This window comes from Pseudophryne corroboree, chromosome 5 (assembly GCF_028390025.1).
Source record: "Pseudophryne corroboree isolate aPseCor3 chromosome 5, aPseCor3.hap2, whole genome shotgun sequence".
NCBI lineage: Eukaryota > Metazoa > Chordata > Amphibia > Anura > Myobatrachidae > Pseudophryne > Pseudophryne corroboree.
The window spans coordinates 324,136,648-324,280,826 of record NC_086448.1 but is presented as its reverse complement, the minus strand read 5'-3'; the positions used below and the strand labels follow the sequence as shown (position 1 = coordinate 324,280,826).

The window sequence follows — 144,179 nt, the reverse complement described above, 5'->3', positions numbered from 1 at the left end:
GTGGTTAGAAGAGGGGAGTGGAGAATAGAAAGTGTAATGTGCACAGAGGGGTGAGTTTTAGGGTGAGTGTAGAATGTGTTAAATTTGGTGAGAATTCCATGAATTGAAATAAGAAACAGTAGTTTGATGAACATGCTGTGGTCGTTTGTGAGATATTTTTGGGTTAAGTGGTGTAGGAATAAGTTGTTAAAGTAAGTTACCTTTCCTTGATGTTGCTCAATGTTTGTTCAACTGTTTTTTTTTAACTGTTCGGATAACACACTTCTTAATTCCACACTTATTAAATTCCACGCAAGCTACCCCCAGCAAGCTGACCCCTTGACTGAATCTAAAGAAATACTGTCTCTGATTAAGAACAGGCCTACCTCTGAACATTTGGTAACCTGATTGAAATGCTAATTGATCAAAGAACATAAATTGCACTGGGTGTAAACACAGACAAAACTACTCTAACTATCCACAATAAAATCACATACTGTACATAGGAAATGACAAGCTGTGTGTTGCCTCTGTCAATTTGTAATAAGTAGAGGTAAGGATGTTATCCACCTAGGAACATCTTCTCTTATACGTCACCTGCAGCGCATTCATCAGAAGTCAGTGTCAAGTTGTGAAAATTTGGGTAAGAGCGTAATCAGTCCACTGACACCTAAATCCCTTCTTCCTCCTGTACCCAAGCTCCTGCAAGCCACACCACCAACTCCCTCAATGTCAACTTCCTCCTCAGTCAGGAACGTCAGTAGTCCTGCAGGCCATGTCACTGGCAAGACTGAGGAGTCCACTCCTAATCGGGATTCCTCCGGAGGATCCTTGAGTGGTACACCTGCTGTTGCTGCCACTGCTGTTAGGCTGCGCTATGTATCACCGCTTTCCATAAGAGGCACACCACTGACAACCTCTTATGGAAACTGAGGGTCATCATTGCACAATAGCTTACCCCAAATAGACTCTCCTGGGGATTTGTGATATCGGACAATGCCATCAATATTGTGCATGCATTACATCTGGGCAAATTCCTGCACGTCCCATGTTTTGCACATACAATGAATTTGGTGGTGCAGAATTTTTTGAAAAATTACAAGGGCGTGCAGGAGATGCTGTCGGTGGCCCGAAAATTTGAGGGCCACTTTCGGCATTCAGCCACCGCATGCCGAAGAGTAGAGCGCCATCAAACACTCCTTAACCTGCCCTGCCATCATCTGAAGCAAGAGGTGGTAACGAGGTTGAATTCAACACACTATGTGCTTCAGATGATGGAGGAGCAGCAAAAGGCCATTCAAGACTATACATCCACCTACGATATAGGCAAAGGAGGGGGAATGCACCTGACTCAAGCACAGTGAAGAATGATTTCCGTGTTGTGCAAGGTTCTCCAACCCTTCGAACTTGCCACACGTGAAGTCAGTTCAGACACTGTCAGCTTGAGTCAGGCCATTCCCCTCATCAGGCTTTTGCAGAAGCAGCTGGAGACATTGAAGGAGGAGCTAAGATGGAGCGATTCCGCAAAGTATGTGGGACTTGTGGATGGAGCCCTTCATTCGCTTTGCCAGGATTCAAGGGTGGTCAATCTGTTGAAATCAGAGCACTACATTTTGGCCACCGTGCTCGATCCTAGGTTTAAAGCCTATGTTGTATCTCTCTTTCTGGCAGACACAAGTCTGCAGATGTTCAAAGACCTGCTGGTGAGACAATTGTCAAGTCAAGTGGAACATGACCCGTCAACAGCTCCTCCTTCATATTCTCCTGCAACTATGGCTTCGAGGAAAAGGATAAGATTTCCTAGCCCATGGTGATGGCGGTGATGCAGGGCAGTCAGGAGCGAGTGCTGACATCTGGTCCGGACTGAAGGACCTGCCAACAATTACTGACATGTCTACTGTCACTGCATATGATTCTGTCACCATTGAAAGAATGGTGGAGGATTATATCAGTGACAGCATCCAAGTAGGCATGTCAGACAGTCCGTACGTATACTAGAAGGAAAAAGAGGCAATTTGGATGCCCTTGCACAAACTGGCTTTATTTTACCTAAGTTACTTTCACAAGATATGGAGAAGATGATGTTCATCAAAATGAATTATAAATTCCTCCGGGAAGACCTTTACCAGCAATTGCCTCCAGAAAGTACACAGGGACCTGTGATGGTGGATTCCAGTGGGGACAAATTAATATTCAGTGAGGAGGAGGATATACACAGTGAAAGGCGTGAGGAATCAGAGGATAAGGATGAGGTCGACATCTTGCCTCTGTAGAGCCAGTTTGTGCAAGGAGAGATTGATTGCTTCTTTTTTGGTGGGGGCCCAAACCAACCAGTCATTTCAGTCACAGTCGTGTGGCAGACCCTGTCACTGAAATGATTGGTTTGTTAAAGTGTGCATGTCCTGTTTATACAACATAAGGGTGGGTGAGAGGGCCCAAGGACAATTCCATCTTCCATGTCTTTTTCTTCTTTGCATGATTTGCTGTTTGGGGCCTAGTTTTTTAAAGTGCCATCCTGTCTGCCACTGCAGTGCCACTCCTAGATGAGCCAGGTGTTTGTGCCGCACACTTTTGTCGCTTAGCTTAGTCATACAGCTACCTCATTGCACCTCTTTTTCTTCTGTGCATGATGTGCTGTTTGGGGCCTATTTTTAAATCTGCCATCCTGTCTGACACTGCAGTGCCACTCCTAGATGGGCCAGGTGTTTGTGCCGCACACTTGTGTCGTTTAGCCACCTCGGTGCAACCTTTTGGCCTAAAAACAATATTGTGAGGTGTGAGGTGTTCAGAATGGACTGGAAATGAGTGGAAATGAATGCTATTGAGGTTAATAATACAGTCGGAGCAAAATGACCCCCAAATTCAGTGATTTTAGCTGTTTTTATGTTTTTACAAAAATCATCCAGATCCAAAACCAAAACACGAAAGGGTGGTTTTGGCAAAACCAATCCAAAACCAAATCACGAGCAGGGAATTAGAACCAAAACCAAAACACAAAACACGAAAAGTGCCCATCGCACATCTCTATTTTTTTGCAAATGTGGCTATAAAATTCAGAACTGCCTGTCTACTATCAAACATTCTCTGAAGGCACGGGGGAGGTATAACTTGCTTATTAAACCATTAAACAATTGTTTGCCAAATAAGGTCAGCGAGAACATAAACTAATAAACTTTACAATTTGATATTTCTGGAAGGTGCTTAAGTACCCAACGTACTGAAGTCTAATGGTGTGTATATGACAACATCTAATATCTTCCAAAATGAACTTGCCATTATCCTGTTTTAAATTTTAGAAAATTGTGTTGGACATAAGAAAATAAAAAAAATAAAAATAGCCTTTGAGGCTTTCCAAATGACAGCATTATATAAAAAATGCTTTATGCACAAGGAAAAGCTAGCTGTAGCTATGCTGGCCACACAAAAGCTAAATACTGTGCAAAGTTTATATTGGTTAAAAGTTGACAAGGGAACAAATCCATGCATTGCAGATCTTGTTCGCTTGGCGGCCTTTTTTTTTTAAATGTATTTTTATCGTAGAGCAGTGAAAGAAAATACTATTATTTTTCAATATTTTAAAGTATTTTTATATATAGTTTGAAGCTGGGTACACACTAGACGATGTGTACCCAACGCAATATCAGCAACGGCGGGGGGCGGGGTCCTTGCCGCATTTGGCAGCATGGACCTCGCCAGCAATGTCACCCATCGGACCTGCATTCAGTCCGACGGAGGATGTCGCTGTGCACATCGGCATTGCATAGTGCGTACCCACTGGACGATTTTACACAATATATTGTTCCAATGCGCCGGAATCATTGATATCGCTTAAAATATCATCTAGTGTGTACACACCTTAAGGCAGGAGTTCTCAACAGGTCATGTTTTGTGGATTTCTTTAATCATGCTTAGGTGATTTAATTTATTTTGCTGGGTCAGTAATTATTCCACCTGCTCCACAGATGGAAATCTTCAAAACAAGACCTGTTGTACGAATTTGAGTGTTAAACAAAAAACTAAAAGGAAAATTTAACATCTGATTCCCCATTTTTTTTGGCTTTTAATCGTACTTTTTAGGTATGTTCATACTGTAAGTTATTTGACAGTAAAACACTGGTTGCTCATCACAAGATAACAACACAATTGTCTAGCCTTTTAACAATGAACAGGTAATAGCAAAACATAATAATAATAATAATAATAACTATAATCAATAATTCATCAGCAGTCTTAGCAGAGAAGGATCTGGGGATATATTTACTAAAGTGCGGGTTTATAGAAATGGAAATGTTGATCAGATTCTACTTATGTATCGAGCTAGAATTTAATTGGTTGCTAGGGGCAACATCTCCATTTTTATAAACTCACACTTTAATCAAGACCAAAACTAGGATTTTTAGCACCCGGGGCGAGGCAGTAATCTGTTGACACCCGCCTCCTTCGCCCCACACACACACACACACACACACACACACACACACACAAAAAAAAGAAAAAAATTAATCACACATTATATCACACAATAAATAGAGCCCCTTATTCACAATATCAAAATGCCACAGTAGTAATAGCATATTATTCCACCCATTAGTATATTATTTCACACATTATAGCATATTATGCCACACATTGGCCCTCATTCCGAGTTGATCGCTAGCTGCCGTTGTTCGCAGCATAGCGATCAGGCTACAAATCTGCATTTCTGCGCTTGCGTACGGGCCGCAGTGTGCATGCGCAAAGTACTTTCACACAAAACTATGCAGTTTTACACAAGGTCGAGCAACGCTTTTCTGTTGCTCTGCTGATCGGTGAGTGATTGACAGGAAGTGGGTGTTTCTGAGTGGTAACTGAGCATTTTCCGGGAGTGTGCTAAAAAACGCAGGCGTGTCAGGTAAAAACGCAGGCGTGCCTGAGGAAATGGGGGAGTGGCTGGCCGAACGCAGGGCGTGTTTGTGACGTCAAAGCAGGAACTAAACAGACTGCAGTGATCGCAAGGAAGGAGTAGGTCTGGAGCTGCTCAGAAACTGCTTGAAAAAATGTCAGCACTATTCTGCTAACCTTTCGTTCGCACTTCTGCTAAGCTAAGATACACTCCCAGAGGGAGGCGGCTTAGCATTAGCTGCTAATTTGCTGCTAAAAGCAGCTAGCGAGCGATCAACTCGGAATGAGGGCCATTAGTATCCCATATACAGCTTATGCTACACAGTAGTAATGCACCTTATATACATAATGCCACTCAATAGTAATACTCTGACTCAAATCCAGAATATGGGACTATAGGAGAAAGGAGAGGGGGAGAGTGAGAGGAGAGGGAGAGAGATGGGAGAAAGAAAAGAGAGGGGTGAGGGAGAGACAGAGAGAGGGGGGAGAGAGAGAGCCAGCCCAGGCCTGAAATGGAAATTAAGGTAAACATATACTTACCAGTTTTATGCACCCTCTGGTGGCCCCATCCCTGTTGCTGGATAAGGCTGGTGTCAGTGTGTGCAAACTGCACACCCAGCTGAGTGCAGCCTGGGACTGCCGGTGGCGGTGGGACTTCTGGGATCCAGTGCTCTTGCAAGAACACGCGACTCCCCAGTCTCCATCAGCACTGCCCGGCCACTCAACTCTTCCCACTGGAGAGGAGACTTAGGAGTAGGGGGAGCGCAGTTCACCTTTTATATATCCTTGGGAGGACAAAGTGCTTGCTGCAGGATGTGATTGCCTCCCTATGAATCCACCACTGACCCAGAGTCCAGTGCTGGGCAGGTGGAAGAGGCTCAGATGGCGGGAGGAGCCGGACGGAGGTCTCGACGCCCCCTCAAATCCAGCACCCGGGGTATGTGCCCCCTCTTCCCCCCCTATTTGCGGCCCTGCCTTGATAAATATACATTCTAGGAAATATCCCTCTTCCGCACAATTACTCAATGCTTTAGTACACATTCAGTGTCCTTTACGTGATATAGAGATGGCATACAATAACACCAGCAACCTCAGGAAAAGAACGTTGGCATATTCGCTACGTATCCATACTACAGTATGTGGACGAGGTCTGGATCTAAGGTCAAATGTAATCTGGAGATATCAGATGAGGATTGGATACATTAACCATGTAATGGACTGAGGGCCTGATTTGGATTTGTACACAAACCTGATGGATATTGCATGGTCTCTGGTGGATAAGTGGAATACATCATTGTCCCACTGTGGCACTCTAATCCAAATGGCGGCCATCTTGGCAAAGCATTGATGCACTCTTCTTTTTAACAGCTGGACAGTTTCTGGCAGCTCACCACAAATGTCATGTCAGCTCAGCTGTACCTGTGATCTGTGAGGTGAAGCAGGCAGGAGAATGGGGGAGGCATGTCCAAATATCCCTCTCTTTCAGCTGAAGAATAGAGTGAAGCCTCTAACAAAAACTAAAGATGGCGTTAGCAGGGCCGGTGCTAGGGTGTTCGGCGCCCCCCTGCAAACTATAAATTTGCGCCCTCCCATATTCCTTTGGCGTGCGCCGGGAAAAGGGGTGTGGTCTCACAAGTAAGGGGCATGCCACACAGTAGTACCCCCATTTAAAATTACGCCACAATGTAGCACAATCTTATTAATCTTATACGTAATGCCCCACCCGTAGTAGTAGCGTCCTTATACGTAATGCCCCACCCGTAGTAGTAGCGTCCTTATATGTAATGCACCCCAGTAGTAGTAGCATCCTTATACATAATGCCCCTCCAGTAGTAGTAGCATCCTTATACATAATGCCCCCCGAGTAGTAGTAGCATTCTTATACATAATGCACCCACAGTAGTAGTAGCGTCCTTATACGTAGTGCACCCCCAGTAGTAAACGCGTCCTTATACGTAATACCCCCCAATAGTAGTAGCGTCCTTATACGTAGTGCACCCCCAGTAGTATTAGCGTCCTTACACGTAATGGCCCCCCCAGTAGTAGCGTTGTTACACGTAATGCCCCCCTGTAGTAATAGCGTCCTAATACGTAATGCCCCCCCAGTAGTGGCGTCCATAGAGCGCGCGCACAGACATACCTCACACACACACACACACACACACACACACACACACACACAATTCACACATATATACACACACATACACACCCACCACACACACACACTTCTCTCTCACCCTCCACTTACCTAATCCAGTCTCCCTCTGTACAGCAGCCAGGTCCGTGTAGCTCCGCCCCCTTATGGACCGTTTAGCCACGCCCCCTACCGTCCCGTGTAGCTCCGCCCCCTTCTGTCCCGTACTCGGCGCTCTCACAGTCACACACAGATGACTGAGATGAGGTGAGGGGAGGGAGGAGGCGCATCATGCTGCAGGTGCCCGCTGCCAGTGCCTGTCATACAGTGACAGACACAGCAGTGGCAGCAGCAGCAGGGGGGACAGGACGGCGCAGCAGGGAAGGGATGCAGAGCAATGGAAGCGCCTATCCGTCCCAGCGCCTCCCTGCACTGCATCCCTTCGCTGAGCGGGTAGCGCCGGGCCTGGGCGTTAGTTTAGTAAGGCTGTCTCTGTTTTTTTTCTTCATTGCAATTCCCAGGTTTGGGAAATGTAATCAGCATTTTAAATGGATGCAAATTTTTAGAGCATGGAGGAGATTTTTGTGAAATCTCCTCCAAAAGCTCTGTGACGTGTACATTTAAGTGAAACTAAAATAAGAAGAAAATATAGTTAAAAGATTAGTTTTCACATATTTATTTAGTAAAATTTTTTTTTGGATGATGTCGACCTTTTGACTGTCGGACTTTCGACCCCGTCAGACTTTTGGCTGTCGACCAGATGGTGTCGACCTAATGACTGTCTATCTTTCAACTGTCTATCAACCGCTTCCCTATATCTACATGGTAAAACCTTTATTTAGATACCTCAACCATATTTTTACATTCAGCCGTTCTCTCAAAATATGTCTCACAGTAAAAAAAATCTTATAGAATTAATATATAGATAGATACTACATCCAGTGCATACATGATGGCTCAACCAGACCATTCTAGGCTCCTGAAGCAGAACTACATCAGAATATACTGGTGCCATACAAACAAATGTTAATACATACTGTATTAAAAGAACGAAAAAGAGAAGGTTAGCAGAGGAGTAACTGCGCAGTGGCCGAGAATGATGGCACAGTGGATGGGGTTCGGTTCTGACTATAATTTTATCTGCGTGAAGTTTGTACAGTATATCTCCCTATGTGTGCACTTGAAGAGAAAAACATACTGGTAGGTTAACTGACTTCTAACTAAACTGTCCTTGTGCATGCCTGTGATTAGGAACACATTGATCCTAATTCAGATCTGATCGCAGCAACAAATTTGTTAGCTAATGGGCAAAACCATATACAGTGCAGGGGGGCAGACATAGGTGCAGGAAGTGCTGCTATGGGGCCCAGAGCTGAGGGGGGCCCACCTTCCCTGTTAAAGTTACATGTGTTATATCCATTTTTCGCCATTGGGTGGTACGTATGGGTCCTTTCAAATGTTTTCCTTGGGGCCTGCAATATATCTAGGTATGCCCCTGGACCTGCTCATTGTAGTGTGGTATAAAATGAACTGGAGGGCATTTTTAATGTTATATAATATGATAATCGGGGCACTGTAATGAGGCACAATATGATTGGGGAGTACTATATATCATAATGTGAATTGGGGATACTGTGCGGCATAATGTGTACTGGCAGCTCTGAAATGTGACATAGGGTGAACTTAAGCACTACTGCAATTCCTAAAAGAAACTAGGGCACTACTATGGGGCATAACATTAAATAAGACTGTACTATGGTTCAGAAAATGATCTAGGGCACTATTATAGGGCATAAAATTAACAACTACTGCAGAGAAATGTCTGTCTAGAAGCATTGGGACAGGGGGCCATTCAAAATGTTGCTACGGGGCCCACAAAGTTCTGGCTATGCCCCTGGGGGCAGATATAACATGTGCAGAGAGAGTTAGATTTGGGTGGGGTGTGTTCAAACTGAAATCAAAATTGCAGTATAAAAATAAAGCTGCCAGTATTTACCCTGCACAGAAACAAAATAACCCACCCAAATCTAACTCTCTCTGCAAATGTTACATCTGCCACCCCTGCAGTGCACATGGGGGGTAATTCCGAGTTGATCGCAACAGGAATTTTGTTAGCAGTTGGGCAAAATAATGGGGGTAATTCTGAGTTGATCGCAGCAGTTGATCGCAGCAGGAACATTTTTAGCAATTGGGCAAAACCATGTGCACTGCAGGGGAGGCAGATTTAACATGTGCAGAGAGAGTTAGATTTGGGTGGGGTGCGTTCAATCTGCAATCTAATTTGCAGTGTAAAAATAAAGCAGCCAGGATTTACCCTGCACAGAAACAAAATAACCCACCCAAATCTAACTTTCTCTGCACATGTTATATCTGCCCCCCTGCAGTGCACATGGTTTTGCCCAACTGCTAAAAAAAATTCCTGCTGCGATCAACTTGGAATTACCCCCATGGTTTTGGACATTAGCTAACAAATTTGGTGCTGCAATCAGGTCTGAATTAGGCCCATTGCGAGCTGTGGCCGGGACTGATGCAAATGGCTAAACACTATTCACTGTGGTAATATGCTGGTGTTACATAAATAAAGAATACAATTAATAGCAAAGTTTAATAAGAGAAGTTACAAAGATGAAATGTTTCACATTTGCTATTTTTTTACATCAACTTTAATAATAAACTCATCATTTTTAAAGGTTTGTGTTGTTTCCACATATCCAAAAATCAAAGCTCTCTGTCGCTCTCTGCTGGTTAAATTGAGTAAGTAATTTGCAATACAATACAGTGTTTATAGATCATTGGCCCTCATTCCGAGTTGTTCGCTCGCTAGCTGCTTTTAGCAGCATTGCACACGCTAAGCCGCCGCCCTCTGGGAGTGTATCTTAGCATAGCAGAATTGCGAACGAAAGATTAGCAGAATTGAGAATAGAAATTTCTTAGCAGTTTCTGAGTAGCTCCAGACTTACTCAGCCATTGCGATCAGTTCAGTCAGTTTCGTTCCTGGTTTGATGTCACAAACATACCCAGCGTTCGCCCAGACACTCCCCGTTACTTCAGACACTCCCGCGTTTTTCCCAGAAACGCCAGCGTTTTTTGCTCACGCCCAGAAAACTGCAAGTTTCCACCCAGAAACACCCACTTCCTGTCAATCACAGTACGATCACCAGAACGATGAAAAATCCACGTTATGCCGTGAGTAAAATACCTAACTTTTGTGTAAAATAACTAAGCGCATGCGCTCTGCGAACCTTGCGCATGAGCAGTAAGCGACTAATCGCAATATAGCGCAAATCGGCAACGAGCGAACAACTCGGAATGACCCCCATTGTACTTTCTGGAATCCATGTGCACTCATGTAAAAATAACATACAATTAGTTTAACAAAGTATTATCAAAATGTACTATGATTTTTTAAACTTTTCTGAACAAACACAAAAGGTCTCATTCAGAGTTAAAAGCAAACCAAAAATGGAGCAATTTGTGTCTGGAACATATTGTACTATGCTGCAATGCAAATGCATTTACTTTATAAATGCCCAGGAAACATTTATTGCTTTTGTAGGTAGCAAATACATATTGGGAAGTTTTGCTTTTAAAATGGATATGTGCACCGGTTGTTTTTGCTGGTTTTGTTTTTTGTATTTTTCCCAAAAATTGCCAAAAAAAGCTATAATTACATAATTTGGGCCTGTTTTGTTCCTAAAGTATTATTAACCTCAATAACATTCATTTCCAGTCATCTCAAGTCAATTTTGACCACCTCACGGTTCACAATATTGTTCACCAACATACGCCAAAGGCTGGCTGGCAAAACTAAGCAACAGAGCAGCGGCACTAATACACAACAGATATTTCTGTTTAAAAATGTTTTGCAAATTAGAAATGTTTAGCAATAACCAACTCGCAAGTACTTTCAATAGAAAACAATGGCCCTCATTCCGAGTTGTTCGCTCGCTAGCTGCTTTTAGCAGCATTGCACACGCTAAGCCGCCACCCTCTGGGTGTGTATCTTAGCTTAGCAGAATTGCGAACGAAAGATTAGCAGAATTGAGAATAGAAATTTCTTAGCAGTTTCTGAGTAGCTCCAGACTTACTCCTACACTGCGATCAGTTCAGTCAGTTTCGTTCCAGGTTTGACGTCACAAACACACCCAGCGTTCGCCCAGACACTCCCCCATTTCTTCAGACATTCCCGCGTTTTTCCCAGAAACGCCAGCGTTTTTTCGCACATGCCCAGAAAACGGCCAGTTTCCGCCCAGAAACACCCACTTCCTGTCAATCACACTACGATCACCAGAACAATGAAAAATCCTCGTTATGCCGTGAGTAAAATACCTAACTTTTGTGTAAAATAACTAAGCGCATGCGCTCTTCTAAACTTGCGCATGCGCAGTAACCGTCTAATCGCAATATAGCGAAAATCGGCAACGAGCGAACAACTCGGAATGACCCCCAATACACAGAAATTTACTAAGAATCGTGTGTGGAATATCATTGCTCTAAAGTAGTAGTAGTTAACAAGCAGCAAAGAAAAAAAATCCTAAACCATGTGTAAAATAGCAACAGCAAATGTGGATAAGTGCATAAGTGCACCTGCCCCCAGCACATGTCTTTTCTCAGTGCCCTGTCTGTACCGTCTTCCTGAGGGCCTTGGGCCACTGATGACTAGCACTCTATGTCCATGTAAAGTACTGATCAATCAACCTTTTTGTTGAGCAGTTTACCATAAAAACATTGTTCTGTACCTGCCGGTCGGACAGATACAGTGCAGGTCGCCAACAGTGTGGGTTAGATATAGTGTGGGTTGAATACAGTGCAGGTTACAATGTGGGTCAGATATAGTGTGGGTTGGATACAGTGCAGGTCAGATACAGTGCGGGTACAGTGCAGGTCAGATATACCAATAGTGCACTTACTGTGACAGGGGATGCCGGTGGTGTCCTCAGTGCAGGGGTGCTGGCAGAGTCCCCAGTGCAGGAGTGTCGACGGTGTCCTCATTGCGGGGATGTGAATAGCAGGCTCTCGAGGATTTGCCTTGGATAGTGAGCCATGGCAGACATGGAGATCAGAGCTGCGACTTTAATCGCCTCAGTGTGTACATGCGGTGTGGGCCTCCCTGGACTCACTTACTCTGGCAGGGGGTGCCGGCGGCGCTTTCAGTGCTGTGATGCCGGCGGTGTCAGTACTGCTGTGGTGTCGGCGGCGGGATCTCAAGGTTTTGCCTTGGATAGGAATCCATGCAGACAAGGTGATCCAAGCTGGAGTTTGTATCACCTCAGATCCTGGAAGTTCAGGCATGTTTGGATTTCCAAAACTCCAAACCGCTCATTTCTATTTTAAACTGAAATTTTGTACTATGCTATGACATACCATTCTTGCCAACTTTCTCAGAAGGTTCGAGAAAGTGCTCTCCTGGCCTCTCAACAAAGTTGGGCAGTCTCCTAGAGGCTCGATTTGCATTGAATCACATCATCCTTTACCCACCCATACTGTATAATGTCTCAAATCACTGCTTTGAACAGCGAGTGGTGGGGTAATGATGATGTTAGGCCCTGCTCCCTGTCGTAAAATGTCATTATGTAAACTGTTTTCTTCCCACTGTGCAAGCTCACAAGGCTGAACAAGGCGTACGTACGCATGCCTGTGGATCATGTGCAGCTTTTCAGAGTAACAAGGTCAATAAACAAGGTAACAAAGTCAGATGGATCTCCACTTGTGGTTAATAGAGGTGTAACTGGGCAGCAAGGAGCATTTGCACTTAGCCTAAGGTTCGCTGGGCGTGTAGACAGAATTGCTGCCTACTCAGAGGTAAGCATATGCAAAGATCTGTCAATTTCAGACAGATTTCTTGCACACAGGTTAGAGCTGGTGCAAATGCGTGCTTATAGGGGATGGCTGCTTTCATAAATGGATGTACAGTGGCAGTGCAGCCATATAAATCTGACTGACTCTGAATACAAGGGGAATCAGCAGCAATTTCAAACGCACAATTCGGGTGCATATGTGGTCACTCCCCCTGCCTCCCCTTCCCCGACATGAATCAAGCTGTGTACTGGAGAGCAGGGCCAGATTAAGGATTGTGGGGGCCCCTACCAAGTCAAAATTACATTATGCCACATTGGGGCCCCATATGCCATGCAGTGTTCCCCTATTATGCCATACTGTGACCTCCCAGTATGCCACACAGTGTCCTAATATACCACAGTGTTCCTGAATTATACCGCACAGTATTCTCATATTATGCCACAGTGTCCTCTTGTTATGCCAGTATCCCCATATTATGCCACACAGTGCCACATTATGCCACTCAGTTTCCACCTATTACACAACAGTGTCCTAATATTATGCCAAACAGTATCCCCCAATGATGCTAGTGTTCCAATATTATGCCATGCAGTGTTCCCATATTATGCCACACAGTGTCCCCATATTATGCCAGTGTCCCCATATTATACCACACATTGCCATATTCTGCCACTCAGTGTCTTCATATTATGCCATAGTGTCCCCATATTATGCCAAGCAGTGTCCTCATATTATGCCACACAGTGTCTCCATATTATGCCATGCAGTGTCCCCATTTAATGCCACATAGTGTCTCCATATTATACTTCGCAGTGTCCCCATATTATGCCAGGCGCTGGTGGATGGGAGAAATGTAATGTTTGGTAGTTCCAGGTGATGGTGATGACATACAGTGCCTGTAGTCTCTAGTCCAGCTGTAGGGTGTGGGCTGACTGTGCCTGATGTCTAACGGAAGTGCAATGACCCGGCCGGTGGATGTGTGGAGACTTACAGTCAGTGAATTCCGGCTGTAGCTTGTGTGTGGCTCCCCTCCTCTGTAGTTACCCTACCCCAGGTGGGCAGAATCAATCTAGTATAGCGGGAGGTGGAGCAGTTTTAGGTATCATATGGTGCCCTTGTAGGTGGATACCCACAGCAAGCAGGGAGTAGCTCTTAATGCATCTTAAGGGACACAGGAGCTGCTCAAGTCAGCATCTCTGCATGATGCCGTGTCTGGGAACAGGTGCCGCTGGGCACCTGTTCTCATTTGCCGTTTGTCTGTGTGTGGGGGCCCTTAGAATCTGAGAGGAGTTCATCCTCCATAGGATTTTAAGAAATGTAAGCCTCTAAGGAAAAGGTTGAGGAAAAGACTGTAATATGTTTTTTGCAGGACTTTCTGAGGACCACTTGCGAGAAAACTACAGAATGTTTGTGGCAGAGGCTGACACTGCATCTGTGACACACCCGGCCTGAGTGTGAGTGCGATTACCTTATCGGTGCGGGGAAACCCCAGTTCTTGTTATCCGGCAGTTCAGAGACACCTGCTGGGGACTCAAGGAGCAAGTAACAATAGGGCCATTCTTCAGTGCTTGACCTTACTCTTGTTGTCTTCCCTGATGCTCGGTCTCCATCCTCGGGGCATTGGAGTTTAAAGCCTCCGAGCGGTAACAACCTCTCTCAACATGACCGGCCCATTGGCGCCACCGACAAATAGGACGTCCCTGGCCATCAAACTGGTCAGTGGGTCGCCTGATGAAGTCTCTTGGGGGGTCCCATCGGTTCCCAGTTAGTCTACGCTGTTCTGCCCTCCATCCGTACTCCCCGGTGTTGTACGTTGGTTGCCTTGCCATCTGACGCATCTCTCTTTGCATGTCCGCCATACCGACTGTTAGTTCCTTTATTTGTTTCCGCAACATTTGTAACTGGTCCCCGGAGGGGTTCTGCCCACCTTGCATCGCGGTCTCCTTGCTCCTCTTCGTCCTATCAGGACTGGTAGCCGCAGCTTCATGTGGATTTTGATGTCCGCGGAAACCCAGTAATTCTGGGTATTCATCTCCGCGTTCTATTTGCGTGCCGACTACTGCGATAGCGGCTTCTTTGAAGTCTGGGAATGATTTTCCCATCATCTGCCTGTGAAATAATCTCAGTTGTGCTCGCACGCTCTCTCTCGATGCCCCTTCTATCAATTGGACCGTCAACGCTTCGTCAGAGTTTTTTGCTTCCTCTGGGTCAAAGGCCTGGATTGCCCTCAGGGTCTCTTGTAAACTGAGAAAAGAAATTAATAGAGGCGCTCATTGCATTTAAACACCTTAACTTCCTAAATCCTGATAGAACCAAAGAGTCAAATAAATTAGTATGATAAATATTTAATGATCCCAATAATCCAATAAAATACCACTTGATAAAAACAACTACATAGGTTATTACTATATAATTCCTATCTCACTGATAGCCACATGTGTACATAAAAGAATCACATAGATTGTGTCAACTGTTGCAATGGATACTGTAACAGTGAAGCTCACTGAAGTAGCTGATGAAAAGTTCCAATGTAACAATCTGTTGAAATGGGGAACACTGTTGCCAAAACTGCTGTAAATAAAGTTCATGAATAAAGTACAGTTACTGAGTGTGTGTCCAAATATGCTCTGTGGTATTTAGACCATTGGAGGAATAGCTTCAGAATAGGTGGCCGACATGTAAACTTGTAAACTGAGAGCATAATCTCGCAGCGTCTCTCCTGACTGTTGCTTTCTTGCATAAAGCTTCATTTTTAATTCTGGGAGTGACTTTGTTTCAAAGGTGGTAGATAGTCTTTTCAATATTTGTTCCACATCCTTCTTATTGTCTGGGGGCCATGATATCACTTTGCGGAGGGCAGACCCCATTAGCTGACCTATCAGGATCTCCACTTTCTGCTGTTCCTGTAATGAGTATAACCGGAACATCGACTTCAGTTTATTTTTGAATTCGACGAATGTGGTTCCTTGTGGCATGTTAGTATCTCCGCTGTAGGTAGGAAGCCACGGCGCCACAAAGTAGTATGGAAGCGTGATCGGCATGGCTGCTGCCATAGCAGGTGGCTCTTGTTGTTCTCCCCTCTGTTCTATTGGTGCTACACCTATTGGTGCTCCATCCCCAGCCTGTAGTTGTTGTTCCATTACTGTTTTCCCGGGTTACTTCTTTGAACTGGGCTCCGGATCCTGTTCGTAGACGCCAAAAGAGATGTGACACACCCGGCCCGAGTGTGAATGCGATTACCTTGTCGGTGCGGGGAAACCCCAGTTCTTGTTATCCGGCAGTTCAGAGACACCTGCTGGGGACTCAAGGAGCAAGTAACAATAGGGCTATGCAATCAGGGTCTTTTATTATTCCACAATTGTTACAATCTGCATGTGTACTACGTCGCTGGGGCGAGAACCCCTGAATTTCTCTATGCTGACAGACACCTGGTTAATAAACAGGTCACCTCAATAATGATTCTGCACTTATAACAAACACAACACTTTCAGTACAGTGGTCTCATCAACAGTAAGTGAGTTACTTTATATATTGCTTATTGATAATGTCAATTATTACCTTTAAACATAAAGCTATATACTATTACCGTTGAGCCGCTATGGCCGCTATACCACGTGCACGTACTACGCACTTTGTACGCTATTTGCGTACAGAGTCCCGCACGTGGTACGCACTTGGCGTACACACGCTGCGCTGAGTGTACGGAATACACACAGCGGGCGCACACACAGTTGATAACGTTTAAACCTTGTTAATAAAATACAGTAAGAATATACTTATACTCTAAACCTTAGTAGTCAAACACTGTAATGATGTAACGCTTAAAAACCTTAATTAGCGCTGGTGATACAAAGTATCCGCAGTGCATACACCTTAACAATGCTTATACACTTTAAACAGGTTAAACTACTTTAAAAGCCCAGGCAGGAAAGAAGAAACACAACACCATTTGTTTTGGTTACAACCACAGCAGCTCTAACACCGCCGTGGATGGTTTAGAGAAAAAGGGAAACACAATACAAGTTATACACTACAAACTAACATAGAAATCTAAACAGAATAACAGAAAATAATGTGAACAATGGCGAACAAAATGGCTACAGAGAATAATACATACGTGGGGATGATTCGCATGCACGACCTGGATCCAGTCCTCAGCATTCAGGGAGAAAGCCTTCAGAGAGAGAGAGAGACTGGCCAGGCAATGGTGGTCTTTATATAGCACAACATACATTCACAATACAATGGTACCTTGTATCTCATTGTTCATTGGACACAGGAATGTGTCTCCACATTATAGCAAAGGTCATAGGTGGATTTGAACAGGTGGGCTGTGTCTTTCCCCAACTGCTCTGGTGGGAGGTATCCTCAGGATTCCCGCCGCATGTGTAATTTACAGCAAATACAGTTAATGTTCATAAACTACATCTGTACATAACTGTACGCAGGAGCGAGCGATCCTTTCCTAACTAGCATCGGAATGTTGCCCTTAAAATACCCTACAGCTGGATACTAGACACCACCTTTCAACCTTTGTCTGACCCTTCCTATCATGTAAAGAGGAATCTCTCTGTCCAGGAACAGTTTAAACTAAACATACTCGCTGACATTGTCTAGGGGAATATTCACTACAAAACACACTATATGGGTTAAATATGCTACGATCGAGTCGCATGCTAGACGCTTACAAACTCTACCGTAAATGCACATACCACGCGCGTGATCGCCGGAGCGATCTTTACGGATATGTGCACGCATGGCAGATATGTGCACGCGCAGCAGGCATGTGCATGAGGGGTTAGTACAAGGCATATGCATCATGATATTTTTCGACTTTGACAGTCCACCCTTTGGCAGTCAACAATAACTGCCACTATCTAAACAATTTAAGCAGAAAAATATATAATACTGTGAAATACCTATATATGATTGGGTGTAGGGAGGAGAGGAGAAGGTGGGAAATGTATGACCTAGTGGGATAGTAAAATTCATGTCTGAGGGGTCATGTATCATCGTGCCGTACAAGCTTCGAGGTATTGCGAAGTATACATTGAATCCTTCTTATCCCGTATTAAGGGTCTGTAAGTGGGCTAACAAACTCTACCGAGCTCTTTTCGGTTTTTAGTTCCAACAAATGGGGTGCACATTAGTTGATGATACATGAATGGGGAAAATATATGAGTGCTAATATATGTACCTATATTACCTGTCGACTATGTGTGTCACTACCTGAAGATCGTAGAGATGAAGATAAGAAACATGCGTTATAAATGCATTCATATGGTAATGTGTGTAATTGTCCATGGATGTCTTGTTGATGTCTTGTCCGGGTTGCTGTATCTTTGCTGTAAGTGGCAAGCAAAGTTTTTCAAGTGTCCATAGAAAGTTAAAGTCTCTAAAAGTTCATCAAATGTCTGTGAAAAAGTTCATCAATGGTCTGTATAAAGGGTCATCAAAATCTTCTTCCGAGTGGATGTCTTTTTACCTTGGAGAAAAACAAAGGAGAAACGGGTGAAAGAAACGGACCGTGGAATCACATCTTATCACAACATTGTCTCGATTGATGGGTCATAAATTAAACCAGTTGTTGTAACAATGCCCTTGCTCCTTAAACTCATCAATTTGGTACTGCGCTTGCAATTCATTAAAATCCGAACACATCTAAATATCAAACCAATCATTATGACAACTCCTAGGATACATAAGAGAAATTTCCCTACATTAACGATAACATTTTGAGCCCATTCTCCTAAACCTGAGAACCAATTGCGTGGGTTCAACCATGAAACCCAGCCGGTCAGTTCATTACTCACAGCAGTAAGGGTAAGGTTGTGTCTCCTTCGGTACTCCCACTTCAATTGCAAGATATCGTCCATCTTTTGATCTATGACCTCGGTTGGGTCATCGGTGCTGTTTGTGATATATGTACAGCACTTCATGCCATACTGAGTTGCTAGGGTGACACAATACCCGCCTGTCACCGCTGTGATGTAATTGAGAACCATCCTGTGCTGGATCAGTTCCGTTTTGTAAGCTTGCAATTCTCTCCCAGTATACCTGAAGGTGTCATCATACATCTCGGTGATATTGTCTATCAGGTTCGCTAGCGCAGTTATATACCTAAAATTTATAACTCCTCTGGCGGTACGGGTGATATCTAGCGCGAGTAGGAATTGTAATCCCGGTGGATTCGTGGATCAAATCAGAGGCTGCATGCTCTGTCCTATCTATAAGGTGTCTCTTAACAATGTGTTCGTAGTGAGTGTGAGTGTAAGGAGCTTGAGCATTGCGGTGAACGTCTTTCATTTTATCATGGGTAATGGTCATTACTTCTGGCAACACTCTTCCAATGTAACACAATCCCTCTGAGTTTGGGGCAAGCCATTTATACGCCTTCCTCCCACATATGAAATATGCATCATTGGGGAGGACATATGGGACAGAATATGACATCACCATATTACAAACCTTCCAGGTGAAAAATCCTATCCCTAACTCTCTCATTTGTCTAGTACACGTATCAGGCTGTATGATATGCGCACAGTATCCTGGTGATACTTCTCCAACTCGCATGGTCCTACTTCCTAGAGTGTACCTATACTGGAAATATCTCCCACCGTTGGCTATTTGGCGTATAAGCTCTGAGTCTATGGGCATTCTATCGGCTCTGTGTGAGAATGTCATGGTTTGGTTGTTCCATGTCACTTCCCAATTTCCCGGCTTTCGGGGATTGGAAATGTTAAAACATATTAAGGACCTATCCACATGATATTGGTGGAGCTTCAAACTAGGAGGCTTAGAAATATTAAATTTCTTGTCCACCGGTCTCCCACCCCTTAATTCAAGTACCTCATCTATCGTTAAAGTGTATGGCACTAGTCCTGCCTTTTTATGACCTTGAGGTACTTGTGAGCACACCCAGCATTCCGTTTGGTTTAAACCTTACCCACTAATGAGTGATAGTCACTCAATGGATGACGGTCCATGTTGATATTAAGGCTGGACTGACATCTCTGGATACACCCGTCCTCAACTATGTTTTCACAATTCTTACAGATACAATTCTCTTCAGCTAACAATCCTTCGCAATGTCTCTTAGTGTCATGACTACCAGATCGTTTTCTGATACTCGCCTTTGCTCGGTGATTGTGTTGCCCTTGGAATTCTACGAATCCATTCTTGTCATCGGAACCCATTCCAGATCCTCTCTCGACCTCCCTGGTACTCTCACCAAAACAGACTGTTCTGGTCAACAACAGGGTCAACAGGAAAACACGGAATGCAGTCTCTTGGGGCAAGTCCATCTTGCAGGAGGAGAAAGAAAAAGTTGTAATGGGGGAAAAAAAATAATTAGAAGGGAAAGAAAATTGGTACGATAACCGTCTCTAGTCTTTTTGTTCTTCTTGCTCAGATGCCGTCTCAACAGTGCTGTTTCTCAGTTTTCCCAAAACGAACACTCCAGTGATACTATATTCTTTCCGTTTCAGCGACCTTTCTGTAAGGAGCATAAATCTTGCATTACCATTTGTTTAACTGTTGTGTGACATACCATCCTTAGAACATGAAAAACAAAAAGAGAGTGTCACAACTGAGGGTTTTGGCTGACAGGAGGAAGCCTCAGTTGTAGGGGCTGGAATGAAATTAAACCTGGAGGGTTTAATCAGACCCCTGGACATGTAAGTGTAAAAGATTACCCGAAGGTGTGACCATGACAACCAGGTTAAAAGTCAATAAAAGGTTTTATTAACAGACTCCGTGTATAACAACAGTATTCACAGTTGATAAAAGCAAGTGGCATATAATACAGTTCCTGGATCACTTGTAACCATGGAAGGTATCACAGAGCACTGGTAGGTTAAGGAATAGATGTTAAAGTCCCTTGATGGATTAACCTTACCAAGCCTGGCTGTAGTAGTGAAGATAGCCAAGGAACACGCTATGTAGTTGGTAACTTGAACAGACTGTTGTAGATACTGGATGGAACCAGCCAGGTGGTAGAGACACGGAGTGGATGCTGAATGGAATCAGACAGGTGATGAAGACACGGAGTGGATGCTGGATGGAACCAGACAGGTGATGAAGACACGGAGTGGATGCTGGATGGAACCAGACAGGTGATGAAGACACGGAGTGGATGCTGGATGGAACCAGACAGGTGGTGAAGACACGGAGTAGATACTGTAAGATGCGAGGGAGCGTGGAAACAGGAGAGTAGTGTAGAGGTTACCGGTGGTAGTGGATACTGCTGGTAAGTAGGGATCCGCTGGAGTAACACCAGCACTTTGAAGAAAGTGAATACTGCTGAAAGCTGACCGCTGGAAGCAGATGATAGTAGCTGGAAGCTGGAATAGCCACGGAGGGCTGCAGAGTCAGGCTGCACCGCAAGATGGAAGGCAGGTGCGGGTCTCGTAGTAGCTGCTGGAGACAGGAGCTGGAACCTGGAAAAACAACCACAGGGAAGAGACACTGGAACAAGGTTTGACATTCAAGTCACTGACCATTTCCTGGTTCAGGCACAGGATACTTATACCTGCTGCAGGGAAGGCAGGGATTGGCTGGCCAATCATGCAGGTTCACTGTGTAGCAGATTGGTGGAGACTGAACATGTGACTAAGGCAAACATGGCTGCGCCCATGTTAGTACTTGGAGGGAAAGCTGGTTTGGAAAACCATGTGGAATCATAACAGTAATGGCGGCGCCGGCCGCGGAGGACAGGAGACGCCAACTAACAACTGCACCCTGAGACACATGGATGACATCGGAGGCCGCGGCAGGCATGGGGCACCACTCTGACAACCTGCATACTGTAACACAGGAGCGGCGGCTGCGGAGGACGGGAGACGCCATGCTAGATTCAAACATGGCGCCGCTGTGACAGCGTCTCAGAGTGACAGGAGGGACATGCATAGTGTGGACATCAGGAACACAGATGAGATCCGGCCCTGGAACGCTGAGCCAGCCTCAGAAGGCATCTGAAAGGCAAGTAATGGCGTCCAGAACCCCGGATCATGACAGCGAGAGAATAATAGAAAAAGGGAAAATTGTCAGATTTCCGTTCACCATCAGGCTGTCACACCAACATGTCTATCGGTATCTCTGCACAGTCTCCCCCACCAGTATTTCCACTCTCCACCCTCTGTGCATAGCCAAGCACAATGATGCTGGTAAGATATACTGGAGCTGAGCAGACCTCTGAAAAGACCAAATAGACATGTGACGTTTGAGCTGTAGTTCTGCTGGTGAACGTCAGAGATGAAGAGGAAACATTTAAAGATAAATCACAGAGTTTACCTGGCCGCCCTTGTGTCTACAAGGAATTACCTACCAATTACACCGACTGTAACCTCAGGCTTACTATCAAGGCTAACAATCAACTTCACTGGCTGCAGACTATAGGTGCGGCCCAAAATTTTTCCTATATGATCCCTGATTACAATTACGTGTGTCATACAGTATGTCATAACTTTGCTCGTGTTCTTGTCTAGGAGGTCTGACTTTATGTGTGCTGTTACAATTGCTGGCATAATGCCCTTCCCTTTTACACAGATAACAAACCCTTGGCTTCCTCCATGTGCCAGGGGCCGGGGGTTTTGGTCGATTTGATGCCTCTTCTAGTGCTTGGATGCTCATCACCATCAACCGCTCTCCCTGTGCTTCCCTGGTTCTTTGGATATTATGGTCATGTTCGATAGCGGACTCCCTTAATGCAGCCACCGAGATACCTCTCCAGTTAGGTTGAATGGTTTGTACTCTGGTTCTCAACACTTCTTTTAAACCGTCCATTAATACGGACACCGCTACCTCTCTATGATGTACACTTTCCTCAATGTCCACGATCCCAGTGTATCTAGCCATTTCCTGCAGTGCTCGGTGGAAATAGTCAGAAGCAGTTTCACCTTCTTTTTGTCTAATGGAGAAATTTTTTTTCCACTTGACAACAGTTGGGAAATATATTCCTAATTGCAGATTGATTTGTCGTACATTCTCCTGAGTGTATTCCTCAGTGAGAGGTACTTCTGCGCCTAACTTACAATCAGTGATGAATTTCGCAGGGTCAATATTGGAGGGTAGACATACCCTCAGCAATGTCCGCCAATCTTTATTATGGGGTTCGACGGCGTTTCCTAGTTCTTTAATAAACCTTTCACATGCGGCTAGAGCTTTCCTGGAATCGGAAAATTCTGACATAATTGTTCTCAATTCTGCCCGGGACCAGGGACAATGCATGGCAATGTCTCTGATGGGAGTGACTCCCAGAGCGTTAGTCTTTCCATTTGGGACTGCAATCACCCTGACAGGATTAAGTTCAACTACATCATCTTGTGTTGACTCTACAATGTGAGGTGCAATTGTCTGTGCATAATATACAATACCGTACTTACCTGTGGACACAACCTCACCTGACCCTCCGTTAGGGGCTTTACTACTGCCTTTACCGATTGGGCCGTGCCCACCTGGTGTCTTGTATGGTGGCTGCTGGAGAAAGTGCCGACATCGTGCTGGGCTCACTCTCTTGCTTGTAATCCTGAGGGAAGTTTAACATGGGGTGCAACTTGCACGGGTTAGAATTTGTACATTTATCAGTTTTACTCCTATCGTCATTAACACATTTATTACGTTTACTCTTATTGTCATTAATACATTTATTAAGTGCACTATTATCATCATATCCCAGTATGCCATTCTCTGTAGCCATTGTCTCCCCAGTTGCCATCAGTTTCCTGCTAGGGTTGGAACCAGCTGTGTAAGCTAATTCCCTCTGTATATCACTCTCTCGTTGCCCTAAATGTAAACAGTTTGTGTGTCTGATCCTTTGTTTTTGGGACTTTAACAGACAGATCCTAAGCCTTAGATTATGTAATACCTCTGAGTCAAAACTACCTATCCCAGGAAATGGTGCTTTATCCCCCACAGTCATTCGTGTCCATTCATCACAAAAGGTCTCAGTGTGGGGACCATACTTCCCCCACATTACTTACCGGGCAGACCCCCGGGTCTGAACTCTGCAGTCTGAACCCTGACTGCTAAACGTCCCTGTGTTGTGCACTTGGCTTCCATTGTGGACCTTTTTAACACAGAAAAACTTCCTAAAATGCACCAAACACAGTAGTCTACTGTGGAAATCCTTAAAGCTCTTCCACTGAACTTCTTCTGCTCCGAGTATCCCCGGTCCGCCTTCTAGCAGACTCGTGTAGCCGTTGCAGGCCCTACCTCTATTTTACACAAATCACGCTTGCATGTGCTCACTACAACGCGTATGAGGATAAGATTTACGCACGAATATGCAACCTCATATCATGTTGCGTCAATTGTTTACACATACAACCGTGCGGTCCAATCGTACCACTTATAGACACTTGTTATCTATAAATGGTAAGATCATTGGAGTCTCCCTACTGTGCTCCACAACAGCCGGAGCGTAATACCACGAAAACTTTTATCACACTCCGTCGCACGTGTACACCTGGACCGTGCTCGCACGTTTTCACCTAGACCGTGCTTCACCAAGCTTCACCAAGTTTCACCAAGCTTCACCAAGACCACCAAGATCACCAAGACCACCAAGCGGGGTTCAATACACTCATACCTTTTTCAGCCCACACTATCATTCTATAGTTTTCTGATCAGAAAAATCATTTCCTGTTAACTGATAGCTTTCCCCAAAGGTAATACAGAAAAAAAGTGTTTTTAAACTAAATATTGGATACTGATCAATTTGTGCTATTATCGCGTGGCTACCGTATCGCCTAAACTAAAACAATGCTATCGTGTGATTTGTATTTAGTGGGCGCATCCGTACGCACGTTGCGTAATATACGCCATGTGTGTAGGCCTTTGCGTTGCGTACGCAATCTCGCACGTGGTCCGAGACACGTATACAAAGGCCGGATACGTCCGCAGCAATACAAATAACACGCTTCTATAAATGTAAACGATATTCAACTATAAGCGCTTACCCACACCACACAGTATCTCCTGTATAAGCCTTTATAACTGGGCCAGGCTGCGTGTGTGTTTTACATGTACTCCCTTAAATATTACTTTATATTTTTAACTAAATAGCAACAAATTTCTCAGCACGGGTCAAAATGTATCTAATAATCAATGCTAATGGCAACAAGCGAGTAGATATGCAGAATACACAAAATACAGGTCTAAATGAATCTAGTAATCAATGCTTCCAATAGTATGATTCATATTGGATAGCTATCTTGCAGAACATACATTGATATAAACACACACACATATTTATAATATTATATCTATGTACCATTCACTGGTCTCCTGAGACTCATTTACTCATTAAGTGCTTCTAATTTGCATATGAATGTGCTTTTGACTGTCTGTGAAGGTGGTTTTTCACTGCCAGGAAAAAGCAGCAACACAGGTTAATTTGCATTTCAATGGCTATCTTACAACAAGCAGAGTTTAACTGAATCCTAGAGGTAACGAAAAAAAAAATTGTTTATATATGTATGTGGTTCTTACATGACGTATTCATCTTACTGTTAACTTTTATTAAGCCCCATCTGAATCTATTTGTAATTGACTATGGCATGGGTTAAATAAATGCATTGGTAACTCATAAATGGTGATTTATTTTTGACCAAGGACGGCTGATTATTCCTGAGCAGACTGAAAATCAGCCATTTAGAAAAAAATGACCTTCCCAAAATGGCCGCTGCTCCTCCCCCTTCCACATCCATGAGGGTTACAAAAAATGGAGCACAGACCATGCGGCTTCCTTTGTCACAAAAAAAAAATCACCATGTAAGCCCCTGAAGTTATTTTAGGCCTGAGTTAAAAAAAACAACAACACTATATCAAGGCTTTTGCAGCAACTTTTAAATATACTTTTAAACCTACTTAAACAGATAAGCAATCCAATCTGAATCAAACACAATATGACTCATTTGAACCTTGTTTTTGCAACAATATAATCAGATATGCAGAGTACAGGTGTATGCTTGTATTCAGAAATTCACATACTTTAAAAATAGCTTTACGTTCTTACCTTCCGGATCCCACCAGCATCCCTTCAAACCAAGCGGAGCAGACGCTTATCTAATCAGCACCAGTGTATCCCCGACCACAAAACGGCTAACAGGGGATACTACCTTCCCGACCTTTGCTGATAGATAAAAGTCTGCCTTGTCCTGCTAGGCTGCGGATATGAAGAGAACCGGACGATTGCCCCCAATTGATAATGTCAATTATTACCTTTAAACATAAAGCTATATACTATTACCGTTGAGCCGCTATGGCCGCTATACCACGTGCACGTGCTACGCACTTTGTACGCTATTTGCGTACAGAGTCCCGCACGTGGTACGCACTTGGCATACACACGCTGCGCTGAGTGTACGGAATACACACAGCGGGCGCACACACAGTTGATAACGTTTAAACCTTGTTAATAAAATACAGTAAGAATATACTTATACTCTAAACCTTAGTATTCAAACACTGTAATGATGTAACGCTTAAAAACCTTAATTAGCGCTGGTGATACAAAGTATCCGCAGTGCATACACCTTAACAATGCTTATACACTTTAAACAGGTTAAACTACTTTAAAAGCCCAGGCAGGAAAGAAGAAACACAACACCGTTTGTTTTGGTTACAACCACAGCAGCTCTAACACCGCCGTGGATGGTTTAGAGAAAAAGGGAAACACAATACAAGTTATACACTACAAACTAACATAGAAATCTAAACAGATTAACAGAAAATAATGTGAACAATGGCGAACAAAATGGCTACAGAGAATAATACATACGTGGGGATGATTCGCATGTGGGACCTGGATCCAGTCCTCAGCATTCAGGGAGAAAGCCTTCAGAGAGAGAGAGACTGGCCAGGCAATGGTGGTCTTTATATAGCACAACATACATTCACAATACCTTGTATCTCATTGTTCATTGGACACAGGGATGTGTCTCCACATTATAGCAAAGGTCATAGGTGGATTTGAACAGGTGGGCTGTGTCTTTCCCCAACTGCTCTGGTGGGAGGTATCCTCAGGATTCCCGCCGCATGTGTAATTTAATGTACAGCAAATACAGTTAATGTTCATAAACTACATTTGTACATAACTGTACGCAGGAGCAAGCGATCCTTTCCTAACTAGCATCGGAATGTTGCCCTTAAAATACCCTACAGCTGGATACTAGACACCACCTTTCAACCTTTGTCTGACCCTTCCTATCATGTAAAGAGGAATCTCTCTGTCCAGGAACAGTTTAAACTAAACATACTCGCTGACATTGTCTAGGGGAATATTCACTACAAAACACACTATATAGGTTAAATATGCTACGATCGAGTCGCACGCTAGACGCTTACAAACTCTACCGTAAATGCGCATACCACGCGCGTGATCGCCGGAGCGATCTTTACGCAAATTGCGGATATGTGCACGCACGGCAGAGCTTGTGCACGCGCAGCGGGCATGTGCATGAGGGGTTAGTACAAGGCATATGCATCATGATATTTTTTGACACTATAACATATCACAACAGTGCTATTAATACTAGTATGTCCCAATCACTATTTTAGGCTAGCAATGGTATACCTTTTATTACTAACACTTGCAAGTGTGTGGTAAACCAAACCTGACCTGTGCACAGGGATTTAAGTCTATTTCTATAAATAGGGTTTAAACCCACAGTCACTGTCCCATTCACCGTTGCTGGGTAGCAGAATCTGCCTTTGGGCAGGTAACCCAGTATTAATATGAGATAAGGAAGGCGAGAAGGGGAGACATGTGTCTTTGTAATAGCCCTGGCTCAGTTCTGTTGTGACAATGCTTATGCCCAGTGTCCCTGGCTCAGTTCTGTGGTGACAGTGCTAATGCCCAGTACCTTCCGCAGTTGCCAGCTCCAGCTGGATGTCGCGATCCCTGACACACAGTATCCCTTGGTCACTGTAGTCTTGCCCGCTCGTCAGCTGCCTGTGCGTAGTAGGCCTCTGTGGAAGCGATCGCTGCCTGGCTGTCTCTAAACCTGGGTCACACTAGTGTGGGCGCTATGCGTTGCCGCACTCAGCTCTGACCCCTTGTCTTGCTCTGGGAACACCGCCTCTGCGTCACTCACTCCTGCTCCTCGCCATGTGTGTCCACACACTGGCCCTCCTGCACGCTCTCCACACTGCAGCTCCTATTTCCTCCTCTGCACATATGTAATGTTGCAACTCCCCAGCTCACTCCTCTCACAGGTCACAGGGTTATCAAAATAGCTGGCTTTTCCTTTCCTGCTTCAGAGCTGAGTCTGCCTTCCCTGGGTCCTAGTGCCCCTCTTGTTCCATTAACCCTGTGTTGTCAGAATCTTGAATAGTCTGAGGGAATCTCTGATATCTCTAGGGCAATCTTGCAGGGATCCCTGCTGGGACATGGATACCACACATCCTCCATCCTCATGTGGACAGAAAATCTGCTTCAGTTAGCAGTAACGTCTCCCAGCTGTATGTGCGTGTGACCTGTGCCCGACCTAGCCTGCATAGCAGGTGCAGCGTCGCTGTTGGCAGGTTACTTATGGGAACGGAGAATCAGGATGCTTGCTGTTGCTAGGTGGCATGCCTCCCGAATAACAAAATACAGTGAATAGTTGGCCTCAACTGTATGATACTTATTATACACTGCAGGGCCACACACTTAATATTTATTCATTTTGTTTTGTTATGTTATCATGGTTACCAATACATTCACATTGTGCTAGTCAGTACAAATAAAATAGTAAATATTATTTTGTGATATATTAGTTTCCAATAATCCCAATGGTCAGGACTTTAGGATCTTCCCTGCCCCAGTTCTCTAACTTTAAATGTGAAGCATTAATTCATGATATCAATTGTTTCATAGTTGACAACGTTGTTTAACAATGTGTGTGAGGCCGCCATCTGCAGGCAGTGTACAGTAAAAACAGGACATTTTATTTACAGTATGGTAACACTTCCTGTATATTTGTAAAAAGCAAATTGAAAGAGGATATGCCAGGATGTGTACAACATGATATTTAATAAAACAAAGTGCAAACTCATGGCAACATAATATTTTATTCTGGCTAATCGTAATTTCCCAATTTTTTATGAATACTACTAAACAATAAAAAAATAAAAAGCAAACAAAATACAACATACTATATTTGTGTTATTGTACCATTTTCATTCCAAAATTTTAAACATGTAAATTAAATTAAACAAAATTAAACACAATTTTGCAAACATTGAAGGCATTTCAATTGCATATCCAATGTGCCTGTTAAAATATGTAAATAACAACATAATGGGTATCATATAACAATAATGATGTAAAGTAGTCTTAACACAATATAAATTTTGTTTTATACATTTAACTACTCATGCGTATAACCAATCCAATCAATGTTGTGCATAGTTGCCGACTTCTGGGCTGCTCTCTCCGGGAGAGAGCAGTCCGTCGGCTCAGCAGGGGGGGCGGGCAGTGAGGTGATGTGACAGGGGGCGTGGTTTATGGACCGCGTCATTTAAGCCACGCCCCCCGCTGTGTAATGCCGCGATTACCGGCATTATACAGCAGGGGGCGTAGTTACGATGAATCGCGTCATCGCCTGCCCGGACCGCCCACTTTACTCGTTAAGTGGGCGGCGGGCAGGGGGTGACCCGCGGATATCGGGAGACTTGCCTGCTCTTCCGGGGGGCCGGGAGGGTCACCCGTTTTTCGGGAGCCTCCCGGCCATTCCGGGAGGGTAGGCAAGTATGATGTAGTGAATGTAAATACGTATCACATACTGTATGTTCAAAATGTATATGAAGGGTACTTATGACATGTTTTAAGAATAAATATAAATAATGATTAACAAATTCATGCAAAACATAAACACTCAGGGGCCAACTGAATGATGTGTGATATGGGGGATGTACCATCGGAACATCATAGGAGCACTTGTAACAGCAGCACATTGTGGCCGCAACCTCACTCATGTTACCTTGCACCCCCATAAATGCAGCTCTTCTCTAATTATCCATGCTGTGCACAGACATATATTGCAGCCGACGTTGTGGATAATTGAATATTCCCATCAACATGAATTTTGAAACTTGAGCAGGATTTATCAGTACTGCAAGCTCCAGAAACATACTGTAGGTGACACTTCCACAAGTGGGATAGAGAAGCAATATTCAAGGAGCTCACACTATAAGAACTACTTTAATAAATAAAAAAAGGGTAAATCACGGGCATTCTTCTTAGCTAACATTAAAGGAAATGGATGTTAAGTGCACCTATCGAACACATAGAAAGGCGGACATTATGTAGGCTGAAGAGGTAGTAATATATTTACTAAGGTGTGGGTTTATAAAAGTGGAGATGTTGCCCATAGCAACCAATCATTTTCTACTTATCATTTATCTAGTAACATCTCCACTTCTATAATACCCCTTTCAGACTGCCTGAGGCGACCCGCACATGGGAGCCGTAAATGGGTGCTTCCCGGGTGCGACCCGCCTGAGTCCCATGTGAGTTGCTGTCCCCAACCCGGCATATTGCCGTGTTGGTGACGTCAGTGGTAACGCATGTGGGGGTGGTGGTTGGAGATCAGATGTTCTCCAATAGCCGCCCATCCACAGAGTGTGAACGGGAAACGGGTCCCATCGTCCTGGCTTTTCCGTTTATACAGCACAGCAAAACGGGTTGAGCTCGACCCGGATTATTTCAACTGAGCCCTTTCAAACTGCACAGCAACACGGGTTATGTGCGCTCATGTGCAATAACCCGTGTTAAAAGCTGGTGGTCTGAAAGGGGTACATGCCTTCACCTTAGTAGTTGTTACTCCGGAGGTGGGGCTGCAGCACAGTCCAAATTTCAAATACGGTAACCACATCAACTGCCAGTGAGTCCTGGCTGGCAATGTGTAGCAACGATTGGGGTGGCAGTTGGTGTGGCTCCCCTATTGTAATTTTGGACTCTGCTGCAGCCCCACCTCTGCAACTGTCACTGGCTAGGGAAACCCAAGAACAGAGCATTTTGGGGCAGATGTATTAATCCTGGAGACGTCATAAGGAAGTGATAAACCAGTGATAAGTGCAAGGTGATAAACGCACCAGTCAATCAGCTCCTGACTGTTAATTTACACATTGGAGCTGATTGGCTGGTGCATTTATTACCTTGCACTTATCACTGGTTTATTACTTCACTATGCCTTCTCCAGGTTAATACATCTGAGTACCTAATGGAATGGGTCACATTGGAGGGTATGTTAAATGCTAATTTTCATATAGTAACAACAACAACAACAACAACAACATTAATTTACTCCAAATTGTCCCTCAGGTAATCAGTTACCAGCCCTCATCTGAGCAGGTGAAGACTGATAACATTGACCTGAGGAACAAGTGGCTAGGGCCCTTCTCCCAGTGGGTCTGGCCATAACCTGGTGGGTGTGTTTTGTGTAATATAGGTGTAGTTTATATAGCCAATGAAATATATGAAAAGTATTATTTTAAACAGCTATAATCAAAACAGCTAACTAGTATTAAATGCAAATACTTTTGTAGTGATCTATAAACAATACAGAGAGCATATTAATGATCAGTATACAAAACAGAGAACTTTCTAGTAATCTCTATAGAATAGAATAGAATTGGGAGATTTATAATGTACAATTTACAATACAGTAAACATTGCAACAACTATACAACATAGAGTATAGAGCATTCTTCCTACTAATACACCTAGAAACAGCTCAACATATTATACTAATTGAGTTCCCTTCAATAGGACTTGCTTCACCAACTTAGATTACATTAATCACATCCTGCTTATTGGACGTTTATGGTCAATTACACAATGCTTCTCTGGAGTTTCACTTGACACTCTATGAAGTTATATATTTTTCACAGTATTTTACCTTTTATTACTGCATATTTAACTGTAATACAGTTTTGTTACAATACTGAGGTAGGAACGTCTTCCCTTTCAGCAACTGATGAGAAGAGGAGATAATGGTGGAAAGGAGAACGAGCATCTGTTGCTGTTTAGCATTTGGGGTAAGGTATAAAGGTATCCCCATCATTGATAAACATGGTTGGTGGAGATATTCTGTTTTAATTAATGTACAGCAAGATTTTATATAAAAGCAAATAAATGTACAACCCCCTTCTGGCAACAGTTCTACTTTAAAAGGTCAATCCCACGTAAGGTGAAAAAAACACCCTACAGTACATATGGTCTTCTTGCTGCATTTTGTTATTTGAGATGCACTCCCATTCAATACAGTGATTAGGCCAATTTCACCCTACTCAGGTCAGCATCAGTAAGGGCCATAACAGGGCTCTGTGCTGACCTGGTCTGGCTCGACCCCCTTAGCTTATTAGGTCATGACATCACTAGGAAGTAGAGAACTGCTCGGAGCACCCTAAAGATGCTCCGGTCAGCTCCATAGGGTGCAGGGTGCTACCTAGGGCAACCCTTGGATGTTACAGTTGGTTCTGCAGCAATTCTACTGGCTGCAGGGTCCTGTTTCAGGCACCCTGAAAGCCACATGGAGGTGCCGTGCCCAGTGTGATGGCACCACTTGCACACCCCTATAGTTACGGCCCTGGTGTCACCACCCTACCAGGTTGGCTTTTCATGTGTTATTGGAATTGGAGTTAGATACAGTACTTGCCATTCACTGTTGTTGTTGATAGCACAGTTGGTCCATACAAATTTTGTTGGGCGATAACTTGAATTATATATATTGGTCAAGATCTGTCGTCAGCCACTAGGATAGGGCATTTAAAAAACACAACTCATACCCCCAATCAGCCATTTTGAATTGGAGAACAATAACTACAACTGTTTTCTGGAAGTGCATCTTTATCTGCAATGAGGGAAAGAGACTAATAAAACTATTTTCATCTTTGGATTTTTTTTGCATCGATACTTCATAAATGCATTTAGTTATTTATTCAAATTATGATCGCCATAGACATTTTAATGAACAGGTCCTATTTTGTAACACTTTCTGTAAATAGGTATGTGTGGCAAATGACAGGAGATCCAGGCAGCTGAGGGCAGTTATACCTAAGAAGATCTCATTGAAATAGAAACAGTCTTGAGAATGTTTGATATAGTAAATCCTGAACATGTGATAAGGAAAGAAACAACTGATCATGACAAAAATGAAAAATAAACTCTTCAGTTGAACCCAGAACTCTTGATGGTCTAAAGCTGACTTCTTCAGTTTCTTCACAACCTTTACGATGATGAATATCTGAACAACCAGAAGAAGACATACCACTATGAAAAGTCCCCCAATGACAACATAGTTCAAGGTGATCACAAAAGGTTTAGCGAATTCCATTTGGAAATGAAAACATTGGTTCAAGTTATAATTTTTTCCATAGGAGCCATACTGGAAAAAAAACAAAGGCAACATAACAAGTAATATGATAATCCACACTGCTGCACTGGCAACCACAGAATGGAGTGTCCTGTAAAACTCAATCTTGTCCTTTTGTTTGAAGTAGCTTATGTATTTGATGCTGAGCAATGCTACATAAAATATAAAGGATAGATACATGTGGATGTGACTCATTGCACTTATCACCTTGCAAAATGCAAATGAAAAATCCCATCGTCTTTGGATGTAGTAATAAATGCGAAATGGAAGTAAGAGAAGAAAGATGCTGTGGACCACTAATAGATTTATGATTGAAGTGGTGGTCATGGATCGCGTGTTAGTTCTGCATAGCAGGAAGATCATTATAATATTGCCAATTGTTCCCCCAATAAACACGACAAAGTACAGCGTAACCAGGATGGCATTTGCAACAGTGTCATCTATAAAACATGTTGTTTGGTTGATGTGTCCCATATTGTGCAAATAGTTCCAAGCTACCTGCAACAGAAACAGAAACAGTACATTTTACTAGATCAATATGAACTGAGTACTGCGATAACTGTATACCAGGGATGTGCGGTGAGGTAAATGGCGCAGGAGACAGTGGTTAGTACTAAGGCCAGATTTACACTCAATATATGAGTGTAGGGTTCACGTGGGCATTATACACAGCTGCAGCAGTATATACTGCTGGAAATTTTGGTAAGTGTTGATCAGAGATGTGCAGAAAAGACAGACACTGCCTCACCTGTCATAGACTTTTTACTCTCTGCCTCACCTGCCTCACCCCACCACACGTCACTGCAGTATACCTCTTAACAAGCAAGAAATTTCTCTACATCAATGGTTCCCAAACTCTGTCCTCAAGGCCAACAATAACAGTTCACGTTTTCCAGGTTACCTGGCAGGTGCGCTGTGTATCACCAACTGTCACATATTAAAAACCCACAAGTAACCTCGAAAACATGAACTGTTAGTGGTCCTTGTGGACAGAGTACCTGATTCAATTTGGATTGCAGATTCTGCTAAAAAGCACACAGCCGCCATCTTTTCTATCTAAGCGTCTGCGTGTGACGTCATGCAGACGTGCCCACCCCGCCCCCATTTCTAGCGCCCCACCCTTACAACGCTGCGTCGCCACCCTGTGAACGCCTCTGTCTGTCAATCAGGCAGAGGCGTTCGTAGCCAATGTGATCCTATCACATTGGCCGGACCACGCACGTGCAGGACAGGACCTGCGCGTGTGCATTGGTGCTGGGCAGGGTAAATTACGGTCGCATTGCGATTGCAATGCAACCTGAATAACCCCCAGAGTTTGGAACTACTGCTCTAAATGTATGCAGATGCCATTGACAGCTAATACATTATAACAATATTAGCAAGTATGCTGACTTTTCTAGTAGGATCCAACATCTCATACTCCATCACTTTGAAATGCACATCATTTCTTGAGTTTCATGAAAACAGCGTAATAAATTGATTAACCATTATATGCATTGTTATTTTGAAAGTTATTATTGATGTCAACACAGAAATTATTTCATTTATAAAGTGCAAAGTGTATTTGATGCTAGTTTTGTGCACACTTAGGGGTATATTCAATTAGGGTCAAAAGCTGCCGTCTGTCGAAAAGACAGCAGTTTTCGACTCTTTAAGGTCGAATAGTGATTCAACCTATTCAGTCCCCGCTATTTTTATTCGACAAGTCGGGAAATTCGACTTGCCGAATAGTACGTGAATCGGCGGTATAGTTGCCGTTTCACGTACTTCTGAGGGAAATGGGGCCAAATTCGACAGGATTTGGACCCGTTTCCGACCATCTCAGTCTGACATAAAAAAAATGTCAGACTGAGATGAGGGACCTCAGAGGAGCAGAGGGGGGAGTGCCGCGGGGAGACGGGAGAGAGCCGCGGGCAGACAGGGGAGAGCAGCGCTACAGCACAGCGCTGCAGGAGGATGTCTCACAGCCGCGCCGCTCACGGCAGCGTCCACCCGGCTCCAGCAAGTGAGGTCACACTTACTGGAGCTGGGTGGACACTGCCGTGAGGTCTGGCGGCTGTGAGACATCCTTCTGCAGCGTTGCTGTAGCGCTGCTCTCCCCTGTCTGCCCATGGCTGTCCCTGCTGGTCTCCCCCCTCTCCTCCGCTCACAGGTGTCATCTCAATTCGACTTTTTTTAAAGTCGAATTGAGATGGGATTGAATAGGGGTTGTCGGATACATTCCGACAAATGCATGTCGGAATGTATCCGACCCTAATTGAATATACACTTAAAGCTGCAGAAAACGAACAAAATCATAAATGTAACAATTATCATTGCTTCTAGGGTACATTCACATTACCTCCTTACATGGAATATTAGCACATAATTAATAGAAATATTAATATTTTTATGCAATTTAGGGGCAGATTCAATTAGCTGCAGGGTTTACTGCTAATTGCTGTGCCTTGAGCAATTTAATTAGAAGCCGCATCCGCGCGTATTAAGCCCCAGAGGGGCTTCAGGAGCTGGGTAATTTAATCTGCCCCTTAGCGTTAAACTTGGATACATGACCCTCACAAGCTTTCTGCGCATTTTAATTTTGTCTTCCCTGCAACGTGACATGGTTTTGCCAGTGTACATATATGTTCCTTTTTATTTGCTTTGCCACTAAATAAGGCCAATTGTCCTTTTTATATGTTCAGTGTGCCTCTGCTTGCTCTCCTCTCCCTTTTTTTCTCCTTTCTTAACAAATTTCTTTAGCACATTCCCAATATGAACTGAGGGGCTAATTCAGGTTGGATCGCAAATCGCGATCCAACCGGAATTTTTGAGGTGAGCATGAGGGCGCATGTGCAGTGCCTGTACTGCACATGCACCCGCACTTTCTGTGGGGGGGGGGGGGGGGCGCAGAAAATGCATTCGCCTCTGCGGTTGCGGGGCGGGAAGGTAGGCGGCAATGCTCCGTCTCCAGGGAGGAGACAGAGCGTTGCGGGGGTGGGGCTACCCGATTGGTAGGCGGTGCGGCACAAACAGGGGCATATCGGGGGCATGGTTGTGCAACTGCGTGATGTCACATGCAGCCACCGTGACAGGTAAAATGGCGCCGGGACTCCTGCGGCAGCAGCTAAGCTGCGCCGGCAGGAGTAATCTTTAGTTTCTGCTGACAAGCAGAAATTGGGAAGCGATCGCAATTTCTGCTTGTCGAAGGGGGGGAGGCAACGGTCAGTATGCTGGGCAGCATGCGAGCAAAAGGATAGCAAATTCTGCTGATTAGCAGAATTTGCTATACAGGTTGAGTATCCCTTATCCAAAATGCTTGGGACCAGAGGTATTTTGGATATCGGATTTTTCCGTATTTTGGAATAAATGCATACCATAATGAGATATCATGGTGATGGGACCTTAATCTAAGCACAGAATGCATTTATGTTACATATACACCTTATACACACAGCCTGAAGGTAATTTTAGCCAATATTTTTTATAACTTTGTGCATTAAACAAAGTGTGTCTACATTCACACAATTCATTTATGTTCATATACACCTTATACACACAGCCTGAAGGTCATTTAATACAATATTTTGAATAACTTTGTGTATTAAACAAAGTTTGGGTACATTGAGCCATCAAAAAACAAAGGTTTCACTCACTCAAAAAAAGTCAGTATTTCGGAATATTACATATTTCAGAATATTTGGATATGGGATACTCAACCTGTACTTACTGAATTAGCTCCTAAATGTGTATTATAAACCTCATTTTTATTTAAAAAGAAATTATATTACATAGTAAAGCTGAAGAGTTCATTACTATAATATTTTTATTGTGTTTAGTGTGTTTTTAATGCTTAAACTGTGGTTGATTTGTATAGTTACCTTATATAATGTACGCTTATATAAATCACATATTGTATTGTTATTAGAAGCAAAGATTTGTAACTTGAAAATACACACAACTCAAGTCACATTGTGGCATGTTTTATTGTTGTAATTTATTATTGGCATCATCATCATCATCTACTGTGGGTGAAATTGCGAGATTATTCCCAAACAGGGCTTAAACCCATGCTGTACCCAAAGCCTTAACTAGACATTTTGGTGCCCTGTGCCAGAAAGGGAAAGACGCCCTCCCCATTTTTTTCAGTAGGGACATAAGGCGCATGCCTCATGGGGAAGTAGCATGACAAGATTGAGCCCAGAGAAAGCCCATGCTATGATGCCCCTTCCCACATAGACCACTGCAAAAAATGGGTTTGGACACAAATCCTTTTTATACCACATTAATGCATTTAACTTGAGCGCATGTCGTTATTCAATTACAATACCATTTATTAAATAACACATTTTAATATACTATAAGCTTCAAATAGTTAGAATTCTGTAGCTTAGAATTATCTACCTTTCTATGCAAGCACAGATAGCTCAATGAATAGATTGTCTGACTGCAATGCCACAGGCAATGGGTTCGAATCCTGGGTATCACAGCATCTTGAAATGTAAGGACAGTGTGACTGAATAACAAAGAAATCTCAAGTTGAGTTCATGAATTTTGTATAGCTATTAGCGACAGAAGGGGTCAGGGTAGGAGACAACGGCGGTCAGGAGACGCTGGGCTTCAAAAAAGGGAGAAGCTGCAAGTAAAAGTAATTAAAACAGTTAATTGTCAAGTGCTACCAACAGCGCCCCCTACACTGCAGCACTATGCGCGATGTCCCCTCCGCACACACCGAGTTACGGTCCTGGCTGTACTCTAGGCAAAAGAAGTCACCAGTGCACAGATCATAAATGTATTTGCAACCCCCACATCTTTCCCAGATCCTATGACAATGATTACTAATAATAACCTTTATTTATATGGTGCCACAAGGGTTTCACAAAGCTTAACAAAGTGCCTAAATTCAGCATGGATCGCAAAAGCAAATTCTTTCTCTAATGGGCAAAACCATGCGCGCTGCAGGTGGGGCAGATATAACATGTGCAGAAAGAATTACATTTGTGTGTGGTAGATCTGACTATCATCTGCATAGAGATGATCTTGGAAGTCAAAAGTGCTGAGCAACTCTCTTAAAGAGGACGTGTAAAGGGAGAATTGGAGAGGTCCAAGAACAGAACCTTGGGGGGCACCTACTGTTGGTGGAAGTAGAAGGGAGGTGAAGTCATGAGAGGAGACAAAGTAGGAACAGTTAAAGAGGTATGAGGACAGCCAGGAGAGGGAACTATCATGCAGACCAAGGTACTGTAGTAAAAATATTGCAGGAGGAGAGTGTGGTCTACAGTGTCAAAAGCAGCAGAGAGGTTGAGGAGAAGGAGCAGCGAGTAGTGGCCCTTGGATTTTGCAGCAAGCAGGTCATTGTTGACTTTTGTGAGGGCAGTTTCAGTGGAGTGGAGAGGAAAGAAGCCAGACTGAAAAGGTTCAAGCAGGGAATGAGAGGGAAAAAGGTGGAAAGGCAGTTGCAGACAATATGCTCAAGGAGTTTGGAGGCAAAAGGGAGGATAGAGATGGGTTGGTAGTTGGAGAGAATATTAGGATCAAGGGTAAGTTTTTTAAGAATGGGGGAGACAAGGGCATGCTTGAAAGCAGAGGGGACAAAACCTGATGAGAGGGAGAGATTGATGAGGTGGGCAAGATGGGAACAGGCAGGAGGAGAGAGCTAGCAGGAGGAGTTGGTAGGGGTAGGGTCAAATGAGGAGGTGGAAATAGGGGAGGACCGGATGAGTGCATGACTTCATCTCCAGATACAGGAAAAAGAAGTTAGTTTGTAAGATGGATGGGGAGGTGTGATCTGGGAAAGGAGGGGGTGGGGTGCTGAGGGTCTGGTAGGATGTGATGCCCTGAAGTATAGTCAATTTCAGATGTGAAGGAGGTGGCAAAGTAAAGCGCAGTAAGTAAGTAGAGGAGAAAAAGAGGGGGTGGGCAGAGAAGGGCATTTCAAGTGGCGAGGAGATACTGGAGGGTGGAGGACTGGAAGGAGATGAGGTTCTTTAAATATGACTGTTTAGAGAGGGAAAGGACAGCAATGTAGGATGAGAGCATAAATTCGAAATGGAAGAAGTATGCTTTAGAGCATGATTTCCTCCACTGTCGCTAAGCGACAGATATCTGGTGTATCTAGAATGCCAGGGTTGTTTGCCACAGAGGCAAAACCATAAGGCAGGCATTGTAAAGGGAAATGGCTTGTTCAGGGCAGGAGAAAGAGAATAGGGGAGAGAAGTGACTTGAGCAGGGAGGATAGGTAAACGGGGTCGATAGTCTCTGTGTTATGCTTAGTGATGGTAGCCTTAGGAGGTAGAGGTGGAGAAGCAGAGAGGGATTAGTTAAAAGAGAGCAGAAATTACTCAGAGAGGGAGAATGGGGAATTGGAGTACTCAGAAATGTCACAATGGTGAGTGAAGACCAGATCAAGTGAGTGCCCACTCACATGACAGGGTGAGGAAGTCCATTGAGAGATACCAAACAATATTGTGAGAGTAAGTAGTTTAGAGGAAGAGGATACAGTGGGTATATTGATTGGGATGTTAAAACCACCTAAGATAATGAAGGCAAAATCTGAGGGGAGGAAGTGAGGGAGCTAGAAACCAAAGTTGTGGAGGAATTTGGAGGGAGAGCCAGAGGGATGGTAATGACAGCTACTCAAAGGTGAAAAGGATGGAAAAGGTGTATAGCATGAACCTCAAATGTAGAGAGTGTAATGGACGGGTCTGAGGGTATGAGTTGGAACAAGTAACTGGTGGAAAGATGTACCCCAACAAAACCATCATGATGACCCCTGGGCCAGAGGGTGTGTGAGAATAAGAGTGCGCCAGAGGAAAGAGCATCGGGAGAAATAGTGACAGAGGGGGAAATTCAGGTTTCAGTAATGTCCAGGAGATTCAGGGAGTTTGAAATGAAAAGGTCATAAGGTCATGGGTTGGGGCCATTTTATTACAGAAAGATCTGGCATTTCAGAGGGCACATGAGAGAGGGAGAGAGTTTGTGGGAAAATGTGAATGCGGTTATCAAAGTTGCTGTAGCATTGAGGTAATATTAAATTGGAGGTCAGGGATTTTAGTAATGGTGCAGGCTCCTGAGCTAAGAAGCAAACCTGGAGAGCAAGGGCAGTTTAGTGTGATGCAGATGGAGGTGAGGCGAAAGAGTGAGGAAGGAGGGAGCATGGATTAGTGGGGGGGTAGTAGGACCATGGTAGAGGACAAAGGAATGAAAGTGGTATAATGGAAGGTAAGCAGGGGGGTGGAAGGCAGACAGAGAAGTGGAGAAAATCCTTTTTTGATGAACTGAAGTTGTGGACAATTGATGCCCATGCCTGGGACTGCGACTTTTAACAGATAAGACAATTGACCATGTTTTTAAATGTACGCATGAAAATTTTAAATGTTATGTATAATAAAATAATTTTTTTAAATACTACACTATCACCTTTATTCGATATCTGGGTGCTTTCTGTCATGTAGGTGTGCTCTAGAGAGACACTATAAGGCAAAACCACATACAGAAGCGCTGTATGAAAAATATATCATGATAGGCTTCGAAGCAAGTTTGGGAAGCATCCATGAGGAGTTAAAAATAATACTCTTTGTTTGTTTCTTTTGTATTTTCATTTAGAGCCACTTCTGGCTTGGATTTTTCTGAGGAGAGTGGCCATATTTTTAATCTGTGTCAATTTGTATCATATTATGTAGGAGCATAACACAGTCTTTATTTGGATTATTTATGTTTGTTTATATATTTATTCTATGAACAACACAAATCTTCAAATAAATGTATATAAACATGAAACAAATACATAGACAAAACGGTTCTAAAGACACAACTATAATTAACTTAAATATGAAATGTGTGGCCAAGAAAGCATTGCGGCTCCCATGTCCAGCTTGTGAATAATTACCAAAATGGAGATGGACACATCTCTAATTGGCATAGAACTACTACTGGGCCCATTCACTTAAAAGATTTATAGTTTCCCCAGTTTGGATAGAAACAACTTGACCACAAATGTCACGCCCATTAGTTAACTCATGTTCCCTTTTGGTCTCTGAGGAGCAATGCTTTTCTGTCACAGCCAGGTTGAAAAGGAACGGCAGCCCACCACCCAAAAGGGGTGGTCTTCAGGTTGCCGAATGTCGGGATCCCGGCGCACAGTATACCGGCGCTGGAATCCCGACACCCGGCATACCGACAGATATTCTCCCTCATGGGGGTCCACGAACCCCCTGGAGGGAGAATAAATAGCGCGGCGCGCATAGCGCGCCACCGTGCCTGCAGCGTGGCGAGCGCAGCGAGCATGCAAGGGGCTCATTTGCATTCGCCGCGCTGTCGGTATGCCGGTGGTCGGGCTCCCGGTGCCTGTATCTTGGTCGCCGGGAGCCCAGCCGCCGGCATACCATACTAAACCCCCCAAAAGACCCTACAACACCAGCACAAATGAATAAAAAATACTTACCAAGAACAGTAACAATAAGACGTGAACGAAATAGATGTCCATCATTAAAATGAATAAGCAGATGCCTGAAAGCTTGATCACATTTCCAAAACACAAACTTATTATTATTATTATTATTAACAGTTTCATATATATATATATATATATATATATATATATATATATATATATATATATATATATTACGTTGCGCTTTACAATTAGAACAACAATAATAGAACAAAACTGGGGAACAACAGTAATAGAACAAAACTGGGTAAAAACAGACAGATAGAGGTAGGAAGGCCCTGCTCGCAAGCTTACAATCTATAGGGAAATAGGCATTGATACACAAGGATAGAAGCTACCTATTGCATAATGGTCCACCAGATTGATAGGTTCTTAATAGGTTGTATGATATGATCACCCAGCAATGTTGGCCAAGTGTCAGGAGGGTGCGAGCATAAAGAAAGACAAGATATGTGATGTTATGTGTACTGTACAGAGAGGATGTAATTAGATAGGGAAGCACTTAAGGTTATGTGGGTTGGTCTGGAATTTGATAGGCTTGTCTGAAGAGGTGAGTTTTCGGGAAACGTTTAAAGGTTTGAAGACTAGAAGTGAGTCTTATTGTGCGTGGGAGGGCATTCCACAGAGTGGGTGAAGCACGGATAAAGTCCTGTAATTTTGAGTGTAAACAAGTAATGCATGTGGATGAGAGAGTCAGATCTTGTGCGAGAGGTCGGGTAGGGAGAAATTTTGAGATGAGTGAAGAGATGTATGTTGGTGCAGTTTGGTTAATAGCCTTGTATGTAAGTAAAAGTATTTTATATTTAATACGGTAGAATACCGGTAACCAATGGAGGGACTGACAGAGCGGATCTGCAGACAATGAACGTCTAGCGAGGAAGATTAGAGTTTTTGCTGTGTCTTGTGTAAGATATGGTCTTGTTTTGGATATTTTTCTTAGATGTATGTAACATGATCTTGAGACAGATGGAATGTGTGGAACAAAGGACAGTTCAGAGTCAAGAATGACACCTAGGCAGCGAGCTTGTGGGGTAGGGATGATTGCTGAGTTATCAACAGTGATAGAGATATCAGGTTGGTAACTAATATTGGCCAGTGGACATATAATTAATTCTGTTTTGGAAATATTAAGTTTGAGGTGGCGAGATGTCATCCAAGATGAAATGGCAGAAAGGCATTCAATGACACAGCCCAATACAGATGGTGACAAATCTGGGGAGGATAGGTAGATTTGAGTATCATCCACATACAGATGGTACTGAAATTTGAAAGAGTTGATTAGTTTGCCAAGAGATGTGGTATAGACAGAGAAAATTAGAGGACCTAATACTGAGCCTTGCGTTACTCCAACTGAGAGAAGTAGCGATGAGGAGGTGGAAACAGAGAAATGAACACTGAAGGAGCGATTAGATAGGTAGGATGAGAACCAAGAAACGACTGTGTCCTGAATACCTAGGGATTGTAGTGTTTGTATGAGAAGAGAGTGGTCAACAGTGTCAAATGCAGCAGAGAGATCAAGGAGAACAAGTAGTGAGTAATAGCCTTTAGATTTAGTAGTGACCAAATCATTCACTACCTTAGCCAGTGCTGTCTCTATGGAGTGTTGGGCACAAAATCCTGACTGAAGTGGGTGCAGTAGGCTGTGTGAGTTAAGAAAGTGTGTGAGGCGAGTGTAGGCAAGTCTCTCAAGTAGCTTCGAGGGGCATGGGAGCTGAGAGATGGGACAGTAGTTTGAGAGAGAGTTAGGGTAAGAGTTTTGTTTTTTCAGAATGGGAGTAATCACTGCATGCTTGTACAGAGAAGGAAAGATACCAGTAGATAGAGAGAGATTACAGGTTTTAGTTAAGGTTAGGATAAGCACAGCAGACAGAGCTTTACTAATTTGTGAGGGTATAGAGTCAAGAGAGAGGTAGTAGAGTAAGCAGATGAAGGATCAAATGAAGAGAATGTGTTAGAGGGTTCAGGCAGGGAATTGAGCAGGTCACTAGCTGTGGAAGAGCATACCATTTCATTTTGGATCTTATCAATCTTGTCCTTGAAATAGGAAGCAAGATCTTGTGCACTGACAGTGGCTGGTGGGTTGGGTGAGGGATAAGAAGTTATTTAAATGTATTAAAAAGTTGCTTAGGGTTAGAGGTTTGAGCAGCGATTGGAAATATGATTGTTTAGCAGTGTTCAGAGCATTACGATAAGAGTGGTACATGGTCTTATATGTGAGAAAGTCACTTGAACTACGAGTTTTACGTCACTGGCGTTCTACTTTACGTGAGCGTTTTTTGTAGGTGTCTAGTGTATTTAGAGTGCCACGGTTGACATCTAAATCTAAGTGGAGTGTGATGGTAGCTTGAGCCACTTTATCAAGTGCTGTTTCTAGAGTTTGGTTAAGGTGTGATATAGCAGTCTCAGGAGAGGTGAATGTAGAAATTGGTGAGAGCAGTGGTTGCAGTGAGGTAGATAGTTGTTGAAAATTAATAGCGTTAATATTTCTGTGGGATAGAGGCGGCTTGGAAGACTTCAGGGACATTGAGTTTAAAGTAATGGAGGAGAGCATGCAGGTGATTAGGTTGTGATCTGAGAGAGGGAAAGGAGTGTTAGTAAGTTCAGAAACAGAGCATAGTCTGGTGAATACAAGATCAAGGCAGTGGCCCACCTGATGAATAGGGGAGTCAGTCCATTCTGAGAGGCCAAGAGAGGAGGTTAGAGAGAGTAGTTTAGAGGCACGGGGAGATTGTGGACTGTCAATAGAGATATGGAAATCGCCCGTAATGATGGTGGAGATGTCAGAGGATAAAAAGTGAGGGAGACAGGCAGAAAAATCTTCAAGAAACTTTTTGGGTTTCCCAGGTGGGCGGTAGATAGCTGCAACACACAGAGAGAAAGGGGTGAAAATCCTAATAGAGTGTACTTCAAATGATGTAAATGTGAGTGAGGGAACGTGGTAAAATGATGTGTGTGTAAGATTTAGACAGTAATATTCCTACCTTACCTCCTTTACAGTTACCAGGCCTGGGGGTGTGTGTGAAGTGGAGGCCACCATGTGACAGTGCTGCAGGGGAGGCAGTGTCTGATTGTGTGAGCCATGTTTCTGTTATAGCTAGCATATTGATTTTTTTGCAATGAAAAGGTCATGAATAGATGTTAATTTGTTGCAAACAGAGCGTGCATTTCATAAAGCACATTTTAGTGACTTGGAGGGAGTTTGGAGACATGTGATGTTGATAAGGTATGTTGGATTTATGTTCCATTGTGAATCAGTTGAATATGAGCGTGGTATGTGGATGGGACCTGGATTTGGGATATATCACCAGCTAGTAGAAGCAAAAGAAGAGAGAGAGATAAATATAGTTGGGGGAGGTGTGTGATAGTTTCTTATGATGACAGGTTGAGGATGTTACAGTTAGTGTACATAGATAGGTTAAAAGCTCATGAGTGTTAATAAGAGGGGAGTGGATCAATGAGGCTGCAATGTATATAGAGCATTGAATAACAGAAATAGTGAAGGACGATGCCATTTTTAGAGGATACCATGAAGTGCTATTAGGAAAAACAGTTTGTGGAACATAGTGTTTTAAAAATAGAAGTATAGATAGGTTAGTGCTTAAGGAAAATGCAAGTTAAATGGTGAAATTACCTGGTCTCCAATGTTTTTCAATGTTTGTTCAACTGTTGGTTTAACTGTTCTTTTAAAAATTTCCAAACTTCGTATATTTTCAAACTCAGACAACTGCCCCATAACTGAATGCAAACATATATGAGGTCTAATTAACTAAGGCTACAGCTAAAGTCAATTGGACATCTAATCAAAGGGCTTAAATGACCCTGTATGCTAATAAACTACACTCCAATGAACGTCTTCAGAAGAGATAATATCAGCTACAAGAAAGTACTAATATTATACAAATACATTTACATACACTGCTAAATTATACATTACTGTGAATTTAGATTAAGAGTTGTAGTTTGCAGGGTTCATCAATAAGAATTCACATACATTGAATACACAGCTGAGGGTGTGTGTGGCTTAATGCACAGAGATGCAGGGTTCATCAATGAGAATTCACATACATTGAATACACAACAGACTTCATAACAGGGGCCTTAACCATCCTCCTAACCATATTCATTACTACATCACTATGTGACGACCTCCGTTGGCGATATAGTGGTGTTGTGGTCTACCACTGCTCTGTGTTCCCATTTCTCCAGACTCCATTCAGGGATCGATGTTTCTGATATAGACTGTAGATAGATAGCAGAAACATCGATCCCTGCACAGAGTGCGGAGAAATAGCAACATGGAGCAGTGGGAGTCTGCCGGCAGACCACAGTTCAACACCACTATATTGCCAACGGAGTGCAGTAAGTGTAAGAGGATTTCCGTGCATGGACACCTCTGAAAGGAAGCACTGAATACCAGATGTAGGCAAGTAAGCTTTAGATCTACTCCCCTCATTGGTGACTGCACTTTGACTGAATAAGACGCTTTGCAGAGACTGTTGAACTGCATCATCAAACAGAACTTTTTAACCCAAGATTTAAAGGGTCTTTAAGGACCACAGCCTGGTGGGGTAAAATGCAGTGTGTGTACCCACAGGATTAACCTTGGTGGACATATATATGTTTGTATTTATTTATGTTGTATGTCTGTTTTGTATGGCGGTATTAGCTATACAAACACACATAGTGTAAACGCATGCTGTGCACCATGGGAGATGATGTCATGCCGAGGTGACTCACTTCCTGTTTGTCTCCTGTTACTTGCACTTGATGTCTGGCTCATGCTGAGTTTAGACCTGTATTACACTGATGCTGCAAGTGTAGTCCTGATTTTGTTGGAACACATCTACATGGTGTCAGAACTGGGATGCCATGGCACAAGGTCTCAGGAGAATAGATCCGCTGATATTTGATGAAAACATGGCTGACAACTGGCTGAGGTTTAAAAGGGAATGGCACATATACTCCATAGCAGGCCTTTCAGACAAATCAAAACCGTCCAGGCATACACACTGTTGAACCTCGCAGGCACCGATGCTGTGGACAAATCAGATGCTTTTGTATACGCTGACGGAGAAGACAGAGAGGATCCTGACATCCTAATTGTAAAGTTTGAAGAGATCTGCATGCCAGTAAAGAATGTCATTATGGACAGACATGTTTTCAACAGCACAAACCAAAAGGGTTATGACACTATTCAGTCCTACGTCTCCACGCTAAAGCTGCTGGCAAAGAAGTGCAATTTTGGTATCCTCACAGAGGAGCTCATCCATGACAGAATCGTATGCGGCATACGCAGCGACAAGGTACGTGCACAGCTGCTGCGGGAGAAGGGCCTCACATTTGAAACTGCCATAAATATCTGTATGTTAAATGAGCAGTCTGAAATGGACACAAGGGAACTAAGAAAGGACGCTGAGGTGTGTGTCATGGCAGCCGTTCCGCGCCGATCCTCCACGTGTGGGAACTGCATGGCACAGCACCCTCCTGACTAACAAAGCTGCCCCGCATATGATAAACGATGTTAATACATGTGGCAAATGGAATCATTCTGCAAGGTTCTGGCCCTCCAAAGATCAAACTTCCATAATGCGACAGTTTGACTCGTGCTATAGCTGCTCACCCTGGCGGATTAACCAGGCTGAAATGGAGCCAGGGTGTGAATCAGTTCGCATGACAGTTTGTGAAAGTGTAGACCACTTGGATGAAAAGGGCGAAATATTTATCAAACTGAGAACAAAGCATACGAACAAGGTGGCCATAGTCAAAATAGACTCAGGAGCAAAGTACAATGTCATATCCTACAAACAACTACGTGAAATAGATCCAACTGCACAGATAAACCCACGAGACAAGATCAACTTGATAGCTTATGGTGGCAAGATCATCACCACACTGGGTACCACAAAGCTAAAGTTTACCCGTGCTGATCTGCTATTCCACATTGTGGATCAAAAGGTTAAACCATTACTAGGCCTCCCTGACAGTATGAAGCTAGGCCTTCTCACATTGGGGCCTGTGGTACACACTATACAGATGACCGTTCCAGAGATAAAAGAGTTTCAGGATTTGTTTGATTGCAGTACACTTGACAAGCTTCCTTTTGTGTACCATATGAGGCTGGATGACTCCATTGTACCTACTGTCTGTGCCCCCCAGAGGGTTCCTATCGCAATGAAAGACAAAATCATTAAAGAACTTCACAGAATGATTCAATTGGGTGTCATTGTCCCCATAGAGGAAGCAACACAGTCGGTGTCCACCATGGTAGCCTCATCTGAAAAGGATGGGACTGTACATCTTTGTATTGATCCAGTACACTTGAACAAAGCACTGCTGCATCCATATCACCCTCTCCGCACCATCGAGCAAGTGATTGCTGACATGCCAGGTGCCACAGTTTTCAGTACCCTGGATGCAAAGTGCGGATTCTGGCAAATCCCTTTGGACAAAGCTTCATCCCTGCTCACCGCTTTCATGACCCCGATAGGGCGGTATGTCTTCCTTCGCCATCCCTATGGAATCACTATGGGCAGTCAGGTCTTCCAGCATTGCATGGAGCAATTGTTTGTAGGCTATCCCTGTGAAATCATCGTCGATGACATCCTGGTGTGGGGCCGCACCAAGGAAGAACACGACCAGCGACTGCACCAGGTACTTGAAAGGGCCCGTGCTTTGAACCAAAAGCTCAACCCAGACAAATGCAAGTTTAGAGTTACAGAAGTGGCGTACGTGGGCCACGTGCTCACTAGTCAAGGCGTCAAACCGGATCCGAATAAAATCACTGCCATCCAGCAAATGCAGCTTCCTGCTGGCCAACAGGCACTGCAGCACTTCCTGGGGATGACCAACTCCCTGTCTAAATTTGTCCCGCAATACAGTGAAACCACGCCACCTTTGCGGCAGCTACTCACCAAGGACTCAGAATGATGCTGGCTGGACGCACACACGGCTGCTGTTGATCAATTGAATACCATGCTGACGAACCCACCGGTCCTGCAATACTTCAATGTGCATGATCCGGTAGTCCTCTCTGCCGATGCTTCACAGAGTGGTCTAGGGGCCGTGTGCCTCCAACACCGCAGACCAGTGGCTTTTGCTTCTAGGGCTCTCACTGACACTGAAACCAGGTATGCACAAATCGAGAAAGAACTGTTGGCACTGGTGTTCGCCTGCAACCGTTTCCATGACTCCATCTATGGCCATCCTGTCACGGTGGAAACCGATCATCAGCCTCTCATCACCATACTGAAGAAGCCCATCCACTCTGCTTCTTCCCATATTCAGGACATGATGCTCAAGCTGCAGCGGTACAACCTGGATGTCATATATAAATGAGGGAAAGAAATGTACGTTGCTGATGCTCTGTCTCGAGCCTTCCTTTTGACTACTGACATGAACGCTGCTGAGGAGGACTATGAGGTCATGGCTGTGGAGGTGCTCTCTACCAAGTGGCTGGAAGAGCTGCATGCTGCTACACTTGCAGATGATCTTTGCTGGCGTCTCTCTGCTGTAATTCTCAATGGCTGGCCATCCTCTTCCAAAGAACCGCCGCACTGCCTTCGCTCCTTCTACTGTATGAGAGATGAGCTCAACGTGTCTGATGGTGTCATCCTGTGGGGTCATCGCTTCATGATTCCGGCTGCCCTTCAGACGTTCTACACCCAGCAGATGCACCAGGGCCATCCCGGCCTGGATGCTACCAAGCGTAGGGCCCTTGAAACCACATTCTGGCCCTCTATGTACATTGACCATGCTGTCTCGTTTTGTGCACCCTGCAATGCTTTGTGTCCACACCTGCCATGGTATCCCATGCTGCTCCATGACATTCCTGATCTTCAGTGGTCCATTCTTGCGGCTGATCTATTCGAATGGAGGGGGAAGGAGTACCTCGTACTAGTTGACTCTTATTCAGGATGGTTCGAGATAAACTACTTGCCCAGCAACACAAGTCAAATGGTCATTGCAAAGCTGAAGAGAAACTTTGCAGCACATGGCACCCCACAACAGCTGATCACTGATAATGCCATGCAATTCAAGAGGAGAGAGTTCAAGGACTTTACGAATACATGGGACTTCCAGCACATCACTAGTAGTCCACACTACCCACAGTCAAATGGATTGGCAGAGCGTGCAGTTCGCTCTGCAAAGCACCTAATGGAGAAGTGTGCACGAGATGGATCGGACATATACTGTACTTGGCACTACTAAAAATAACAGAAAAGTGCCCAGGTGCCAAAACAGATGAGCGGCAAACAAACTGGTCAGAAGGTATCCCCAATACCACAAAGAATTACGTGAATACAGAAAGTTAGACCAGATGAGGTACGCTAATCAGATCACAATAAGCAAATGGTACTTCCCTCACAATTCCTCTGTTGTAGGATTTCTCATGTGCTTCAGACAAATGGAATCCATATGTGAGGGGAAAATAAATAATTCCAAATATGGGGGGTAATTCTGAGTTGATCGCAGCAGCAAGTTTGTTAGCAATTGGGCAAAACTGTGTGAACTGCAGGGGGGGCAGATATAACATGTGCAGAGAGAGTTAGATTTGGTTGGATTATTTTGTTTCTGTGCAGGGTAAATACTGGCTGCTTTATTTTTACACTGCAATTTAGATTTCAGTTTGAACACGCCCCACCCAAATTTAACTCTCTGCACATGTTATATCTGCCTCCCCTGCAGTGCACATGGTTTTGCTCAATTGCTAACAAAATTCCTGCTGCGATCAACTCAGAATTACCCCCATGGTGTAATACGTTCAAAGTAAAACACTCTTTTAATACACTCAAACAATAAAAGTAGCCAAAAAAAACATATGTTAAGCTCAAATGTTAATAGATGGAGGTTTACAGATATTGGTATAATGAAAGCCTCGTATGAATGCCTTTAAGATATATCTCGCTGGTGTAAAGTTTGCAGAACAGACATCTCAGTACGGAAAAATATATAAAGGTGGGGGTTTACCAGATTTTCATGAGGTATAGGCCTTTAAGATGTAAAGAAAGGGAGACACCGGCTCCGGAACCTGTCTCCAAAGTCCACACCACTCCGTCCGTCTGGTAAATCTTCCGCTGGCAATAGTGCTCCTGTCATACAGTGCCGATGCGTTTCTGGATCTCTCCCTTCCTCAAGGCAGCATGACAGGACTGGGCCTAAATGAGCTATTTATACCTTAAGTAGAAATTGTATCCGGGTCATGGGGTCACTTGTGCAATTGAAATAAATCTATACATATAATTACAATTACAAACCATATTAAATATGTAAAATATTCCTGCTTAATTCATATGTTGAATAAATAAAATAACTTGATAAATTGCATAACAAAGTGTTTATAAACAATAAGCCCGCCTGAAGTGATGTCCTCCGTACTTCCGGTCCGGGACTTCCTGTCCGGTGAATGCTGCCTTTTTAAATTTTAATTTATAGTTATTTTTTAGTTCTCTCCATTTATACGTTGGTGGTATGAGTGGATTTGTACAGAGGCTCCTCTAAATATACTTGGCACTGTTAAACTTTAGAAACACGCCCCGAGATGGACTTCCATACCCTGCACAGTGCCTGCTAGCACGGCACAACCGCACAGGCATCCCAATGGCAAAGCAGCTCCTGCAACCCAGAGTAGAGCCACAGGTACGGGAGAACATCAGCAAGCGCAGAATGGCTGCCAAAGCTTCTTATGACAGACCAGCATACCGCCTGCCACCACTGTCTCCAAGCCAGCCTGTCCGCATGCAAACCGAGCAAGGATTTGACAGAATGGCAGTGGTTCAGCATCCTGCAGGTCGTCCAAATAGCTACTTGGTACAGTATGATAATGCCCTCTATGAACGCAACTTCCGCCATCTGTTAAGTGTACCTGAAGAAAGCTCTACACAGCCTGACTCATCAGTTTCTACCACAGCTGCAACCAATGTCAGTGATGATTCACATTGCATGGACAGTCCTTCATCAGAGATCACTTCTGAAGTAATACAGCCCTCTGGTGTCACAGCGTACATGCCTATAGATTCCCAGTGTACCATTACACAACCCAAAGTTCCAAGACTTTATTTTATAATGTATTTTCTTTTGTTCACGCTTAACATAGTCACATTGTTGCATTTGTTTCATCTATGTTCTGCATCCTTCCAGTTTGAAAGGGGGGATGTAAATGCATGCTGTGCGTCATGGGAGATGATGTCATGCTGAGGTGACTCACTTCCTGTTTGTCTCCTGTTACCAGCGGTGCAAGTATGCGGGTACGGGAGGGTATGGCATACCCTTAAGAATTAGCCGTGGGTACGCCGTACACACACCAACGGGCCGCCGCTCGCTACCGCTGATATGAGGGGAGGAGAGCACAGCCAGCACCTCTCCTGCCCCTCAATGTCTTTGTTCAAATCAGCGCTACCCGTGAGCCAATCAGAGCTCATGGACCGGCAGCCAAGGCTGCTGGACCACGAGCTTTGATTGGCTCACGGATCGGCGCTGAATTGAACTCACCCGCACCCGCCGGAGACTGAGGGGAAGGAGAGGCACAGGCTGCACTCTCCTCCCCTCACACTCACAGGACACCAGCAGCAGTGGTGAGCAGCAGGGGGGAGGGGGGGGGGGCTTCATGTATACCTGGTGGCACTGGGGGCATATCTGGCACTGGGGGGGCATGTATACCTGGCACTGGGGGCATATCTGGCACGGGGGGGGGCATGAATACCTGGCACTGGGAGCATATCTGGCACTTGGGGCATATCTGGAACAGGGGGGACATGTGTACCTTGCACTGGGGGCGTATCTGGCACTGGGGGGACATGTATACCTGGCACTGGGAGCATATCTGGCACTGGGGGCATATCTGGCACTGGGGGCATATCTGGCACTGGGGGATATATGGCACTGGGGGGACATGTGTACCTGGCACTGGGGGCATATCTGGCACTGGGGGTACATGTATACCTGGCACTGGGAGCATATCTGGCACTGGGGGCATATCTGGCACTGGGGGATATCTGGCACTGGGGGCATATCTGGCACTGGGGACATATCTGGCACTGCGGGGACATGTTTATCTGGCACTGGGGGGCATATCTGGCACTGCGGGACATGTGTATCTGGCACTGGGGGATATCTGGCACTGGAGGGACATGTGTATCTGGCACTGGAGGCATATCTGGCACTGCGGGGACATGTGTATCTGGCACTGAGGGCATATCTGGCACTGGGGGGACATGTGTTTCTGGCACTGTGGCCATATCAGGCACTGTGGGGACATGTGTATCTGGCACTGGGGGCATTTCTGTATCTGGCACTGGGGGCATATCTGGCACTGGGGGGGCAATGCATATCTGACACAGTGGGGGCATTTGTGTATCTGGCACTGTGGGGCAATGTGTATTTGGCACTCTGGGGGCATTTGTGTATCTGGCACTGTGGGGCAATGTGTATCTGGCACTGTGAGGCAATGTATATCTGGCACTCTGGGGGCATTTGTGAATCTGGCACAGTGAGGCAATGTGTATCTGGCACTGTGGGGCAATGTATATCTTGCATTGTTGGGCAATGTATATCTGGCACTGTGGGGCAACGTGTATCTGGCACTATTGGGGTCATATGTGTATCTGCCCCTCCCCCCATATGTGTACCATGCCCTCATTTTCATTGGCCACACCCATTTTTTAGCGCGCGAGCCTTCGGCGTGCGCACAAAGTACCAGTAAGACATTTTTTCTATTTGCACCACTGCCTGTTACTTCCACTTGGTGTCTGACTCGTGCTGAGTAAAGACCTGTATTACACTGATGCTGCAAGTGTTGTCCTGATTTTGTTGTTGCACATCTACACATACAGTAGTATAAATTATTATGGACTGTTGTGGCTGTTTGGCCTCAGGAACAACACATATTAACACTTATTTTCATGTTTACTTTCATCCCTATCGTGTGTTTTGTTTCAATGCAACTCATTTCCTACTAGTGATGAGCGGGTTCGGTTCCTCGGAATCCGAACCCCCCCCCCCCCCGAACTTCACCCATTTTACACGGTTCTGAGGCAGCCTCGGATCCTCCCGCCTTTCTCGGTTAACCCGAGCGCACCCGAACGTCATCATCCCGCTGTCGGATTCTCGCGAGATTCGTATTCTATATAAGGAGCCGCGCGTCGCCGCCATTTTCACTTGTGTATTGGAGATGATAGCGAGAGGACGTGCAGCGTTCTCTCAGTTTCTGTGTTCAGTGTGCTGCAAATATCTGCTCAGTGTGCTGCAAATATCTGTGCTCAGTGTACTTGCAAATATCTGTGCTCAGTGTGCTGAAAATATCTACGTTCTCTGCCTGAAAAACGCTCCATATCTGTGCTGCATTGTAGTATATAGTAGGAGGACAGTGCAGAATTTTGCTGACCACCAGTATTATATAGCAGTACGGTACAGTAGTCCACTGCTCTACCTACCTCTGTGTCGTCAAGTATACTATGCATCCATACCTGCGCTGCATTTTAGTTGTGCGCAGTATATAGTAGGAGGGGACAGTGCAGAATGTTGCTGTGACCACCAGTATATATATAGCAGTACGGTACAGTAGTCCACTGCTCTACCTCTGTGTCGTCAAGTATACTATGCATCCATACCTGTGCTGTATTTTAGTTGTGCGTAGTATATAGTAGGATGGGACAGTGCAGAATGTTGCTGTGACCAACAGTATATATATAGCAGTACGGTACAGTAGTCCACTGCTCTCCTACCTCTGTGTCGTCAAGTATACTATGCATCCATACCTGTGCTGCATTTTAGTTGTGCGCAGTATATAGTAGGAGGGGACAGTGCAGAATGTTGCTGTGACCACCAGTATATATATAGCAGTACGGTACAGTAGTCCACTGCTCTACCTCTGTGTCGTCAAGTATACTATGCATCCATACCTGTGCTGCATTTTAGTTGTGCACAGTATATAGTAGGAGGGGACAGTGCAGAATGTTGCTGTGACCACCAGTATATATATAGCAGTACAGTACAGTAGTCCACTGCTCTACCTCTGTGTCGTCAAGTACACTATGCATCCATACCTGTGCTGCATTTTAGTTGTGCGCAGTATATAGTAGGAGAAACATAGAAACATAGAATTTGTCGGCAGATAAGAACCACTTGGCCCATCTAGTCTGGCCCTTTTTTTTTATCTCTAACCTTAATTGATCCTTATTTCTTTGTAAGGATATCCTTATGTCTATCCCATGCATGTTTAAATTGCTCTACTGTCTTAGCCTCTGCCACCTCCGATGGGAGGCTATTCCACTTGTCCACTACCCTTTCTGTGAAGTAATTTTTTCCGCAAATTTCCCCTGAACCTCCCCCCCTCCAGTCTCAGTGCATGTCCTCGTGTCCTATTGCTTCTCTTCATTTGGAGAATGTTTCCCTCCTGGACTTTGTTAAAACCCTTGATATATTTGAAAGTTTCTATCATGTCCCCCCTTTCCCTTCTCTGCTCCAAACTATACATATTGAGATTTCTTAGTCTTTCTGGGTATGTTTTGTGATGTAGGCCATGCACCATTTTAGTTGCCCTTCTTTGTACAGTTTCTAATGTATTAATATCCTTTTGAAGATATGGCCTCCAGAATTGAACACAGTTGTGACAGGACGGTTCCGTACGAAAGCACTCGTCGCTTTCGCGTCCCGTTGGCTGCGCACAGAATGGAAGGTCAAGTCACACGAGGCCTGACCACATAGGGGATTCCCACTTACCGTCAGTAACCGCCTGTTACTGACTCCACCCACTGCGTTGTGGGCGGGTTTATGCTGCCACCACCAAACTCCTAACCTGCTGTGGCGTTTGGAACCACGGTTCTGCTCTGTATGTGCCGACGCACTGCCTTACCACACCTGTGTGGTGCTGACGAATCCCCACTAGCCACTTGCTAGGCCTCTACCGGTAGCTGGCGGAAGGCGGAACTTGGAGACGTTAGGTGCTTCCCTGGACAGCCGGAGGACGGGGCTATGGTTGGCATAACCCTGTAGGTCACAAGATGAAGCAATCTTCTTGAGACAATGATGTTTATTTGCTCAAATATAGTTCTAAAGAGAACTCTTCCCTATTGCTAGGGGCAACAGCATACAGTAAGATGTTCCAGCAGAATAAGATGGTACAATTCAATACTTGGAGGCTCACAGGCATCCTCTTTTTATCTCAGTTCTACACACAGTACCACAGGGGGGTAAGCCCTCCCTGTCTTCTCCAACCAATCAGGTTATCGCAGAAAATATAAATAAATACAAGTTACATTTCAAAAGTTAAGAATTAGATAAAGCACATTCCTGCTCCTCTTCATATATAACCAAACCAGTGGCTTTCCCAAACACAATCTGATTATCATTAGAGATGAGCGCCGGAAATTTTTCGGGTTTTGTGTTTTGGTTTTGGGTTCGGTTCCGCGGCCGTGTTTTGGGTTCGACCGCGTTTTGGCAAAACCTCACCGAATTTTTTTTGTCGGATTCGGGTGTGTTTTGGATTCGGGTGTTTTTTTCAAAAAACCCTAAAAAACAGCTTAAATCATAGAATTTGGGGGTCATTTTGATCCCAAAGTATTATTAACCTCAAAAACCATAATTTACACTCATTTTCAGTCTATTCTGAATACCTCACACCTCACAATATTATTTTTAGTCCTAAAATTTGCACCGAGGTCGCTGTGTGAGTAAGATAAGCGACCCTAGTGGCCGACACAAACACCGGGCCCATCTAGGAGTGGCACTGCAGTGTCACGCAGGATGTCCCTTCCAAAAAACCCTCCCCAAACAGCACATGACGCAAAGAAAAAAAGAGGCGCAATGAGGTAGCTGACTGTGTGAGTAAGATAAGCGACCCTAGTGGCCGACACAAACACCGGGCCCATCTAGGAGTGGCACTGCAGTGTCACGCAGGATGGCCCTTCCAAAAAACCCTCCCCAAACAGCACATGACGCAAAGAAAAAAAGAGGCGCAATGAGGTAGCTGACTGTGTGAGTAAGATAAGCGACCCTAGTGGCCGACACAAACACCGGGCCCATCTAGGAGTGGCACTGCAGTGTCACGCAGGATGTCCCTTCCAAAAAACCCTCCCCAAACAGCACATGACGCAAAGAAAAAAAGAGGCGCAATGAGGTAGCTGACTGTGTGAGTAAGATAAGCGACCCTAGTGGCCGACACAAACACCGGGCCCATCTAGGAGTGGCACTGCAGTGTCACGCAGGATGTCCCTTCCAAAAAACCTTCCCCAAACAGCACATGACGCAAAGAAAAAAAGAGGCGCAATGAGGTAGCTGACTGTGTGAGTAAGATAAGCGACCCTAGTGGCCGACACAAACACCGGGCCCATCTAGGAGTGGCACTGCAGTGTCACGCAGGATGTCCCTTCCAAAAAACCCTCCCCAAACAGCACATGACGCAAAGAAAAAAAGAGGCGCAATGAGGTAGCTGACTGTGTGAGTAAGATAAGCGACCCTAGTGGCCGACACAAACACCGGGCCCATCTAGGAGTGGCACTGCAGTGTCACGCAGGATGTCCCTTCCAAAAAACCCTCCCCAAACAGCACATGACGCAAAGAAAAAAAGAGGCGCAATGAGGTAGCTGACTGTGTGAGTAAGATAAGCGACCCTAGTGGCCGACACAAACACCGGGCCCATCTAGGAGTGGCACTGCAGTGTCACGCAGGATGGCCCTTCCAAAAAACCCTCCCCAAACAGCACATGACGCAAAGAAAAATAAAAGAAAAAAGAGGTGCAAGATGGAATTGTCCTTGGGCCCTCCCACCCACCCTTATGTTGTATAAACAGGACATGCACACTTTAACCAACCCATCATTTCAGTGACAGGGTCTGCCACACGACTGTGACTGATATGACGGGTTGGTTTGGACCCCCCCCAAAAAAGAAGCAATTAATCTCTCCTTGCACAAACTGGCTCTACAGAGGCAAGATGTCCACCTCATCATCATCCTCCGATATATCACCGTGTACATCCCCCTCCTCACAGATTATCAATTCGTCCCCACTGGAATCCACCATCTCAGCTCCCTGTGTACTTTGTGGAGGCAATTGCTGCTGGTCAATGTCTCCGCGGAGGAATTGATTATAATTCATTTTAATGAACATCATCTTCTCCACATTTTCTGGATGTAACCTCGTACGCCGATTGCTGACAAGGTGAGCGGCGGCACTAAACACTCTTTCGGAGTACACACTTGTGGGAGGGCAACTTAGGTAGAATAAAGCCAGTTTGTGCAAGGGCCTCCAAATTGCCTCTTTTTCCTGCCAGTATAAGTACGGACTGTGTGACGTGCCTACTTGGATGCGGTCACTCATATAATCCTCCACCATTCTTTCAATGTTGAGAGAATCATATGCAGTGACAGTAGACGACATGTCCGTAATCGTTGTCAGGTCCTTCAGTCCGGACCAGATGTCAGCATCAGCAGTCGCTCCAGACTGCCCTGCATCACCGCCAGCGGGTGGGCTCGGAATTCTGAGCCTTTTCCTTGCACCCCCAGTTGCGGGAGAATGTGAAGGAGGAGATGTTGACAGGTCGCGTTCCGCTTGACTTGACAATTTTCTCACCAGCAGGTCTTTCAACCCCAGCAGACTTGTGTCTGCCGGAAAGAGAGATCCAAGGTAGGTTTTAAATCTAGGATCGAGCACGGTGGCCAAAATGTAGTGCTCTGATTTCAACAGATTGACCACCCGTGAATCCTTGTTAAGCGAATTAAGGGCTCCATCCACAAGTCCCACATGCCTAGCGGAATCGCTCCGTGTTAGCTCCTCCTTCAATGTCTCCAGCTTCTTCTGCAAAAGCCTGATGAGGGGAATGACCTGACTCAGGCTGGCAGTGTCTGAACTGACTTCACGTGTGGCAAGTTCAAAGGGCATCAGAACCTTGCACAACGTTGAAATCATTCTCCACTGCACTTGAGACAGGTGCATTCCACCTCCTATATCGTGCTCAATTGTATAGGCTTGAATGGCCTTTTGCTGCTCCTCCAACCTCTGAAGCATATAGAGGGTTGAATTCCACCTCGTTACCACTTCTTGCTTCAGATGATGGCAGGGCAGGTTCAGTAGTTTTTGGTGGTGCTCCAGTCTTCTGTACGTGGTGCCTGTACGCCGAAAGTGTCCCGCAATTCTTCTGGCCACCGACAGCATCTCTTGCACGCCCCTGTCGTTTTTTAAAAAATTCTGCACCACCAAATTCAAGGTATGTGCAAAACATGGGACGTGCTGGAATTTGCCCATATTTAATGCACACACAATATTGCTGGCGTTGTCCGATGCCACAAATCCACAGGAGAGTCCAATTGGGGTAAGCCATTCCGCGATGATCTTCCTCAGTTGCCGTAAGAGGTTTTCAGCTGTGTGCGTATTCTGGAAAGCGGTGATACAAAGCGTAGCCTGCCTAGGAAAGAGTTGGCGTTTGCGAGATGCTGCTACTGGTGCCGCCGCTGCTGTTCTTGCGGCGGGAGTCCATACATCTACCCAGTGGGCTGTCACAGTCATATAGTCCTGACCCTGCCCTGCTCCACTTGTCCACATGTCCGTGGTTAAGTGGACATTGGGTACAACTGCATTTTTTAGGACACTGGTGAGTCTTTTTCTGACGTCCGTGTACATTCTCGGTATCGCCTGCCTAGAGAAGTGGAACCTAGACTGTATTTGGTAACGGGGGCACACTGCCTCAATAAATTGTCTAGTTCCCTGTGAACTAACGGCGGATACCGGACGCACGTCTAACACCAACATAGTTGTCAAGGCCTCAGTTATCCGCTTTGCAGCAGGATGACTGCTGTGATATTTCATCTTCCTCGCAAAGGACTGTTGGACAGTCAATTGCTTACTGGAAGTAGTACAAGTGGGCTTACGACTTCCCCTCTGGGATGACCATCGACTCCCAGCAGCAACAACAGCAGCGCCAGCAGCAGTAGGCGTTACACGCAAGGATGCATCGGAGGAATCCCAGGCAGGAGAGGACTCGTCAGAATTGCCAGTGACATGGCCTGCAGGACTATTGGCATTCCTGGGGAAGGAGGAAATTGACACTGAGGGAGTTGGTGGGGTGGTTTGCGTGAGCTTGGTTACAAGAGGAAGGGATTTACTGGTCAGTGGACTGCTTCCGCTGTCGGCCAAAGTTTTTGAACTTGTCACTGACTTATTATGAATGCGCTGCAGGTGATGTATAAGGGAGGATGTTCCGAGGTGGTTAACGTCCTTACCCCTACTTATTACAGCAGGACAAAGGGAACACACGGCTTGACAAATGTTGTCCGCATTTCTGGTGAAATACTTCCACACCGAAGAGCTGATTTTTTTGGTATTTTCACCAGGCATGTCAACGGCCATATTCCTCCCACGGACAACAGGTGTCTCCCCGGGTGCCTGACTTAAACAAACCACCTCACCATCAGAATCCTCCTGGTCAATTTCCTCCCCAGCGCCAGCAACACCCATATCCTCCTCATCCTGGTGTACTTCAGCACTGACATCTTCAATCTGACTATCAGGAACTGGACTGCGGGTGCTCCGTCCAGCACTTGCAGGGGGCGTGCAAATGGTGGAAGGCGCATGCTCTTCACGTCCAGTGTTGGGAAGGTCAGGCATCGCAACCGACACAATTGGACTCTCCTTGTGGATTTGGGATTTCGAAGAACGCACAGTTCTTTGCGGTGCTACTGCTTTTGCCAGCTTGAGTCTTTTCATTTTTCTAGCGAGAGGCTGAGTGCCTCCATCCTCATGTGAAGCTGAACCACTAGCCATGAACATAGGCCAGGGCCTCAGCCGTTCCTTGCCACTCCGTGTGGTAAATGGCATATTGGCAAGTTTACGCTTCTCCTCTGACAATTTTATTTTAGGTTTTGGAGTCCTTTTTTTACTGATATTTGGTGTTTTGGATTTGACATGCTCTGTACTATGCCATTGGGCATCGGCCTTGGCAGACGACGTTGCTGGCATTTCATCGTCTCGGCCATGACTAGTGGCAGCAGCTTCAGCACGAGGTGGAAGTGGATCTTGATCTTTCCCTAATTTTGGAACCTCAACATTTTTGTTCTCCATATTTTAACAGGCACAACTAAAAGGCACCTCAGGTAAACAATGGAGATGGATGGATACTAGTATACAATTATGGATGGACTGCCGAGTGCCGACACAGAGGTAGCTACAGCCGTGGACTACCGTACTGTACTGTGTCTGCTGCTAATATAGACTGGATGATAATGAGATGTAGTATGTATAAAGAAGAAAGAAAAAAAAACCACGGGTAGGTGGTATACAATTATGGATGGACTGCCGAGTGCCGACACAGAGGTAGCTACAGCCGTGGACTACCGTACTGTGTCTGCTGCTAATATAGACTGGTTGATAAAGAGATGTAGTATGTATGTATAAAGAAGAAAGAAAAAAAAACCACGGGTAGGTGGTATACAATTATGGACGGACTGCCGAGTGCCGACACAGAGGTAGCTACAGCCGTGGACTACCGTACTGTGTCTGCTGCTAATATAGACTGGTTGATAAAGAGATGTAGTATGTATGTATAAAGAAGAAAGAAAAAAAAACCACGGGTAGGTGGTATACAATTATGGATGGACTGCCGAGTGCCGACACAGAGGTAGCTACAGCCGTGGACTACCGTACTGTGTCTGCTGCTAATATAGACTGGTTGATAAAGAGATGTAGTATGTATGTATAAAGAAGAAAGAAAAAAAAACCACGGGTAGGTGGTATACAATTATGGACGGACTGCCGAGTGCCGACACAGAGGTAGCTACAGCCGTGGACTACCGTACTGTGTCTGCTGCTAATATAGACTGGTTGATAAAGAGATGTAGTATGTATGTATAAAGAAGAAAGAAAAAAAAACCACTGGTAAGTGGTATACAATTATGGATGGACTGCCGAGTGCCGACACAGAGGTAGCTACAGCCGTGGACTACCGTACTGTACTGTGTCTGCTGCTAATATAGACTGGATGATAATGAGATGTAGTATGTATAAAGAAGAAAGAAAAAAAAACCACGGGTAGGTGGTATACAATTATGGATGGACTGCCGAGTGCCAACACAGAGGTAGCTACAGCCGTGGACTACCGTACTGTGTCTGCTGCTAATATAGACTGGTTGATAAAGAGATGTAGTATGTATGTATAAAGAAGAAAGAAAAAAAAACCACGGGTAGGTGGTATACAATTATGGACGGACTGCCGAGTGCCGACACAGAGGTAGCTACAGCCGTGGACTACCGTACTGTGTCTGCTGCTAATATAGACTGGTTGATAAAGAGATGTAGTATGTATGTATAAAGAAGAAAGAAAAAAAAACCACGGGTAGGTGGTATACAATTATGGATGGACTGCCGAGTGCCGACACAGAGGTAGCTACAGCCGTGGACTACCGTACTGTGTCTGCTGCTAATATAGACTGGTTGATAAAGAGATGTAGTATGTATGTATAAAGAAGAAAGAAAAAAAAAACCACGGGTAGGTGGTATACAATTATGGATGGACTGCCGAGTGCCGACACAGAGGTAGCTACAGCCGTGGACTACCGTACTGTACTGTGTCTGCTGCTAATATAGACTGGATGATAATGAGATGTAGTATGTATAAAGAAGAAAGAAAAAAAAACCACGGGTAGGTGGTATACAATTATGGATGGACTGCCGAGTGCCGACACAGAGGTAGCTACAGCCGTGGACTACCGTACTGTGTCTGCTGCTAATATAGACTGGTTGATAATGAGATGTAGTATGTATAAAGAAGAAAGAAAAAAAAAACACGGGTAGGTGGTATACAATTATGGACGGACTGCCGAGTGCCGACACAGAGGTAGCTACAGCCGTGGACTACCGTACTGTACTGTGTCTGCTGCTAATATAGACTGGATGATAATGAGATGTAGTATGTATAAAGAAGAAAGAAAAAAAAAACCACGGGTAGGTGGTATACAATTATGGATGGACTGCCGAGTGCCGACACAGAGGTAGCTACAGCCGTGAACTACCGTACTGTGTCTGCTGCGACTGGATGATAAATAATGATATAAAAAATATATATATATCACTACTGCAGCCGGACAGGTATATATTATATAATGACGGACCTGCTGGACACTGTCTGTCAGCAGAATGAGTTTTTTATTTTATAGAATAAAAAAACCACACAAGTCACACGACGTGTGTTTAACTTTTACAGGCAGACATTCACAATACAATATAGTATACTATATACTGGTGGTCAGGTCACTGGTCAGTCACACTGGCAGTGGCACTCCTGCAGAAAAAAAGTGTGCACTGTTTAATTTTAATATGTACTCCTGGCTCCTGCTATAACCTAACTGCTCCCCAGTCTCCCCCACAATTAAGCTGTGTGAGCACAGTCAGATATTATACATAGATGATGCAGCAGCACACTGGGCTGAGCACAGATATGGTATGTGACTGAGTCACTGTGTATCGTTTTTTCAGGCAGAGAACGGATTATATTAAATAATATAAAACTGCACTGGTGGTCACTGGTCAGTCACTAGTATAACTAACTAATACTATCAGCAAAATTCTGCACTCTCTGTCTGAGTACTCCTCCTAAGCTCCAGTAAATGAAGTGTCACTGTCTCACTCTGTCACTAGTATAACTAACTAATACTATCAGCAAAATTCTGCACTCTCTGTCTGAGTACTCCTCCTAAGCTCCAGTAAATGAAGTGTCACTGTCTCACTCTCACTCTCCTATCTATTTCTTCTCTAAACGGAGAGGACGCCAGCCACGTCCTCTCACTATCAATCTCAATGCACGTGTAAAATGGCGGCGACGCGCGGCTCCTTATATAGAATCCGAGTCTCGCGATAGAATCCGAGCCTCGCGAGAATCCGACAGCGTCATGATGACGTTCGGGCGCGCTCGGGTTAACCGAGCAAGGCGGGAAGATCCGAGTCGCTCGGATCCGTGTAAAAAAAGCTGAAGTTCGGGCGGGTTCGGATTCCGAGGAACCGAACCCGCTCATCACTAATTATCATGTTCCTGTCTCTTTCACAAATGTAAATGTAACTTGCATTTCAATTGCATTCACCCTCTCACACATAGACAACGTTCTTATACTGTAAATTAAACATAATCTGCATCACACATAATGCAGCCTAAGAAATCTTACATCAAACTGTTGGTAAACGAAACCCACTAGTTTGCATTCATAAAACACAATCTGATTTAGCAGCCCCTTGTGTCTCCATGCAAAACCAGTTTTGAGTCATCACACCACAGGAGATGCTGAAGGCACAGTCTTCTTTCCAAACCTTCATTTGTACCTGAAAGAAAACATTTGCCGACCAAAAGGCCTGCTAATCGACACCCTGCTTTAGCTAGGACAATTAACATATGACTGGCTATCTACAAGTTGCTGAACAACAATTGTCAAGGTCTTTCAGAAACAAAATACCTTGTACTTTCCTCATAAGTGCCCTGTACATCAGTTCATCGTTCTCCAAATGCGCAGCGATAGAACATATGACACCTTATTAAACATATTTTAAATACCCGGTGCCTAGCACCCACAATACATTTAAAGATGGCGACTAGCGCCAGTGCACAGTTTAAAAGTGGCGCCAAGCGCCCATTGTCCTTGAATATGGCGCCGGTCACTGAGGGTTAACCCCTTCAGTGCCGCGCCGCCATTGTCCACGTGGGCTGGGGTCTCTCCGGCCACAACAGTATTCTAGATGAGGCCGTACCAATGACCTATACAGTGGCATTATTACTTCTTTCTTTCTGCTGCTGATTCCTCTCCCAATGCAGCCAAGCATCTGACTAGCCTTCCTCATTGCTTTGTTACATTGCTTACCTGCCTTTAAGTCATCTGAAATAGTGACTCCTAGATCCCTTTCCTCCTCAGTAGTTGCCAGTATAGTGCTATTAATACTATATTTAGCCTTTGGATATAGAAAGGAGAGGACAGTGCAGAATGTTGCTGTGACCACCAGTATATATATAGCAGTACGGTACAGTAGTCCACTGCTCTACCTCTGTATCGTCAAGTATACTACAAAAGTTCAGTAAAATGACCCAAAAATCAAAATTAAAAGCGTCTGATGAGAAGCGTAAACTTGCCAATATGCCATTGACGACACGGAGTGGCAAGGAACGGCTGAGGCCCTGGCCTATGTTCATGGCTAGTGGTTCAGATTCACATGAGGATGGAGGCACTCATCCTCTCGCTAGAAAACTGCAGTGCCACTCCTAGATGGGCCAGGTGTTTGTGTCGGCCACTTGGGTCGCTTAGCTTAGCCACACAGCTACCTCATTGCACCTCTTTTTTTCTTTGCATCATGTGCTGTTTGGGGACTATTTTTTAAATCTGCCATCCTGTCTGACACTGCAGTGCCACTCCTAGATGGGCCAGGTGTTTGTGTCGGCCACTTGGGTCGCTTAGCTTAGTCACACAGCTACCTCAGTGCACCTCTTTTTTTCTTTGCATCATGTGCTGTTTGGGGACTATTTTTTAAATCTGCCATCCTGTCTGACACTGCAGTGCCACTCCTAGATGGGCCAGGTGTCTGTGTCGGCCACTTGGGTCGCTTAGCTTAGCCACACAGCTACCTCATTGCACCTCTTTTTTTCTTTGCATCATGTGCTGTTTGGGGACTATTTTTTAAATCTGCCATCCTATCTGACACTGCAGTGCCATTCCTAGATGGGCCAGATGTTTGTGTCGGCCACTTGGGTCGCTTAGCTTAGCCATCCAGCAACCTCGGTGCAAATTTTAGGACTAAAAATAATATTGTGAGGTGTGAGGTGTTCAGAATAGACTGGAAATGAGTGGAAATTATGGTTATTGAGGTTAATAATACTATGGGATCAAAATGACCACCAAATTCTATGATTTAAGTTGTTTTTGAGGGTTTTTTGTAAAAAAACACCTGAATCCAAAACACACCCGAATCCAACAAAACATTTTCAGGGAGGTTTTGCCAAAATGCGTCCGAATCCAAAACACGGCCGCGGAACCGAATCCAATACCAAAACACAAAACCCGAAAAATTTCCGTTGCACATCACTTTTTCCTACCTTCACTTTTCACTACTTTACCTCTCACTACTTTATTTCTCACTTCATTACTTCTCACTATTTTACATGCCTATAGGTTCCCAGTGTACCATTACCAGATCGGCCCGTGTGTCCAAACCCAACCCAAAGTTCCAAGACTTTATTTTATAATGTATTTTCTTTTGTTCACGCTTAACATTGTCACATTGTTGCATTTGTTTCATCTATGTTCTGCATCCTTCCAGTTTGAAAGGGGGGATGTAAATGCATGCTGTGCATCATGGGAGATGATGTCATGCTGAGGTGACTCACTTCCTGTGTGTCTCCTGTTACCAGCTGTGCAAGTATGCGGGTACGGGAGGGTATGGCGTACCCTTAAGAATTTAGCTGTGGGTACGCCGTACACACACCAACGGGCCGCCGCTCGCTACCGCTGATGTGAGGGGAGGAGAGCACAGCCAGCGCCTCTCCTGCCCCTCAATGTCTTTGTACAAATCAGCGCTACCCGTGAGCCAATCAGAGATCACGGACCGGCAGCCAAGGCTGCCGGACCACAAGCTTTGATTGGCTCACGGATCGGCGCTGAATTGAACTCACCCGCACCCGCTGGAGACTGAGGGGAAGGAGAGGCACAGGCTGCACTCTCCTCCCCTCACACACACAGGACACCAGCAGCAGTGGTGAGCAGCAGGGGGGGGGGCTTCATGTATACCTGGCACTGGGGGCATATCTGGCACTGGGGGGGCATGTATACCTGGCACTGGGGGCATATCTGGCACGGGGGGGGCATGTATACCTGGCACTGGGAGCATATCTGGCGCTGAGGGGGACATGTGTATCTGGCACTGGGGGCATATCTGGCACTGCGGGGCATATCTGGCACTGGGGGCATATCTGGCACTGGGGGGACATGTGTATCTGGCACTGGAGGTATATCGGGCACTGGGGGGACATGTGTATCTGGCACTGGGGGCATATCTGGCACTGTGGGGACATGTGTATATGGCACTGGGGGCATATCTGGCACTGGGGGGACATGTGTATCTGGCACTGTGGCCATATCAGGCACTGTGGGGACATGTGTATCTGGCACTGGGGGCATTTCTGTATCTGGAATTGGGGGCATATCTGGCACTGGGGGGGCATTTATGTATCTGGCACTGGGGGGCAATGCATATCTGACACAGTGGGAGCATTTGTGTATCTGGCACTGTGGGGCAATGTGTATCTGGCACTCTGGGGGCATTTGTGTATCTGGCACTGTGGGGCAATGTGTATCTGGCACTGTGAGGCAATGTATATCTGGCACTCTGGGGGCATTTGTGAATCTGGCACAGTGAGGCAATGTGTATCTGGCACTGTGGGGCAATGTATATCTGGCACTGTGGGGCAATGTATATCTGGCACTGTGGGGCAACGTGTATCTGGCACTATTGGGGTCATATGTGTATCTGCCCCTCCCCCCATATGTGTACCATGCCCCCAATTTCATTGGCCACACCCATTTTTTAGCGCGCGAGCCTTCGGCATGCGCACAAAGTACCAGTAAGACATTTTTTCTACTTGCACCACTGCCTGTTACTTCCACTTGGTGTCTGACTCGTGCTGAGTAAAGACCTGTATTACACTGATTTTGTTGTTGCGCATCTACACATACAGTAGTATAAATTATTATGGATTGTTGTGGCTGTTTGGCCTCAGGAGCAACACATATTAACACTTATTTTCATGTTTACTTTTATCCCTATCGTGTGTTTTGTTTCAATGTAACTCATTTCCTACCTTCACTTTTCACTACTTTACCTCTCACTACTTTATTTCTCACTTCATTACTTCTCACTATTTTACCCACCTCTCTCACTAACCTATTTTCACTTTTTCACTATATATTTTTTCACTTTAGTGTTGCCCTGGCGTCACTCAGCTGCTTCATTTTGGGGTGTACCGTGCCCTAGAGTTGTTACCCCCCAAAATGTTAGGGACTTGCCGACTAATGAGGTCAGTGACGTGCAGTCAGGGGAGGCAGGCCCCTGTCATTAATGATTAAAATAATAGAAAAAGATACTTATGACACATATTCTGTGCCATAAGTATCTGCTTTAGCCTTGTTATTATTTTAATTATTTTTTTGTGTGTTAAAACTGTTTTAAATGTGTGTTGGAGGCACCACTCTCGGTGCCTCCCGCTGTCGGTGTAAAGGGCCGGAAGCGGGGGGCGGGGCTAAGCATTGGGCAGTAAAGCCCATTAGAAAAAGCAGCAGAAGCGGCACCTAACAGCAGTGCGGCTTTGGAAGGGGCGTGCTTTCAGCCCATATGAAAGCATGCCCCTGTCACAGGCAGATGTGACTGGCCAGTGACAGTGGTGGAGTCTGAGGGAGCACTAAGACACGTGCCCCTCCATAGTCTAGGAAGTTATGTGATTATTATTTACATAGGCACGCCCTCCCTTATTTTACTAAATATGTGTGGTGGCGCTGGATGCTGTAAGCTGCGGCCGCTGTCCCCACCCCTTTCAGCTGCTGTCTGGCTGTGAATGCAGACATGTCACAGTCTGACATGTCTGCTGCAGCACAGCCAGCAGCAGCAGTGCCCGATGCCTGCCCCTTCCCTACCTGCATGGCTGCTCCCTTCCCCGGGACCAGCCACCAATCACCTGCATCTATATGTCTTTTCTCCATCCCCTCCCAAGGCTCCGCCCTCTCACACCAGAGGCCACGCCCTTTCCTGCTCTAGTTGGGAAGATCTGATTCCTGCCCAACCAGCTATGTGGGGTGAACCAGGGAATAGAGACTGCAACCTTCCCACAATCAAAGGTAAGTATCTGTGGGGTCTGAATGTTTTATATATATATATATATATATAGGGGTTGGGGTAAATATAATTATTATTATCTAGGGGTGTGTTAGTGTTATCAGTAGGGGAGTGGGTTGGTAAGTAATATTGTGTGGGGTGGGGGTTGTATCACTGTCATGGGGTTGTGTACTATCTTGTTTTATAGTATATTGTGTATAATGTAATGTTTGCGGGGGGAGGGTAGTAATGATTTGTGGAAGTTGAAGAAGAGTATGTATTACGGTTTTTCATGTACATACAGAGCACATGGGATTTGTTTTTGTTTTGTTTTTTTAAACACATACACACACACACACACACACACACACACACACACACACACACACACACACGCGGTATACAGTTAAAAAAAGGCCCATCAGGATCCCTGCTGTCTCAATACCGTCGCCGGGATCCCAACAGGGGTACTATACCGGTGAATTAGGTGAGTCCCCCTCTGTGGGTGTGTCCACGACACCCATAGAGGGAGAATAGAGCCTTTGTTGCGCTCACCTCCCTGCCAGCATTCTGGCGCACAAGATGCAGGTGTCGGTAAGGTATACTGACATTCAGCATCCTGTGCAACGGGATCCCATAAGGATCCCACACAAAGGTGCATTCAGCAAGGAGGGGTTCTGTGTGCCATGTCCATCTAGTCCCCCTTCTCTCTAGCCGGCTGTGCAAGTGAGTAGACTCTGGTGCTGCCCTAGAGTCTACTCACCAGCTTTTCCCAAAAGTCACTTGTGCAGGTTTTTGAGGGAGGATGGGTGGTAGGCTAAAATGTAGCCTAGGGTGCAGTGCCACCATGCACCGGCCCTGCTCCCAGCCACACCTGGAGCTCTGATAACAGAGCAGTAACCCCAGCAGCCTGTGGCCCTGTACAGGTGGAGCTAGGAAGCGCTAAATGACGAGCAGCCCTACCACAGGGAGCAGTTTTGTTGTTTCCTCTCTCTGTTACCGGTTGCAGCGGTGGCTGGCTGGGGTTTGCGGGGAAGAGTCGCAGGTACTTTAATTTGACATGAGCTAAGCTCACCGGGGACAGGGCTGTACACTTATGTTCTATGCTATACTGCCAACAGAGTAGAGTTGGCATTGACTGCTGTCACCCTCTTCCTGTCACCCTCTCCCTGGCATCACCCTCTTCCTGTCACCAGCTCGCTGGTATCATCCTCTCCCTGTCACCCACTGCTGTCAAACTCTCCATGGTGTTACTCTCTTCCTGTCATCCTCTCTCTGATGTCATCCTCTCCATGTCACCCACACCCTCTCTCCATCATCCTCTCCCTGTCACCCACTGCATCTCCCCTGCATCACTGTCTCCCCATCACCATCTCTCTCCTGTCACCCTCTGCCTTTCCAAGGCATCACCCTCTCCTGGTCATACGGATACAGCATTACCATTGAGACCATGCCCCTTGTTGTGAGACAACACCCTCATTGCAAGACCATGCCCTCTTTTCCAGGAACACGTGTGCCTTTGGTGCAAGCAAAGACAGTGGCGGTAGCAGGCTTTGGCATGGTAGGGGGCATTGGCTCGGCGGCGGTAGCGGTCATCAAAAGGACTCGGTGGACATTATGGTTGCAGTGCCTTACCAGCCACTGACGTCACCGCACGCCACTGAATGAGGTCACCTGGACACGGTGGGCAAGCCATTACTTATGGCCATAACTATGCGAAGAACCTCGCTCAAAATGCTAAATTTTATTGCAATGATTATTATTAATAAATTGGTAGTGTTTGAATTGTGCACCTGCAACCTCTTTCTTTAGTCGGGTCTTAGACAATTCTACGAATTCTGATAGAGACAGGGAGGATTTGTGGAGAGTCTCTAAATAATTCATTTTATGCAGTAGTGTGGCATATGGGCCATTTCTTCCCGTTTCATGTATGAGCAGAGTTGTATCAGTTTGCCTCATATGACACATTTGTGTGCTTCCCAAAGAGTCACTTTCGAAACCTCATCTGTATCATTAATGGCAAAATAATTGGAAAGCGTTTTGCCCAGTTCACTCTTACAGTATTTATCATGAAGAAGGGATTCATTAAGATGCCAGGTCCATTGGCTAGGAGACCGGGATGTGGCCGAAAGTGACATAAACACCGGAGCATGGTCCGACCAAGTAATGGAGCCAATGGAAGCTTCCACTAGCAAAAGGAGGTATCTGTGGCTTAAAAACAAGTAGTCTAAGTGTGAGTAAACCTGGTGAGGGTAAAATGAGAAATCCCATTCGGATGGGTGCGTAACCCTCCAAGAGTCGGCAAGTTGGACTTCATGAAACACCCGTTTAACCTGTCTGTGTTTGTATTTAGAGAATTTAAGGGCGGTAGGTGAAGTGTCAATGGATGGGTCCATAGTCCAATTTAAGTCACCTCCCAGAACAACAATGCCTGCAAAAAGGGATTCAAGACGGGAAAGATGAGAGCGAAAAAAGGATGGCCGGTCCCGGTTGGGGGCATATAGTACTATAAATGTGTATGTTTGTGAGAATATTTTGCAATTAGTCACTAGTAATCTACCTGGGACCAATTTATGAACAGAGATGCCAGTAACCTGTAGGGTTTTTGAGAAAAGTATTGCTACGCCTTTGGATTTACCATCTGGGTTATTAGAGTAAAACACAAGGGGAAATCTGTGATTAGTAAAGAAAGGGCCGTGGGCAGAAATTTTAAATGTGTCTCTTGGACTTATGCGATATCCACCCTATCTGACTACAATGTTCTAAACAAATTAGACTTCTTTTCGGGGATATTCAGACTCCTGGCATTGATCGAAGCAATTTTGAGCCTAACTGGAACAGACATTCAATTGTACAACATCATAGAGCATCTGGATTCTCGGATAGGTCAGTAGAGAAAAGAAAAGCAATATACAGAAAAAGAGAGGAGAAAAAGTCACAGAAAATAGGAACAACAATAACATAAAGAAACCCACCATGGGAGGACTGGTATACTCACAAACCAGACGTCCCAAAGTGCACTGCAGCCGTGTGCAGGAATGGGGCGAGGAAATTACCTCTAAAGGCACATTGTGAACTAAAAATACTAGGAAAATGTGAACTGTCAGTAACTTCTGGTTGTATAGCAATATAATCACCCTAGAAAGTCCCGATAATAAACGTGGAGCTCGAGAGGGGGAACTTAAATGGGTGATAACTGTATAGGTTGGTTGGGAGGGGGTCATACCCATATGTAACACTTGAAGAGTTCAATTCCCCCGCAAATGGGAGAGAGAAATCTTAGCCTTCCAATCAACATGTAGAAAGGAAATCAGGTAGCGGTGGAGTCCTGACTTGCAGCAGGAGCTTTAGAGATCTGTTTCTTAGAGTTATGCACAACTTGCCATGATGCTCTATTTCCAGATGGTTGTGGCAGATACAGGTCAGAGGTAGTAAATTCCCAACTAGGAATCTTTACATTCGGGAGACCAAGTCCAGAACAGAATGAAGGGAGGCCGGAAGGAGTGTAAAGTGTGTGGGTTTTGCCAGATAATGAGACTTGGAGGTTAAAAGGGAAGCCCCACTTATATTTCAACTGGTGTTTTCTAAGTTCCTCTGTAATAAGTTTAAGGACTTTCCTTTGTTAGAGAGTATGCCAGGAGATGTCCTGGTAGATGGTTATCATCTCGCCATTAAAGTCTATTCCGTCAAGCCGTCGCACTTTACATATGACATCGCGGGGATGCTCTGTAGGGATACCTCATGGTATAAGGGCACGATGGGCTCTATCAAATGTTATAGTGTGGGAGGGGTCCTTTTCCAGGACCTCGTTAAAGATTTTTGTAAGAGCATCCACCAGGCCTAATTGGGGGACATCTTCAGGTATACCTCTGACCCGTATATTATTCCTCCTACCCATTATCCAAATCTGACATGCGAGATCGCAGTGACTGGATTTCGGCCGACTGAGCTGTAATAACATCTGTAAGGGATCTCATAAACACATCAGCAGAATCTTGGTGTTCCTCTAGCGTGTTCACCCTGCCAGAGAGCTGCGAGATATCATGTTTAATAGATGCCAGTTGAAGTTCTCTCCGAATGGTATCCTGGAGATTCTGCTTGGTGGGTAGAGTTTTCATAAACGTGAGAATGTCCTGGAGAGCTATATCCTCCCTAGCGTGTAAATGTGGATGTTCCATTAATGGGGGAGATGTCGGGGAAGTGGAGGGGCAGGAAGAGGGACTAGAGGGAGAGAGATCTCCAGAGGATTTGGCAGGAGTGGGTTGAAGAAAACAACGCATTCCTGTCTGGGATGTGGTCTCTTTAGGTTGCAGTGTATTTCTTTTCCGTGAAGATTTCCCGATCTAACCATGCTGGAGTTAGGATATAAAAGTAAATGAGTTCATGAGGCAGAGGGCCTGATGTTCAGGTGAGTGCACAGTTCACTAATGGGTACCTTCAGTATGATGACTCCCAGTGGAATGTCATTAACACATCTTTAGGCAATTTGCAGCTGCATGGTCAGTGGGGATATATCGTCCCCGATTGTCCCATCTCCCCAATGAGGAGGAGGCACGTAAGGGACAATTGCTATAACGTGGGCACACATTTGATATCCCAAAGTGACGTGCAAATACTTCCAACATATATATATATATATATATATATATGGAATTGAGAGTAATAGAGCAACACAAATGGATGTATTTAATCAAAATAGCCACTAGAGGGAGCTCCAATACAGTAAATTAACTCCACAGAGAAAGTCTATGAGAACACACAAAATGATTTTCAGTGAAAGATAATTCTGCTGCTGCAGGCAAGATTATAATGTGAGTTAGGTCTGAGAACACTGAGGAAAACCTAGTGTAAAGGGTGTTTTCCACATGTTGATTAGAGAGAACGGGGAGAATAGGTAACAGGCGGGTGGTAAGTAAGTGAAGGACCAGAGGTGCCACTATATTTCAAGGCTTATAAAGGCCAGCGGTGGTTAGTATTAAAGGAAAAGTCTCACCAGCCAAAAAACAAGCTGCGGTCTGTAGCAGCGTTCTCCACCACCAGGACAAGAATGTCACCTGCTGTGAACTGAGGAGAGAGGTCCCACAGCGGGTGGGCACCTCCGCACTCCAGGCGTGAAGTGCGTGGTATCGGGCGATGTGCCAAGGAGAGCTCCAGGTCCACCCGTCGGGGCAGGAGGGAGTCGCTACAACGGAGAGAGCAACAGGCACCGCCCGGGGTTAATCCCGCTGGCGGTCGGGCAGTGCCTGGGGAGGAAAGATGGCGGATGTCTGTCCCGGTCCAGGGTCCAGAGAAGCAGTGGTCTCAGCGGGGCTGTAAGACGGAGGTAGGAGGCGGGGTGAACGGCTCGGTGAACAGGGTGTGCATGACGGTCCCTGTAACACCTGCGTGCTCCACCAGCTATCACTCTGGGTGAGAGGAGGAAATTTAGTTCCCGTCTTCAGGGGGGAATAGGCCACAACCTGCAGAGAGGCACTAGACCCCTCCCGACTCTGCGAAATCTATCCCCTGTGGCAGATTTGGTGCCAAGGCTCCGGGGAGACAGTTATGGAGGGATAAGTGAGGCCAGCAATACTGGGGGCCATTTTAGGGCTTAGGTGGCAGGAGCCCTCGTGCAGCACATCTGTCCCTGATGGCTGCCAAGCCACGCCCCTACCCCACCCAAATCTAAATCTCTCTGCACATGCTACATCTGCCCCACCTGCAGTGCAACATGGTTTTGCCCAATTGCTAAATTTTTTGGCTTGCTAACAAACCTGAATAAAGCACATAAAGGGTCATTCCGAGTTGTTCGCTCATTGCTGATTTTCGCAACGGAGCGATTAAGGTGAAAATACGCATGCGCATGGTACGCAGTACGCATGCGCTAAGTATTTTTAAGCTCAAAACTTAGTAGATTTACTCACGTCCGAATGAAGAATTTCCATCGTTGAAGTGATCGGAGTGTGATTGACAGGAAGTGGGTGTTTCTGGGCGGAAACTGACCGTTTTCTGGGAGTGTGCGGAAAAACGCAGGCGTGCCAAGATAAAACGCGGGAGTGTCTGAAGAAACGGGGGAGTGGCTGGCCGAACGCAGGGCGTGTTTGTGACGTCAAACCAGGAATGAAACGGGCTGAGCTGATCGCAATGTAGGAGTAAGTCTTGAGCTACTCAGAAACTTCTAAGAATTTTCTATTCGCAATTCTGGTAATCTTTCGTTCGCAATTCTGCTAAGCTAAGATACACTCCCAGAGGGCGGCGGCCTAGCGTGTGCAATGCTGCTAACATCTGCTAGCGAGCAAACAACTCGGAATGACCCCCATAGACCATTATTAATAAAACTTATTTAACACCCTTAAAGTAGTTCTCAATCCATTACTAGAACTTCTCTCCATTTTTCATTTCTTCCTTAGAAGAAACGGATGGTCAAAACCTCATTTTGTTTACTAGTTATAGCAATACTAATCAATAGTAAACTGAAAAATCACTCATTGGATAATACTGAAAGGGGTAAATCCAATTAACTCACACCCATATGCAAGGGGGGGGGGGGGGAATTGCTGTTGCAGCGGAGTGTTAACGCCGGTACTGGCATCGGAACTCACCACCCTCACAGCCCTATCTCGCCCCAAATTTGTGGATTTTTATACACAGTCTTAAGTGTCAAATATCTGTGGATCCGGCAGTACTGTAAATGCGTCTTATATATCCGCTCATACTCACCCCCAGTGACTAGATTGCAGCTAATAGGATTGCCCCAAAAGGATAAACATTAGTTCTTAATATATAAACGCTTCAATAAAGAAAAATTGTTTAAAAAAAATGTTTTTTAGGCCTACGGAGGATATTGATGTAATAAGACCCTACATTACCTCTTACCACAGAACTGTTTCGAAACAGAACAATGTAATCAGCAGAAGCAGAAGTGCTTGTTGTTACAAAAGAGGTTGTTGACAAATAGGGAGATGCAAGAAGATGAGTGAAAAGATTCTATTATTAATACACCTTATCCTCCAGCATATGTATCTGAGCATTGGGTATGGAATCCCGGCAGTCAGGATCCCAGCAGTCAGAATACTGACGCTGGGATCCCAGCCGCCAGAATGCCGGCAGCGGGGCGATCGCTACAGGTCGCTCACCACAGGTTCTGTTCCCACTCTGTGAGTGTCGTGGATACCCATGAGTGGGAATAGCTCTGGTGTAGCTGCCGGCATTCACATCGGTCGGGATCCCGGCATCGGTATCCTGACCGCCGGGATAGTAACTACATCCCATGTCTGATATACAGTATATGACCTTTCATGCCATTAAAGTTGTATAACACTGCATTATCCTATCTGAGGGTATCGTGCTAAAAACTTCCATAGGGCTGATTCAGACGCTATTTCATTCACACCTGTATCTTTGTACACAGCAGTGCTGTGAATATATGCTAATGCTGCAGCCAATGATATTTGCACCAGCTGCATCTGTATTCCAAAAAAAACCAAAAAAGAATTTATAGGAGCGCTGAAAAAATGTCATTCAATTACTTAATAGTAGTTTTATTTAAATACATTCATAAGACAAAATAAAAATACTTTAAAATTGTGCAATTTGATTCAAGCCCATGTCCATATCTCCTTAAAAAGCCATCTCAAAAGGCTATATATGTACCAGTCCAACTGACTGTTTGTAACAGACTTGTGTCTCAGTGCTTCAATGGACACCAAATCCCTTTATGTAACAGTTTTTTACAGTCTCTGTGGTACCACTTAAATTTGTATCCAAGCACGGGGGAGAGCGCTGTGGCTGCCTGAATAACCACAGCGGTATGATACGACTCCTAGTTTTTGCAGCGTAATATGGAGAGCTTGTTACTCACGGCTGTCACGGTTGTTCACGGCTGTCACGGCTTTAGCTTCTCTTGCGAGGGGAGCGGACCTCCTTAGCCAGGCACTGCTTCAGCTGTGTCCCCAATCAGAACGGCTCGTCGGCCCGCCGTGCAGTCATAAGGAAGATGGTTGGACTATGGGCAGTAGAATCCCAGCAAAAATGCCCTCCTTACGTGTTTCTCCGCCGCTAGGGCAAGTGGTTTCATCAGAGGAATATTTCCTCTGATGAAACCGCTTGCCCTAACGGCGGAGGAGGGGGAGTGTTTAAGGAATGGAGAGGTGTAGACCCCGCTGCATCTATGGTCGCAGAATCATTGTCCTCAGCAGCTCAACATCGTGGCAGCAATCGGGCATCTGAGCAGTTCTAAGATTGATCAGAATGCATGCCACAACTAAAGGTGCCCATATACCTAAAGATTTATCTTCCAATCTGGCTGGTTGGAACCAGTGCTGCAAGTATGGCAGTACGGCGTACCAGGAAGAAATTCCCAGCCGGTACACCGTACCGCCGGGCCGCCACCTTGCAGACATCAGGCGTTGGAGAGAGGAGAGCGCAGCATGCGCCTCTCCTCTCCTGCCTGCCTAGTCACTCCCGAGTCCCCTGAGTCTGGCGGTGGCGGCAGCTTGCACTGAAACGCCGGTTCGTTAGCCAATCAGAGCTCACTGACCAGCAGCCAATCAGGAGCCGCCGCTGCCAGACCGCGAGCCCTTATTGGCTCACGGACCAGCACCAGATCTAATATACAGGATGCCGCCACCGCAGGAGGGCTCAGAGATCGGACTGAGGGCACGAGAGGGGCAGGGGGTGTGCGTGCTGCGCTCTCTTCTCCCCAGCAGTAGCAGAAGACAGTGCCAGCCACAGGCAGCAGCAACACCGGTGAGTTGCACTGCTGGAGCATATCTGGCACTCTGGGGACATGTGTTTCTGGCAAAGTGGGGGCATATCTGGCACTGAAGGCGCATATCTGGCACTGAAGGGCATATTTGTATCTGCCACTGTGGAGGCATATCTAGCACTGTGGGGTCATGTGTATCTGGCAAAGTGGGGGCATATCTGGCACTGTGGGGTCATATCTGGCACTGTGGGGGCTTGTGTATCTGGCAAAGCAGGGCATATCTGGACTGTCTGGGCATATCTGGCACTGTGGGGGTCATATCTGGCACTGTGGGGGCATATGTATATCTGGCACTGTGGGGGCATATCTGGCACTGTGGAGGCATATGTGTATCTGGCGCAATGGGGGCATATCTGGCACTGTGGGGACATATGTGTATCTGGCACTCTGGGGCAATGTGTATCTGGCACTGTGGGGTAATGTGTATCTGCCACTCTGGGGCAATGTGTATCTGGCACTGTGGGGGCATATATGGCACTACTGGGGGCATTTGTGTATCTGGCACCATGGAGCATTTGTGTATCTGGTACCATTGGGCATTTGTGCATCTGGCACCATGGAGCATTTGTGTATCTGGCACTGTAGTAGCATATCTGGCACGGTGGGGGCATATCTGGCACTGTGGTGGCATATGTGTATCTGGCAATATTGGGGTCATATGTGTATCTGGCCCCCATATGTGTATCACGCCCCCATTTTTTATTGGCCACGCCCCATGTGGTATTTGGCCACACCCAGTTTTTTGGCATGCGCTTGCGTGTGCACACAGTACCTATAAGACATTTTTTCTACTTTCACCACTGGTTGGAATGAAAATGTGGTAATGGATGGGAGCAAATGACATGGATGGGAGCCAATGTCAGTTGACCGTTTCTCATAGTCAACTGTCATTTGCTCCCATCCATCTCTTCATCCATCAGACTTTTGGAACCTTCACTTTTGTCCACAGCACGAGAAAGTGTATAAGCAATGTACATGTATTTGCCGAGACAGTACAGCAAGTGTACATCATATTTCTGTAGTCTGATAAGCATTCGTTGAATTCTCATGGGACAGTCATGTAATGATTTAGTCATGATATCTACCAATGGCTTGTGGTCAGTTTCCACTGTAAATGTTTGACCATACACAAACTGATGAAATCGCTCACATGCATATGTGATTGCTAGAAGTTCTTTTTCTATCTGAGCATACCTTATTTCAGCACTTGTCACTGCTCTTGATGCATAGATTACTGGTAATGTATCTTCATGTTCTTGTAACAGCACTGAGCCTAGGCCAAATTGCAAAGCATCTGCTGAAATTCTTATTCTTTTTGCAGGATCAAAGAATTTTAGCACTGGTTGCTCTGTAATGATCTGTTTCAAGTTTTGCTAACTTTCTTCTTGTTCATGTGACCACATCCACTCGTTATCTTTGTTCAACAACCATCTAAGAGAGGCTGTTCATTCAGAGAGTTAAGAAATAAACTTTCCTTAGTAATCATTTCTAGGAATCTTTTGACGTCGTCTTTGTTGTTAGGATGTTCCATGTTCACTATGGCTGATATTTTCCTTGGGTCTGGTTTTACACCTTGATCCGAGACCACATCGCCCATAAAGGTAAGTGTATTCACGCCAAATTCACATTTGTCCTTGTTTAGCTTTAGATTCACTTTCTTGACACGTTCCATTACTTGTCTCAATCTAGAATCATGTTCTTCCTTTGTAGATCCCCAGACAATAATGTCATCCATCATTGTTTAAACACCTGGAATATGTTCAAAAATCATGTGTATCTTTTTGTGATATACTTCTGGAGCAGACAATATTCCATATGGTAGTCAAAGAAATCTGTATCGACTTTCTGGTGTACTAAATGTACAAAACTTTGAGCTGGCCTCATCTAGCTTCATTTGCCAGAATCCTGAAGATGCGTCCAATTTACTGAACCATTTTGCTCCTGCAAATTGTGACATGATTTCATCTCTGGTTGGTAGTTTGAAATGTTCTCGTTTAATAGCTTTGTTTAAATCTCTGGGGTCTAGACATATTCTGAGTTGTCCATTTTTCTTTTCAACAATTACTAAGGAGCTTACCCATTCAGTAGGCTCATCAACTTTCTGTATCACACCCAAGGCTTCCATGCGATTTAACTCTTGTTTCAGTTTTTCTCTCAGTGCAAACGGCACTTTTCTACAGGGGTGTATCACTGAAGAAACTTGCGTGTCTATATTTATTTTATGCTCTCCAGGCAAACAACCTAGACCTTCAAACAAGTCTCTGTATTCTGTGAATATCGATTTGCAGTCATCTTCTACTTGTGATGTTACCATAAAAACTTTCTTTAGCAAGCTTAGTTTCTCACAGGAACTTAATCCTAGAATCGCTTGCACATTTTTATCCACAATCAGTAGAGATGTTTTAAACTGTTGTCCCTTATATTTCAGTGTCACAAAGCATGTACCTTTCACAGGAATTTCCTCCTCAGTGTACCCTGTAACTTTCACTTTGGCTGGATGAATTTTAAGTTTTACTCTAAAAGTCTTATAGTCTTGAAACGATATTAAATTCACCTGCGCGCCAGTATCAAGCTTAAAGGGAATGACAATTTCGTACACAGTTAAAGGGACAATCCATTCTTTCTTATCTGCACTGCAAAGTTCAATGCAATCCACAAAGAATTCCTCTGTTTGTTTAACAGCATGCACATTGGTTGTTTCACTTTTCATTTTACAGCATTTGGCAAAGTGATTAAGTCTACCACATTTCATGCAGGTTTTACCATAAGCCGGGCACATTTTAGGATTGTGAGCATTTCCACATCTACTACACATTTTTTTATTAGACTGTGGCTTAGACTGCTTCATTCTTGAGAATGGAGGTTTGCTTGGCTCTGTTTTCTGCACTACATGGACAGCAGCATCAACTTCCTTGTGTAACGTTTTGGCTTGAAATCTAGTTATTTCTGCAGATCTACACATAGTCACTGCCTTGTCTAGTGTTAGGTCTTGCTCTCTCAGCAGTCTCTCTCTGAGTCCATTATCAGGTATCCCACAGACAATACGATCTCTAATCAGTGAATCCTTTAAATCACCAAACTCACAGGTTTTACTGAGTGATTGCAGCTCTGTAACATATCTTTCATATGTCACATTTTTCCTTGGCACAAAGTAATCTTCAAACTTTTGCATTATAGAAGATAGCACCATATTCTGCCCCTCAGCAAACTGAAAACTAAACTATCATAAATGTCCAGCACATCCTCCCCTATCACATGGAGGAAAATGGATGCCTTAGTTTTGTCAGCCTCTGTATCAGCTCCACATGCAGCAAGTTATATATTAAACCTTTGCTTAAATCTTTTCCAGTTTTTAGACAAGTTACCAGACATCAGCATACTGGTTGGAGGAGCCAGTTTATCCATGGTTACTCACTGTTTGAAGAGAGGAGCACACGGCAGGCTTTGCAGACACTGAGTATCACAGCCTTACAGACTTCTACAAGATTCTTTCACACTCTGAGAGCATTAGCAGTCCAAGTTAAACTTCTTCTGACACCATGTTTTGTTCATATGTTTGTAAATCCAGTCATAAGGACACAGTGACATGTGAGTTCACTGCTGTGCTGCTTATTCCATCACCAACTCCAGGCACACTGCACACTGGACCACCCACTTCCCCGCATCCCCCTGGTCCCAGGGACCATTACTGAAGATTCAGGCTTACACATATTAGTAAGGGAGTGTCTACAAATATTAAGCATTCTAATACACTAACATCACAGCTACAACACTTTTTTGTGCAGTTTTAGAATAGTTCAAAACCTACTCAGCGCTTGCAATCACTTCAGCCTATTCAGTTCCTGTTTTGACGTCACAAACACGCCCTGCGTTCGGCCAGCCACGCCTGCATTTTTCCTGGCACGCCTGCGTTTTTTCGAACACTCCCTGAAAATGGTCAGTTGACACCCAGAAACGCCCACTTCATGTCAATCACTCTGCGGCCACCAGTGCGACTGAAATGCTTCGCTAGACCCTGTGTGAAACTACATCGTTCGTTGCAATAGTATGACGCACGTGCGCATTGCGCCGCATACGCATGAACAGAAGTGCCGTTTTTTTGCCTCATCGCTGCACAGCGAACGAATGCAGTTAGCGTTCAACTTGGAATGACCACCATAGTCAAAATTAACCTGCATCTTCAGACAACAGAAGATCTCATCAACGACCTGCGAGAGCACACATTGGTGACAAAATAGTGCGTACAAAGTACAAACTGACGATATCGTCCAGAAATGTCATTATCATCTATACCATTAATAAAGCTTGCCTAGTGTGTACCCAGCTTTACCCTTTTAACCACTCAATAGTTCACTGATGGACCGATAATCAGCTGATGTGTGGCCAGCTTTACTAATAATGATTATAAGGTCTGATTCAGAAATGTAGGCAGGCTGATGGTTTACGTATAGACATGGGTGTAACTATAGTAGTTGACAGGTGTGTCACTGCTATTGGCCTCAGAGCCTAAGGGTTATAAAGTTGCACACCAGCAGGGCCCTCAAGGGCCGGGCGAGTCGTGCAAGTGCATGTGGTGCCTGCGGCCAGTATCTGCAGAGTATTACAAGCAGTCTGGCTGACCGCATGTAATACTGTTGAAAATGTGACACCCAAAATGGCTGCTGCCTCAGAGAAGACAGTTTTAAAGCTTACTAGAAGAGGTAGGGCCCTTTTCAGTGGGACATTTACTAGAGGAGGCTTTGGGTATGGGTGCAGGAGTGAACAGCGATCCCGGAAGTGCATACTCTCCAACATTGCAGAGCCAGAAATCAGTACAAAAAAGGAAAGGGGCGTGGCCACGGGTAAAGTTAGTGTGGCCCAACGGTGCTGCCATATAACAAAATGGGACTTCTGGAGACGCTGAACCCAGTACAAGGCCCGTTTTTTGGCCAGTACAGACCGTAAAAAAATGGTAATGTACCGGCCAAAAAGATACAGTTGGAGGGTATGGAGGTGTTGTGCACACGGCACAAGACAGTGTGGGGTGCCCTCATAACAGAGCAGCTCCTCACTGAGATCAGAGCTCCTGCTCGCAGCCACAGGAAAGCAGGTACACTGTCCGAAGCTACTTGCAGTTTGTTTCCACACTTCTTTTTCTTATTTGCAAGCATCTCTGTTTCCCTAGTAGCTGTACCCTCCTCCTAACAGGGATCATTAGTAATTTTGTTTGTTCCATGGACCAGAGACCTGAGGCACTCTCTTCTCTCCCTTTGCTATCTCTCCTTCCTACTATTCCTCCCTGTCTGTGCTTCCTCCTGTCTCTCTCACTTCCCCTTCACCTCTCCCCACCTCCCTACACTCCTTCATTTCTTGTTTGTGCTGCTTACTTCAGTCTTTCAGAGAGCATTATTTCACCCAGGACACTGTCAACAGGACACTGTCACTGGCCTAATCCCCAGACACCAGTGTTGGATTTCCACATAGATCTCTAAAATCATTTACAGCAGTAACTTGCTACTTTATCAGTTTGTCCTAAGGCACAGAGAAGCTGAATATGGCAGATACATATGGTGTTGTCAGGCGCAGTACTGTGTTGGGCATAATATGGTGTCAGGGGCAGTACTGTGTGGGGCATAACAAGGGGCATTATGGTGTGGGGCATACTTTGGTGCAAGGGACATTACTATTTGGGGCTTAATATGGTGTAAGGTAGTATTTTCCTGCAAGACCATGACCATCTCAGCAAGACCACGCCCATTTGCTGCAAGGCTATGGGTACATTTGCCACCCATGGAAGGGGGGGGGATGAATTGTTTGAGTGTTCACACTGGGAGCCAAATTGGCTAGAAACAGCCCTGTATTGGAGTTTCCAAGATTTGTTGCTAAGCAATTGGGGCTAAATTGTGTGACATTACATTTTCAGGAGTGTTTAGTGATGTTATAATGGGGCACTGTAATGTGGAATAATGTGAACTGGAGGACACTGTAATGTATAATAATCTGATCTGCTCATTGTAATGTGGAGGGCACTATAATATTACACAGTGCTATTTTTGTAGGAAATTAGGTTCATTGACTGTGGGCAGGGCAGAAGTGGGCGGTGATATGGGTGGAGCTACCAAAGGGGCGGACATTAATTGATAAACTTTTTTTTACCACATAATACCCTCAGATTTGTCATATATACACATAATGCCCTCAACAGTGCCATATACAGTATACACATAATGCCCCCAGCAGTGCTGTATATACACATAATGCCCCCAGCAGTGCCATATATAGACATAATGCCCCCAGTAATGCCAGTTACACATTGCCCCCAGTATTGGCAGTTACACATTGCTCCTAGTAGTGCCAGTTACACATTGCCCCCAGTAGTGGCAATTACACATTGCCTCAAGTAATGCCAGTTACACATTGCCCCCAGTAGTTGCAGTTACATATTGCCTTCAGTAGTGGCAGTTACACATTGTCCCCAGAAGTGCCAGTTACACTTTGCCCCCAGTAGAGGCAGTTACACATTGCCCCCAGTAGTGCCAGTAACACATTGCCCCAATAGTGCCAGTTAAACATTGCCCCTAGTAATGCCAGTTACACATTGCCCCCAGCAGTGCCAGTTACACATTGCCCCCAGCAGTGCCAGTTACACATTGCCCCCAGTAGTGCCAGTTACACATTGCCCCCAGTAGAGCCAGACACACAATGCCCCAGTAATAGTGCTTAACCGTCTATGTTGTTGCTGCTGTCACTATTGCGTCTGCTTCCCCTGTCTGAGTCTGCCTGAGGGGAGGAGAGCATCTCTCCTTCCCCTCGCTGTATCCTGTTTCTGGCGGTGGCTTACAAGCCAATCAAAGCTTGCAAGCCAGCAGCCAATCAGGAGCCGCTGCTGTGGATCCACGAACTCTGACTGGCCTTCGGAGATGGAACACAGCGAGGGGAAGGAGAGACGATTGCTTGGCTCTCCTCCCCTCAGGAAGATTCAGAGAGGGGAAGCAAAGGCAGCAGCAGTGACAGCAGGGAAGTGCCGGGCTGCAGACATTCCGGAATGCCAATCCTTATGACATCATTTTCGAAAAACCTTTGGGAATGGCGTTCCATAGCATTCCGGGACAAAAATAGCCCTGCCGTTACATAAGAAAAACTGGTACACTTTAATGTGGCACAATGTGAATCGGAGGCACTATAGTATAGCATAATATAAACTAGGGCTCTGTAAAATGGCATAAATTGAACTGGAGAGCACTGTAATGTGGCACAGTATGAACAGGGGGCACTGTAATGTGACATAATATGAATTGGGGGATTCTGTGTGGAATAACGTGCACTGGCAGCCCTATGTGACATCTTGTAAACTAGGGAACTACGATGGTACATAAAATAAACTTGGGCACTAGTATGGTTCGGAACAAAGACTAGAGCATCACAAGTGCACCTCCTCCTTACTACCTGCATAACTACCAGCCGTCACCCTTACCTAGCAGTGGAGAGAATTCCTTGAAGCCGCGGTGCCATTAGCAGTGGCATTGTCCACCACTCATGTATAAAAAAAGCTTTATAACACCAAGATGGCTGCATCACCTTTTATATGCTCCTGATCATCTCCATAAAACAGCTGAAATTCACCACAACTGACCTATAAATCATCGTAAATATCCAAGGACTTACCTTTAACTTGTTCTACTCTACGCGGACATCTGATCAAAACCCACGGATTGCATTCCTGCGCTGAGATACACACTAGATTGAAACCTCTGCAACTCTCCACTTAGAAGTCCTTCAGTTTGGAATCTACTGTGCTCTGCATTGGGCATCCCAGACAGGTACTGTGAACTACAACCTATATTTGGCTCCATCCAGCCCCTCACTTAGACATCATTCACCTCTGTTCTCTGAGCAAAAAATAAGCCCTCCTAAGTTGGAGCGCTCCCGAGGTGCTTACCACACGTTCGGGCCCGTCGGCAGGCGGATCAGCGGCCCTTGCAGCCCTCGCTGCCCTTGCTACCCTGTGTGGCAAGGATGCAGATGTTGTGGACAACGAAGTGGATGACCGAGCGGCCGCGCCCCCCCCCCCCCGCAGCCCAGGTGGCGACTGGCGGATGGATCACCTATCTGACCACTGCCTCGTCCACCTACTCCCTACCTATACACAGAAGCTGAGAGCAGTTAAGCCTGTCGTTAAGACTGTTAAGAAATGGACCAATGAGGCCAAGATGAAGCTCCAGGCCTGCTTTGACTGCACAGAATGGGGGGTCTTTGAAGCCTCGGCAACCGACCTGAATGACTTGACAGACACTGTCACATCCTACATCAGCTACTGTGAGGACATGTGTGTACCTACCAAGACTTACCGCATTTACAACAACAACAAGCCCTGGTTCAATGCCCAGCTCAGGCAACTTCGTCGAGCCAAAGAGGAGGCCTATAGCAGCGGTGACAGAGCACTATACAACCGTACTAGGAACTCTCTGACTAAAGGAATCAGGCTAGCAAAAAAGCGGTTCTCGGACAAGCTGACAAACGATCTCTCCACCAATGACCCCGTATCTGCATGGAAAGGAATGCAATCCATAACCAACTATAGGAAAACATCAAAGTCCACCGCCATGCACCAAGACCTTGCAGATGAACTGAACCACTTTTATTGCAGGTTCGCAAAAGAAGTCCCCTGCAACCCAAACAATCACCTCTACGATGCCCCGAACACCGACGGCCAACCCCAGGCACTGCAAGTCACCCAAGAAGAGGTGGAGGCATTGTTTAAAAGGGCCAAAACCAGGAAAGCTCCGGGTCCTGACGGAGTGTCACCATCTGCCCTAAGAGCATGTGCGGGTCAGCTCGCCCCCATATTCACCAAGATCTTCAATAAATCGCTGGAGCTACAGAAAGTCCCTTCCTGCCTCAAAAGGTCTACTATAGTCCCGGTCCCCAAGAAACCCACTATCACGAACCTCAACGACTACAGGCCGATAGCACTGACGTCTGTGGTCATGAAAACGTTCGAGCGTCTGGTTTTGAATCACCTGAAAATTGTGACTGGCCCCCAACTGGACCCCCTGCAGTTCGCCTATCACTCGAATCGGTGTGTCGAGGATGCAGTCAACCTGGGCCTGCACTACATTCTACAGCACCTAGACATTCCCAGTACCTACGCGAGGGTCCTGTTTGTCGATTTCAGCTCGGCCTTCAATACAATCGTCCCCAGCATCCTCCACCCCAAATTACTTCGCCTAGGGGTCCCAGAAGCTACCTGTTCCTGCATAATAGACTTCCTGACAGATAGCAAAAATGTTTTTTAACCGAGGTTAAAAAATCGGGCGCAAGGTAGGCTGGTGTTCTAATTATAGCAGCTGCTAAACAACAGGTCTAGTCAGTCCTGAAAACACTATACACAATAAAACACAAACAAAGTAGCAGCGCTCTGAGTTTAAATATGGGATTAAATATAAATCATTCATAAATCATGGTGGAGATGAACACACGTGGAGCTGCATGAACTGAAGGTGAAAAAATGAGTTAATTTATTAAAATTTCACATACAATGTATCATTAAAAATGGTATATGATTAAAAATTGAAAAATGCAATAAACAGGATCGCTGTGGGGCTGCCTTAGTTAGGCTATCCGTTTTCTTAATTGATGTGGACTATATGACGGTATTTTAGAGTTAGGTGACAACTGGACTTTTTTAACACAGTTCTGATAGCATCAGTGCCACATGATTAACCGCTGGAGGAGGGGGTTCTCTGGATAGCGTCCCTTTTAGCGGGTGCTGACAGATAGGACACAGGTGGTGAAAGCGGGGGAATTCACCTCTCAAGCACGGTCCATTAGTACAGGGGCCCCTCAGGGCTGTGTTCTCTCACCCCTGCTCTTCTCCCTGTACACAAATGACTGTACCTCAGAGGCGCAATCAGTAAGGATCATCAAATTCGCCGATGACACCACCGTCATCGGCCTCATCAAGGATGGGGACGAATCGGCCTATAGACGGGAAGTAGACCGGCTGGCCCAGTGGTGCATCCACAACAACCTTGAGCTCAACCCCCTCAAAACTGTTGAGATGATAGTGGACTTCAGGAAGAAGTCATCTAGTGCACCTCCGCTAACGATTGCTGACAGTGTGGTATCGCTAGTGGACTCCTTCAAGTTTCTAGGGACCACAATCTCCAGGGACCTTAAATGGGGGTCCAACGCTGACGCCACTGTTGGGAAAGCGCAGCAGAGGTTGTTCTTCCTCAGGCAACTAAGGAAGTTCAACATCCCACAGAAGCTTCTGCTCCTCTTCTACTCCGCGATTGTGGAGTCGGTACTGTGCTCCTCGATACTCGTATGGTACAGCTCCGCCAGCGCGAGGGACAGATGCAGGCTCCAAAAGGTGGTCAGAACCGCAGAGAAGATCATCGGGGCCGACCTTCCCTCAGTCCAGGACCTGTACTTGTCCAGAGCTAAAAAGCGGGCAATGAAGATAGTAAAAGACCAGCTACACCCCGGCCACAGCATGTTTAACTTGCTTCCTTCAGGCAGGCGTTACAGGGCTGTCCCCGTCAGATCCACCAGAAGCCTTTAAAAGTTTCTTTCCCCAAGCGGTCCGCCTGCTGAACTCCTGAACATTGACTGACTAGACGTACATGTAACTAACTTGTGTCCCTACGGTATACCTATCTGTGTAACTTTACTTGCCCCCCCCCCCCCCCCCCCACACACACACACACACACCTGCTTACCTGTTACCTACTTGGCTGTTGTATAGCAAACCGAAGACAAATTCCTAGTATACGCAAGTATACCTGGCCAATAAAGCTGATTCTGATTCTGATATACTCCTGAACTGGCACCCTCCTGCCACCCGTAGGCACTCGCACGCGGCGATTGCTTGATATGTAGATTATCGAACCAATGAAAAGATCTTGATATCTTATTGCAGGGCCATGGAGTTAGTGATTGGAGAAACAAGAGTCTAGTCTTTTAGAACTTCTCTGCCATAGTTACCCAAAAGCTAAAAGAGTTCTCTGTTGTTTGTTTGTTTTTTCTTCATAACAAGAATTGAGGGTGGCGGAGAATGGCACTGAGCTGTTTTTCACAAACCTGGCAGTGGCGAAATCACATTTCATGACCCATAGATCACCGCCACGATCCCTTGACAGATGACACACTCATTTTCTTACATTCTAGTAACCAAAATGTTTGGGGGTTGCTTACCTGGGTTGGGATTAAATAAGATTTTACTCACCCGTAAATCTATTTCTCGTAGTCCGTAGTGGATGCTGGGACTCCGTAAGGACCATGGGGATTAGCGGCTCCGCAGGAGACTGGGCACAACTAAAGAAAGCTTTAGGACTGCCTGGTGTGCACTGGCTCCTCCCACTAAGACCCTCCTCCAGACCTCAGTTAGGATACTGTGCCCGGAAGAGCTGACACAATAAGGAAGGATTTTGAATCCCGGGTAAGACTCATACCAGCCACACCAATCACACCGCATAACTCGTGATACTATACCCAGTTAACAGTATGAAATATAACTGAGCCTCTCAACAGATGGCTCAACAATAACCCTTTAGTTAGGCAATAACTATAAACAAGTATTGCAGACAATCCGCACTTGGGATGGGCGCCCAGCATCCACTACGGACTACGAGAAATAGATTTACCGGTGAGTAAAATCTTATTTTCTCTGACGTCCTAAGTGGATGCTGGGACTCCGTAAGGACCATGGGGATTATACCAAAGCTCCCAAACGGGCGGGAGAGTGCGGATGACTCTGCAGCACCAAATGAGCAAACTCTAGGTCCTCCTCAGCCAGGGTATCAAACTTGTAGACTCTTCCAAAAATGTTTTAACCCGACCAAGTAACAGCTCGGCAAAGTTGTAAAGCCGAGACCCCTCGGGCAGCCGCCCAAGAAGAGCCCACTTTCCTCGTGGAATGGGCTTTTACAGATTTAGGGTGCGGCAGTCCAGCCGCAGAATGTGCAAGTTGAATCGTGCTACAGATCCAGCGAGCAATCGTCTGCTTAGAAGCAGGAGCACCCAGCTTGTTGGGTGCCTACAGGAGAAATAGCAAGTCAGTTTTCCTGACTCCAGCTGTCCTGGAAACATATACTTTTCAGGGCCCTGACTACGTCCAGTAACTTGGAATCCTCCAAGTCCCAAGTAGCCGCAGGCACCACAATAGGTTGGTTCACAAGAAAAACTGATACCACCTTAGGAAGGAATTGGGAACGAGTCCTCAATTCCGCCTTATCCATTTAAAATACAGATAAGGGCTTTTGTATGACAAAGCCGCCAATTCTGATACACGCCTGGCCGACGCCAAGGCCCACAGAATGACCACTTTCCACGTGAGGTATTATAGCTCCACGGATTTAAGTGGCTCAACCCAATGTGACTTCAGGAAATCCAACACCACGTTGAGATCCCACGGTGCCACTGGAGGCACAAACGGGGGCTGACTATGCAGCACTCCCTTAACAAAAGTCTGAACTTCAGGCAGTGAAGCCAGTTCAATTTTGGAAGAAAATCGATAGAGCCGAAATCTGGACCTTAATGGAACCCAATTTTAGGCCCATAGTCACCTCTGACTGTAGGAAGTGCAGAAATCGACCTAGCTGAAATTTCTCCTTTGGGGCCTTCCTGGCCTCACAGTACGCAACATATTTCCGCCATATGCGGTGATAATGGTTTGCGTTCACTTCTTTCCTAGCTTTAAATAGCGTAGGGATAACTTCCTCCGGAATTCCCTTTTCCTTCAGGATCCGGCGTTCAACCGCCATGCCGTCAACGCAGCCGCGGTACGTCGTGGAACAGACAGGCCCCCTGCTGCAGCATGTCCTGTCTGAGCGGTAGAGGCCATGGGTCCTCTGAGATCATTTCTTGGAGTTCTGGTTACCAAGCTCTTCTTGGCCAACCCGGAACAATGAGTATAGTTCTTACTCCTCTCCTTCTTATTATTCTCATTACCCTGGGTAAGAGAGGCAGAGAAGGGAACACATACACCGACTGGTACACCCACGGTGTTACCAGAGCGTCCACAGCTATCGCCTGAGGGTTCTTGACCTGGCGCAATATCTTTGTAACTTTTAGTTGAGGCGGGACGCCATCATGTCCACCTGTGGCCTTTCCCAACGGTGTACAATCATTTGGAAGAATTCTGGATGAAGTCCCCACTCTCCCGGGTGGAGGTCGTGTCTTCTGAGAAAGTCTGCTTCTCAGTTGTCCACTCTGGGAATGAACACTGCTGACAGTGCTAACACATGATTTTCCGCCCATCGGAGAATCCTCCATAGCCTTGGAAGTTTCTTCCCTGTGTGACTGCCCCCCAGCCTCGAAGGCTGGCATCCGTGGTCACCAGGACCCAGTCCTGTATGCCGAATCTGCGGCCCCCTAGAAGATGAGCACTCTGCAGCCACCACAACAGCGACACCCTGGTCCTTGGAGACAGGGTTATCCGCCGATGCATCTGAAGATGCGACCCGGACCACTTGTCCAACAGATCCCACTGGAAAATCCTTGCATGGGACCTGGCGAATGGAATTTCTTCGTAAGAAGCTACCATCTTTCCCAGGGCTCGCGTGCATTGATGCACCGACACCTGTATACGTATTAGGAGGTCTCTGTCTAGAGACAACAACTCCTTGGACTTCTCCTCTGGGAGAAACCCTTTTTATCCTGTTCTGTGTCCAGAACCATACCCAGGAACAGCAGACGCGTCGTAGGAACCAGCTGCGACTTTGGAATATTCAGAATCCAGCCGTGCTGTTGTAGCACTTCCCGCGATAGTGCTACTCCGACGAACAACTGCTCCCTGGACCTCGCCTTTATAAGGAGATCGTCCAAGTACGGGATAATTATTTCGGCCATTACCTTGGTAAATACCTCGGTGCCGGGGACAGACCAACGGCAACGTCTGGAATTGGTAATGACAATCCTGTACCACAATTTTGAGGTACTCCTGGTGAAGAGGGTAAATAGGGACATGCAGGTAAGCATCCTTGATGTCCAGTGATACCATGAAATTCTCCAGGCTTGCAATAATCGCCCTGAGCGATTCCATTTTGAACTTGAACCTTCGCATATAAGTGTTCAAGGCTTTCAATTTTAGAATGGGTCTCACCGAACCGTCTGGTTTCGGTACCACAACATTTTGGAATAGTAACCCCGGCCTTGTTGAAGGAGGGGTACCTTGATTTCACCTGCTGGAAGTACAGCTTGTGAATTGCCGCCAGTACTACCTTTCTCCGAGGGCAGCAGGCAAGGCTGATGTGAGGTAACGGCGAGGGGGAGTCGCCTCGAACTCCAGCCTGTATCCCTGTGATACTATTTGCAGAACCTAGGGATCCACCTGTGGGCAAGCCCACTGGTCCCTGAAGTTCCCGAGACGCGCCCCTACCGCACCTGTCTCCACCTGTGGAGCCCCAGCGTCATGCGGTGGACTCAGAGGAAGCGGGGGAAGATTTTTGATCCTGGGAACTGGCTGCTGGTGCAGCTTTTTCCTTCTTCCCTTGTCTCTGTGCAGAAAGGAAGCGCCTTTGACCCGCTTGCTTTTCTGAAGCCGAAAGGACTGTATCTGAAAATACGGTGCTTTCTTAGGCTGTGAGGACACCTGAGGTAAAAAAATTTCTTCCCAGCTGTTGCTGTGGATACGAGGTCCCAGAGACCATCCCCAAACAATTCCTCACCCTTATAAGGCAGAATCTCCATGTGCCTTTTACAGGCAGCATCACCTGTCCACTGCCGGGTTTCTAATACCCTCCTGGCAGAATGGACATTGCATTAATTCTGGATGCCAGCCGGCAAATATCCCTCTGTGCATCCTTTATATATAAGACGACGTCTTTAATATGCTCTATGTTAGCAAAATATTATCCCTGTCTTAGAGTATTAATATTATCTGACAGGGTATCAGACCACGCTGCAGCAGCACTATTTATGCTGAGGCAATTGCAGGTCTCAGTATATAACCTGAGTGTGTATATACAGACTTCAGGATCGCCTCCTGCTTTTTATCAGCAGGTTCCTTCAAGGTGGCCGTATCCTAAGACGGCAGTGCCATGTTTTTTGACAAACGTGTGAGCGCCTTATCCACCCTAAGGGATATCTCCCAACGTGACCTATCCTCTGGCGGGAAAGGGTACGCCATCAGTAACTTTTTAGAAATTACCAGTTTCTTATCGGGGGAACCCACGCTTCTTTACACACTTCATTCATTCATCTGATGGGGGAACAAAACACTGGCTGCTTTTTCTCCCCAAAAATAAAACCCCTTTTATGTGGTACTTGGGTTCATGTCAGAAATGCGTAACACATTTTTCATTGCCGAGATCATGTAACGGATGTTCCTAGTGGATTGTGTATATGTCTCAACCTCGTCGACACTGGAGTCAGACTCCGTGTCGACATCTGTGTCTGCCATCTGAGGTAACGGGCGTTTTTTTAGCCCCTGATGGCAGTGCCGTAACTAGACATTTTAGCGCTGTGTGCAAGAAACAGCATCGGCCCCCCCCCCCCCCCATATTTATAGGAGGGCCAGTGCGCGCCAAGAATATAGGGGTATGACTTCATGGAGAAGGGGCAGGGGCCACAAAATAATACCAAATCATATTAAGCCATATTAAGCTGCACAATAGTCTCCATGATTCAAATTACACCGCACAGTAGCGCCACTTACACACATTAAACCAGGTAGCGCTTCATTTTACAAATTACTCCAGGTAGAGCCCCTATCACACATTACGGCAGCTAGAGTCACGAGAGAGAGAGGGGGGGGGGGAAATAGGGTTGGGAGGGAGAGAGAATGAAAGGTGGCTGGTAGAGAGAGAGAGAGGGGTGGGAGAGGGAGAGAAAGGTGGGAGAGGGTTAGAGATGCTGTGGCTTAATTTACATGAGCAGCAGCAGCTAAGCACCAGTACTGGGAGCCTAGCCTGAGCACATGGCGGAGAGACATGCACACAGGTACCTATGTAATGGTGGCAGCAGTGCACTCACCCAGCAGCAGCGGTGGCGGAGCCGAGCTTCCTCTTCATGGGAGTGCGGGCAGCCATGGCGGCAGTGGCGGGGGATGTCCCTGTTCAAACCCGTCCTCCCGGCATCCCCTGTGCGGCTACCTGTTGGGAGGAGGTGTGTCCCTGGACCAGCCTGTATGCTGGAAGGGCACTGGGCTGCTGCACGAGTGGAAGAGGAGGGGGGAGGAGTGGAGACTGAGACTGCTTCCCAGCGCTGACGGCTATTGTATATCAGCAGCGATGCGTCTGGCAGAGGCAGCTGGGCGCAACGCTACGGTTAAAAAATGGAAGCAGGCAGCGCTGCAGCTGGTGGCGGCCAATGGGGGTGTATTCGGATGGTGCGCCCACAGCACAAGTGCGCTGTGTACTAGGCACCATCCGCCCACACCTAGTTACTGCCCTGCCTACAGACACCTTACTGACAGACACCACTTTCTAACACAGATACTGCTTTCTGACACAGACAACGCTTACTGACACAGTTACCCAATATTGACAGATACCACTTGCTAACACAAACGCACTGACACAAGAGCTGACTGACACAGATACACTTAGTGACACATCTTACTGACAGACACACACTACCTGACAGACACTTATTGACACGGACACCACTTAGTGACAGATACTGCTTATTGACACAAACACACTGACATGGACAATGGACACCCCTTAAAATATATACCATTTACTGACACAAGCAGCCCTTGCTGACATTACTCGCACGTCATTATACATACTACTGATAGACACACTTTAGTAACAAAGATACCCCTTACAGACACACAGAAGATACCACTTACTGACACACAGAAGATACCACTTACTGACGATGCCCAGCCCTAACTGGCACACATACTTACCGACACTCATTTATTATGCATTCACACAACCCTTCCCCTCCCAAAGCTCACTGTCACCCCCTCTCCCGCTGGCCATTAGCAAGTGAATGTTGCAGCAAACACCCCTAATCCCCCCTCCCTCCTTCCCCGCAATTCCCGGGTCAATGCCGCCGACTTTAATGCTATTTATCTCTGCTTCTATGTGGTCCACTGACTTGCCTTTGGTACCCCCCGAAAACTAGAGAGTCTCATCTTTACAAAGATACCTGTCCCGTGATTAGGAGCCTTGTAGGAGCGGAGATAACAAGTTTCAAAACGGACCTGCCACAGCTTGCTTGCCTGTTGGTTGATGGAGAGCCGATCAGCTCAGCCAGCGCCGTGGATCCCCTGAGACCTGCTGCGACCTAAGCGGCAGTTCTCCGCTGCTGTCACACTTTGCAAGAGCAGCTGGGGGGACGAAGCACACGGGTATAGATAGACTGCCTGATCAGCGCTGCCTGCTGTAATATACACAGCGGCCCGCGCAGCAGGTGTCTGAAGGTAGGGGGCCGGCTAATAGTCACGGTGTATGCGGACAGCGGAAGGTGCGCCCACAGGGAAAATGCGCTGTGGGCAAAGCACCAACTGCCCACACCTAGTTACGGCTCTGCCTGATGGCCTTTGAGACGCCTGGGCAGGCGCGGGCTGAGAAGCCGGCTGTCCCACAGCTGTTACGTCATCCAGCCTTTTATGTAAGGAGTTGACATTGTCGGTTAATACCTTCCACCTATCCATCCACTCTGGTGTCGGCCCCACAGGGGGCGACATCCCATTTATCGGCCTCTGCTCCGCCTCCACGTAACCTTCCTCATCCAACATGTCGACACAGCCGTACCGACACACCGCACACACACAGGGAATGCTCTGACTGAGGACAGGACCCCACAAAGTCCTTTGGGGAGACAGAGAGAGAGTATGCCAGCACACACCAGAGCGCTATATAATGCAGGGATTAACACTATAATTGAGTGATTTTTCCCCCAATAGCTGCTTGTATACATATATTGCGCCTAAATTTAGTGCCCCCCCTCTCTTTTTAACCCTTTGAGCCTGAAAACTACAGGGGAGAGCCTGGGGAGCTGTCTTCCAGCTGCACTGTGAAGAAAAAATGGCGCCAGTGTGCTGAGGAAGAAGCCCCGCCCCTTTTTCGGCTGACTTTTCTCCCGCTTTTTTATGGATTCTGGCAGGGGTAATTTATCACATATATAGCCCTGGGACTATATATTGTGATGATTTGCCAGCCAAGGTGTCTTATATTGCACTCAGGGCGCCCCCCCCCCCAGCGCCCTGCACCCATCAGTGACCGGAGTGTGAGGTGTACATGAGGAGCAATGGCGCACAGCTGCAGTGCTGTGCGCTACCTTGGTGAAGACCGAAGTCTTCTGCCGCCGATTTTCCGGACTCTTCATGCTTCTGGCTCTGTAAGGGGGACGGCGGCGCGGCTCCGGGAACGAACACCAAGGTCGGGTCCTGCGGTCGATCCTTCTGGAGCTAATGGTGTCCAGTAGCCTAAGAAGCCAAAACTACCACCTGTTAGGTAGGTTCGCTTCTTCTCCCCTTAGTCCCTTGCTGCAGTGAGTCTGTTGCCAGCAGATCTCACTGTAAAATAAAAAACCTAAATATACTTTCTTACTAGGAGCTCAAGAGAGCCCCTAGTGTGCATCCAGCTCGGCCGGGCACAAGAATCTAACTGAGGTCTGGAGGAGGGTCTTAGTGGGAGGAGCCAGTGCACACCAGGTAGTCCTAAAGCTTTCTTTAGTTGTGCCCAGTCTCCTGCGGAGCCGCTAATCCCCATGGTCCTTACGGAGTCCCAGCATCCACTTAGGACGTCAGAGAAATTTATATTGTTGATCCCTAGGGGTAACATCCCCATGTAATGTTACCTTTACTCTTAGCTGTATCTGTTTTTGTTATATGTGCTCACCTCTAGGCCTAGATTATGCCCCCACTGTTTTGGTTTGCCAAGGAAAATTAGAAAAAGTTGTTAAGAGGCATTGTGAATCTGCTGTGACGATCTGAAAAAATACTATTACAATTGCTCTATTGTTTAATTATCATATGTTTGAAGACCTGGAGCTGGTGGGGGACTACCGACCGTAGCTGTGATATCTGGTGGTTGAAGACTATCATATGACTTATCTCCCCTTGGTTGGGGGGTGAGTAGCTATGCCATCTCTAATTCCTGCTTTTATTGACCCCCAAAGCTCCTGCAAATTATATCCCGGAACGTGGGTGGTCTGAACAGACCCATAAAACTAAAGAGAGTAGTAACCCATCTCAAATGGTTTACTCCAGATATGGTGTTTCTTAAGGAGACACATTGGATTTGTAATGCGGAAAATTCACTGATAGCCGCATGGATTGGTCCTTGTATTTCTGTTACTTATCGTAGAAAGGTTAGAGCGGTTGCTATACTTTTCCGCATCATATATCATTCTAAATATACAGTGGTCAATGTATATGCCCCAAACATTCATACCCATATTGACATCCAAGATTTAGGCCATATCCTTCAGGGTAGACTTAACCACCCCCTCATTTTGGGAGGGTATTTTTAAACGGTTGAAGATCCTTCACTTGATAAAACGTCACTAGCACTGTGGTCTTTCAATTCTCAAAGTCAATATTTATATTCCTCTACACATACATTAAGCTTGTCAGTCCCCTGGAGACAGTCAAGTTCAACTGACAGAATGCATATGCATCTTTCTATGGTTTATGGGTCCCTCTCTCCCATTGATAAAATTCCCGTACCTGATGAGTTGATTACTAACACTTGCCAGGTGGACATTCATTTTATTATAGTGTCGCACTATGACCCAGCCAATATCCTCAACTCAGCCAAATACATGCCAGACAGATCGAATTTGGTAATTCCCTCATTATTTGTCTCACTCTAGATTTTAAGTCATATCTCATTTCAATAGTATCAATGTGAATCGACAACAATGCGCAGAAAAAAAGATAGTGCAGCCCAAATCCAATATTAAAGGGAGGGAAAAAACACCAATTCCCAATAAAGCAGAATCAAAAACAAATTAATATAGGATTCCTGGCGCTCTTTTCTTAGAGATGTGAATTACCCATATTGGGTATGATACCATATAATTATTTTTGCCTCAAAACATGTTTCATAAACATATAAAAGAATTTTAATGGCATACCATACAAAACATACACATTAAAAACAATTTCAATATAAAGTGCAGTGGAGTTTGCAGGTTTTAATTGGTCCAAGGTGTTTTGACCAAAGGTGACTTCTGTGCAAAAAAATTAAGGTATCTCACCAAAAGTGACTATTGCGGTGGGCTAGCTTTATAATAAAATGTTGTGGCCTATAATCATGTGGACTTTTTATGACATCTGCGTGATTGGCTTAATAAAATTTCCATATATACAAATACATCCATGGAGCAGGGTATCTTGAGTGACATAGCTTTGACATGCTTTCTCCATCACCATGACCAGGAGGGGATCCGGCCATGTGACCGGCACTTGGGATCCCGGCGGTCACCGTGCTGGCACTGGGATCCCACCCGCTTACCAGCCCGACAGTCAGCATGCCCACTGACAGGGACTATTCCCACTTGTGGGTGTCCACTACACACCCATAGAGTGGGAATAGAACCTGTGGTGAGAGCAGCGAGCCACTGAGCCCACTGCGTGGCAAGCGCAGTGAGCCCGCAAGGGGTTTTGTTGCACTCATCCCCCCACTGGCATTCCCCAGCACCTTTCTCCCTAGCGCTGGTCTCCCAGCCCCAACCCACCGGGAGATATCAGATGCATTGAAGTTGAACCCACCTTTGTGGACAACGAGAAAAATTTGGTATATCCTACATCATAATGCTGGCTTGAACCCATATAATTCCCTACATTTATCCCTAATTCAAAACCCCAACTTTCTGGATGGCATGGCTGCTCACCCCTTCACTATGTGGAAGCTGGCGGCGATTAATAGTATCCAATCTCTAGTTTCTATAGATAATCAGCATCTTTTGACCTTTGCCGAAGTGTCCACACAATTTGCAATGGTTAGCCCCTATCCTTTAGCCTTTCTACAAGCACGTTTCTATATAATGCATGTGCTGGGGCACTTTTCAGAAAAGGACTGGGACATATCTGTCCATTATACACTTTTAAGGAAAATATTAAAACATACTGAGATTGCTGAAGGTAAATCCAACTGGCTGACCTAAGCCTCTGGGCTTGCCCCATTGTCCAATATTTCTGGCATCTCAGACACCGTTATGCGGAGGCGAAACTTGTACATTTTGTACCCTTCACTCCAGGATGATGATTTTAGGAATCTTTGACCCATACCTATGATTAACCGTGGAGAGTAAGAAGATATCGCTAGCTTTAAGTGTCGCAGGCAAAGAGACTATATTACCGGGCTGGATTAATAGTATGCCCCCACAGATGCCTTTATTTGTGAATAAATGTTACTTTTTGTTTAGGATGGATGGATAGAAGTTATTCTAAAGAAAAAGACGTGGAACTTTTTTTACGCTATGGGAATCATATATTGACACTCTCCCCCTCACTACTAGACAGGAAATTCACCACAGTCTCAAAAACACCACCTGGTATCTCACAAGCATAGCAGTGCAAGACCCATCCGTCTCCTAAATTAATGGAGATGGTACCAGTTGGCGTCTTCCTCCAGGGCTCCAATATTATGACTCAGTACTGCAGCTGAACTAATTGCTTTTGACATGTTCCTTTCTTGTATACACACTTAACAGATGTATCCATATGGGCAAGTATATGCCATTATTTTAGTCTTTGACTAATACAAAATGCCATGTTAGTTACTGTATGTCTTTCTTTGCATTGGTTTATTTAGCATTGCAATTAACGTACTTGTGATAGCTCATATACCAGTCATCATAAACTGGCCTGAGGCACCCGAAGCATAATCTATATACGAGAAAATGGACGTATGTTTGTGTGTATGTATGTATGTTCCAGCATAACAGGGACGTGCGAAGCATAACTCTGGAATACCTGGAGAAATTTACACCAAACTTGGTACACATATGACTTACAGTCTGGAAACAAATGCTGTGGTGGTAAGACACCCCAAGCACCCCTAGGGGTGGGAGTGGGAAGGGGGTGACATGTAAAAATCCATAGTTTTCAGGCATAACTCTGGAATGCCTAGAGCAATTTACACCAAACTTGGTACACATATGACTTACAACCTGGAAAAAAATATCGTGGGGTAAGACACCCATAGCACCCCTGGGGATGGGGGTGGAAAGGGGGTGACATGTAAAAATCCATAGTTTTCGGGGTCGTTGAGATGAATAGTAACACTTCCAATGCCGTTTCAGTCCAAGTTCAGCCCCCATCAGCATGTGGGGCAGGGCCGCCATCAGAGGGGTACTGTGGGGTCTGGCGTCCTGGGCCCTGACAGAGAGGGTGCCCAGGTGCCAGCAGTATAAATTGGTGCAGCTAGCTGAATGCAGCAAAGGCAGCCATGCAGAGATAGCAGTGCAGCGCCTGTCGCATTTCATATGAGGAGCCGGCTGCAAGCCAATCAGAGCTCGCAGAGCTCCTGATTTCCTGATATCTACCAGTCCGCAAGCTCTGATTGGCTCGCAACTGGCTCCTAATGTGACATTCTAATGTGACATTCAGGTGGCTGCACTAATTTATACTGCTGCCACTCGTTCCCGGGCCCCCGGGGAGGAGGAGGATGGGGAGAAAGCAGCGTCTGGAACCACCTCTTCCCAGGACAGCAGGAGCTACTCAGAGCAGAGACACACCGGCCTGCAAGATCTGCTTTAAGCAGGTGAGCCGCAACTCAGCTGAGTCAACCTGTCCCAGTGTCTCACGCAGGCCCTACCACACACACACACACACACACACACACACACACACACACACACACACACATATCACATAAGGATGATTGGGTATGCAGCGCTCTGACTTGTATCTATGTGACTTGTGTTATGGTCGGTGCTCTATATACAGTATATAAAATTATATATATATATATACGCAATAGGCATGTGCGTGACAGGAATTTATTTGGATGAAATAAAACATCAAAAGTTTACACAATAACACAAAGTTATATGGCGTGGTAAGCAACAAAAGAAATAAACGAAGAGAGAAAAAGAAACAAGTTTGTCCGTTTCAAGTTCATAAAGGAAAATTCAAAGTTACAATGTCAGGTTTGGAATTGGGTAGGAGGCCTGGTATCCTCGTATACGCTAGCAGCACAGCAAACAATTCAACAGGACTTTATTCGCAAGGCCTATCCAACCTTACATATATAAAATACTAGCTGAATACCCGTGCTTCGCTATGGAATTTCAAGAATAATGCCAATCTTTGTCAGGCCACACCTCTGGGCTTTCCCGCATTGATGATGTCAAAATACTGGTGCTGAGGGGAATAATTTATCTCTGCACATGTTACACCCCCCCCCCCCCCCCCTGCAGTGCACATGGTTTTGCCCAACTGCTAACAAATTTGCTGCTGCGATCAACTCTGAATTAGGCCCTATGTTCTTTGCACAACCACCAGTGAAAATAGAACATGATTGCCCGACGCCCATTTACTGTCTGGAAATAAGTTAGTGTAAACCTATAAAGTCACTGTATTCAAACACTTAGGGGGGTATTCAATTGTTTGAAAAGTCAGTTGGGAGTCTGTTTTTTCCTATCTAATAGACAGGAAAAACCAGACACCCAGCTGACTTTTCAAACAATTGAATTCCACCCTTTACGTCAATACACTACATTATGTATAGCTTCTTCTAATTCGCCTGGACGAAATATATGATATTAAAGCACACAGATTTGCTTTAAAAATTTTCTATAGTTAAATATCTTCAATTAGACTTGATGGTCCAATAACCCCTACTCTGAAAATCCACTCACATTTTGTAGTTATATCACAAACTTATCTTCCGCAAGTGTATCTTATCTAAATCAGAATGGTAATGTTACCTCCATAAGTCATATGAAAAGTTTTGCAATAGTAGTGATCAGTCATTTTCTTCATTTCTTTCTATGGTGTGCATCATCCTTATGTACTCAAGGACATTCCTGATGGAACTGATGTGTGTGCATGTATGTACTGTAGGCACACACAAGCGGAAGAATCAAACTATGAACATTCCAGTTACTTTAGGATATTGATTGGTAGCAGGTACAGTCATACTGAGTTACATGTACACTGGTGATGGAACGGAGCTTGAGCAGAGTGGGGTTTCATTCAGCTCCCCAGCTGGTGAGTGTATACTGGGCATGCTGGAACAGTGGTTATTTCAGCAGGTAATCGCAGATCTCACTGGAGCACAATGGAAGATGTGTCTTTAGTAGTTAAGGCACCTGACAGCTCCGGGTTTAGCCATGCAAAGCGGCTGAACCCATCTAAAGCGCTTCAATGGGCGCCCAAACTATGGACTTTTTAACACATATTTTTTTTCACACCTCCTTGTGCTGGGAGAAAAAAATGAGACTGCGACGGCTAATGGGTGTCTACCGGAGAAACAACTGAATAGCTCCGACAGATGCCCACTACTATAGATGGCCAGCAGATGATGCACGCCACAATTCAATCGGTCCTATTGATTCTATGCAAAATCATGGTCTGGTCTTCTAGCTAGTGCATCTGAATGATGTTACTAATGACTGACAACAGCCCTGTACATCACCATTCTAGATTTAAAAAAAACCCATTCAAACACTACTGTTTTAGAACAATTTGCCTTTTGGATTACATGGACACATTTCAGAGAATGATGGATATACGTTTTTGTCCATTTTCTGTATTTTGGGAGCAAATGGTTGATTGTCCCAGATTCACCAGCGAGCACTACAATAAAAATCTAGTCGAATTCTTTGCTCTACATGATAAAATAGTAATATACGGGACCCGAGCTCTATTTCCATTTGGGTCAAAAGTTTCATTTGGGACTGAACTTTGTAATTATTATTATTATTATTTTTATATTGAGTACAATCAGATACGTGTACTTGTTACAATCTGTTAACACAGAACTTGATTGCTAGTTACAAGTGTATCTTTATGGTGCTATTTGTTCATTATACTGCTTAGTTTTTAATTCTTATTTTTATGTGTGTATTTATGTGCAATAAATTACTATTTCAATTTAAACCACTGGCTTTTACATATAGTATTAATGGTTCTCTAGCGCCGCTCTTTGTGTATATATTCTATTGCTATTTGAACTGAAACTTGGGCAGACAAGTTTCTGGGGTCTGACGCAACTGAACCAATATACTAACAGTTTGTATATAAAAGACCATCTGATTTATCAATATACCTAACCATTCGCGCCATCAGGTTTATTATTGTTTTGTTTTTACTCCCAGACATTGGCAGATTTCTTTCCAATCAGCCAGATTGGACAGATAATCTTTAAGTGTGTAGGGCCCTTTAGACCTCACAGATAGTGTGCTGCTTCCTATCTAATGCTGGGCAGACACAGGCAACAGGCTGACAGACATTTTATCTGCCACTGCCGATACCGGGACATACACTGTGAGATTTTTTTACAGTGCATGTCACGTGATATTGGCGCTTCGCCCCCAGGGAGGAGACATTTCCCCATTCCTTCCCATGTGAAGGAACAGGGGAAATGTCCATCAGTCGGCCGCGGTAGGGCATACACTGCCTGATGTGGTCAACCAGACACTTAAAAATATTGCATTGGAGGGACATGCTGGATGATCCGGCATGCCTGACCGATCGATATCACCAGATTAGTTAGCCACATTCATCCTGCAATTATCTTGCCAATCCGCTGATATCCGGAACTAGAGGGATTTAGGGGGGAATTCAATAAGACCCAGTAATCTACCCGGTGTGAAAAACATGTTGCAGCCTTGGGGATATTTAATTAGAGCCCTTTTTTCCTCATCCGGTAAATTACCCTGTTATCGGACATTAACACGTAGTACCTGAGATAAGTTCCCAGACCTACAGATGTGTCCTATGTCAGCTTGTGGGTAATCACTTGCTGCGTGCATACATATGGTGGTAGTGATTAACCTTCAGCCTAGCTTAACACTATTCACAGCAAATGAGTCGCGTTTACCGCAACTTGCAGGATGACAGAGGACATATCTGTATGTGTTAACATGGTCGGGCATCCGATAACAGGCTATTTATCATGGGCTTCTTTTAAGGAAATCCCTGTTAGCTGGAGCTGCAGGCTACATTCAGGCCTAATTGAATAGTCCCAGGCAGGGGTTAAAGTGAGCTGGAACAGGGCAGAACTGCGTTCCGTCAGTTCCACTTGGAGGCTGAATGCAGTTCCGCCTCCTCCGGCTCACCTAACCCGACGTTTGCCCGGCGCCGCATGGTGATGCCGGGTGCCCGCTGAGATTGTGTTACCAGTGGGCACCCGGCTCCCTCTCCACAGCGGAAGCCGGCGGCAGGAGCTCACTACTGAGCTCCGGCTTCCGGCTCTGTCTGTGTGCGCTATGGGAGAGATATCATGACGTCTCTCCCATAGTGCCGAGGAGCGGATGCCGAAAGACCACAGTGGTGGGACTCAGGAGCAGGGCTTGGTGAGTATGTTTTTTTTTTTAACATATGTGTGAGTGTATTAGCGGCGCTTCTGCTGGGGGAAAGCTACAGGGGGCTAACTACTGGGGGCAAACTACAAGGGGGCAAGCTACAAGGGGGCAACATACAAGGGGGCAAACTACAAGTGGGCAAGATACTGGGGGCAAGCTACTGGGGTCAAACTACAAGGGTGCAAACTATTACTAGCATTACTACTTGGAGGCATTACTACTTGGGGGCTAAACTACAGGGGGCTAAACTACAAGGGGGCAAACTACAGGGGGGCATTACTACTGGGGGCTAAACTACAAGGGGGCTAAACTACTGGGGGCTAAACTACAGGGGCTAAACTACAGGGGGCATTACTACTTGGGGGAAAACTACTTGGGGAAAACCACATGGTGCTAAACTACAGGTGCTAAACTACTGGGGGAATTACTACTGGGGGCTAAACTACATGGAGCAAACTACATGAGGGCTAAACTACTGGGGTCATAACTGCAAGGGCATTACCACAGGGGGCTAAACTACTGGGGCATAACTACTGGGGCTAAACTACAGGGTGCTAAATGACTGGAGGCATTACTACAGGCGACACTACTACTGGGGACAATACTACACAGGAGCATTACCATTAAGGTCATTACTAATGTGGGCACTACTGAGGGCATTGTAAAGGGGGCACTTCATAAGGGGCATCACTCCTGGGGACATAAGGGGCACTACTACTGTGGGCATTGCATAAGGGGAACCACTACTATGGGCTCTATATAAGGGGCACTACCACTGTGGGCACTACCAGTACAGTGGACATTGCATAAGGGGCACTCCTGCTGTGGGTATTATGTGTATTAGGGGTGCTACTACTGTGGTCATTATTACTATTGTGTGGCTATTGTGAGTTCCACCACCTCTCTAGGACCACTTTAAGCACTGGTCACATGGATCAATTAGCCCATGGTAAATTATCGTGGCTAACTGAATTTCCTCCCTAATGTCCCTCCCCCCACCATTTTGATTTTTTTCCCCATCACTTTTCAATGCAACCCGGCGGCTGCTGGGGGTCCCCGTCAGTCGATAGTACGGTGGGGGCGATCTAAGAAGCTTTTTTTTTTTTGCCCCTTGCTGAGGAGGACAAAGAAGCTGTTACTGTATACCTGGAGGACAAGCCCCACTCGTCTTCAGTGAAGGGATTAATAGTCAAGTATAACTGGGGGTGAATGGAGAGCAGGGTGTCTCTGGGGTGAATGGAGAGCAGGGTGTCTCTGGGGTGAATGGAGAGCAGGGTGTCTCTGGGGTGAATGGAGAGCAAGGCCGGGTCTCCATTTCTATGGTCCAGTTCCGGTGTTCTGGCCTTCCAGCCTGACAAAAGGATGATTAGCAGGATGTAACTGCAAGACTTAAAGGGGTATAACATCCTGGTGTCTGTGTCTAGGTACCTGGTGAAATAATCAGGAAAGCTTCTAGAGACACCCTCTTTTGCTAGTAGGAAAAAAAAAACCCATAGGCTACTGTAGGATTGATTTTGTTGTTTTAAGCCTTTTGCCCAATAAGACTGAAAGATATATGTAAGGGTAGATCTAAATGGGTGTAGTATGGTATGCCGGCGGTCGGGCTCCCGGCGACCAGCATACCGGCGCCGGGAGCCCGACCGCTGGCATACCGACAGTATGGCGAGTGCAAATGAGCCCCTTGCGGGCTTGCTGCGCTCGCCACGCTGCGGGCACGGTGATGCGCTACGCGCGCCACGCTATTTTATTCTCCCTACAGGGAGGTCGTGGACCCCATGAGGGAGAATAAGTGTCGGTATGCCGGCTGTCGGGATTCCGGCGCCGGTATACTGTGCGCCGGGATCCCGACAACCGGCATACTGAAGACCACCCGATCTAAATGGATAGATAAAATAGGTAGCCTTATCATTCTGGATATCTTAACCATTTACCACGCGAACATGAGCTACTGTATCTACCTCAACATATTTCCTTTTAGCTTAAATTTACTTATTAATACCATATTGCAAAATAACTGAGTTTAGAATTACAAGTAATTTAATTTTTCAATTTCCACATCACTCTTAAGCAACCCATGTCTGGCTGCAATGCTCAGTGACCATAAGTGTGTCATCCTAGCAAAGCCAGTCTTTACTTTTACAGTAACACCCAATAGATCCTGATGGGGACTGCACATTATTAGTATGCATCAAAAACTATGGTGGTCATTCCGAGTTGTTCGCTCGCTAGCTGCATTTAGCAGCATTGCAAACGCTAGGCCGCCGCCCTCTGTTAGTGTATCTTAGCTTAGCAGAATAGCGAACAAAAGATTAGCAAAACTGCTACTAAATAATTCTTTGCAGTTTCTGAGTAGCTCCAGACCTACTCCTAGATTGCGATCACCTCGGTCCGTTTAGTTCCTGGTTTGACGTCACAAACACGCCCTGCGTTCGGCCAGCCACTCCCCCGTTTCTCTAGCCACTCCTGCATTTTTTCCAGACACGCCTGCGTTTTTTAGCACACTCCCTGAAAACGGCCAGTTTCCGTCCAGAAACATCCTCTTCCTGTCAATCACACTACGATCACTCGAGCAATGAAAAAACATCGTTCGAGCTTGTGCAAATCTCCAAAGTTTTGTGTTAAATTAGTGAACGCATGTGGGCTGCATACCATGCGCATTTTCCACCTAATCGCTCCGTTGTAAAAAACAGCAACGAGCGAACAACTCGGAATGACCACCTATGACAACTCATCTCAAATATATTGCATTTTCTAAAGTAAAACTTCTACTTGTACATATGTGGAAGCTGCATATAGTAATTTTACACTAGGCAACCTGAAAATTAGGTGTAGCTGTTGGTAAGGCAAACAAGCACATGTTTTTTTAATGTAAAACCTCTCTATTGACTTCCTAATAAAAATACCACGGACACTTGGTCGATAAAGTCCTACAAACCATACAAAATTGGGTCCTAAACTTTTTTGAATAACGGCTCCCTAGAGCAGGCATTCCCAACCGCGGACCTCAAGGCACACCAACAGTGCAGGTTTTACTGATATCCAGGCTTCAGCACAGATGGTTAAATCAAAAAAACTGAGGTACTAATTAAGTCACCTGTGTTCAAGCCTGGATATCACTAAAACCAGGACTGCTAGTGTGCCTTGAGGACCGAGGTTGGGAAACACTGCCCTAGAGTATTGGAATTTTTTTCACGGCACCCCAAGGCCAAAAATATCTTCAGCAAAGAATTCTGAATATTTTAATTTCGATTAGTGCTTTCACTAATGTAGAGATGATGCAGACTTGACTGTATTTGCTTCCCAAATTGCAGGTGTAAAGTTTAAATACAGATAGAAATGTGATTACGTGAGGTATGCATGGATGAAGTTCTGGCCTAAAATATACGTAGTCTTGCACGTACAAAATAATTAATATCTGATTCCCATTGGTTTCATATGAATTTTTGTACCCCAGTATAGTTATTATTTTATTAGCCCACTTACCAACCAGAAATATACTCACAGCAATAAACTGACTAATAATTGTACTGGATGTAGATTTATAAAATTATATGACAATACAAAATTCATATAGGTGATCCACACTTACTTCTTTTGAGTTCTATTCTGCAAATTTCAGACCCTCACACTTCTCAGGGCAGCATCGAGTCTCTGACTAGGAGGAATCTGTGATCTGTTTATAAAGTTCCTGAATTGCCTCAAGAGGAGGACTCTACGCAAACATGTGAAGATGCAGAATGGAGAATAAACCTCATGCAGCTGAGAGTGAAATACTTACTGTAATACAAATACAGCTATAAAGAGGAAATGAACAAATCACAAATACAAAAGTAGCTCTAGTCTGTTTCTATGAATGATGTTTATTTGAAAGATGCTCCGCAGTACTGCACATTTAAGAAAACAGGGACATACACAATAAAATAGAGCAGACAAAATAAGTACAGATGTGCAAACAAAGGATAGGGAGGACACAGCTTAGGAAAGTTTACAATCAAGTGGAGAAAGGGCGAGAAAAATGTAGTGAAGGCAATTTGAATAAGAGACTGTGACACCAGCAAGAATTTATTGTTTTAAGTAGATATGTACACTGGACCATTTTTGCTGGAATTGGATTTGACTCTAATTCATCGTCCGGCGTTGGATTCGGATTTGCTAAACCGTTGTGACTGGTTTTGGATTTGCAGATTCTTTTTTTAAATTGACAAAAGGGGGCATGGCCTGGTGGGCATGAGGAGAGGCTGTGTATCCCCCGGGCTCCTGCAGTTTTGGGATATTTGGGGGCTTTTGGAGAGGGGTATCCCACCCCTAACAGTCTGCAGAGCTCCCCTACACCTTCAGCCACCCGGGAGCACCTACCTGTGTCCTGTCGGGAGTCTTGAACAGTCCCTGGTGTTGCCGCGAGTATGGGCCTACCTGCGGGGAGAAGTCGCAGCCTCAATTTCTGCTCCCTACCCAGATCCATTTCAGAGGTCGCTGCTGGGGACCGGTCCTGCTTCCTCCAGCACCGGATAAGTTTCCGTTGGTATTCCCATCTTTGGCTGCCCGCGGCTCGGCCGGCTGTAGCGAGGATTCCCCGGCTGCTTCACACCCGGAGCCCTGCGTTCAGCGTGGAGTCCACCCGCGACCTCCGCGAAGAGGGTCTAGTGGCTCCCTGTGCTGGCGGCCCCGCACATGACCCGTCCATCTGTACATCTTCTTGGTGCCCTCCTCTTGTTGCTCTGGACTGAGCCCTGGAATTGGTGGGTGCGCTTACCCCCCTTTCTCCCTGCTGACAAGCTACTCTTCCCTGGCAGCAGTGTATAGTGGAGCTCGATTGAGGTGAAAGCTGCAGCCGGTCCTTCACTCATAGCTGGGATCTCAAGTGCTCTCTCCACCTGGTAATTACAGCCTCAACATCCTTGTCACTCTGAGCTCCCTCAAGGGCTCATTTCCCAGAGATACAAGTACTCTCCTCCCAGAGAGGCCAGGGGCTAGGGAACCTTTTATGACTTTCTTCTGTCATCCCTGCAAGCTATTATCCTGAAATAGTCTACCCTAACCAAGGAAACTTATGTTAAAAGAGAGGAACAATAGCATTTTGTGACGTTTACCATGTTCTCATTGCTTCCCGTACATGCTCAAGGGGTTCTACATAATGTCACATTAGTGACCATGCTCCACTCGATATTCAGATGATTTAATTTCAACCTTTTCTCTATCCATAACTGCATTCATTATGCCCAAACCACATAAATCTGCCACTCAGGTGAACCTTATCTCATTCAGCTGTAAATGCAATCTGCTTCTCAAAAACAAGGTTCAGTGGCTCAAGCGACTAAACTCTCTGAGTATGAGGAGGATGTTGAGGCATCCAGCATTTCACTAAAGGACAGTATTGCTTCAATCCATTCTGAGATGAAATGCCTTAAAAAAGTATTCCATTCAGAAATACAAAAAGCGGTCTCAGGACTTCAGAAGTCAGTCAGTTTCAGATATGCAAGCTGACATTTACCTTCTTCAAGACCAGCAAGAAGATTTGGAGAACACATAAAGGAGGAACAATTTAAACATAAAAAATTTGCCTGAATCTGTGGAACCGGCACAACTTGAGGATTTCTTACTACGTTTCTTTTTACATCTGCTTCCCGATACACCTCTCGAATTACTGTCCCTGGACAGGGCCCACAGAGCCCTACGCTCAAAGCTCATCTGCGACTCCTCGCAATGTGGTCTTAAGATGTCATCACTTTAAAACAAAGGAGCGGATTCTGGCCCTATCACGAGATAAGGAAAAATGTCTCTTTGAGTCCTGTCAGTTGGCGATATTTCAGGACCTTGCCCCGACCACTCTAAAGAGATGTTCGGATCTCAGAGGTTGCACCCAAATTCTTCGGAATAATAATGTTAGATACAGATGGGGGTTCCCTTTCTCCTTAATCGTTACTTGGGATGGTCGACAACTGGTGGCCAGTTCTGAAGATAAGGCACTCCGCCTGGTGTCAAAAATAAACCTCCCTCTTCCTGTGGATCCAAGCACCCCAGGTTCCTCAACTTCCAAGAAAGATCCAGCTTCTTATCCTCTTCCACAGAGAGCTCCCCGCCGTATATGGTCTACAATCCCGACTGTTTCTTCTTCTCCTCAAGCTTCTCTTTGGATTGTTTGCCTTGAGTGGTATCTGTATATTTTTGCTTTTTCTTTGTCTCTATTTCTTAGAGCATTTCTAGTGGTTTCAAGTGACTAGTTATACAGCGCAGTATTGGTTTCAATATTTCTCTCTTTTTTTTCTTTAAAGTGACAAATTTATTGTATATGTTTTATTTATTTACCCTTTTGAGTATGGCCCATTTGGGTTTAGCTAAATTATGCCGAGGTCAGCTCCTCGCCCCCACTGGGTTGCTTGGACCCTTACTGAGCGGTGGTGGATTTATCTCACCACCAGCCCTATAATGGGTGGTCAGATTTGTAGACTCTTACCATTAGGGTCTGTGTTTTCCTTTGCTTTTTCTCTTTTTTCAGGTTCTCCTTCTTTACTCTTTTTGCTTTTCTCGTTTTCTCTCTTTATGGTTTCTTTCTTTTTCTCTTTTTCCCACTTCTTGTTTTTTTTGCCGGGGTCTATCGAGCCAAGGCCTAGGTTTTCTCTCTGCGGCTTTTTATTTTGCTTTATTTACTCATTGAATGCCGGTACAGATAAATACGTATAATGTTAAAGGTCTTAATAGTCCTCAGAAGCTAACTAAACTTGACATGTTTCTCCAACAGGTGCAGGGGGATATAGTGTTTCTTCAAGAAATGCACTTTAGGGGTTCCTCTCATCCTAGTCTCTCATCTAAAAAATTCCCTGTGGTTCTTCATGACTGTGACTCTTCCCATAAAAATAGAGGGGTGGCAATCCTGCCTCCTTCGCCTGGAAAAATGGGTGTGGCCTATGGAAAAGTGGGTGTGGCCTCGTAACTTCATATTATCAAACTATAAATAAATATATTTTCACCCACCCTCTACGCACACAATTAGCAGCCTTACACATAACAGCCACAGTAGTGTTCCTTACACACAATGTCTCCAGTATAGTGTCAGATACACATAATGTCTCCAGTATAGTTCCAGATACACATAATGTGCAGTGCCAGATAGACATGATATGCCCCCCAGCAGTGCCAAATAGACATGACATGCCCCGCAGCAGTGCCAGCTACACATGACATGCCCCGCAGCAGTGCCAGCTACACATGACATGCCCCCCAGCAGTGCCAGCTACATACGATATGCCCCCCAGCAGTGCCAGCTACACACGATAGTGTTCACTTTTTAGGGCAGAATGCTGATCACAGGGAGGACACATTTTTAAGTTAGGAGGGCAAAATGATGTACATACTGTAATGCTTGTTGCCCTTCCTACATGCTAAAGCATGGACAGCAAAAATTTAGGGGAGTTGCTTCGTGGGGAAGGGGCGTGGCCACATAATAGTGGCAATTCGCATTACACCACACAGTAGGGCAGCTAATACACATTGCACCAGGTAGAACCTCCTATACACACTGCGAGAGGTTTAGCACGTTAGACAGTTTGCTCCAGGCAGAGCACGTTAGACACATTTTCAGAAGGTAGAGCCCTGAGACACATTGCACCAGGTAGAGCACTGAGACACATTGCACCAGGTAGAGCACTGAGAAACATTGCACCAGGTAGAGCACTGAGACACATTGCACCAGGTAGAGCACTGAGACACATTGCACCAGGTAGAGCACTGAGACACACTGCACCAGGTAGAGCACTGAGAAACCTTGCACCAGGTAGAGCACTGAGACACATTGCCTAGCCACAGATGCCTAGCGGGAACACTACATGATATGCCCTCCAGCCGTGCCAGCTACACATGATATGCCCCACAGCAGTGCCAGCAACACATAACATGCCACCCAGCAGTGCCAGCAAGACATGACATGCCCTCCAGCAGTGCCAGATACATAAATGGCCACACAGTGCCAGATATGTCCCCACAGTTACAGATACATAAATGCCCCTACAGTGCCAGATACATAAATGCCCCTACAGTGCAGATATGCCCCCACAGTGCCAGATACATAAATGCCCCCACAGTGCCAGATACATAAATACCCCCAGTGCGATACATAAATGCCCCCAGTGCCAGATACATAAATGCCCCCAGTGCCAGATACATAAATGCCCCCACAGTGCCAGATATGCCCCCACAGTGCCAGATATATAAATGCCTCCACAATGCCAGATACATAAAAGCCCCCACATTGCCAGATACATAAATGCCCCCACAGTGCCAGATACATAAATGCCCCCACAGTTCCAGATACATAAATGCCCCCACAGTGCAGATATGCCCCCAAAGTGCCAGATACATAAATGCCCCAACAGTGCCAGATACATAAATGCTCCCACAGTGCCAGATACATACATGCCCCCAGTGCCAGATACATAAATGCCCCCAGTGCCAGATACATAAATGCCCCTACAGTGCCAGATACATAAATGCCCTCACAGTGCAGATATGCCCCCACAGTGCCAGATACATAAATGCCCCCACAGTGCCAGATACATAATGCCCCAACAGTGCCAGATACATAAATGCTCCCACAGTGCAGATATGCCCCCAAAGTGCCAGATACATAAATGCCCAAACAGTGCAGATATGCCCCCACAGTGCCAGATACATAAATGCCCCCTCAGTGCCAGATACATAAATGCCCCCAGTGCCAGATACATAAATGCCCCCAGTGCCAGATACATAAATGCCCCTACAGTGCCAGATGTATGAATGCCCCCCAAAGTGCCAGATACATAAATGCCCCCACAGTGCCAGATACATAAATGCCCCCACAGTGCCAGATACATAAATGCTCCTACAGTGCCAGATACATAAATGTCCCCACAGTGCAGATATGCCCCCACAGTGCCAGGTGCATAAATGCCCCCAGTGCCAGATACATAAATGCCCCCACAGTGCCAGATACATAAATGCCCCTACAGTGCCAGATACATAAATGTCCCCACAGTGCAGATATGCCCCACAGTGCCAGATACATAAATACCCCACAGTGCCAGATACATAAATACCCACAGTGCCAGATACATAAATACCCCCAGTGCCAGATACATAAATGCTCCCTCAGTGCCAGATACATGAATGCCCCCAAAGTACCAGATACATAAATGCCCCCACAGTGCCAGATACCTAAATGCCCCCACAGTGCCAGATACCTAAATGCCCCCAGTGCCAGATACATAAATGCCCCTACAGTGCCAGATACATAAATGCCCCCACAGTGCAGATATGCCCCCACAGTGCCAGAAACATAAATGCCCCCACAGTGCCAGATATGACCCCCACAGTGCCAGATATGCCCCCACAGTGCCCTGCCCTGCCTAGTACATAAATGCCCCCACACAGTGCCCGATACATAAATGCCCCCACAATACATGCGGTGCTGGGAGGGGGAGTGCTGCTGAGGGCACGGGCGGATTCTTCCAAAACTATACAGTGCGCGCTATGCGCCGGCATCTGACGTCAGACGCCGGCGCCGCACAGCGCGCATAGCAAGCACACAAGAGTTTAGGCCGGGCAGCAGGCTTTCTCCAGGCACAAATATGGCAGCGCCAGAGTGCGGCACCCATTAAGGGTGGCGCCCCACGCGGCCGCTCTATTCGAACATGCCTGGAGCCCGCCCTGTGTATCGTTGGCAGCGGTGGCGGGTATCTATTAAATTGGTAAGTACATCATTTTGTATTTTGTGAGGCTTGATAAAAGCGCTTGGAGGCACTGAAACGTTGCCTAAAGAAGCCGTGTTAGAGTCTTTATTCAATAAGGAACTGGAGTGCCACCATTGGGATATATATATATATAGCATGCTCTGGGGTCTGGCACTCCATAGTAATAATGATATCTTGCACCGATGCTTCGCAAAACTGGTAGGTATAGATTCTGCACAACAACATGCTCACACATTAGTGTTTAATTTATCATTCCGTTTGCATGTTTTAGGACACCGGACAATTACAAGGGTGTTACCAATAATCCTCTGTGCCTTCAGTCGGTCATGCTATGGCTTATAATGTTTAATAATTGTTAAGCAGACAATACTTTCAAAGAGGAACAAAGGTTTGGGGAATTATATAACGAACTTAATTCCAAATTACACCAAACACGCAAGGGGTGAGGAGGCTTAATAGTGCACACAAACATATGCCTCTTGCCTGTGTCATCTGCTCGACACCAGTACGGGGGAGACATACCTTTATTAAACATTGTCCATATCATTTAATTGTCCGCTGAACTTCAGACAGTCATTACCTTAATGTTCAGCGGAATTATACAGAGGCTGATATCGGTTTTCTTCGTTCCCCTCCTCCTCTCTTCCTTCCAAACACGGACACTGGCCTAGGTCCAAGTGGCGCATCTGGACCCTGCAAGGCAGGTCAGGCATCAGGGTCCACCTAACACTGCGACGGGATCATAAGCCATTGTCCGTCTTTCTTCTCTTCCCAGGCACAGCTGGCATTCCCACTCTCATCTGTTCTCCGCTCATAGATGAGGTCAGACAGCAGATGGGATTAGCCAACTCGAGTGTCCACTGCTCCTTCCTTCATTGTCCTTGGATTTGGCAATAACCCCATATGCACCTAAGGGCTAAGAGTGATAGATATTTGCTCCTTACTTGGGAATATATGATATATTTCTATCTGTGGGACATATGCTAATTTACTGTATGCTTCTGCATAATGACAGCTGTTATTGCTTAGGTCTCAGTATTTGCCATATAACAAGTGGATACTATTTTCAGGTTGTTACATCTATGTTTTACTAAAGTGGAATGGTTACATTTGAACTAATTTCTACATGAGATGCCCAGTAATATGGAAGGGTAGTTACAGTATCTATGTTTTAGTTCAGTGAATGGATACACCTGAACTAAGCTTTATTGAGGTGGAAGATGACTTAATTATGGACGAGGAATCAATTATGTGCTTACTAATATTGTGGTTTTGCTATATTAACATTGGAGACACAATTAAGGAGATATGCCGATCCTATGATTTATAACATTTTATAAATGTTGCTTGCTAGAACATAGACAGAATACTGTCCTTTGAGATATGTCGAAGAAAGACAGTCATGAATAGATCTTACTCAGTTTTAGGATCTAATGATCCACAACGCAATATGAATGCCGCCTGCTGGAACCTAGACAGATTGCTGTCTTCAAAGCTATGTTTGAGAAAGACACTTAAGTTCAATGAATAGATCTTACTCAGATATATATTTTTTTGCCACAAGGACGAATACCACGTCCAATATTATATCTTCAGGGGAATTCACTAATCAGTATTTGAATTATACTGTATACCCCATTTATTTTATAGTCTAAATATTGAATAATAAAAGTTATGTTTTAACTTTGAATAAAAATTTCATCATCACATAAACATTATACAAAAGAGTGCTCCAAACAAAGGAATTTTCTTTTTTCGGTGAGCTGTTGGTCCTACCACATACATCGAATATTTGTGTACTTGTTACATAATTCCTGGAGTACCTCCAACATAACGGATGGCCATCCATTGGGATCAATCTATGGTTAGTTGGTTATTGTTAATTGATTTGCATATTGCAGCCTGGTGCGGGATAATTTCTAATTTATCCAGGTATAGATTCTCGGCGGCGCGGCAACATTTCAATATATTTTCGGACCTTGTCTGTATCTTTTATACTGAGAAGCTGAGTGCCGCGCCGCCGAGAATATATACATATATATATATATATATATATATATACTGTATATATATATATATATATATATATATATATTTATTTATCGAACACTGCAAGAAAATGGATTTGGACATAAATCCTCTTTAAGCCACATTCATGCACTTAATTGAGGGCTCGTTGTATTCAGTTACAATACCCTTTATTAAATAACACATTTCAATATACTGCCATACCTAGGATTTAAACCCATATCCTGTTGCATTCCAGTTAAACATCCTACTCATTGAGCTATTTGATTGTGCATAAAAACTTTGAGACTATATGAAGCTACTTGTACATTGTAAAAAAAATCAGCATTGCAATTGAGAAGATCTATGTAGTGTGCAGCCAAACATTCAATTTCTTGCAGCCACACACTACATAGATCTGCTCAGCTGCAATGCTGATAATTTTTCCACAAAGCACAAGGTAAGCTTCAAATAGTTAGAATTTTATAGCTTTCCATGTAAGGGCAGATAGCTCAATGAATAGAGTGTCTGACTGCAATGCCACAGGTGAGGGGTTCGAGTCCCGGGTACGTCAGCATCTTAAAATGTAATAAAGTACTGAATAACAAAGAAATTAAGTTTATGAATGCTGTATAGGTATTAGTGAGGGAAGGAGACACGGGTGGTTAGGAGATGCTGGACTTCAAAAAGGGGGAAAGCTACAAATGAAAGTAATGTTGGAGACTTGGCAGTGTTGGTATAATCCATTTGTCCTATGCATTTAACCTTATCTGAGGATACTATGTTTGGAACTCTTTTGGACAGAGGATAACTATTATATACAGCATCTGAGTTTTTCAGTCTATGCCGCTAAATGTATGCTTAGCTCATATATTTAACTATTGAGAATATAATTGTTGTGAGTATATTATCTACTCTGAGTCAGTGATTAAATGACAAGCATAATACTTGCGGATATACCCCACTAGAGGTGCTGAACTGCATCTGAGCATGAATGCTAAATAGTGGAGGACCGAGACCTGCACATGGGCAGTAGACTCCAGCACAATGCAGGAGCCTACTGCTCTGTGGAGAGGAGGGGGCCCATCTGGAGTCTGCTCTCTTAAAACGCCCCTGCTTAGGCCATCCTATACTGTTATTGTTTTTTCCAGAAGTATTGTGAGACTAGTTATGTTTCAGAGACTGTAAATTTGTAACTAAAGGGATTTGTACACTTGTGGCCCTTTTACAGCAGCTAGTAGCAGATGTACTGTGTAATTAGCAGAGGATAAAATATTCATTGTAGGTTAAATATTAAGCTCTGCCCTTGCTATATCTGAATATTTGGTTACCATACATTGATTGACTTGTGACACAGTTTTCACTATGGAGACATATCCAGTGATTTTTCTCCTGCAATGTTCACATCTCTACATCAGTGCTTCCCAAATTGGGTGCAGTGGCACCCTGAGGGGCCGTAAGGCAATTGTAGGTGTGCCACAGGTTGGTAGTCCAGGACCAAATAAAATTATTTTATGGGCAATGTGATAGGCAAAACCAGCGCTGGTGGCTGCCAATCATGCGGATAAGCAGTAGCACAACCCTGTCCACCACCACCACCTAAATCAGGGGTGGGGAACCTGCGGCCCTCCAGCTGTTGTTGAACTACACATCCCAGTATGCACTGTAACTATTTTAGCATGGCCAAATAACAAAACTGTAGCAGGGCATGTTGGTATGTGTAGTTCCACAACAGCTGGAGGGCCAAAGGTTCCCCACCCCTGACCTACAGTAAATGAAGAATGACAGTGATGCACAAATTACTTAATATTTTATGCTGAATTTCTTAATAATAAACTTTTGGTCTCTGGGTGCCATGAAAATAATGCTGATTCTCTAGAGCACTGAAATTCAGCGAAGTATGGGAACCACTGCTCTACAGTAAATATCAGAGATTTTACATAGACGGTTAAATTACTGTACATAGCAACACTACAAATGAAGTTTGTGATAGGACAAAATATATTTTTTTTTGGAGCGATTGAAACTTTTGAAATAAGTCTGGGCATTAGCTACTGTTGTGTATTTCCGGTATATGTGTAGCAGTGTCTACAGCTAGGACTTTACACTGATGCAATAGACTAGGCTTAGGCAACCTGTGGCACTCCAGCTGCTGTGCAACTACACATACCAGCATGCCCTGCCATAGTTTTGCTGTTAGGACATGCTAACTCCTTCAATATATATTGCTTCATTGTCACTTGAGACATCCTGCTGACTTCCTCTTTGTATCAAAAACAAATAAATAATATCCCTCTTTACTACTGGTCAAGAGGTTCCTTAAACAACAGTTATAATGTTGTAACAGCATTGTCACAGGAAGTCTAGAGGAAATGTCATAATTATCTCACAATGTTAATAACCATAATAAAACCTAATGGGCCTGATTCACACGGCATGCTGATGTACACATACATTGCTACTGAGCATATGAAGAATCCTTAAAAAGTCAAATAGTGCATATGTTCCAAGGTGTGTGCGTCATACTTGCCTACTCTCCCGGAATGGCCGGGAGGCTCCCGAAAATCGGGTGACCCTCCCGGACCCCCGGAAGAGCAGGCAAGTCTCCCGATTCGTGGGGTCCCCCCTGCCCGTCCGCCCACTTAGTGTGTAAAGTGGGCGGTCCGGGCAGTTGATGACGTGATTCTTGCTGAATCGCGTCATCATAGCCACGCCCCCTGCAGTGTAATGCCGGTGATCGCAGCATTACAGAGCGGGGGCGTGTCTTAAAAGAGGCATCATCATGACCCCGCCCTTTCTCCGCCCCCGTTTTGCCCTTTCTCCGCCCCCGTCCCGACTCTGGCCCACCCCCTCCTCGACGTCACAGCCTCCCCTGCCCGCCCTCTGAGCCGACCTGGCTGCTCTCTCCCGCAGAGAGCAGCCAGAATGTAGGTAAGTATGGTTTGCGTACATTTATAGTACCGACTGAGATGTACAGTGTCTGAATGTGTTCGGCGTTTCCTGGGCAGTGACTGGAAGAGTCTGATATATGGATATGTACCATCTTCAGGGTGTGTCACGGGAGTGTTGTTATGTGTCACAGAAGTGGTTGCACAGTCAGGCATGTAATCGCTCACACTGGAGGCTGAAGATCTGCACTTAGTATGTTTGAGACTAAAGGGGGGCACACACGGAGAGATGTATGCTTAATTTCTAAGCAGTCTGACTAGATTGCTTAGGAATTAAGCACGGATCTCTCCGTGTGTATGCCCATAGCGATATCGATGTGCGGGTCCACGTGTCGCTAACGCTGACTCTAGATTGTCCTGAGCGTTCTGTACTAGATCGCTCAGCACACATCTCTGTACATATCCGTATGTGTGTACGCCCCTTTAAGATGTACAAAGTGGGATGGCTGTGACTGCAACCACTCACAGTGGGCTCCCCAGCCCCATGCACATTCAGATGCACAGCTTACCCTGAGAAAATTGCTTATAGTAGCATCAGCATAATGTCACAGACAGGCCTACAGCCATAGACGGTCGCAGCAAGGTGCAACTCAGAATCAGGCTTATGAGTTTCTCTTCACATACTGCAGTAATTCAGTTTTGCTACATAATATATTTATTTTTTGTCAAAATATTTTATTGTAGTGTAAGAGGCACGGGGGTGGGGCCCTGGAGAAAGAGGTACAGCGCGCTCACTTACCAGGCCTACGTACCTCCCGGCTCCCGTCCTCCACCTTCAGTCCGCCGAGACAACTCCGACGATACTGGCACACGTCCCGACACGGAGAAGAACTTCCTGGGGTGACCTGAAAAGAATGGGGGACACACTACGCAGGGGTGGCCTACACTGGGCTCAGTGAAGGGTCATCATTGGCACTTGTGGCCTCAGACTGGGTGCCCCCGTAGTGGTGCGAAGCACCAGGGGCGACCCTGAACGAAAACGCCCAAAGGGGAGGTGGGGGAGGGGGCAACATACACCACAAACACACACGAAACACCTTTATGCTCACCAGCTATATAATCGGGTTCCGCCAGACGACTGGCCCTTCTTCCTTGCTCCTGTGATTGACACCCGATGCGACCCACGGGGCGTGACGTTGCCTACGCGAGATGACTGAGAGACATTTATATCGAGGTTATGACACAATACGTTTATACCGCTCCAACCTTGTGGTACGCACCAGCGCGTAGCGTCCGACAACCCACCTTTTGTGGGGGTCTGGCTGTGGAGACAACAGAGAACTTACCACACCTGCGACGTAGCACCGACTTCAGCGACCTGCGGCCTAGTGCCGACTTCAGCCACCTGCGGCGTAGCGCCGACTTACACACCCTGCGGCCTATCGCCGGATCAAGAGATACCACGGCCTAGCGCCGACTTACATACATACAATAGCGTTGGGCTTCCTTGCCCTGGATGCCCCCTGCCTATGGCTGCCTATCTGGGTGGTAATGGGGGCCTAGCGCCCTCTGCTGCTCAGGCCATGGGCCTGCCTAACTGTGGGGGGTAATGGGGGGGGGGCCTAGCGCCCTCTGCTGCTCAGGCCGTAGGCCTGCCTATGTTGCCCAGTGCCTGTTTTGCCCCACGGGCCTAGTGCCCGAATGCCTGGTGGTCTAGGGGGAGAGGGGCATCACCTGTACTTACCCCTCCTAAGGGTCACGGCTGGACCAAGCCTAGCCCGGCCACGCCCACCGCGTTGTCTTCGCCGGAGGCAGGGCGGCTCCCACCACCTCCGGGCTTCCTGAGGGCTTCACCTGGGCAGCGGTGGCCCGTGCAAGCTCTTTTGCGTTGCACACCGCTGGCCCAGGGCTTCCGACGTCTTCACCCGGTGGGCGGCGGCGTGTAACAGCTCTTTCACAACTGCCGCCGCCCTCCAGGACTTCCGGCGCCGTCTTCTTGCTGCCGTCTTCAGGAGCTCTTCTCTGCTCTCTCCCGGCCGACGAACTGAACTCCTTGCGCCTGGCGCTGGCTAATACAAGCAAGTGCCAGGGGGCGGGGCTATGATGCGGCGAGCAGGGATTGACACACCGCCGCCACTCCTGATTGGCTGCCAGCTCACGAGCCGTGATTGGCTCGCGGCCGGCGCCAAATTCAAAAAGCTGCACTGTGATTGGCGGGGCCTGAGTCCCGGAGGATGCAGGCCCGCCGCCATCACCCGCGTGGAGTGGCGGTGGATATGCACCGCCACCCCCACGCCCGCTGCCGAACTCTGCATTCATCTGGGCAGGTGGAGACCGGACCAGGTCCGGTCCCCAGCGCCGCCCGAAGCCAGCGCTACCTCCGGCCCCATGGGACGGCGCCGGGCCGTCCCAGGTGAGGAGGGACGCGCATGCTAGTAGCAGGGCCAGTGACTGCACGAGTACACTGGCCCTTGCTACATTTCTCCATGCTTTTTCCTTTGTGGTCCCCACAAAGCTGGCCATCACCCTGGTTCCGGCGACGGGGCCTTCATCACCTGTCCTGGCGGTTGGCCCCTGTTCCGGTGCCCCATCTGGGGTGTCTGCGCCTGCATCCGTGGAAGGAAAATTCACCTTCCCCCTTTGGCCTGGGGGTGCTATTCCCTCGGGGACCACCGTGGGTGGTAGACCCTCCATGGCGATCGCGGCTGCCTCCTGGAACTGGATCCGGCTGTCTAGGACACTGGGTTCCTCATCTGATGGCATATCCTCCCACCCGTCGTCGTCACCCGGGTTGTCTGCAGGTTGGTCAGCAACACTGGGTTCCTCATCTGATGACATGGTCTCCCACCCGTCGTTGTCGGATTCTTCCAGGTCTGTCCAGCCCGATGATAGGTCGTCCCTAGGCCAGGGGCACTCAGGGCGTTCATGGTCGGGATCGCCGCAGCCCGTACATCTCTCTACCTCCCCTTCGCTCCGGTCGTCGTCTCCTGTACAGCCCTTGTGGTTGCAGCTGTAGTCGTCACAGGGAGACCAGTTAATCTCTCGCATCCGACGCTCCTCCTGGTGCCTGTCTGACGCTCCCTTCCTCGCGGCTTGCCCTTGGCGCCAATTCCTAATCGCTTGGGTGGAGGCGTACGGGCAATCCGGCGATTCATGGTCCACGTCTCCACAGAGCGCGCACCAAGGCTCGTCCCAGCTCTGTTGGGCCCAGGGCCGTCCCTCTGATTGGACGACTCGGTCGCTGCATTCGGGGGGCCATTCCGTATAATCCACAGGGATTGGTGTTGATCCTGAGGGTTTGGTCGCGAAGTAATGCCCGCCGCTATGGATCCCGGCGACCAACGGCTGCATCTCGACATCCACTCTAGCAGCAGGTGGCCGGGGGTACTCCTCCGTCTGCTGGCTTGTCTGGTAGGGGTCGGTGGTGGCTTGCTGACGCCTCTTCTGGCGGCGCTCCTCTCGGTTACGCTTTACGGCTTGCTGCACTGCCCGCTGTAGGTCAGCGGACGTGAGGACGGGCCAGTTATTTCTGTCCTCACATGCCAGGGGGTGGAGCTGTTCTGGCGATGTTCTCCACATCGCGTCTGTCGGTCGCAGATCCTGCCGACTACGCCAAATGTAAGAGGCACGGGGGTGGGGCCCTGGAGAAAGAGGTACGGCGCGCTCACTTACCAGGCCTACGTACCTCCCGGCTCCCGTCCTCCACCTTCAGTCTGTCGAGACAACTCCGACAATACTGGCACACGTCCCGACACGGAGAAGAACTTCCTGGGGTGACCTGAAAAGAATGGGGGACACACTACGCAGGGGTGGCCTACACTGGGCTCAGTGAAGGGTCATCATTGGCACTTGTGGCCTCAGACTGAGTGCCCCCGTAGTGGTGCGAAGCACCAGGGGCGACCCTGAACAAAAACGCCCAAAGGGGAGGTGGGGTAGGGGGCAACATATACCACAAACACACAAGATACACCTTAATGCTCACCAGCTATATACTCGGGTTCCGCCAGGCGACTGGCCCTTCTTCCTTGCTCCTGTGATCGACACCCGATGCGACCCACGGGGCGTGACGTTGCCTACGCGAGATGACTGAGAGACATTTATATCGAGGTTATGACACAATACGTTTATACCGCTCCAACCTTGTGGTAAGCACCAGCGCGTAGCGTCCGACAACCCACCTTTCGTGGGAGTCTGGCTGTGGAGATAACAGAGAACTTACCACACCTGCGGCGTAGCGCCGACTTCAGCGACCTGCGGCCTAGCACCGACTTCAGCCACCTGCGGCGTAGCGCCGACTTACACACCCTGTGGCCTAGCACCGGATCAAGAGATACCACGGCCTAGGGCCGACTTACCACACCTGCGGTGTAGCACCGACTTCAGCGACCTGCGGCCTAGCGCCGACTTCAGCCACCTGCGGCGTAGTGCCGACTTACACACCCTGCGGCCTAGCGCCGACTTACCACACCTGCGGCATAGCGCCGACTTCAGCCACCTGCGGCGTAGCGCCGACTTACACACCCTGCGGCCTAGCGCCAGATCAAGAGATACCACGGCCTAGCGCCGACTTACCACACCTGCGGCGTAGCGCCGACTTCAGCGACCTGCGGACTAGCGCCGACTTCAGCCACCTGCGGCGTAGCGCCGACTTACACACCCTGTGGCCTAGCACCGGATCAAGAGATACCACGGCCTAGGGCCGACTTACCACACCTGCGGTGTAGCACCGACTTCAGCGACCTGCGGCCTAGCGCCGACTTCAGCCACCTGCGGCGTAGTGCCGACTTACACACCCTGCGGCCTAGCGCCGACTTACCACACCTGCGGCATAGCGCCGACTTCAGCCACCTGCGGCGTAGCGCCGACTTACACACCCTGCGGCCTAGCGCCGGATCAAGAGATACCACGGCCTAGCGCTGACTTACCACACCTGCGGCGTAGCACCGACTTACACACCCTGCGGCCTATCGCCGGATCAAGAGATACCACGGCCTAGCGCCGACTTACATACATACAGTAGCGTTGGGGGCCTAGGTAAAGGGGGCCTAGCGCCCTCTGCTGCTCAGGCCATGGGCCTGCCTAACTGTGGGGAGTAATGGGGGGGGGGGGGGCTAGCGCCCTCTGCTGCTCAGGCCGTAGGCCTGCCTATGTTGCCCAGTGCCTGTTTTGCCCCACGGGCCTAGTGCCCGAATGCCTGGTGGTCTAGGGGGAGAGGGGCGTCACCTGTACTTACCCCTCCTAAGGGTCACGGCTGGACCAAGCCTAGCCCGGCCACGCCCACCGCGTTGTCTTCGCCGGAGGCAGGGCGGCTCCCACCACCTTCGGGCTTCCTGAGGGCTTCACCTGGGCAGCGGTGGCCCGTGCAAGCTCTTTTGCATTGCACACCGCTGGCCCAGGGCTTCCGACATCTTCATCCGGTGGGCGGCGGCGTGTAACAGCTCTTTCACAACTGCTGCCGCCCTCCAGGACTTCCGGCGCCGTCTTCTTGCTGCCGTCTTCAGGAGCTCTTCTCTGCTCCCTCCCGGCCGACGAACTGAACTCCTCGCGCCCGGCGCTGCCAGTGCCAGGGGGCGGAGCTATGACACGGCGATCAGGGATTGGCTCACCGCCGCCACTCCTGATTGGCTGCCAGCTCACGAGCCGTGATTGGCTCGCGGCTGGCGCCAAATTCAAAAAGCTGCGCTGTGATTGGCGGGGCCTGAGTCCCGGAGGATGCAGGCCCGCCGCCATCACCCGCGTGGAGCGGCGGTGGATATGCACCGCCGCCCCCACGCTTGCTGCCGAACTCTGCATTCAGCTGGGCAGGTGGAGACCGGACCAGGTCTGGTCCCCAGCGCCGCCCGAAGCCAGCGCTACCTCCGGCCCCATGGGACGGTGCCGGGCCGTCCCAGGCGAGGAGGGACGCGCATGCTAGTAGCAGGGCCAGTGACCGTACGAGTACAGTGGCCCTTGCTACAGTAGCACTCTAGAGAAAGCACAATCAGAAAATAACATATCATAATAAAGGAGATTTCATACAGAAAAATAACATAAGATATCCATCCAGGTATTAGACAGAGGTCACAACTTGACCAAATGCATAAAAATGTAGAATAGAGCAGAATAAATAACAACCAAAACCACACCCATAAAAAAAGGTTGCACAGCAGATTACACAGGGGGTGATTCAGACCTGATCACTAAGATGCTAAAATTGTTGTCCTGCGATCAGATAGTCAACGCTTAAGGTGAGTGTATATTTGCCGTGCAAGTGTGCGAACGCATGTGTACGCCGAGCTGCTAAGATCCCCCTCAATCAGCAGACATCTGCAAATCCGTTCACATCTCACTCACCAGTGAATGGTTTTTACCAGTGTATTCAGTCTGTGCGCAGCCCAGGACCTACTCCTACAGTGCGATCAGAAGAGGCTGATCGGGGCCGGAGCTCACTCCACACACCCTCCCAGAAAATGCTTGGGAATGCCTGCGTTTTCCCTGACACTCCCAGAAAACAGTCAGAAACCACCCACAAACGGCCTCTTCCTGTCAATCAGCATGCAAATGGATGTGTGACTAGAATTTTTGCACCAGCCTGTTGGCCGACACACGTGCGCATTGCGTTGCACGCGCAGTCTATTGTTGATTGCCCGCTGTGCGAAAACGCACAGCAGCGATCAGGTCTGAATCACCCCCAGTTATTGTGCAAGGACACCATGACAACTAAAATAAAAGGAAAGTTAAAATCAAAATAAAAGATAAAAACAAAACAAAAACAAAGTCCCTCACTCATTCCCCCTTCCCCAGAAACCACACAACACCCACCACTCAGGTGGCACATGTGTCAAGAGCAATAGGCAGATCATTATCTTAATGCCTAATAGATACCAGGCGGTATTATGTAGACAGTAGTGAACTTGGCATCTCATCTCAATAGATTAGACATATAACTCTCCCACATACTAAAAAATTGTTCCACCTTAGACTCCTTTTCCAAGGTCACCTCTACCCAGTTCAGGCGGAACAAACAGAAAAACTTAGAACTAAACAAAGAAAATGATGGGGGAGATGGGGAAATCCAGTCCTGTAATATTGTTTTGCAGGCAGCCAGGATTAATCGCCTGCCCCACTTACCTATCCAAGCAGCGACCAAACACCTTCCATTGTGCCAGGGCCGTAACTAGGTATGTGCAGATGGTGCATTGCCCACCGAGCACTTTTCGTGTGGGTGCACCGTATGCAGCCATCCCGCTAATTGCTGGCTGCCAGATAAATAAAGTGCATCCCGCGCTTTGCCATGCGCTTGATGCAGCGCTGTTTAGTGAGAGTGTTAGGTCATGCTCCCCATGTGGCCCGCCTCTCCTTGTATTGTCCTGTTCAAGCACAGGTGGATTCAAGAAGGAAGCGGGGTGGGGGGGGGTGTTACACGCTGCGGATGTACCCCCATGTCGTTTAGAGTACGTTTCTTTTAATTATTATTTATACTGCAGCTGCATTGGTTGTCCAGTGGTTTCTGCTGCTGCACTGGCAGCCGCGATCCGGCTATTACTGTCTGGGCCAGCCGCAGCAACGTGATCATACTCCCAAGGGGGCACCAGCCAAGGCATACATACAGTGATGTTGAGGCCGGCGCGATGCAGGTAAGCAATGCAGGATGGCACCGGGCTGAAGAGGCGCCGTCCCCGCTCCACTGCATCGGCCTCATACTTAACCCCGCAGACCTGAGCCCCAAGGGACAGGAGCAGCAGCAACAGCAGCAGAATAAAGAGAGGGACATTGCCCGGCTTCTTCTCTCCACTGAATCCCGTCATTACTATTAGTCATTACCCTTGGCCGGATTAGGAGACACACTCTGGAGCATGCATGCACTGCCATCTGCCGCTAATACAAATGTGCTACCAAAGCTTCTCTATACATGGACACTGTCAATGCAAACTCTAAGGACCTTCAAGTCAAGGTTAAATTGCAGCTGGAATTTTTTAAAATGCCTACAACATCCATATGATCTAGTATTATTAGAGATACAATATATACATGCAAAATGGTAGTCTGTGTTTTGCATTGGGCAGGAAATGCTAGAAGGTGGGATGCCGGCAGTCAGAAGACCGACCACGGCATCCTGATGCTTAGAATCCTGACACGGGGAAGTATACTTACCTTACCCCAATTCCCCCCTAACCCTCCCTCCCCGCAGCCTAAACCTAACCCTCTCCCCGGGGCCGGAACTAGGCATGGGTGGATGGTGCTTTGCACACAGAGCATTTGAGCTGTGGGCGTACCATCCACATCCACCCCGATTGGCCACCGCCAGCTGCAACACTGCCTGCTATAACATATAAAAGTAGTGTTGCGCCTGGTTCCTCTGCTGGACACACAGCTGCTGCCCGCTGCTATATATTATAACCGGCAGCACTGTACAGACTATCTCTGCCTCCCTGTCCCCTGTGCTGCAGCTCTGCCCTGCTCCCCCCATTAACTGGGGCAGCAGTGCAATGTCCCTGCACCATACAGGCCACGCTTGTGACGCACCTCCTCCAGGCAGGGAGCTCACAGGGGATGCCGAGAGGATAGAGTGGTGGCAACACCAGCAGGAGACATCCCCACCGCCACCACCATGGCTGACTGCACTCCAGCCATCATCACATAGGTACCATTGTGAGTGTCTCTCCCCCCTATCTCTGTCTCCTCTCTCCCCCTACCACCCCTCTCTCTCTGTCTCCTTCCCCCCACTTTATGTCTCTCTAGTTGCTACCTTTTTTTCTGTCTCCCTCTCAACCCTATCTCTCTCTCTCTCTCCCCCCCCCCCTCTCTCTCATGACTCTACCTTGCGTAATGTGCAAAAGAGGACTCTACCTGCCGTAATGTGTAAAAGGGGACTCTACCTGCTGTAATGTGTAAAAGGGGACTCTACCTGCTGTAATGTGTAAAAGGGGGCTCTATCTGGTGTATTGTGTAAAAGGGGCTCTTTCTGGTGTAATGTGTGACAGGGGCTCTACCTGGTGTAATGTGTGACAGGGGCTCTACGTGGCGCAATGTGAAAAAAAAGAGGCTCTACCTGGTGTAATGTGTGTAAGTGGCGCTACTGTGCTGCGTGTTTTGAATAATGAAGAATACTGTACAGCGTAATATGAATTGGTATTATTTTGTGGCCACACCCCTTCCTCATAAAGCCATACCCCAATTTTTTTGTCATGCACCTACGGCACGCACTGGCCCTATTTTAAATATGGGTGGGGCGCAGATGCTGTTTCTTGCACACAGCACTAAAATATCTAGTTTCGGCACTGCATAGTGCAGTTAAAGGGTGATAACTAAACAGGTGATTTTAAGCAAAGTGCTTGACCTGAAGCCAAAATGGTCTGACCAACGGGCAGAGTCAGGGGCGTAGCCAGAACTTTGAGGCCCCATACCAACATTTTGAAGGGGCCCATATCCGAATTATTCTAGAAAGACACGTCTCTGCATCAGTTGTTAATTTAATGCTCTTAATAGAGCCCTAGTTCGTTTTCTAAACCATAGTAGTGCCTTAGTTAATATTATACCCCATAGTAGTGTCTTAGTTAATTTCTGAACCATAGTAGCACCATAGTTTATGTTATTTCATATTGAAGGGTTACCAGTACACATTATGCAACACAGTACCCACAATTCAGATGATATCCCCAGTTTATATTAATCTACAGTACAGTGCTCTCACTTCATATTATGCCACATTACAGTGCCACAGTTCATATTATGCCACACTATAGTGCCTCCACTTCATATTGTGCCACATTACAGTGACCCAGTTCATATTATTTAACATTATAATGCCCTCCAATTCATTTTATATCACATTACAATGAGCAGGTTCAGGGACATAACTAGATATATTGTTGGCCACAAAGCAAAAGTTTGTAAGGGCCACTAAATATATACAACACATGTAACTTAGACAAGGAAGGTGGGCCCCTCTCAGCTGTGGGCCCCATAGCAGCTGCACTATTTGCAGCTATGGTAGCTACGCCCTATGACAGAGTCAAACACAATTAAATAAATCTGCATTGTCATCTCCACATCTATAGTTGATTTAGGGGAAGAGCGTCCCATAAGGAAACCCCTATGTGTAGAAAGATACGCATAGTGGAAAATATTCAAAAACATTTCAGTATACATGGCCGATGAGTCTTACGAGATACCTTCGGTGCAGCTAGCAAATCTTTATCCGAAAGTGAGGGAAACTGTGGTAAACATTTCACCATCCCCGTAGAAGAAATGAAAGGATTCATATCATAACATTATATTTATTTCAATAATATGTACTTTTTCCCTGTACTGATTATATACTGTACATTGGCCACAGTAATTTGCTGATCTTCCTGCTAAGTACAGTTGGGGGAACTTCCTGTGTACTGCAGGGACCTATTAATGGAACACAGACCATTTTGCAACGTGATAAAAATACTTGTTGCAACAATTTAACAAAGCTGACTGGAGAATGTTGGTACATCCTACATCCCTCCCTTACCAACCTTCTCCTTCTCCGCCAAACATCACATTGCTACTAATCGCATATGTACTAACATATGTGATTAGTACCACAAAGGACAGCTCTCCCGATAAGAGCTGTCCTTTGCGATCAACACCGGTAACTGGACTTCTGGGTTTATGTCCTGGAAGTCTGTCTGTACATGTACAAAGTGATGCGGTAGATATTGGGGGGAGGGGGGGGGGTGCTGGGAGGGATCCGATTGCTGCCATTATTCTCCTTTGTTGTCAGCTGAGGAGGAGAGGAAGATTACATCACAGAGAGGGGCAGTACTAGTCATAGCGGGAAAGGATCTGCCCCACATGCTTTCCAATAAAGGACAACTTTTCTGGGTAAACAGGCCTGGTAGTGCCATGTAGAAGTGGCATTAGCTACAGCATTCAAGCCCTGAAAACCTTTTGTGTTTGGATCTTGATAAATAGATATAATTAAAATCCCATATAATAAAAGTTTAATGCTGCTCCTCACCTCTATGGGGGAATTCACTAGATGGCGCCCAAAGGAGCAATTCAATTGTTGCTCTGTTCGGGTGCACACAGCTGCTGGCACTGACATTACTGTTATGTTGTTCTGTCATTTTGATGGGCTGGTAACTAGTATCTCCATAAATGTCTGGTATGAGGACAGCGTTGGACAACTATCTTAAATAGGGCCCATACTTATTTATCATAAATCATGCAGAAACTGATGTTTCCACATGGTTATCAGGCCTAAGGACATTGACAAATAGACCCGTTTTACTGTATCTTAAAAGTTATTTGTACTAAACTTTATTGCAATGAGGGTGGCAATGATGAGAACCTGTTTCATGTCTTTTCATGCATTACATAAGTGGTATTAGGTGACACCTGGTACCTGTTGTAGTCAGCTGCTCCTAAGGTTATGCTGTAGTGGCTTACTGCCATTTGTTATTGCTATAGTTGGTGCAGTTTCTCCATCTGAGTATGGCCTTCTATGTGAGCGGTTAAGCGTCTCTGTACTCAGACACTGTCAATGTCACACCTCTGACACTCCCATTCCATGCAACATCGCCATGCTTTGGTTTTGCCTTCTCCCATTACCTGTCATTCCCCACCCAGGACTTCCCAATGGGGTAGATGTGTGAAATGGCATTGTGGGGGGCAAATTGGTATCAGCGCACATTATGTGCTCTGATACTGCTTCCCCCCATGTACTACTGTGTGCAAGGTATAGTGTCCCTGCCATTATCAGTGTTGCTTTAGATATCATGCTGATGTGCAGGGCAATGTAAGAATGGACAGTAGCACTGACCGTTCTGACACCTGCAGCTATCGATTTTGACAGCTGCAGGTGTTGTTGCCCATACACCACAGCCAGGAACAGCAACATCCCTGGTTGCTGTGGTTGTCGGCTCCGGGATGTTTGTGAGAACTCACGATAGCAGTGAGATCTCGCTCATGCGCACTGGAGCCGGCCGGGCAGGGAGACACAACACATCAGCACTAAGCTGATATGCTGTGTGTCACCGACCTAGGTTGGAGGTGTTGTGAACTCGGGGGTTCTCCCGATGGTAGGGGAGAGGAACCACAGTTGGGTCGGAACAGGGATGGCTTAATATAGGTCTTCCTCATACAGGACTCTGACAGTAAAGCTTGGTGAAAATATTAAAGAACTTTATTCCAGGAAGAGAGCAACACAATGTCACATGGCAGAGAAGGAACGTATGGGGAAATGTCCAGGCCTATAGGGGAACTTGTAAGCAATGCTAAGGATTCCAGGAAAATAAGTACTTGTGAGTGTTGGTACAGGATAATAATGACTGAAGAACTTGTAAGTGATGTTTTAAAGATACCGGTGATTTGAAGAACTGGTGAACGGTGGTTAAAGACTCTGACGATTTGAAACACTTGTGAGCGGTGGTTAAAGACACTGATGATTTGTAGAACTTGAGAACGGTGCTTAAAGACACTGATGAGTTGTAGAACTTGAGAACGGTGGTTAAAGACATTGATGATTTATAGAGCTTGTGAACGGTGGTTAAAGACACTGATGATTTGTAAAGCTTGTGAACGGTGGTTAAAGACACTGATGATTTGTATGACTTGAGAGCAGTGATTAAAGACACTGATGATTTGTAGAACTTGAGAGCGGTGGTTAAAGACACTGGCAACTTTCAAAACTTGGGAGCGGTGGTTAAAGACACTGATGATTTGTATGACTTGAGAGCTGTGATTAAAGACACTGATGATTTGTAGAACTTGAGAGCGGTGATTAAACCGCAGCACACGCTGACTCCAAGAAGCACTGGTGACTGGATTGCAGAGAAACACACCAGCCGCAGTATACGCTGACTCCAAGAAGCACTGGTGACTGGATTGCAGAGAAACACACCAGCCACAGTATACGCTGAACTGTGCAGCAACTGGCACCTAGAAGTGCCGGAGACACTGGGGTACGACTGCAGAGAGATACGTTGGGAACAAGAGCACTGGCATCCACGTCAGGGGAAAAGACGATACTCAGGCGCCGAGGCTCTGCCCGGCGTCTGACTTTGAATCTCGCGCCTCCGCTGGATTGGCGGAACAGTCCGATGACGTCACCTGCTCCCCGCCCACGTGATGCTGGGTGACATGGCGGCGCCCCTGCCCCGGGGAACCGCCGGGAACCGCGCCAGCCAGACGCCAGAGCCCGTGGACCACCGAAGGCAGAGGCCGCAACACAGACCAGCAGACACGCAGGGGTAGCGCGGTGAACGCCGCCTATGGCGTGTGACAGTACCCCCTCCTCCAGGAGTGGCCCCCGGACACTTTCCAGGTTTTGTAGGATGTCTGGAATGGAAAATCCGCACCAGTCGGGGAGACATAACTTCAGTAGCCTTGACCCAGCTCCTCTCCTCGGGGCCAAAACCTTTCCACTCCACTAAATACTGTAGATTCTTGTGAAGATAACGAGAGTCAAGAATAGCTTTGATTTCAAAGTCCGTTCCAGCTTCAGACTCTGCAGAGGTTGGCCTCGGGGACTTTAAATGGAACTGGTTTAAAATAAGGGGGCAAAGGAGAGAAACATGAAAGGTGTTGGGTATCCGGAGGTGGGAAGGCAATCCCAATTTGCAGACAACCGGATTCAGGACTTGTAACACGGGGTAAGGACCAATAAACTTTGGGGTGAACTTCATAGTGGGCACCCTTAACCGGAGGTTGCGGGTGGAGAGCCATATCCTGTCACCAACCTTGTATTGGGGAGCTGCTCTTCGCTTCCTATCCGCAAAGAACTTATAGCGGCCGGAGACTCTCTTGAGATTAGCATGAACTCGACTCCAAATTTGACTGAAGTGCCGAAGAGTAGAGGCTGCAGCAGGAACATCCTCCGGAGGACAAATGGGTAGTTCAGGAACTTGAGGATGGAACCCATAATTAATGAAAAATGGGGACTCACCAGTCGAAGAGTGGTACAGATGATTATGGGCAAACTCGGCCCATGGCAACAGTTCCACCCAATCATCTTGCGAGAGAGAGAGATAAACACGGAGAAAAGTCTCTAAATCTTGATTGACGCGTTCAGTTTGCCCGTTGGTCTGTGGATGGTAAGCGGATGAAAACTTGAGTTTTATTTGTAAGGCCGTCCAGAGAGCTCTCCAGAATCTTGCAGTGAATTGTACCCCCCGGTCAGAGACGATTTCCTGAGGTAAACCGTGCAGGTGGAAATGTTTTCGGATAAATAACAAAGCCAACTTGGGTGCTGATGGTAACCCGGTCAAAGGTACAAAATGTGCCATCTTAGAGAAACGGTCGATAATTACCCAGATAGTATTGTGACCCTTGGAGAGGGGCAATTCAGTGACAAAGTCCATATAGATATGGGTCCAAGGCCTCTGAGGAATGGACAGTGGATGCAACAACCCCGCAGGAGGCAAACGAGGAATTTTGTGCTGAGCACACTGAGGACATGAGTTGACATAATCTTGAATATCCTTCTTCATAGTGTCCCACCAGTAAGACCTTTGTAGAAACTCCCACATCTTTTGAACTCCAGGATGACCGGAAAACTTGGAGATATGAGCCCACTGCAACAACCTTGGTCGAAATTTAGCTGGCACAGACATTCTCCCAGGAGGAGGACCCAGAGCGGTGGGAGCCGCCGACATAGAAACTGGACTGAGAATCAAAGCCTTCTCAACGGAATTCTCCTCATCTGAAGCTGTTAAGGAACGGGATAAAGCATCAGCCTTGGTGTTAAAAGTCCCAGCCCGGTACTTAATGACAAACGAAAACCGAGTAAAGAAGAGCGCCCATCTAGCTTGACGGGGATTCAAGCACTGGGCCGTCTTGAGGTACAGCAAATTCTTATGATCAGTGAAAATTGTAATTAGGTGATTAGCACATTCCAAAAGATATCTCCATTCCTCCAAGGCAGATTTTATTGCCAAAATGTCTTTGTCTCCAATGGTGTAATTCTGTTCCGCAGGAGAGAATTTGCGAGAATGGAAACCACATGGATGTAACTTCCCATCTGGAGCGTACTGCGAAAGCATGGCACCTATGCCTACGGTGGAAGCATCAACCTCCAAAAAGAATGGTTTTGAAAAATCTGGTTGCTGAAGTACTGGAGCGGACATAAAGGCTGCCTTTAACTGAGCGAACGCTGCTATAGCTTCGGAGGACCAATGACTTGGGTCAGAACCCTTCTTGGTTAGGGCAGTAATAGGTGCCACGATGGTAGAGAATCTCTTTATGAATTTCCGGTAGTAATTTGCAAAGCCCAGAAATCGTTGTACCGCTTTCAAAGAAAGAGGCTGAGTCCAGTCCCGGATGGCAGTGAGTTTCTCTGGATCCATATGAAGCTCCGTGCCCGAAATGATGTAACCTAGAAATGGAATAGAAGAAACCTCAAAGGTACATTTGGAAATCTTGCCATAAAGATGATTCTCTCATAATCGAAGAAGTACCTCTTTGACCTGTATTCTGTGCTCTGAGATTTTTAGAAAATATCAGAATGTCATCCAAATATACCACGACACTTAGGTATAGCATATCCCGAAAGACTTTGTTAATGAATCCCTGGAAGACGGCAGGAGCGTTGCTGAGGCCAAACGGCATTACCAGGTACTCGTAATGCCCGTCCCTGGTATTGAAGGCCGTCTTCCATTCGTCTCCCTGTCGGATACGTATCAAATTATAAGCTCCCCTTAAATCAAGTTTGGTGAAAACTCGGGCTCCGCGAACTCTATCAAAGAGCTCCGTAATGAGCGGCAAAGGATACTTATTCTTAATGGTGACATCATTTAGACCACGATAGTCAATACATGGTCTTAGCCCTCCATCCTTCTTCTTCACAAAAAAGAAACCCGCCCCCGCTGGGGAGGTAGAGGGGCGGATGAATCCTTTCTGCAGATTAGACTTGATATAGTCCGACATAGCTTGGGTCTTGGGTAATGATAAGGGATAAGTGCGATCCCGAGGTGGCATTTCCCCCGGAATGAGCTCAATGGGACAGTCCCAGGGTCTATGCGGTGGTAGCAGATCGGCCGCTTGCTCCGAGAACACGTCAGAAAACTCCCGATAGGCCTCCGGAATGAGCCCTTCATCTGACTTGGAAGATACACGGAGCAGATAGACAGGGGTGAGACAATTTGAATGACAAAAAGGACTCCAAGATGTTATTTGTGTCGAACTCCAGTCGACGTGAGGGTTGTGAAGTTTAAGCCAAGGAAGGCCAAAAACCAGATCGTGGGGCATCTCCCGAATCACTAGGAACTCCAGATGTTCTTGATGCAGAGCTCCCACTTGCAGTTTGATTGGTACTGTACAACTTGAAATCAGACCGTTAGAAATTTGGGTACCATTGAAAGCAGTCAACGTAATAGGTCGTTCGACCGACCATAGCTGAAAACCCAGATTCTGAGCACAGGAAAGGGAAATAAAATTTCCTGCAGCCCCTGAGTCCAGCAGAGCCTTAACGGGTTTGGCTATTGACTCGGAGAACAGAGACACGGAGAGTAAACAGTCCACTGACGGAGAAGGTTTAGAAGAAACCCCTAGCTTGACTCCTCCGGAACAAGCTAGGACTGCCCGTTTTCCCGGACGAGACTTGCAAAACTTGAGAAAATGATCCGCGGCTCCACAGTAGAGGCAGAGTCTAGCCTCACGACGACGCTGACGTTCTTCTGAGAACAGCCGAGATCGATTAATCTGCATGGGTTCATCAGGACTTGGAATAACCATTTGCTTAGACAGAAAAGATCGGACCCTTGATCGATCTGACCGACTACATTTGCCACCTCGTTCCTGCATGCGAAGATCCACCTTTACACAGAGCGAGATCAACTGTTCTAAAGAATCCGGCAAATCTCTAGTGACCAACTCGTCCTTTAGACGATCGGAGAGCCCGTTCCAAAAGGCAGCCCGAAGGGCATCATTATTCCAACGCAGTTCTGAGGCTATGGTCTGAAAATTAATCACATACTGTCCCACTGAACGAGAGCCTTGTCGGACACGAAGCAAGCCTGCAGAGGCAGCGGTCATCCTGCCTGGCTCATCAAAGATCCTCCGGAATGACGCAATGAAATTGGTGTAACTAGAAACCAATGGATCAGATCGCTCCCATAACGGAGACACCCAATCCAACGCTGAACCCTCGAGCAAAGAAATAATGTATGCCACCTTGGACCGATCAGTAGGGAAGTTATGTGAAAGAAGTTCAAAGTGTACCTCGCACTGATTGAGAAAACCACGGCAATTCTTAGGATTCCCATTATAGCGAGAAGGAGTAGGGAGCTGAAGGCGTGACCTGGTTCCAGAGGAGGATGGAACATTACTAGAAACAACCACTGGAGCAGGTACTGGAGCTGGGGCCGGTACTACTGAAGCCAGAGAAGTCTGAATTTGATCCAGCTGGCCAGACAATTCCTGGAGATAATGCATCACCTGGCCCTGTGCTGCTTCCTGACTTTGTACTCGAGAAATCAAGTCCTGGATGGTACTTGCCTCTGGGCTCCGATCCACCGGGTCCATGAGGCCTGAGTATACTGTCACCGACCTAGGTTGGAGGTGTTGTGAACTTGGGGGTTCTCCCGATGGTCGTGGAGAGGAACCACAGTTGAGTCGGAACAGGGATGGCTTAATATAGGTCTTCCTCATACAGGACTCTGACAGTAAAGCTTGGTGAAAATATTAAAGAACTTTATTGCAGGAAGAGAGCAACACAATATCACATGGCAGAGAAGGAACGTATGGGGAAATGTCCAGGCCTATAGGGGAACTTGTAAGCAATGCTAAGGATTCCAGGAAAAGAAGTACTTGTGAGTGTTGGTACAAGATAATAATGACTGAAGAACTTGTAAGTGATGTTTTTTAAAGATACCAGTGATTTGAAGAACTGGTGAACGGTGGTTAAAGACTCTGACGATTTGAAACACTTGTGAGCGGTGGTTAAAGACACTGATGATTTGTAGAACTTGAGAACGGTGGTTAAAGACACTGATGATTTGTAGAACTTGAGAACGGTGGTTAAAGACACTGATGATTTGCAGAGCTTGTGAACGGTGGTTAAAGACACTGATGATTTGTAGAGCTTGTGAACGGTGGTTAAAGACACTGATGATTTGTATGACTTGAGAGCGGTGGTTAAAGACACTGGCAACTTGCAAAACTTGGGAGCGGTGGTTAAAGACACTGATGATTTGTATGACTTGAGAGCGGTGATTAAAGATACTGATGATTTGTAGAACTTGTGAGCGGTGATTAAACCGCAGCACACGCTGACTCCAAGAAGCACTGGTGACTGGATTGCAGAGAAACACACCAGCCGCAGTATACGCTGAACTGTGCAGCAACTGGCACCTGGAAGTGCCGGAGACACTGGGGTACGACTGCAGAGAGATACGTCGAGAACAAGAGCACTGGCATCCACATCAGTGGAAAAGACGATACTCAGGCGCCGAGGCTCTGCCCGGCGTCTGACTTTGAATCTCGCGCCTCCGCTGGATTGGCGGAACAGTCCGATGACGTCACCTGCTCCCCGCCCACGTGATGCCGGGTGTCATGGCGGCGCCCCTGCCCCGGGGAACCGACGGGAGCCGCGCCAGCCAGACGCCGGAGCTCGTAGACCACCGAAGGCCGCAACACAGACCAGCAGGCACGCAGGGGTAAGCGCGGTGAACGCCGCCTATGGCGTGTGACACTGTGCTCCAGGGCCAGACTGCCCATATAGCACTTCTGGCAAATGCCAAAAGGGCCGATGGGCCTGTCCTGTCATTCAGAGTGCCAAGAAGGTTGCACGCTGCGCAGCCTCTGGCTCTTTGCTGTGGAAGCTCCCCCGTCCCCATGGCCGTATCCATGGAAATGGAAGCATACAGTGAGTTCACGCCCCCTGACTCGCAGCACGCCCCCACCCATTTCCCTGGAAATGGGAGCATGCCGCGAGTCCATGCCCTCTTGACTCGTGCCACGCCCCTGTCGCTAGTGTCCCCTTTAGTGGTGTGTGCCCCTGTCATTTGCGCGCGTGCATGCCCGGTCCGGCCCCCAGTCCGTCCCTGCTGTGCTCTCAGATGGGGATCGCCAGAGGGGGAACTTTTCACATGTTAATAAATCTTGTGGATGTTACGAAAATGAGATGAAGCAGGAAGTTGTATTGCGGCACGAGCTATGCCGCTATAATACATGTCCTCCAATATGTCTTAGAGACCGTGCTTCCAAATCTGTACTGTGTCTCTGTGCAAGCACCATTAGGACATATGTGCAATGTGACTCAGATGCATACGTAAAACATTGCTGCACTGCGCCTGACATCACCGCTGAATTTGACTCAGATTCAAGCCTACAGGTGCTAGATTAAGCAATAAAGGAAAGTCCAGGAATCGCTGCCCATGGTGAAGCATTTCAGTAGCACCATGCATCTAGAGATGAGCGCCTGAAATTTTTCGGGTTTTGTGTTTTGGTTTTGGGTTCGGTTCCGCGGCCGTGTTTTGGGTTCGAACGCGTTTTGGCAAAACCTCACCGAATTTTTTTTGTCGGATTCGGGTGTGTTTTGGATTCGGGTGTTTTTTTCCAAAAACACTAAAAAACAGCTTAAATCATAGAATTTGGGGGTCATTTTGATCCCAAAGTATTATTAACCTCAAAAACCATAATTTACACTCATTTTCAGTCTATTCTGAATACCTCACACCTCACAATATTATTTTTAGTCCTAAAATTTGCACCGAGGTCGCTGTGTGAGTAAGATAAGCGACCCTAGTGGCCGACACAAACACCGGGCCCATCTAGGAGTGGCACTGCAGTGTCACGCAGGATGTCCCTTCCAAAAAACCCTCCCCAAACAGCACATGACGCAAAGAAAAAAAGAGGCGCAATGAGGTAGCTGTGTGAGTAAGATTAGCGACCCTAGTGGCCGACACAAACACCGGGCCCATCTAGGAGTGGCACTGCAGTGTCACGCAGGATGGCCCTTCCAAAAAACCCTCCCCAAACAGCACATGACGCAAAGAAAAAAAGAGGCGCAATGAGGTAGCTGTGTGAGTAAGATTAGCGACCCTAGTGGCCGACACAAACACCGGGCCCATCTAGGAGTGGCACTGCAGTGTCACGCAGGATGGCCCTTCCAAAAAACCCTCCCCAAACAGCACATGACGCAAAGAAAAAAAGAGGCGCAATGAGGTAGCTGACTGTGTGAGTAAGATTAGCGACCCTAGTGGCCGACACAAACACCGGGCCCATCTAGGAGTGGCACTGCAGTGTCACGCAGGATGTCCCTTCCAAAAAACCCTCCCCAAACAGCACATGACGCAAAGAAAAAAAGAGGCGCAATGAGGTAGCTGACTGTGTGAGTAAGATTAGCGACCCTAGTGGCCGACACAAACACCGGGCCCATCTAGGAGTGGCACTGCAGTGTCACGCAGGATGTCCCTTCCAAAAAACCCTCCCCAATCAGCACATGATGCAAAGAAAAAGAAAAGAAAAAAGAGGTGCAAGATGGAATTGTCCTTGGGCCCTCCCACCCACCCTTATGTTGTATAAACAAAACAGGACATGCACACTTTAACCAACCCATCATTTCAGTGACAGGGTCTGCCACACGACTGTGACTGATATGACGGGTTGGTTTGGACCCCCCCCAAAAAAGAAGCAATTAATCTCTCCTTGCACAAACTGGCTCTACAGAGGCAAGATGTCCACCTCATCTTCACCCTCCGATATATCACCGTGTACATCCCCCTCCTCACAGATTATCAATTCGTCCCCACTGGAATCCACCATCTCAGCTCCCTGTGTACTTTGTGGAGGCAATTGCTGCTGGTCAATGTCTCCGCGGAGGAATTGATTATAATTCATTTTAATGAACATCATCTTCTCCACATTTTCTGGATGTAACCTCGTACGCCGATTGCTGACAAGGTGAGCGGCGGCACTAAACACTCTTTCGGAGTACACACTTGTGGGAGGGCAACTTAGGTAGAATAAAGCCAGTTTGTGCAAGGGCCTCCAAATTGCCTCTTTTTCCTGCCAGTATAAGTACGGACTGTGTGACGTGCCTACTTGGATGCGGTCACTCATATAATCCTCCACCATTCTATCAATGTTGAGAGAATCATATGCAGTGACAGTAGACGACATGTCCGTAATCGTTGTCAGGTCCTTCAGTCCGGACCAGATGTCAGCATCAGCAGTCGCTCCAGACTGCCCTGCATCACCGCCAGCGGGTGGGCTCGGAATTCTGAGCCTTTTCCTCGCACCCCCAGTTGCGGGAGAATGTGAAGGAGGAGATGTTGACAGGTCGCGTTCCGCTTGACTTGACAATTTTGTCACCAGCAGGTCTTTCAACCCCAGCAGACCTGTGTCTGCCGGAAAGAGAGATCCAAGGTAGGCTTTAAATCTAGGATCGAGCACGGTGGCCAAAATGTAGTGCTCTGATTTCAACAGATTGACCACCCGTGAATCCTTGTTAAGCGAATTAAGGGCTGCATCCACAAGTCCCACATGCCTAGCGGAATCGCTCCCTTTTAGCTCCTTCTTCAATGCCTCCAGCTTCTTCTGCAAAAGCCTGATGAGGGGAATGACCTGACTCAGGCTGGCAGTGTCTGAACTGACTTCACGTGTGGCAAGTTCAAAGGGCATCAGAACCTTGCACAACGTTGAAATCATTCTCCACTGCACTTGAGACAGGTGCATTCCACCTACTATATCGTGCTCAATTGTATAGGCTTGAATGGCCTTTTGCTGCTCCTCCAACCTCTGAAGCATATAGAGGGTTGAATTCCACCTCGTTACCACTTCTTGCTTCAGATGATGGCAGGGCAGGTTCAGTAGTTTTTGGTGGTGCTCCAGTCTTCTGTACGTGGTGCCTGTACGCCGAAAGTGTCCCGCAATTTTTCTGGCCACCGACAGCATCTCTTGCACGCCCCTGTCGTTTTTTAAAAAATTCTGCACCACCAAATTCAAGGTATGTGCAAAACATGGGACGTGCTGGAATTTGCCCATATTTAATGCACACACAATATTGCTGGCGTTGTCCGATGCCACAAATCCACAGGAGAGTCCAATTGGGGTAAGCCATTCCGCGATGATCTTCCTCAGTTGCCGTAAGAGGTTTTCAGCTGTGTGCGTATTCTGGAAAGCGGTGATACAAAGCGTAGCCTGCCTAGGAAAGAGTTGGCGTTTGCGAGATGCTGCTACTGGTGCCGCCGCTGCTGTTCTTGCGGCGGGAGTCCATACATCTACCCAGTGGGCTGTCACAGTCATATAGTCCTGACCCTGCCCTGCTCCACTTGTCCACATGTCCGTGGTTAAGTGGACATTGGGTACAACTGCATTTTTTAGGACACTGGTGAGTCTTTTTCTGACGTCCGTGTACATTCTCGGTATCGCCTGCCTAGAGAAGTGGAACCTAGATGGTATTTGGTAACGGGGGCACACTGCCTCAATAAATTGTCTAGTTCCCTGTGAACTAACGGCGGATACCGGACGCACGTCTAACACCAACATAGTTGTCAAGGACTCAGTTATCCGCTTTGCAGTAGGATGACTGCTGTGATATTTCATCTTCCTCGCAAAGGACTGTTGAACAGTCAATTGCTTACTGGAAGTAGTACAAGTGGGCTTACGACTTCCCCTCTGGGATGACCATCGACTCCCAGCGGCAACAACAGCAGCGCCAGCAGCAGTAGGCGTTACACGCAAGGATGCATCGGAGGAATCCCAGGCAGGAGAGGACTCGTCAGAATTGCCAGTGACATGGCCTGCAGGACTATTGGCATTCCTGGGGAAGGAGGAAATTGACACTGAGGGAGTTGGTGGGGTGGTTTGCGTGAGCTTGGTTACAAGAGGAAGGGATTTACTGGTCAGTGGACTGCTTCCGCTGTCACCCAAAGTTTTTGAACTTGTCACTGACTTATTATGAATGCGCTGCAGGTGACGTATAAGGGAGGATGTTCCGAGGTGGTTAACGTCCTTACCCCTACTTATTACAGCTTGACAAAGGGAACACACGGCTTGACACCTGTTGTCCGCATTTCTGGTGAAATACCTCCACACCGAAGAGCTGATTTTTTTTGGTATTTTCACCTGGCATGTCAACGGCCATATTCCTCCCACGGACAACAGGTGTCTCCCCGGGTGCCTGACTTAAACAAACCACCTCACCATCAGAATCCTCCTGGTCAATTTCCTCCCCAGCGCCAGCAACACCCATATCCTCCTCATCCTGGTGTACTTCAACACTGACATCTTCAATCTGACTATCAGGAACTGGACTGCGGGTGCTCCTTCCAGCACTTGCAGGGGGCGTGCAAATGGTGGAAGGCGCATGCTCTTCACGTCCAGTGTTGGGAAGGTCAGGCATCGCAACCGACACAATTGGACTCTCCTTGTGGATTTGGGATTTCAAAGAACGCACAGTTCTTTGCGGTGCTTTTGCCAGCTTGAGTCTCTTCAGTTTTCTAGCGAGAGGCTGAGTGCTTCCATCCTCATGTGAAGCTGAACCACTAGCCATGAACATAGGCCAGGGCCTCAGCCGTTCCTTGCCACTCCGTGTGGTAAATGGCATATTGGCAAGTTTACGCTTCTCCTCCGACAATTTTATTTTAGGTTTTGGAGTCCTTTTTTTACTGATATTTGGTGTTTTGGTTTTGACATGCTCTGTACTATGCCATTGGGCATCGGCCTTGGCAGACGACGTTGCTGGCATTTCATCGTCTCGGCCATGACTAGTGGCAGCAGCTTCAGCACGAGGTGGAAGTGGATCTTGATCTTTCCCTAATTTTGGAACCTCAACATTTTTGTTCTCCATATTTTAATAGGCACAACTAAAAGGCACCTCAGGTAAACAATGGAGATGGATGGATTGGATACTAGTATACAATTATGGACGGGCTGCCGAGTGCCGACACAGAGGTAGCCACAGCCGTGAACTACCGCACTGTACTGTGTCTGCTGCTAATATATAGACTGGTTGATAAAGAGATAGTATACTCGTAACTAGTATGTATGTATAAAGAAAGAAAAAAAACCACGGTTAGGTGGTATATACAATTATGGACGGGCTGCCGAGTGCCGACACAGAGGTAGCCACAGCCGTGAACTACCGCACTGTACTGTGTCTGCTGCTAATATATAGACTGGTTGATAAAGAGATAGTATACTCGTAACTAGTATGTATGTATAAAGAAAGAAAAAAAAACCACGGTTAGGTGGTATATACAATTATGGACGGGCTGCCGAGTGCCGACACAGAGGTAGCCACAGCCGTGAACTACTGTACTGTGTCTGCTGCTAATATATAGACTGGTTGATAAAGAGATAGTATACTCGTAACTAGTATGTATGTATAAAGAAAGAAAAAAAAACCACGGTTAGGTGGTATATACAATTATGGACGGGCTGCCGAGTGCCGACACAGAGGTAGCCACAGCCGTGAACTACCGCACTGTACTGTGTCTGCTGCTAATATATAGACTGGTTGATAAAGAGATAGTATACTCGTAACTAGTATGTATGTATAAAGAAAGAAAAAAAAACCACGGTTAGGTGGTATATACAATTATGGACGGGCTGCCGAGTGCCGACACAGAGGTAGCCACAGCCGTGAACTACCGCACTGTACTGTGTCTGCTGCTAATATATAGACTGGTTGATAAAGAGATAGTATACTCGTAACTAGTATGTATGTATAAAGAAAGAAAAAAAAACCACGGTTAGGTGGTATATACAATTATGGACGGGCTGCCGAGTGCCGACACAGAGGTAGCCACAGCCGTGAACTACCGCACTGTACTGTGTCTGCTGCTAATATATAGACTGGTTGATAAAGAGATAGTATACTCGTAACTAGTATGTATGTATAAAGAAAGAAAAAAAAACCACGGTTAGGTGGTATATACAATTATGGACGGGCTGCCGAGTGCCGACACAGAGGTAGCCACAGCCGTGAACTACCGCACTGTACTGTGTCTGCTGCTAATATATAGACTGGTTGATAAAGAGATAGTATACTCGTAACTAGTATGTATGTATAAAGAAAGAAAAAAAAACCACGGTTAGGTGGTATATACAATTATGGACGGGCTGCCGAGTGCCGACACAGAGGTAGCCACAGCCGTGAACTACCGCACTGTACTGTGTCTGCTGCTAATATATAGACTGGTTGATAAAGAGATAGTATACTCGTAACTAGTATGTATGTATAAAGAAAGAAAAAAAAACCACTGTTAGGTCACTGGTATATACAATTATGGACGGGCTGCCGAGTGCCGACACAGAGGTAGCCACAGCCGTGAACTACCGCACTGTACTGTGTCTGCTGCTAATATAGACTGGTTGATAAAGAGATAGTATACTACTAATATTATATACTGGTGGTCAGGTCACTGGTCACTAGTCACACTGGCAGTGGCACTCCTGCAGCAAAAGTGTGCACTGTTTAATTTTAATATAATATTATGTACTCCTGGCTCCTGCTATAACCTATAACTGGCACTGCAGTAGTGCTCCCCAGTCTCCCCCACAATTATAAGCTGTGTGAGCTGAGCAGTCAGACAGATATATAATATATATAGATGATGCAGCACACTGGCCTGAGCCTGAGCAGTGCACACAGATATGGTATGTGACTGACTGAGTCACTGTGTGTATCGCTTTTTTCAGGCAGAGAACGGATATATTAAATAAACTGCACTGTGTGTCTGGTGGTCACTCACTATATAATATATTATGTACTCCTGGCTCCTGCTATAACCTATAACTGGCACTGCAGTAGTGCTCCCCAGTCTCCCCCACAATTATAAGCTGTGTGAGCTGAGCAGTCAGACAGATATATATAATATTATATATAGATAATAGATGATGCAGCACACTGGCCTGAGCCTGAGCAGTGCACACAGATATGGTATGTGTGACTGAGTCACTGTGTGCTGTGTATCGCTTTTTTCAGGCAGAGAACGGATTATATTATGTACTCCTGGCTCCTGCTATAACCTATAACTGGCACTGCAGTAGTGCTCCCCAGTCTCCCCCACAATTATAAGCTGTGTGA

At 46.3% G+C, this 144,179-nt stretch overlaps 1 protein-coding gene across 2 annotated transcripts; it reads right to left on the bottom strand.

The window, feature by feature from the left end:
* Window positions 1-30,966: 30,966 nt before the first annotated feature.
* On the bottom strand, window positions 30,967-107,228 carry LOC134927697 (probable G-protein coupled receptor 141). 2 transcript variants are annotated; one of them, XM_063922518.1, is made up of 2 exons: window positions 107,165-107,228; window positions 30,967-33,654 (listed from the first exon to the last, which is right to left on the bottom strand). In XM_063922518.1, the coding sequence occupies exon 2, from the start codon at window positions 33,628-33,630 to the stop codon at window positions 32,728-32,730; it is 903 nt and encodes a 300-aa protein (XP_063778588.1). In that variant the 5' UTR covers window positions 33,631-33,654; window positions 107,165-107,228; the 3' UTR covers window positions 30,967-32,727. The 2 variants fall into 2 exon arrangements, with proteins under 2 accessions (XP_063778588.1, XP_063778589.1); XM_063922519.1 differs by lacking the exon at window positions 107,165-107,228 and adding an exon at window positions 37,540-37,767.
* Between the last annotated feature and the right edge of the window lie 36,951 nt (window positions 107,229-144,179).

What these genes read in the sequence shown, in the direction of transcription:
- LOC134927697 (XM_063922518.1), bottom strand. Translation starts at nt 33,630, where the DNA reads ATGGGACACATCAACCAAACAACATGTTTTATAGATGACACTGTTGCA.